Source organism: Cajanus cajan, chromosome 4 (assembly GCF_000230855.2).
Source record: "Cajanus cajan strain Asha chromosome 4, NIPB_CcT2T_4, whole genome shotgun sequence".
In the NCBI taxonomy this organism is placed as follows: Eukaryota; Viridiplantae; Streptophyta; class Magnoliopsida; order Fabales; family Fabaceae; genus Cajanus; species Cajanus cajan.
This window is the reverse complement of record NC_138520.1, coordinates 59,526,696-59,670,874: the sequence shown is the minus strand read 5'-3', so window position 1 is coordinate 59,670,874 and position 144,179 is coordinate 59,526,696. Positions and strand designations below refer to the sequence as shown.

At 35.0% G+C, this 144,179-nt stretch overlaps 3 protein-coding genes and 1 non-coding gene across 13 annotated transcripts in view; 2 read left to right on the top strand and 2 right to left on the bottom strand.

The window, feature by feature from the left end:
- LOC145957613 (small nucleolar RNA R71) overlaps window positions 1-100 on the bottom strand; it is a 107-nt gene extending 7 nt beyond the window's left edge. The window contains exon 1 of the small nucleolar RNA XR_014433656.1: window positions 1-100. This exon is cut by the window's left edge and continues 7 nt beyond it. This is a non-coding gene — a small nucleolar RNA (small nucleolar RNA R71).
- Window positions 101-38,513: 38,413 nt separating this feature from the next.
- LOC109793146 (uncharacterized) lies at window positions 38,514-84,321 on the bottom strand. 10 transcript variants are annotated; one of them, XR_014433218.1, is made up of 8 exons: window positions 84,184-84,321; window positions 57,093-58,048; window positions 43,332-43,400; window positions 42,335-42,430; window positions 41,250-41,385; window positions 40,960-41,093; window positions 40,170-40,244; window positions 38,514-38,924 (listed from the first exon to the last, which is right to left on the bottom strand). XR_014433218.1 is itself a non-coding variant. In XM_083072685.1 (3 exons), the coding sequence occupies exon 3, from the start codon at window positions 56,309-56,311 to the stop codon at window positions 54,323-54,325; it is 1,989 nt and encodes a 662-aa protein (XP_082928811.1). In that variant the 5' UTR covers window positions 56,312-56,612; window positions 57,093-57,437; window positions 84,184-84,290. The 10 variants fall into 10 exon arrangements, 3 of the variants coding, with proteins under 3 accessions (XP_082928811.1, XP_082928812.1, XP_082928810.1); XR_014433219.1 differs by having other exon boundaries at window positions 42,346-42,430; XR_014433224.1 differs by lacking the exons at window positions 38,514-38,924; window positions 40,170-40,244; window positions 40,960-41,093; window positions 41,250-41,385 and adding exons at window positions 43,764-43,823; window positions 44,080-44,161; window positions 44,298-44,392 and having other exon boundaries at window positions 41,995-42,430.
- LOC109814828 (uncharacterized) lies at window positions 84,240-88,936 on the top strand. Its single transcript, XM_083072683.1, has 7 exons — window positions 84,240-86,008; window positions 86,827-86,917; window positions 87,035-87,192; window positions 87,330-87,381; window positions 87,493-87,575; window positions 87,693-87,786; window positions 87,865-88,936. Exons 1-7 carry the CDS (start codon window positions 84,419-84,421, stop codon window positions 88,671-88,673), a joined length of 2,877 nt encoding a protein of 958 aa, XP_082928809.1. The 5' UTR covers window positions 84,240-84,418; the 3' UTR covers window positions 88,674-88,936.
- A 1,922-nt stretch (window positions 88,937-90,858) lies between these two features.
- LOC109814830 (peptide transporter family protein) lies at window positions 90,859-96,116 on the top strand. The gene is made up of 5 exons (XM_020379342.3): window positions 90,859-91,571; window positions 94,229-94,286; window positions 94,363-94,480; window positions 94,581-94,698; window positions 95,903-96,116. The coding sequence occupies exons 1-5, from the start codon at window positions 91,047-91,049 to the stop codon at window positions 95,963-95,965; spliced, it is 882 nt and encodes a 293-aa protein (XP_020234931.1). The 5' UTR covers window positions 90,859-91,046; the 3' UTR covers window positions 95,966-96,116.
- Window positions 96,117-144,179: the final 48,063 nt, after the last annotated feature.

Sequence of the window (144,179 nt, the reverse complement as noted above, 5' to 3'; positions counted from 1 at the left end):
GGAAGAAAATCACTAATTTCCAACAAGGCACTGGAGAGACTATTTATGAAGCATGGGAGCGGTTCAAGGGATATCTTCAAGCATGCCCACAACATGGCTTCAACCGTTGGCTTACCATCCAATTTTTCTTTGAAGGATTGGACCAACAAAGCACCATGATATTAGACTCAGCAGCTGGAGGATCTTTCATGGGGAAACCTATTAATGACTGCATGATTATTTTGGAAAATGTAGCCTCAAATCACAGCCAATACAGTGAAAGAGAAGTCACAGCAAGGAAAGGAACTCCGGGGCGATATGAAGTGAACAATATTGAGTTACTCTTAGCAAAATTTGATACTCTTAATCAAAGGTTAGACAAGATGGAAAAAGCTAAGGTTAATTCAGTGGCTACAAATCAAGTATGTGACCTTTGTAGGGAACAAGGGCACACTGCAGTAGATTGTACCTCAATTTTTACTGGAGAAGAAGAAGATACTACTGAACAAGTGGCAGCTTCTCATAATTTCTATGACACTCCTCGAAGAGAGAAGAGTAATCCATATTCCAACACGTACAACCCTGGTTGGAAGAATCATCCTAACTTTTCTTGGAAGAATAACCCAGTTCAAGGAACTAGCAATCAGCAACCTAATTTCCGTCCGTCCAATCACTTCATTAATGGTGAAGGAAATCCAGTACAGACACCCTCAATTCAACAAAGTGTTTCAAGATTAGAAAACCTTATGGAGAATTTTATCACTAATCAAAAACAGACCAATGATTCAATGGCAAATTCTATTCAAAACCTTGCTGTCAAGGTTGAGAATATTACTCTCCACAGCAAGATGCTGGAAAATCAAATTGCACAGTTGATGCCTAGTTCAAACAATTCTCCAGGTAAGTTCCCAGGTAAAACAGTTGCAAACCCAGCTGAAAATGTTAATGCTGTTACTTTAAGCAGTGGGAAGAAATTAGACAGACCTGTGTCTAATCAAAATGATAATATTGAGATTGATGAAGACGCTTCTCCTATGGTTGAAAAACCTGAAAAGGAGAGATTAGAAAAAGAAAAAGTATCTTCATCAAAGCCTCAAACTGTTTATCACCCCCCAATTCCTTTTCCTCAAAGGTTAGCAAGGACTAAACTTGATAGACAATTTGAAAAAATTTTAAATATGATCAAACAAGTGTATGTAAACATTCCATTTGTAGAAGCTCTACAACAAATGCCTACATATGCTAAATTTCTTAAGGATCTTTTAGCTAACCGAAGGAAATTGGATGATAGAGAGACTGTTACATTGATCCATCATAATTTGCCCAAAAAACTTAAGGATCCTGGTAGTTTCTCTATACCTTGTCTCATTGGAAATCTAAGGTTTGAAAAAGCCTTATGTGACCTTGGGGCAAGTATCAGTTTAATGCCTTTATCAATTTGCAAGAAATTAGATATGGGAGAATTAAAGCCTACAGCAATGTCAATCCAGTTAGCAGATAGATCTATAAAATATCCCATAGGAATTTTAGAAGATGTTCCAGTTAAGATAGGTAAATTTTTAATTCCGGGAGATTTTGTTGTTTTAGAAATGGAAGAGGACAAACAAATACCAATCATACTAGGTAGACCATTTTTGGCTACAGCAGGCGTGATAGTAGATGTCAAACATGGAAAATTGTCCTTATCCATTAATGATGAAACAATGGAATTTAATATTGCTAAATCTGTTAGACAACCTTCTCTTGAAAATATTTGCTGCAGGGTTGATATATTGCCTAAAGACATGGAGGAAGAAGTCATGAGATCTATTTTGAGGGATCCCTTGGAGAATTTTCTAGTTGGAGGAAAGCACATAGATCTTGAGGGGATTCAACCTAATTATGCTTGCTTGATCGATTCAAGTCCCCCGTGTAAAGAAAAAGATCCTCTAGTAGAAAGTCTTCTTGAGCCTTCAACAGATTGGGGTTAGGAGGATGTACGCATTTCATTAATTTTATTCCAAAAAAAAAAATAAAAAAAATAATAATAATAATAAAAAAAAAAAAAAAAAATTTCAGAGTTTCAGAGAGAATCACGACCGTGATTCTAAATCACGGGCGTGATCTTCTCTGGAAAATTTTTGGAAAAATTTTTGGGAAAACCCAGAGAGAATCACGACCGTGATTCTAAATCACGGGCGTGATCTTCTCTGGAAAATTTTTGGAAAACCCCAGAGAGAATCACGACCGTGATTCTAAATCACGGGCGTGATCTTCTCTGGAAAATTTTTGGAAAACCCCAGAGAGAATCACGGCCGTGATTATAAATCACGGGCGTGATCTCCTACAGATACAGCCCGTGATTTTTGAAATTCCACTTTCCCTTATATATTCTTCCCCCTCCTTTTACATTCTCACTTCTCTCAAACCTACGACCCATTCTCTCTTTTCTTCTCTCCCAAACCCTAGCTTCTCACTTCTTCTTCCTCTTCTTCCCTCTTCCTCCCACATTCACTCCTTCCGTTCATCCATGGCTCCCAAGCGCACCCGTACCGTTGGTTCGTCCTCCACCGCTTCCGATACCCACAGTTACAAGGAAGAAGCAAGTGAAATTCCGCAACTTCCTCCGAGGTTCTATCGGAACGATGAACAGCGTGAGCGGAACGAGGTATTACGCTTCCGCACTATCCATCCTACCAGGTATCTCGACTTCCCATTTATTCGTAAGTTGGGTTTACGTGCTGATATCAATTTCATGTTAACTAACATTGGGTGGACAACCTTTGCTACCATGCATAATGATGTTGTTTATCCTCGACTAGTTCTTGAGTTCTTGAGCTCTCTCCACACGGAAATATTATCTGGGCCAAATTGTTCTGAAGGGTTGATTTCTTTCCGTATGTTTAACCAAGAACACGAATTAACCCTAGCTCAGTTCAATAATATTTTTGGATTTCCCACTGGAGGGAGCACGAGAACCCCAAGTTCTTTCAACCCTGGTTCTTTTTGGTACAGTTTGACAGGTACAAGTAATTGGGTCGCTGGAAAATGTAATTCCTCTGCTTTCCGCCATCCCGCCATCCGTATTATGCACCGCTTTATTGCATCTACTGTTTTGGCCCAAGGTGATTCTGAAGGAAAGGTTCGTTTGAGCGACCTTTTACTTTTATGGGCTATGATGGAAAACAGAGAGGAGCCTATTGATTTTGGCAGTCATTTGGCACGACAGTTCCAGAGTATTTCCAATACCAGCCACGGTGCGATTGTGAATGGCGGCCTCATTACCACTATAGCCAAACACCTTGGCTATCACGCTTGGCTGGACCAGTTAGAACCACTCCCTGGAAGCCGTACTATTAATTTTGCTACCTGCTCTTCTATGAACTGCATTGCGAAAGATGAAGATGATAAATACTACTTTGTAGTAACCCAGTCGGGAGTGCACCACCAGTTACCAAATCCAACATACACCGTGAAGAACCGGGCTACCTGGCAGTTTCCACTGGAGCCATTAGAGGACCGACCTCCAGCAGCTGAGGAAGCGGCTCCTGCAGATGAGGAAGCAGCTCCTGAACAACCCCCTCTACATCCTGGACCTGAGGTGGACAATGCTGCTATCCTAGCAGCTATTCAATCAATGGATAACCGGCTGCAACAAATGGATGAACGCCAGCAGCATTATAATTACATGGTTGATCAAATGTATAAATGGCACATTCAACGGTATCCAGATGATTTTCCACCACAGTGAGATCTTTCTTATTCCTTATTTTACTCTGATGCTTAGGGACAAGCATTCCTTTCTGTTGTGGGTTGGTTGCATATTCATGCATTTTATAATTGTGTCAAAATAATCTATCATGCATTCATTAGCTCTTTGCTTCGGGACAAGCAAATCTTTAAGTTTGGGGTTAGGAGGATGTACGCATTTCATTCATTCATGCAAAGTAAAAAAAAAAAAAAAATCATGCATATATACATATTCAGTTAATCCCAGCTTGAATTTGTGTTTGAAAAGTAAATATTTTTAATGAAATTGTTCGTCTTTGAAAACACTGAATGTGATGAATTGAATCTTGAAGTCTCAGAACAAAAGGTTGAAAAATTAGCTGGTTTTGTGGCTAGCACTTGGTTCTTAGTATTGAGACTTGAAATGATCGAGAATTATAAAAATAGTCTCTTGAAGATAAATTCTTTTTAATTCGTGCTTAAAAGCTTTTGGGGGGTAAAAAAAAAAAAAAAAAATCACCTAGCACCCCTTTGAGGTCATAGGTTAGAGGGAGAATATTCTTAACCTTAGAAAACTAAGGGAACTAATTAGCTACTGGGGAATTGTTTAGTAAAATAGCTAGACCCCCTTTGAGGCTACGTGTTCTTGAAATTATCATCCTCTCTACACTGATTGGCTACTGGGGAAATGTTTTAGGTGAGACAAAAACAAAAATAAAAATATTACCCCTATTTGTGTCACAAGCATTGAAAAATTATTTCTGTTAAATTATCTTCGTTTGACTAATGAGCTTTACAAGATTTGACATCATGAAACTCTTAGAAACTAAGAGTTGGCGCTAGTAATGAAAGATTAAGATTCTAATTGGACCTTGTGAGACTAAGAGTGAAGATTTTAAATGCTCAGTTAATTCTTGACGATTCTTTTTTTTCAAAGTGCTAATTATTGTTTGAGGACAAACAAAAGTTCAAGTTTGGGGTTATTTGATGTTGTGTATTTTACTCGTATTTTAGCACTTTAATTCACAAGAATTCATAGCATAATCATGCATATCTTTCATGTTTTTAATAAATTTTTATATCATTTTCCTATTTTATGCTTTTCTTGGTATGTGTTGTGTTTTCTCTGAGCAGGATCAAGATTTAAGAATTAAAGAGGAAATGCTGAGCTACAGGGAAAATCACGGCCGTGATTCTAAATCACGCCCGTGATTCACCAGAGAAAATCACGGCCGTGACTCCCAATCACACCCGTGAACGCCACTGACCCTTCATAGATGTGCTCCAGAGAAGATCACGGTCGTGATTCTCAGTCACGGCCGTGATTCACTTCGCGTCCCAGCTTTTTAAGTTTTATGTTTTATTTTTATTTTTGTAATTTTTATCTTGGTAGTTTTACCTTTTTACCCTTTTAGGTTATAAATTAGATGAGGTTAGCCTAGAACAGGACTTTTGTTTTCGGAGAGACAGTTTTCTAGTTTTTGACACTTGGAGAAGGTTGGGCGCCTGTGCCATCGACTCTAAGGTTTACTTTTCTTTTATTCTTTTCTTCTTGGAGAACTACTATGAACTCCTGTGAGTAGTTTCCCTTTTTCTGGGATCAGGGCTTAGCCTCTGAGAACCTCTTTATTAATGCATTATTCAGTTTCTTAATTTTATTTCAATTCTTGATCTGTTCTTTTATATTTTATATATGAACTTTAATATTATTGTTTTCATAATAACATTAATTAAGGATGAACTGAGAGGAGAACTTGATTATAATTATGATAAACAATTAATCTTAATTTTCATAATCATAGATAATTAGGGATGAACTGAGAGGAGAACCTAATTATCGGAACCTAAAGGAATAGACTTGAGTGTTAAATCACGAGAGTAGATTTAAGCTTTCGAGGAGCAATAGATTAACAAAGATCTTAACGGGTTTAATTGAACGTAATTACCACGAGAGTAGGGATTAATTTTAATTAAACACGTCCTCGTAGCCTGAGAAGGTGCAAGGATTAAATTAGGTTAAGACTACCTTCAAGATGGAATAGAATTAATTAATGAAAATAATAATTCAATAATGTTGGAACTCTTTGTGCGAACCCTAGATTCCCGGAAATCTCATTATCTTATCTTAAAGTTTTATCTTATTCATTAATTGCATTACTATCTCTTTTACCATGAAATCTGATCTTATCATATCAAAACAGAAATTCCATCTGTTTTAAAATTCAAATTAAAATACTAGTAATTCTAGGTCAAACACGTAGTCCCTGTGATTCGATATTTATTACTTGACGACAACCGTACACTTGCGGTTTTTCATACATCACACATTCAAATCATGTAATAAAATAGTATGACAAAGATGTACATTTTGGTCTTTTCTCAATAACGTTCAAAATTACAAAAGAAGAGAAAATTAAAGCTTTTAAAATAATAACATATTAGACTAAGCTAGCTAAGCCCCGATGTCACATCCTATCAGAGCATGCCCAACTGAACCCTTAAGTCTCATTACCAACATCTCATGATGATGATCACCTGCAACATAATTTAAACATATACAAAAACAACAAGGGAGTGAGAAACATCTCACCCAGTTTCAGGTGCAGAAATAAAGGTTAAATAGCCCACACACACACAACAAATATAAGTCACATATAAACAATACACATACATCATCAATATCACATATATACTCATTTATCATGCAATGATGTCATGAACTCGACTCATAAATGCATGCATGTGGCGCCATAAGGAAGTTTCACATATCATCACTGGTGACCCAAAGGTACACCTGGTTACATCACTGGTGACCCTAAGGTACACCTTGTTAGCAAGTTACATCACCGGTGACCCTAAGGTACACCTCGTTAGCAAGTTACATCACCGGTGACCCTAAGGTACACCTCGTTAGCAAGTTACATCACCGGTGACCCTAAGGTACACCTTGTTAGCATCAACTGTCGGTGACCCTAAGGTACACCTTGTTAGCGTCGTTGGTATGCGGCCTCAGCGGCACACCTGGAGTAATATATGCATATGATGCATGTCATACATTCATTATTTCATGAACTCAACATTTAACTTATTACAAGATTTCATCAAGTATATCATGTCATTATTTTTCATATTCTTATTATCACAACTTGTCTCAATAGTCCATTCTTAGGTCTCATGTCTTTTGTCCATATTTCACAAGGTCATGTCATCAATACTCCTCATAAGGTCCGCACAGGTATTCACAGAGAGCATTCTTGTTAATATTAAAACTTATTTATTTATATCATTAACTTCATATTCATTTATTACTTTCCACAAAGAACAAAGTAGAATAAATAGAAAATCGGACAGAACAACGGCATCTTCAACAAAAATAAAGTAGAGTAAATAGAAAATCAAACATAACAACGGCACCTTCAGCAAAGAACAAAATAGAGTAAATAGAAAATCAAACAGAACAACGGCACCTTCAACAAAGAACAAAGTAGAGTAAATAGAAAATCAAACAGAACAACGACAAGGGATTGGGGCCAATCCGACAAACAACTATCCAACAATTATCCCCACACCCCCGAGCGAGGTTCTCACTCCCCCCCCCCCCCTTACCTGGATAAGCAGGAGCTGGAACTTGGGCAGGGCCTCCTCCTCTGGATTCTCTCTTTCTTCCCTCTCTTTCTTCCCTCTCTTTCTTTCTTTCTCTCTCTCTCTCTCTCTCTCTCTCTCTCTCTCTCTCTCTCTCTCTCTCCTCTTTCTCTCTCTAAGATTATCACTTCTTGCTCAGTATAAAATTTTCACCCCCCTGGCCTTATTTATAGGCAATCTGACGCACCCGGAACGGCCCGTACTGATTTCGGTACGGCCCGTTCCGGATCCTTCAAACATGGGCAAATTTGTCAACTGGAACGGCCCGTTCCAAAATCGGAACGCCCGTTCCCAAAAAGCAGAACGGCCCGTTCTGAAACCAGAACGGCCCGTTCTCAATCTCAGCAGAACGTCCCGTACTGCTTCCAGAACGGCCCGTTCTCCATACCAGAACGGCCCGTTCCAGGCCCGTTCAGGGTCTTTAAAAACAAGCATATTCTTTCTTTTGGAACGGCCCGTTCTGAATTTGGAACGGCCCGTTCCGACACCCAGAAATACCCTTATTCCTTTATTAAAATTACGAAAATGCCATCAATAATTACGAAAATGCCATCTTTTTAAAAACTGGGTGTTACATTGGACAAGTGTAAGGTATCATTTTCCTTGACAGTTATTGATGGGATATGTATGCTATCATGATGTTTTTGAGTTACTAGGCAATGCAAGGATAAAAGTGATTTTGTTATGATGTTCTGAGGTGTTGTCATGTGGATTGTAAGGTTATTCAAGGTTTTATGATGCTATGTGTAACACCCAAATTTTTATTATTATTATTTTAATGGCATTTTCGTAATTTTAATAAAGTTATAGGGGTATTTTGGGTTCCGGAACGGGCCGTTCCAAAAGTGAAACGTTAAAAATGTGAGGTTTTTGTAGTCCCAGAACGGGCCTGGAATGGGCCGTTTTGGTATGGAGAACGGGCCGTTCCGGAGGGAGAACGAGCCGTTCTGCTGAGATTGAGAACGGGCCATTCTGGTTTTAGAACGGGCCGTTCTGCTTTTTGGGAACGGGCCGTTCCGATTTTGGAACGGGCCGTTCCAGTTGAGAAATTTGCACAAATTCGAAGGATCCGGAACGGGCCGTTCCGAATTCAATACGGGCCGTTCCGGGTACACCAGTTTGCCTATAAATAGGGCAAAGGGGGGGTGAAAATTTTATACCGAGCAAGAAGTGATAATCTTAGAGAGAGAAAGAGGAGAGAGAGAGAGAGAGAGAGAGAGAGAGAGAGAGAGAAAGAAAGAGAGAAAGAGAGGGAAGAAAGAGAGAATCCAGAGGAGGCCCTGCCCAAGTTCCAGCTCCTGCTTATCCAGGTAAGGGGGGAGTGAGAACCTCGCTCAGGGGTGTGGGGATAATTGTTGGATAGTTGTTTGTCGGATTGGCCCCCAATCCCTTGCCGTTGTTCTGTCTAAATTTCTATTTACTCTACTTTGCTTTTTGTTGAAGGTGTCGTTGTTCTGTATAAATTTCTATTTACTCTACTTTGCTTTTTGTTGAAGGTGCCGTTGTTCTGTCCGATTTTCTATTTATTCTACTTTGAAAGTGCCGTTGTTCTGTCTGATTTTCTATTTACTCTACCTTGTTCTTTGTTGAAAGTAATAAATGAATATGAAATTAATGTTAATAATAAATAAGTTTTAATATGAATAAGAATGCTCTCTGGATCTCTGTGAATACCTATGCAGACCTTAAGAGGAGTATTTATGACATGACCTTGTGAAATATGGACAAATGACATGAGACATATGAATGGACTATTGAGACATGTGATTATGAGACTATGACAAATGAGGACATGATGTACTAAATGAAATTATGTAACAAGTTAAATATTGAGTCAATGAGATTATGATGGTATGACATGCATCATACGCATATATTATTCCAGGTGTGCCGCTGAGGCCGCATATATACCAGTGATGTAACTTGCTAACGAGGTGTACCTTGGGGTCACTAGTGATGTAACATGCTAACAAGGTGTACCTTAGGGTCACCAGCGATGTAACTTGCTAACCAGGTGTACCTTCGGGTCACCAGTGATGTAACCAGGTGTACCTTAGGGTCACCAGTGATGTAACCAGGTGTACCTTTGGGTCACCAGTGATGATATGTGAAACTTCCGTATGGCGCCACATGCATGCATTTATGATATGAGTCCATGACATCATTGCATGATAAATGAATGTATATGTGATATTGATGATATATGTGTATTGTTTATAAGTGACTTATATTTGTTGTGTGTGTGGGTGCTATCTAGCCTTTATTTCTGCACCTGAAACTGAGTGAGATGTTTCTCACTCCCTTGTTATTTTTGTATATGTTTTAAATTATGTTGCAGATGATCAGCATCATGGGGATGTTGGTGATGAGGCTTAAAGGCTTCAGTGGGGCATGCTCTGATAGGATGTGACGTCGGGCATAGATAGGTTTATTTTGGATGTTATTATATTAAAAAGCTTTAATTTTCTCTTCTTATGTAATTTTGAACGTTCCTAAGAAAAGACCAAAATGTACATCTTTATTATACTATTTTATTATATGATTTCAAAGTTATAAATTAATTCCTAACTAGGAGGCTCTGCCACCTTTGCTGGAATTAATCTATATTTTCCTTTATATGATTTCTTGAATCTTAATACTTATATGTTGACTTTTTATGATTGAGGAGTTACGAATGTGAATCTTCTACCTTATAATATTTGAAACAATTGTTTTATACATGAAAGATGTTATTAAACTATGAAAGATTTTATTTACCCAAAAAGAAAAAAGAAAAAGAAATCTTTCTTATTATTTAATTGTGAATTGATGATGGGGTAGAAGGTGTCGCATTTAGTGGTATCAGAGCAGGTCGATCTAATCGACCGTGAATTATGAGTTTACTATGCTTATTTGGTTTACTATGTTTATTTGGTACATGAATGATGGACTGAATTGATTGTAAAACTTGTTGGTATGCTAGTATGATGATTGATTATGTTTATTGATTGTATTATTTTCTTAGACTATGGCTGGTAGAAATGATCGTGCGATTGCCGATGCTCTTCAAGCATTAGCACAAGCTATGAATAATAACAATAGGACTGAAGTTACTCCTAACTGGTTGGAGCAATTTCAACGAAATCACCCACCTACCTTTAAAGGAGGATATGACCCAGATGCTGCTATGAATTGGCTAACAGAAATAGAGAAAATTTTCAATGTTATGGATTGTCCCATCGCTCAGAAGGTGAAGTTGGCCACATTCATGTTGACTGTTGATGCTCACTTTTGGTGGGAAGGAGCACTTCGGAGGATGATTGATGGAGGGGTGCACTTGAATTGGGACAACTTCAAGAAGGTCTTTCTTGAGAAGTATTTCCCAGATGATGTGAGAAGTCGGAAAGAAATGGAATTCCTTGAGCTGAATCAAGGGAACGACACAGTGGCTGTGTATGCTGCCAAATTTGATGCTTTGGTTCGTTATTGCACACACTACCATGGTGAGGGTGGTGAAAGAGCTAAATGCATAAAATTTGTAAATGGTCTGCGTCCGGAAGTAAAAACTGCAATTAACTATCAGGAGATATATCACTTTCCCACTCTGGTCAATAAGTGCAGCATTTATGATCATGACAACCGTGCTCGTGCTGCTTTTTATAAAGGAGTTGGAGGTCCTATCCGTGCTGTGAGTTCTAGTACTTCGGGTAGGAGCAAGCCTTACTCCGCTTCTAATAGATTTCAAGGGAGTAAAGCTGCTGCTAATAAAAGCAAGTTGCTTACTAGAGGATCCACTGTTAGTGTTACTGGAAGTGTTGGAGGGTCTGTGTCCACTCCTTCAGTAAGATGCTGGAAGTGTGGACTTGTTGGTCATAATCAGTCTGAGTGTCGTGACAGGGAAGTTACCTGCTTCAACTGCAATGGTAAAGGTCACATCAGTACCCAATGTCCTGAATCACAAAGAACACGTGTTATTGGATCGGGTTCGCAAATTGAGCGTCCAAAGACTGTAGGGAGAGTATTTGCTCTTAGTGGTGCTGAAGCTTCTCGGTCAGAAAATTTGATACAAGGTACTTGTTTCATAGCTGAGACTCCTTTTGTTGTACTATTTGATTCTGGTGCAACTCATTCCTTTATTTCTGTCTCTTGTGTCCAAAAATTGAATTTGCCTGTGTCTTTGTTAGATTTTGATTTAGTTGTGGAAACCCCTACTAATGGTCCTGTGACTACATCCCTAGTGTGTTTGAAATGTCCTTTGACAGTTTCTGATAAGCAGTTTCTAGTTGACTTAATTTGTTTGCCTCTTAGTCAATTAGATGTAATTCTTGGTATGGATTGGTTATCTTCTCACCATGTCCTTTTAAACTGCTTTGAGAAATCTATTTCCTTTGGTGAATGTAAGAGTATGGAATTTCTTAGTGCTGCTGACATTAAAACTTGTTTAAAAGACAATGAAAGAGTGTACATGATCTTAGCCTCTTTAACACTTGAGGCTGATAGTAAGCTAGATGAGATTCCCTTAGTGAGAGAATTTCCAGAAGTATTTCCTAAGGATGTGTCTATTTTACCACCTGAGAGAGAGATTGAGTTTAGCATGGACTTAGTACCAGGTACCCCACCTATATCTATAGCACCCTATAGGATGTCCCCTAAAGAGTTAGTTGAGCTTAAGAGACAAATAGAGGAATTACAAGGAAAACAATTCATTAGGCCTAGTGTCTCGCCTTGGGGAGCGCCTGTTTTATTGGTTAAGAAGAAAGATGGGAGCATGAGGTTGTGCGTAGACTATAGGCAACTGAATAAAGTGACCATTAAGAATAAGTATCCTTTGCCTAGGATAGATGACCTTATGGATCAACTAGTTGGAGCTTGTGTGTTCAGTAAGATAGATTTAAGGTCAGGATACCATCAGATTAGAGTGAGAACTGAGGATGTTCCTAAGACTGCCTTTAGAACCCGCTATGGGCACTATGAGTATTTAGTTATGCCTTTTGGTGTGACTAATGCACCTGGTGTTTTTATGGACTACATGAATAGGATCTTTCACCCTTACTTGGATAGATTTGTAGTGGTCTTCATTGATGATATCCTAGTGTATTCCAAGACTAGGGAAGAGCATGTTGAGCACCTTAGGATCGTTCTTCAAACCCTTAAGGAGAAACAGTTGTATGCTAAATTGTCAAAATGTGAATTTTGGTTGGATAGTGTGAACTTTCTAGGACATGTGATATCCAAGGGTGGAATAGCTGTAGATCCTGCTAAGGTAGAAGCTGTGTTAGAGTGGAGAACACCTAAATCAGTATTTGAGATTAGGAGTTTCCTAGGACTAGCTGGTTATTACAGAAGGTTCATAGAGAATTTCTCTAGGCTAGCTCTTCCTTTGACTAAGCTGACGAAGAAAGACCAACCTTTTGTGTGGGATTCTAAGTGTGAGGAAAGTTTTCAAGAACTTAAGAGGAGATTAACTAGTGCTCCTGTGTTAGTATTACCTGATCCTAGTAAGACTTTTGAGGTATTTTGTGATGCTTCTAAATTGGGTTTAGGAGGAGTACTTATGCAGGAGGGTAAGGTAGTAGCCTATGCTTCAAGACAACTTAAAATTCATGAGCAAAACTATCCTACCCATGACCTTGAGTTAGCTGCAATAGTTTTTGTGCTCAAGTTGTGGAGACATTACTTGTTTGGGTCTAGATTTGAGGTTTTTAGTGACCATAAAAGCCTTAAGTACTTGTTTGACCAAAAGGAATTGAATATGAGGCAGAGGAGATGGTTAGAGTTTCTTAAGGATTATGACTTTCAATTGAATTATCACCCTGGCAAGGCTAATGTTGTAGCTGATGCTTTGAGTAGAAAATCTTTGAGAATGTCTTCCTTGATGATTAGGGAATTGCAAATGATTGAGGAGTTTAGGGATATGAGCTTAGGGTGTGAGTTGACCTCTAAGAGTATTAAGTTGGGAGCTTTGAGAGTGACTAATAGCTTAATAGATGAGATTAGAGAAGGTCAGAAGATGGATCCTTTCTTATTGAGTCGGGTAGAGAAGTTGAATCAAGGTGTGAGAAGTGAGTTTAGAATTGGAGTGGATGGAGTTTTAAGATTTAAGGATAGGTTGTGCATTCCTAGTGTGCCAGAACTTAAGAGAGCAATCCTGGAAGAAGGTCATAAGAGTATCCTTAGTATCCATCCAGGAGCCACTAAGATGTACCAAGACCTTAAGAAGATGTTTTGGTGGCCTAAGATGAAGAGGGAAGTGGAGGAATTTGTGTATGCTTGCTTAGTATGTCAGAAAGCTAAGGTAGAACACCAAAAACCTTCAGGTTTGATGCAACCTTTAGATGTGCCTGTGTGGAAGTGGGATAGCATCTCTATGGATTTTGTAGTTGGGTTACCTAAGACTGTGAAGAACTTGGATGCTATATGGGTCATTGTGGATAGATTGACTAAGTCTGCCCATTTTATTCCCATTAATATTAGGTACTCTTTGGAGAGGTTAACCAAGTTGTACATCAGTGAGATCGTGAGGTTGCATGGAGTTCCTACTAGTATTGTGTCTGATAGAGATCCTAGGTTCACCTCTAGATTTTGGGAGAGTTTGCATAAGGCTTTAGGCACTAAGCTTAGATTGAGTTCAGCTTACCATCCCCAAACAGATGGCCAAATTGAGAGAACCATACAATCTTTGGAAGACTTGTTGAGGGCTTGCATCTTAGAACGTGGGGGTAGTTGGGATAGTTTCCTACCTTTGATAGAATTTACCTACAATAATAGCTACCATTCTAGTATTGGGATGGCACCATATGAGGCTCTGTATGGTAGGAGATGTAGAACACCTTTATGTTGGACAGAACCTGGAGAGAATGTCATGTTAGGACCTGAGATAGTTCAACAAACTACTGAACAGGTTAAGATGATCCAAGAGAAGATGAGAGCAACCCAGAGTAGGCAAAAGAGTTATAATGACAAGAGGAGAAAAGACCTTAAGTTTAAAGAAGGTGATCATGTATTCCTTAAAGTCACTCCTTGGACAAGAGTAGGCAGAGCACTGAAATCCCGTAAGCTTACTCCACGTTTCATTGGTCCTTATCAAATTCTTAAAAGAATCGGTGAAGTGGCCTATCAAATTGCTTTGCCTCCATCTCTTTCAAATCTCCATAGTGTCTTTCATGTTTCCCAACTCAGAAAGTATGTCCATGATCCTTCCCATATCATTGAGTCTGACAACATTCAGTTGAAGGATAATCTTACTTATGAAACGGTTCCTCTAAGGATTGATGACACGAGAGTGAAACAACTAAGAGGAAAGGAAATCCCTTTGGTTAAGGTCGTTTGGGGAGGAAATATTGAAGAAAGTGCTACATGGGAATTAGAAAGCAAGATGCGAGAAGCTCATCCATTTCTGTTTTCAGGTAAATTTCGGGGACGAAATTTCTAAAAGGAGGGGAGAATTGTAACACCCAAATATTTATTATTATTATTTTAATGACATTTTCGTAATTTTAATAAAGTTATAGGGGTATTTTGGGTTCCGGAACGGGCCGTTCCAAAAGTGAAACGGGCCGTTCCAAATGTTAAAAAAGTGAGGTTTTTGTAGTCCCAGAACGGGCCTGGAACGGGCTGTTCTGGTATGGAGAACGGGCCGTTCCGGAGGGAGAACGAGCCGTTCTGCTGAGATTGAGAACGGGCCGTTCTGGTTTTAGAACGGGCTGTTCTGCTTTTTGGGAACGGGCCGTTCCGATTTTGGAACGAGCCGTTCCAGTTGAGAAATTTGCACAAATTCGAAGGATCCGGAACGGGCCATTCCGAATTCAATACGGGCCGTTCCGGATACACCAGTTTGCCTATAAATAGGGCCAAGGGGGGGTGAAAATTTTATACCGAGCAAGAAGTGATAATCTTAGAGAGAGAAAGAGGAGAGAGAGAGAGAGAGAGAGAGAGAAAGAAAGAAAGAGAGAAAGAGAGGGAAGAAAGAGAGAATCCAGAGGAGGCCCTGCCCAAGTTCCAGCTCCTGCTTATCCAGGTAAGGGGGGGGAGTGAGAACCTCGCTCAGGGGTGTGGGGATAATTGTTGGATAGTTGTTTGTCGGATTGGCCCCCAATCCCTTGCCGTTGTTCTGTCTAAATTTCTATTTACTCTACTTTGCTTTTTGTTGAAGGTGCCGTTGTTCTGTATAAATTTCTATTTACTCTACTTTGCTTTTTGTTGAAGGTGCCGTTGTTCTGTCCGATTTTCTATTTATTCTACTTTGAAAGTGTCGTTGTTCTGTCTGATTTTCTATTTACTCTACCTTGTTCTTTGTTGAAAGTAATAAATGAATATGAAATTAATGTTAATAATAAATAAGTTTTAATATGAATAAGAATGCTCTCTGGATCTCTGTGAATACCTATGCAGACCTTAAGAGGAGTATTTATGACATGACCTTGTGAAATATGGACAAATGACATGAGACATATGAATGGACTATTGAGACATGTGATTATGAGACTATGACAAATGAGGACATGATGTACTAAATGAAATTATGTAACAAGTTAAATATTGAGTCAATGAGATTATGATGGTATGACATGCATCATACGCATATATTATTCCAGGTGTGCCGCTGCGGCCGCATACCAGTGATGTAACTTGCTAACGAGGTGTACCTTGGGGTCACTAGTGATGTAACATGCTAACAAGGTGTACCTTAGGGTCACCAGCGATGTAACTTGCTAACCAGGTGTACCTTCAGGTCACCAGTGATGTAACCAGGTGTACCTTAGGGTCACCAGTGATGTAACCAGGTGTACCTTTGGGTCACCAGTGATGATATGTGAAACTTCCGTATGGCGCCACATGCATGCATTTATGATATGAGTCCATGACATCATTGCATGATAAATGAATGTATATGTGATATTGATGATATATGTGTATTGTTTATAAGTGACTTATATTTGTTGTGTGTGTGGGTGCTATCTAGCCTTTATTTCTGCACCTGAAACTGAGTGAGATGTTTCTCACTCCCTTGTTATTTTTGTATATGTTTTAAATTATGTTGCAGATGATCAGCATCATGGGGATGTTGGTGATGAGGCTTAAAGGCTTCAGTGGGGCATGCTCTGATAGGATGTGACGTCGGGCATAGATAGGTTTATTTTGGATGTTATTATATTAAAAAACTTTAATTTTCTCTTCTTATGTAATTTTGAACGTTCCTAAGAAAAGACCAAAATGTACATCTTTATTATACTATTTTATTATATGATTTCAAAGTTATAAATTAATTCCTAACTAGGAGGCTCTGCCACCTTTGCTGGAATTAATCTATATTTTCCTTTATATGATTTCTTGAATCTTAATACTTATATGTTGACTTTTTATGATTGAGGAGTTACGAATGTGAATCTTCTACCTTATAATATTTGAAACAATTGTTTTATACATGAAAGATGTTATTAAACTATGAAAGATTTTATTTACCCAAAAAGAAAAAAAAAAGAAATCTTTCTTATTATTTAATTGTGAATTGATGATGGGGTAAAAGGTGTCGCACTATGTGGTAAAGTTAAGTTCATGCACATGTTATATGGTGTAAAATAGTGATAGATTTATATATATGATTGGGAAGGATGTATATATGAAGGTTTAAATAGGTATTCTAATATGATATGCATGTATGTGGATATGAGGATAGATGACCTTATGGATTAATTAGTGAATGGTTGTGTGTTTAGTGAGATTGACCTTAAGATGTGAGATCATCATATTAGAGTTAATTTTGAAGATATATCCAAGATAGATTTAGGCCTTGTAATTTCTTGTGCGGATATAACATAGATCTACCTATGGTAGAAGTTGTGCTTAAGTGGGAGATATCAAAAGTCAATTTGTGAGGTTAGAAGTTTTATTGAGATAGTTTATAGGAAATTTATTGAGTAAATTTTTAAGATAGCCGTTCACGGTTTAGGCTGCTCTCGTTTCTCTCGTCGCTACTATAGGAATTGCTTTTGCTTTCTTTTCTTCTAGCTACTAAGATGTTTCAGTTCACTAAGTTGTCTTTTGCCTACCCATGAATTCAATAGTAGTTCAAAAGGTTAACCTATATCGAGGATCCCCGAACCTATGCTTATTTTCAACTCCCCAAAGCATTTCGTCGCTTACTTCTCTAGGTTGCTTACTATTTGACTAGATTGACTAGGAAAGACTTGCCTTTGTATGGGATAATAAATGTGAGAGTATGTTTCAAACTCTTAAGGAAAGATTGGATAATGTTACCGGATTTTAGTAAGTCTTATGTGGTATACCGTGATGCTTCTAAGATGAATTTGGAGGTAGTGTAGATGCAAGGAGGAAGGGTAATAACTTATGTTTCTAAGCAATTGAAAATTTATGAGAGGAATTACCTTACCCATGACATTGAGTGAGCAATCGTGATATTTACACTAAGATTTGGAGACACTACCTATATGATTCTAAGTTAGAGGTATTTAGTGATCATTAGAGCCTCAAATTTTGTTTGACCCGAAGGACTTGAATATGGGACAAAAGAGATAGTTGGAATTTTTGTGGACTAGGATTTCAATCTTAGTTGTTATTTGCATAAAGTCAATGTGATGGTTGATGCTTTGAGTAGGAACCCTTTACATTATTTTTTCTTATGATTAGAGAGATGGATCTTTTTGGCTGAAATTAAAGATTTAAGTTTGACTTATGAGATTACTCCGAGTAGTATGAAACTAGGTATAACTTGAGTAACGAGTGAATTGTTGAAGAAAATTGGAGATGTATAATTAATTGATTAATTTTGGTGACAAGATATGAGGCTATAGGATAAGGTGATGAATAAGAGTTTGACTTGGGTGTAGATGAACTGGTGAAATTAGAGATCTGATATGTATACCTAGTGCACTTACGCTTAGGTGCTTAATCTTTAAAGATGATCACAGAAGTAAAACCAATATTGTGGCAGATGCCTTGATTATGATGACCTCTAGTATATCATTTATGATGATTTAAGGGTTAGATTTGATTGAAGAATTTAAAGACTTATGCTTGGTGTATGAGATTATCCTTAGAAGCATTGAATTGATTGTGTTAAAAGTGACTAGTGAATTAATGGATGAGATTAGAGAAGCCTAGGAGTCAGATCCTTTCTTAGAGAACCAAGTGGAGAAGATTGGTAGAAGTATAGATAACCATTTATGAGTAGAAATCGACATTGTTTTGAGGTGCAAGAACAAACTTGGGTGCATAGTAACCTTGAATTAAGGAAGATGATTTTAGAGGAAGTACATAACAGTACTCTTAATATATATATATTTAGGAGCTAATGAGATGTATCGGGACCTTAGGAGGATGTATCTGAATAGCGTAGCGGAAGTGAAGTGACCTAAGGTGAAGAAAGGAGTAGAGAAATTGTATACTTGTGTTTAGTATGCTAGAAGTCTTTAGGAATTTTGTAGCACTCAGACCTCCCATTGTGGAAGTGAGATGATGCGTGGATAGGCCTTAATTGTAGGTTTGTCTGAGATGCTTAAGAGGTTAATTCTATTTGTGTTTTAGTGGATAGGCTTGCCAAGTTTACTTGTTTTTCCCTTAGATATCTTTTGATAGAGTTGTATATCAATAAGGTAGTGAGGTCGCATAATAATTAGAAAGTAAGAAGCAAGGAGTCTACCATTGCAAAAATTTCGAGGACGAAATTTCATAAAGGAGGGAAGTATTGTAACAGCCCAATTTTCAATGGGCCGTAGGCCCAATTCGTTGCCCAGAACGGACCGTTTCAAAAGTGAAACGGGCCGTTCTGGAATAAGTTAAAGGCCCAAAATTTGAGAAGCAGAACGGGCCGTTCTGGAGGGAGAACGGGCCGTTCCGGTTTGGAGAACGGGCCGTTCCAGAGGGAGAACGGGCCGTTCTAGAAGCAGAACTGGCCGTTCTGCTGGGTTTGAGAACGGGCAGTTCTGGTTTGGGAACGAGCCGTTCCGGTTGAAAAATTTACGTAGGTTTGAAGGGCCCAGAACGGGCCGTTCCGATTTTGGAACGGGCCGTAGTGGTAGGTGGGCGAAAAATCCTATAAATAGGCCTCAAATCCTCTCATTTCTACACACCTCTCATTCTCACTCTCTCTTCTCTTCTGTTCTCTCTTTCGTTCCTCTTCTTCTCTCTGAAGACCAAGGGGAACTCAGAGGATGAGGTTCTGCTCCAGTCTTAGTTCCGATCCTTATTTAAGGAAAAAGATGAGGTTCTGCCCGAGTTCCTATGTAACCAGGTACGGGGGAAAAAGAGATTATTTATATGTGGAGTTACATGAGGAAATTGGGTAGAAGAAGAACCCTTAGGATTATGAGCAATTTTATAATTATTTCTGTTTGAAAAATTATTGGCATTATTTGATTCTGTATGAATTTAGGAGTACGAATATATGATTTATTTGTAAAAATAATGCTCTGGGAGAGAGAACGAAATTATAGAAAAGTGCATGTAGGCTAGGTTTTGGAAAAGTTGAATTATTTCTGTTTGAGCAATTAATGATACCATTAGATTCGGTATGTGTTGAGGATTATAAATATGCTAATAATTTGTAAGAATGATGATCTGGGAGAGAGAACGAAATTGTAGAAAAGTGTCTGTGAGATAGGTTTTAATTAAGGGTTTTACTGTTTATGCTGAATTATATTAAATTGATAATTCCATTGTTTATAATATTAATTTATGAATGTTATTATTGTATTGATTGATAAGAATGAATGATCTTGATGTGAATTACTTGAGGGGTGTGTAAACCCTTATTTTGTTGGGCTTATCTGTTGTGTATGTGAGGTGGAATTGTGTACGTGATGTGAATTTGAATTATGAGATGAGATGTTGTATGAATGTGATTATGATTGTGATTATGGTGCCTCACATCAGTGACTAAGGATGGCACGGCCCCTGGGTAAGTGGTGCTACAGGGAGGGCGTGACCCTAGCATGGTGTGGGATGAGTAAGATAGTTAACACACACCACTTATGTTGATTATGGCAGCCCTGGCATAGGGTTAATTGCAAGAGACTGTATGGATTGTAATTTGATTGTGGTTCCTCACACTAAAGGATCAAGGATGATACGAACCCTGGTAGTTGATGTTTCAGGGACGAGCGTACTCCCGGATGATCAGGGATGATACGAACCCTAGGTAGGTGATGCTTCAGGGACGAGCGTACTCCTTAATGACTAGGGATGGCACGGCCCCTGGGTAAGTGATGCTACAGGGAGGGCGTGACCCTGGTTTGGTGTGGGAGGCAATTAACCTGTATCACTTGTGTCAGATGTGGCGAGGTCTTGGCATAGTGTTAATTGTAAGATTGACATGAATTATGAATATGGAAATGATGTTGTAAATTGTATAATTGGTGTGGATTATGATGGATTGAGATATGTATGTGAAATGAGATATGTTAAATGTGAATTGAGATGTGAAGATGATGAATGATTGATATATATATATATATATATATATATATATATATATATATATATATATATATATATATATATATATTTTATTAAATAATGAATTATGATGAGATTATATTGTGTTTGTATGTACTTTGCATATAGATATTTTCTTTTCTCACCGTATAAACTGTGGATATTTTAGGTGAAGAAGATCCGGCTACGAGTGGCATCTAGAATGTCAACAGTTAAATTATGGGAATGCTCTGATAATGTGACATCGGGGCAGAGGATTTCTAGGACAGAATATTTATATGGATTTGGTATTGTAATAAATGTGTTTAAAATTGTAAACTCTTAAATTTTACCTTTCAAGTTTTATTTTTCAGTCATTTTCTTATATTGAAGAAAGAACAGTTTCGAAGTTTTATGTGAACCCTTTTACGAATCCTTTATATGGATTTGGTATTGTAATAAATGTGTTTAAAATTGTAAACTCTTAAATTTTACCTTTCAAGTTTTATTTTTCAGTCATTTTCTTATATTGAAGAAAGAACAGTTTCGAAGTTTTATGTGAACCCTTTTACGAACCCTTTGAAAGTTTATTCTTCTTAATTAAATTATATTATATATGTGTTGGGGTAGTAAGGGTGTCACAGTGGTCATAGCTTTTGCCATCGAAAATTGGCAAGGTAGATAGAAAATTTCTAGCCCCATCTGTTGAAGCCATGACCATAATGGTGTCAAGTCCTTGATTTTTTGCTCCAACACCACTTTGTTGGAGGAAAATAATGAATGTAAACAGAGAAAAAAAAAGTAGAATTTTTAAAATCTAACATATTACTTACAACATACTCTATTTATAAAGTAATTGGGTATGCGAACTAACTAACAAACTTTTACTTGAATTAATTATAACAAATGTACCATAGTATCCATACCTACTAATAGAACTGTCAAAGTGGGTAATCTAGCCCGGTCCGACCCACCACAGGTTGGGCAATCAATGTGCCAACCCAATCTGACTCACCTTTGGGTGAGTTTAAAAAAAAACCAACTAAGTTCGGCCCACCACAAATTGGTGGGTTAAACGAGTTGACTCACTTAAATTAAAAAAAAATATTAAAAAAATAAATAAATTATTGAACTTTATAAAAAAAAAAATATATATATATATATATATATATATATATATATATTATAACCTTATATTTTATAATTACAACTACGCTAACAAATAAGACAAATAAAACATTAAAAAAAATAGATATTATCCACAACCAACTTAATCAACTTATAAAATTAAAGTTGTTGCATAAAAAATTGACAAATAATATCAAGTTGACATTAATTATCATAATTCACAACTAGTATCTACAAAATTTAGTTAATGATATAAATACATAATCACATAAATTAACATCTAGAAACCTAAAAAATAAAATAAAAAGTATACTAGGTGAGCCAATCCAACTCACCACGGGTTGAATTGTGGTGAGCCGGGCCAAATTTTCCTTATAATTGGAATGAGTCAAAAAAATTTGGCCCAACCTAGTTCAAAACCGTGGTGAGCCGAGTTGGCTCACAGGTTTCGACCTACTTTAACAACTCTACTTACTAATATTCAATTATATAATTTCATATTAATTTTAAAAGAAAATTATATGAATAAAGTACTTTAATAATTAAATTTAGTCTTTAAATTGAATCTTGATTAATAAAATTATGTATAATAATTGAATATTTTAAGTTTTGACTTATAAACTATTACTTTTAAAGAAATTATTAGAATAAATAGAAATTATTACTAAAATATTTTTTAGTTTTTTAAAAAAAATAAGTTCCATAGATATTTGTAAATACTTGTGGATATTAAAAAAGTACACAAGTATCCGTGTAACGGATACCAACATGGATATAGGAATGGATACATGGTAAATATTTATCAGATGGAGTGGATAGTGATAACTACTACTTGTACCCGCTCCACTCCATTGACATCCATAATCATCAAAGAATTGAAAGAAGGAGAGGGAAATTATTTTTTTAATATATCATTGTCTTTAAACTTTTAAAAGAGAGAGCAATGGTAGTACGGAGTCTTAGGTTCAAATTCTAGTATCATCATTGAAATTTTGATTATTAAAGAAAAACTAAAATAATTGAGTAAACTCACTAATTAATCCCTAAATTTAAAAGGTGTTGTCATATTACTCCTTAAAACTAAGAAATTGTAAAATACATCCCTAAAAGAACAAAATTCACAATCATATTAACTCGAAAAAAAAAAACAAATTGTGACTAAAATAATAATTATAATATATATTTAGGGATCAAAATGACAATAAGTATTAATTTAAGGTTAAAAACTTATTTGATATTTTAAGAATTTATTTAAAAAATTCCTTGTTTCAACTTCCAATATGAGATTGCCTTCTAAAATTGGAAACTAAAATAGGTGTTTACTTCTTTTTTTTGTAATTTAACTTTTGGAGTTAGTGATTCATTTATATAAAATTTGACATAATATTTACATCATCTTACTTGAAAAATTATATTACATAATTATTTAATATTATTATTCATAATTCTTATAATTAATAAGTTTATAAAAAGATTAATAAATAAAAATTAAAATATGATAAACATGAATAATAACATAAAATAATAATATACTAATATTGTCTAGATACAAATATATAAATATTATTATGTCAAATTTCACAAATTATATATATATATATATATATATATATATATATATATATATATATATATATATATATAAACCTCTAATCCTAAAGACTAAATTACAAAGATATAAAAATAATAATAATAATTTTGTAACGACCCGCCCTAGGCCATCATATCAATAACCAATATGATAACTAAAATAAAATAATATATAATTAAGAAAAGAGAGCAAAGGCCAGCTATACTAGAGTGTAAATATAAAATGACGTATAAATTGTTTTCATCATATAAAACATAATTTTATAAAAGGGTCATCATCAGTAGGGTTATACAGTCATCCAAAAAGATAATGAATGTACAACATCATGAAAACATCAAAAGGGACACCCTAAGTGTTGGTCAAGCTCTAAATCTAGTCACTTCTCAAAGAAGCTACCAAAAAACTCCTTGCCATCCCAAAGCCTCACACCTAATCTGCTCCCCTATATAGTGAGATCATCACAGTCCACATCATGGAAATATAAAGGTTAGCACGTATAAAACCAACCATAGTACAATAAAATGAAATATCATTAAACTAGATATTCATCAATAGTATGTATCCATACCAAGGGAATGACAACATTATAACAAGTCATTTCCATGCCAAATATAAACCAATCCAAAGTCCAATGTATACACATCCATGCCAATGCATACATATTCGATGATAATAAAGAATCCATAACCAATGTATACAATCCATACCAAATGCATACATATTCCACATCCAAACCAAAGTCACACCATTGTATAATCCCATGAAGTAGCCAACACATCCATACCAAATGTTGACCTCAACACATCCAAACCAAGTGTTGAATTCGTGAACATGTCACCTGCCCATGTCACACACCTAACCTCTCATAGAAAATATACAGTTGGGTTACGTCGTCACGTAACCCTAGTGATCGTGGCCACTTCATCCATCGGTATGACTCGACCTTACCCCTATATCGGTAACAAATAGAATACTTAGAGGAGTACTTCAGAATCCACCTAACATCTGAAGTGGTTTATTATATAATCTTTGGAAAAGTTTCATATTGGAATCCTCACCATGGGACTCCCAAATTCCATATTTTCCCAAAGATTATATCCTAATCTCACCAAGAGATCTCCCAATCCATATCATAACCGTACTCTTCTAAGTCCTGTTAGCTTTCCAAACCAAACATACATAGCATATTCCATAATTACATACAAACTTTTCCATAACCATGCCAAATTACTCAATATAACAACATAAATAATTAAACACTCAAAACAACTATCAATTTAACCAAATCACTCTTTGTGAAATGGCAATCTTCACATAAAACAACATATCAAGAGTTATACTACTCCTATCATGCTCATCTTTATCTCATATGAAAGATAAGAAGATTTCCTACAACTCTTATGAAGACATCAATTCCTAATTTCATCATCTACTTTGTTAAAAATTCTAAAAACCGCAACAGCTATAACCAATGCTGGCAGCTTGACCCTTGTTCACTAAAACAGTCATATCTGGAGTTCTAGACCTCCTTTTTGGGTGATTTCAACGCCATTGGAAAGCTAACATCCAAGGCTACAACTTTCATAAAGAGTTAAAGACCAACATAATCACGCCCGGCGCACTAATATTAAGGGCGCAAAACTCAACTAGAGACCTACAGAGGTCTCTACGCCTGGCGCAATTATCCTGCGTCCGGCTCAATATCAGTAACCAAAACACAAGGATCACGTCTGATAGTGCGCCCGGCATGGTTCTCCCCATGCCTGACGTGATTCACCCAGGGATTCCCATTTCAAATTTCGCCTGGCGCGACTATCCTCGCACCCGGTGGGATTTGGCAATGGTGGTCCCTGATGAATTCACGCCCGACGCCAATAACTGCACCCAACGCATTTACTACCAAAAACCCCCGAAAACCTCGGAAATTCCTTCTAATCATGAATCCAATCCAAATTACATGAGTTCGAACCATTATAAAGCATAAACAATATCCAAAAACAACATTTTAAGCAATAAAATCAAGTATTAACCATTAATCCATGGAAATCATAGGGAAACCCTACCAAAACCCTTTCCACTCAATACTCACATCTCACCACCATATGAAATGCAACATGTATTAACATGCAAACAAACATCACATTCAGATACATATGCTTGGAATAATGAGTTGCATGTCATAATACTTCACTTAACTAAGATGAGAAGGAAGGTGATCAGTCTTCTTCCCTCTTAGTACCAATTCAGTATAATGGTGTACAATGCATCATTCACCACATTCATGATACACGTGCCTATATAAACCTCTCATCACATACTACAAAATCACTACTATGTCCAAACAACTAATCAAAACCACATAATTATACAACATGCACAAATATAAGTACATTTCAAATCCACACCTCCATAATCCAATCCAAATCCATATAAACAACATACACATATATACATACATATATATACATAATATAAAGTATATCTATCAAATAGCTCGTTATTTTCATAGCGTTACAAATTTAATTACAGTTTTTTTTTAGTTTAAGAATCTAATTAAAAAATTATATAATTCAAAGAAATAGTATATTAAAAAATCAATGAACTATTCAGATATCAACTATACTTAATTTAATTTTTAAAAATAATATTTAAGATAATAATAATAATAATTATTATTATTATTATTATTATTATTAGTAGTAGTAGTATTTATTATTATTATTATTATTATTATTATTATTATTATTATAATTACAAAGAATTTTTTTTCTATTTTATTATGAAAAAGTTCGTCCAACAATAATTCTTAGTAAAATTATCTTTCTAATGATTTTTTATGTATTAAATTTTATTAATGTAACTGAAAAATTAAAATTTCTTAACGTGTCTTATGTTTTTAATTGAGTTTGTTTGCAAGAATTACGCCATTGGGTAATATCTTTCTTCTACTATTTAATTAAAGTTTTTTAACTTTAAACTCACTCCCCTAATTATTGGGATTTCTTTGGTTGCATGATTAACTCTAAGAAATTATAGAGCCACTAGAAGCCTGTTAGGAAAAAAAAAATACTGCTTTTTCCTCAATGTATATTTTTATTGTATAATTAAGTTATTTTGAAAATAATTAATGCTAAGCAGTTTATATTTGTCTAAAACATGCAATTAATGAGAGAGAGCTCCCGGTGAGAAATTGAGGCATAATTACTTCAAACTTTCGCGCACCATTATTAAAAGAAAAACAACAAAATTTGGTTGAAGTATATGTTCTTGTAACTTTAGAAATAAAAAAATTATAATAATAAAAAAAAAGATTATTAAACAATTCTTATATGTTGCAACCCCATTTGACTCTCCCCAAAATGAGTTTGGGTCCACTTTAGAAGTTAGGCAACAAAAAAATTTAACCTCAAATTCAACTCTATTAGATTTTATCGGTTTAAGAAAAAATGCAAAAAAAAACTCCACCTTACTTTTTAAAAATAATTTATTTTAAACAAGTTATTTATTAAGTTATTAATTATGCTTTAACTAAAATAATATAAATCTAACAAATTTAAACATAAAAGTTTAAGAATTAAATTATATTTTATTAATTATAAAAATAAAATTTGAACTTATATCCATAAACTCAAACTCAATCCTGCAACCATATTTTTACAAGTAGGGAAAACCTAACCCAACCTTTGTTAAAGAAAACTTTTTCTACCAAATTAGGATAAATATATATATATATATAATAACAAATTCAATTTTAATTATCATATGTGACAAATCTGAAGTAATATTATGAACTCTCTGGTAACATTTAGATTCAAGGTACTAATATTTTTTTATTTAAATTATATTTTTAGTTTTTCTATTTTTGTTAATTCATAATTTTGATTTTTCTATTTTAAATTAGAGATATTTAATCTTTCTATTTTTAAAAATATAGATTTTCGATCCCATCAATTTAATATTTGTTGATAATTAAATTTTGATGTTGTTTGATGACCTTTTACCACTTAAGTGACATGATATTTAATGACATGATATGTAAAAATAAAAAATAAAAAATAATATACAAAATATCTTTGTTTGTATTTATTTTAAGGACTAATTAATATTTATTTTATTAATAAACTTTATTTACATATTTTTTTTTAATTTTTCTATCTTTAAATAATATATTACTAAATGTCACATCATTTACATATAAATAAACATTAAAATTTAATGATTAATAGATGTCAATTTAATAAGAGAAATAAAATTTCATATTTTTAAAATTAGAAAAATTAGATATTTTTATTTTAAAATGAAGAATCCAAATTACGCTTGACAAAAATAGAGATGAAAAATATGTTTTTTAGCCTTTTCTATTTTATCTATCATGATGTTTTTGTAGATTACGAATTTAATTAAAAATTAATCTCATTCATATACTATGACTTAGCTAGTATGAAAGATTTTCAGACAACAAGAATGGAAGATAAGATTCTTCGCTATTTTTGCTATCAAGAAATAGCTTAGAACGAATAGTTTAAGGAAAAAAATTGTTTTATCTTGTTACTTATTTTTACAAGCTTGTAAAAAAAAATAGTATAAATAGAAAATGTAAAGGAATAGCGATAGAAAAACTAATCTAAAAACAATTTTTCTCACTTAATTATTTTTCTTCAGCATTATGAATTTTGAAAAAAAAAATCCATAAATGTCAAAATCTAATTGAACGTGTTTTTCAATTTATTCAAAAGAAAAACACTTAATAGTACTGTTCCTAAAAACAAACCGACTAAACATATTTTAAAGTTGAAAACAAGTTTTGATATGGAACTTTTATACAAGTAATAGAAAAGGAGCATGATATATATACCTCTCAATATTAATAAATATGTTTTTATTATAATTTTTTGAAATATTTTTAATATTTTTATATTTTTTAATTAATTGACTTTACAAATCTCATTATTTTCATGGTTTATTTTTTTTTTTCAAACACTCACCACCTTTTTATATGTACTTTTTTCTTTTCTTCAATGTTTAATTTTTTTTTCCCAAGCATCACCCTTCTTTTATATGCATTCTTTTTCTCTATTTTTCACGATTTTAAAATGGATTAAAATTTTATAATTATAATTTTTTCTATATAAAACATAAGATTCTAAGATTCTTATTGACCTTTCCTTTCACTCACACCAAATTTTCATAAATAATTTTAACATTCTGAAAAAAAACTTTTCAAAAAAATAATTTTATAATTTTAAAAAGTACTTCTTAGAACACTAAAATCACATTTCTAGAAAGTCTTTCTTTTTTCAAAAGTATAAAAAAAAAATCTAAGATCAACGAAATTCCTTAAAAATTTGGAATTAACGGTATACTTTATGAACACATTGCAAATAATTCACTAAGTTATTTCATCTTTAAGTGTTAAATTACCTATTACGTATAAGTTATATTAAATAAATTACAAAAAAAAATTAATAAGTCATTTTAAGATTCTTGCGCACCATTCCTTTCATTCATACTCAATTTTCATAACATTAATTTTAATGTTTTAGGAAAAAAAATAACTTTTAGAAGAATATAATTCTTTTGAAATTCTAAAATTATTGTTACGAAAACTAAGTGCTAGTGAAAGGAAAGGTGCACGACATGGAGTAAAGAAAGATATTAAAGAGAGTTGAATAGTATCAATAAAAAAAACTCAACATGTTTTCAAAACAATGAAGTAGTATCAAAATTTTACGAGTATGATGAAAAGTTAAGTAATAAGAATACATAATATTTTTATATTAGTTCATCTTAACTGTGACACCCTCTACCCCATTATTAATATACAATAAATGTAACAATAAAATATTTCTTTTCTTCTTTTTGGGTAAATAAAATCTTTCATAGTTGACAAATATTTCAAATATAACAAGGTAGAAGATTCACATTCGTAACTCATAAATCATAACTCCAGTGTAAAAATTATAAAAGAAAAGAAGTTAAGATTTTCAATACAATTTAGTGTAAAAAAAGAAATCATATATATACAAATAATAATAAAGGAAATATAAATTAACTCCAGTAAAGGTGGCAGTGCCTCCTGGTTAGAAATTAATTTATACTCCCAAATCATATAATAAAAAAATATAACAAAAATGTACATCTTGGTCTTTTATCAAGAACGTTCAAATTACAATTCTTAACATATATTTTCCTTGAATTATACATGTTATCTACGTTATCTCTTCGTTAGAAATTACAAAAGAAGAGAAACTAAAGTTATTAAAACAATAACATATTAAACTAAAATAATTATGCCCCGATGTCACATCCTATTAGAGCATGCCCAATTGAAGCCTTTAAGCCTCATCACCAACATCCTCATGATGCTGATCACCTGCAACATAATTTAAACACATACAAAAGCAACAAGGGAGTGAGAAACATCTCACTCAGTTTCAGGTGCAGAAATAAAAGTTAGATAGCACCCACACACAATTCATCGTTGGTAACCCTAAGGTACACCTGGTTACATCACTGGTGACCCTAAGGTACACCTTGTTAGCATGTTACATCGTTGGTGACCCTAAGGTACACCTTGTTAGCATCTTACATCGTGGGTGACCATAAGGTACACCTTATTACATCGTGGGTGACCATACGGTACACCTTATTAGCATATTACATCGTGGGTGACCATACGGTACACCTTATTAGCATGTTACATCGTGGGTATGCGGCCTCAGCAGCACACCTGGAGTAATATATGCATATGATGCATGTCATAAATTCATAATCTCATGGACTCAACATTTAACTCATTACAGAATTTCATTTAATACATCATGTCATTATTCTTCATATTCTCATAATCATAACTTGTCTCAATAGTTCATTCTTAGGTCTCATGTCTTTTGTCCATATTTCACAAGGTCATGTCATCAATACTCCTCATAAGGTCCGCACAGGTATTCACAGAGAGCATTCTTGTTAATATTAAAACTTATTTATTTGTATCATTAACTTCATATTCATTTATTACTTTCCACAAAGAACAAAGTAGAATAAATAGAAAATCGGACAGAACAACGGCACCTTCAACAAAAATAAAGTAGAGTAAATAGAAAATCAAACATAACAACGACACCTTCAACAAAGAACAAAATAGAGTAAATAGAAAATCAAACAGAACAACGACACCTTCAACAAAGAACAAAGTAGAGTAAATAGAAAATCAAACAGAATAACGGCAAGGGATTGGGGGCCAATCCGACAAACAACTATCCAACAATTATCCCCACACCCCCGAGCGAGGTTCTCACTCCCCCCCTTACCTGGATAAGTAGGAGCTGGAACTTGGGCAGGACCTCCTCCTCTGGATTCTCTTTTTCTTCCCTCTCTTTCTTTCTTTCTTTCTTTCTCTCTCTCTCTCTCTCCTCTTTCTCTCTCTAAGATTATCACTTCTTGCTCAGTATAAAATTTTCACCCCCCTTGGCCCTATTTATAGGCAATCTGACGCACCCGGAACGGCCCGTACTGATTTCGGAACGGCCCGTTCCGGATCCTTCAAACATGGGCAAATTTCTCAACTGGAACGACCCGTTCCGAAAAAGCAGAACGGCCCGTTCTGAAACCAGAACGGCGCGTTCTCAATCTCAGCAGAACGTCCCGTACTGCTTCCAGAACGGCCGTTCTCCATACCAGAACGGCCCGTTCCAGGCCCGTTCTGGGTCTTTAAAAACAAGCATATTCTTTCTTTTGGAACGGCCCGTTCCGACACCCAGAAATACCCTTATTCCTTTATTAAAATTATGAAAATGCCATCAATAATTACGAAAATGCCATCTTTTTAAAAAAACTGGGTGTTACAATTCTCCCCTCCTTTTAGAAATTTCGTCCCCGAAATTTTTGTAATGGAAGACTCTTCGCTTCTTAACTTCTAATTCTTATGCAACTTCACTATCTTATCGATATACAACTCTATCAATTTCATCCAAGGATTTCTAAGGATAAGACAAGCAAATCTGGTAAGCCTATCCACTAAAACACAATTATAATCAATCTCTTAAACGTCTCAGACAAACCTACAATTAAAGTCTATCCATTCACCATCTCACTTCCAAAATGAGAAGTCTAATTGCTACAAATTTTCTAAAGACTTCTTGCATACTAAACACGAATATATGATTTCTTTTCTCTTCACCTTAGGTCACTACACTTCCGCTGCGCTACTCTGATACGTCTTAGTAGCTCCTAAATAAAAGAGTATTCTTATGTCCTTTCTCTAAAACCATCTTTCTTAATTCAAGATTACTAAGCATCCAAATTTATTCTCAAAACAACATCAATTTCTATTTAGAAAAGGTTACTCATACTCCTACTAATCTTTTCCACTTGGTTTACTAGGAAAGGCTCTAACCCTTGAGCTTCTTTAATCTCATCACTAATTCACTAATTATTTTCAATCATAATCAATTCAATGTTCCTAAGGGTAATCTTACACATCCAGCATAAGTCTCTAAATTCTTCAATCAAATCCAATCCTTAAATAATCAAAAATAATATATCAGTGATCATCATAATCAAGGCATCTGTCACAATATTGGTTTAACTTTTGTGAGCCTTTCCACAACCTTTCCAAAGATCAAACACTTAAGCGTAAGTTCACTAGGTACACATACCAGATCTCTAATTTCACCATTCCATCTACCTCCAAGTCAAACTCTTATCCATCACCTTATCCTGTAGTCTCATATCTTATCACCAAAAATGAATCAACTAATTGTGCTTTTCCAATTTCTTTCAAGGATCCAATTGTTACTCAAGTCATACCTAGTTTCACACTACTAGGAGTAATCTCATAAGTCAAACTTAAATTCCTAATTTGAGTCCAAAGATCCATTTCTCTAATCATAAAGGAAGATAAATATAAAGGTTTCATATTCAAAACATCGGTTACCATAATGGCTTTGGCCAAATAACCAATAAGATCAAAATCTTATTTCTTAAGGAATTCCAACTATATCTTTTGGTCAATAGATATTTAAAGCTCTTATGATCACTAAATACCTTAAGCTTAGAATCATATAGGTAATGTCTCCAAATCTTAGTATAAATATTAAAACAGCTAACTCAAGGTCATGGGTAAGGTAATTCCTCTCATACATTTTAATTGCCTAGAATCATAAGCCACTACCTTTCCTCTTACATCTACAATGCATCCAAATTCATCTTATAAGTATTACTATATACACAAAAGGCTTACTAAAATCCAATAATATTAACACTATTCATTCTTGCCTTTAAGAGTTGAAACTACTCTCATACTTACTATCACACATAAAGGCAACACTCCTCCTAATAAATGTAGTTAAGGGCAATGCTATCTTAACAATTCCTTCAACAAATCTCCAATAATAATAATAAGATAACCTCCTAAAACCTTTATCCTCGCTAACCTGCTTAAATATCTCTCCACTTAAACACAACTTCTACTAGATCCATGTTTACCTCAACTGAAATTTACAGGAACTAGAAAACTTATCTCATATAATAAAAGAATAAAATAAAATAAAATAGTAATACTTAGATAATTTAACATACAACCGTCTTGGATATATCTTCACCTTCAACTACAATATGATCATATCACACCCTAAGATCAATCTCACTAACCATACAACATTCACCATTTGATCCCTAAGGTCTTCTATCCACATATCGACATACATGCATATTAAATCATATTAGAATACCTACTATAAACCTACCATCCATAAGCATGTATATGAACAACCTTTACCACATAGCATCACACAACCTTAAACAACCTCTCAATCCACATGAAAACACCTCAAAACATTTTAACAAAGTCAATTTTTATCCTTGCATTGCCTACTAACCCGAAAACATTATTATACAGCCTAACTTCTCTTTTCAACAACTATCAAAGAAAACGACACATAGAGATTTCTACTCATCCACGTGATCTCAACCTATCACCAAAGAAAGCTAAGTGATTAAGCTACAACTCTTAGGGAGACATAAGATTTTAAAAAGATAATCTTCTTAGCTAAAAATTCAAAAATCACCACAGATATATTCAACGCTTACAACTAGACCTTTGATCAGCAAAGTAGCTATAACTGGAGTACAAACATCCCTTACACAATAACGCATCAACATCTAGGCCACAAAATACCTCAATCCTTCCAAACTTACTCCTTTCCACCTCAAATTCGTATCAAAGTTTCCCACTACAAACCAAACAACGCACATATTCAGTACAAAAGGCTTAGAAAATAAAATTCACATGCAACCATCAAACTTTAGAAATCATCAACACTTCAATCTCTCCTTAATAATACCAAAATTCCAATACATCATCCTTGGATTCAATCGCTACAACTATAGCTTTCAAAAATTTCACCAATCGTAAACTCTTAATACACTTGAAAAATCAATGTCTTACCCAAATCTAAGGCCTCAATAGTTCCTACAATATTAGCATAATATCTCGTCTACTACTCGCACATATCCTTGCAACACGAGTGATACCACTCAGCCACTACTTCTTACATAAGCAAGAAGTATCAAACAAATAAGCAATCATAAGAATGAAGAAGAGCGGTCATAATGGTATTAGCTAACACTATCATGACTATCATTCCTCTAATTACAAAATAACTTAACAATATCAAACTTTTTCAATATCAGCACAAGGAGAACATCATCATCATCCTTATCAAAGCAAAGCATCATCAAAGTATATAACAAACAAAACATTGTCAGAGTACACAACAAAATCATGATAAGTACATAACTCACGGTCGATTAGATCGACCTGCTCTGATACCACTAAATGTGACACCCTCTACCCCATTATTAATATACAACAAATGTAACAATAAAATATTTCTTTTCTTCTTTTTGGGTAAATAAAATCTTTCATAGTTGAAAAATATTTCAAATATAACAAGGTAGAAGATTCACATTCGTAACTCATAAATCATAACTCCAGTGCAAAAATTATAAAAGAAAAGAAGTTAAGATTTTCAATACAATTTAGTGTAAAACAAGAAATCATATATATACAAATAATAATAAAGGAAATATAAATTAACTCCAGTAAAGGTGGCAGTGCCTCCTGGTTAGGAATTAATTTATACTCCCAAATCATATAATAAAAAAATATAACAAAAATGTACATCTTGGTCTTTTATCAAGAACGTTCAAATTACAATTCTTAACATATATTTTCCTTGAATTATACATGTTATCTACGTTATCTCTTCGTTAGAAATTACAAAAGAAGAGAAACTAAAGTTATTAAAACAATAACATATTAAACTAAAATAACTATGCCCCGATGTCACATCCTATCAGAGCATGCCCAATTGAAGCCTTTAAGCCTCATCACCAACATCCTCATGATGCTGATCACCTGCAACATAATTTAAACACATACAAAAGCAACAAGGGAGTGAGAAACATCTCACTCAGTTTCAGGTGCAGAAATAAAAGTTAGATAGCACCCACGCACAACAAATATAAGTCACATGTAAAACATTCACATACATCATCAATATCACATATATACTCATTTATCATGCTATGATGTCATGGACTCGACTCATAAATGCATGCATGTGGCTCCATAAGGAAGTTTCACAATTCATCGTTGGTGACCCTAAGGTACACTTGGTTACATCACTGGTGACCCTAAGGTACACCTTGTTAGCATGTTATATCGTTGGTGACCCTAAGGTACACCTTGTTAGCATCTTACATCGTGGGTGACCATAAGGTACACCTTATTACATCGTGGGTGACCATAAGGTACACCTTATTACATCGTGGGTGACCATACGGTACACCTTATTAGCATATTACATCGTGGGTGACCATACGGTACACCTTATTAGCATGTTACATCGTGGGTATGCAGCCTCAGCGGCACACCTGGAGTAATATATGCATATGATGCATGTCATAAATTCATAATCTCATGGACTCAACATTTAACTCATTACAGAATTTCATTTAATACATCATGTCATTATTCTTCATATTCTCATAATCATAACTTGTCTCAATAGTTCATTCTTAGGTCTCATGTCTTTTGTCCATATTTCACAAGGTCATGTCATCAATACTCCTCATAAGGTCCGCACAGGTATTCACAGAGAGCATTCTTGTTAATATTAAAACTTATTTATTTATATCATTAACTTCATATTCATTTATTACTTTCCACAAAGAACAAAGTAGAATAAATAGAAAATCGGACAGAAAAACGGCACCTTCAACAAAAATAAAGTAGAGTAAATAGAAAATCAAACATAACAACGGCACCTTCAACAAAGAACAAAATAGAGTAAATAGAAAACAAACAAAACAACGGCACCTTCAACAAAGAACAAAGTAGAGTAAATAGAAAATCAAACAGAACAACGGCAAGGGATTGAGGGCCAATATCATATCACATTATCATGTCTCATCATCATGTCTCATCATCATGTCACATCATCATATCACATCATCATGTCACATCATCATGTCACATCATCATATCACATCATCATATCACATTATCATATCACATCATATTCACATAGTCTCCACATAGCACTTTAATTCATATCAAAACTTATCTATTTATGAAAGTAGACACATATTTGTATACCTCATTCAACAAGGAATATAATAGAATAATCAGAGAGCAAAACATAAAATATTAGAAATTTGTCTGTTCCTCATAGGGTTTCACGCAGGAACCCATAGAGCACTCTAATTTATATCAAAACATTTTTATTCTCAAAATTAATCACATATTCAGACATTACATTCAGCCAGGAATACAATAAAGCAATTAGAAAACAAAACAGAAAGCATTCATATTTTGCCTGTTTTCATAGGGTTCTCTCAAGAACCTACAGAGATCTCAAATCATACAATTATTTACATATAAAAAGAGCAATAGAAGAAACATATATAATTGGAAAAAACCCCTCATACATGAGCATACAACAAACAGGATTGGAGACCAATCCCATTACCCAACATATATTCCTACACTCAAAGCAAGGTTTCTCACTCCCCCCTTACCTCGATAAGCAGGAACTGAAACTAAAGTTAGATCTTGCTAGCCCCTTCCTCTGGGTTCTCCCTTGATCTTCAGAGAGTGTAGAAGAAAAAAGAGATCAGAAGTGAAAAACGTGCTTTTGAGAGTGCCAGAGCGTTCTATTTATAGGCATCATGGGTGGCTAGAAAGGCTCGTTTCGAATCCGGAACGGCCCGTTCTGGATTCACTCGTCATGCTTAAATTTCACATTCAGGACGGCCTGTTCCAAAACTAGAATGGCCCATTCTAAAATTACATTTTACTCACAATAGCCATGTCTGGAACAGCCTGTTCCCAAATCGAAACAGCTCGTTCTGACTTCGCATTTTACTCATAAAATCCTTAGTTGAAACGACCCGTTCCAATATAGCCTTTATAGGCCATTTTAGTAGTTTGGAACGACCCGTTCCAGTTTGAGAACGACCCGTTCTAAGCTACTAAAAATCAAAATATTATCCAAAAATAATTTCATAAATATTTATTATTAAAGTACTCATAATTATTAAAAACCTTTAAAATATTCTAGAAAACCCATAAAAAATTATAAGAAATTAATCTTCATAAATATAAAAATATATAATAATTAGTCATTATACTAGTAGAAAATTCGGGATGTTATACATATATGAGTAAAAAAATGGATAATTGCACCATATAGCACCAATCCAATTTAAAAAAAAAACTGATCCATATTTAAAAAAAAAATAAACCAATCTACTTTATAAAAAATGGATCGGTTAATCGATCCACTTTCATAAAACGGTTCGTTTCAGTTTGATTTGGATTTTAAAACAAAAAAAATAACTATGTTGTTTAGTCTTACTATCAAGGAGTGATACCAATTAAGTACAATGATGTTTACAAAAAAGAATGTTAATATCACAAAAGAATGTTATTTATTGTAAGTCGATCTTTTCTTCTATATCTTTCTAAAAACTCTAAGCTTCTTTATATAGATATTTCTATGAAGATGACCATTGCAAATCTTTGAAAATTTATCACAAACTTGCTTTGTTTGTCTTCATTTTTTTTCCTTTTAGAGAAAAGTGCCTATTGGTGCATTAAATTGAGCACTAAATGCATTTAATGAAATTGTCATTTTTTATTTGATCAAAGAAGTTGCTTATCACATTTTAGGTATCAAAAGAGAGGAACCATGCATGCGTTGATTCAAAAACAACTTTCTCTAAGATTCCACATGCTTTGAGAGGTATGCTAGTCTTTTTTATGACAAAGCATGTTTTTTATTTGTTCCTTTGTGAATTAGAGTAACAAAGAAACTTTCTTATTCCTTTCAATCGGTTAAAGAATAACATATATAAAAATGACTTAATTTTCAAATATCAAAATGATATATATTAAAAAGAATTATCTTACAAACGAAGTGATTTGTTTGATAATAATGATAACTAATTGTCTTATTGTCATTCATCTTATAAAGTGATCTAAAAACTTTTTTTTTTGAAAAAATATAAATTCTTGTCATTAAAACTTATAATTTGAAGGATCTAAAATCATTTATTGACTTAACACACGATAATCTTAAAATTTTATGTTTTGGAAAGAAAAGAAAAAAGAAAAATTGGAGAAAATGCTTGAAAAAAAAATTGAACCTTGAAAATAAGGAAAGTTTGTAAAGTCAAAAAATTAGAAAATATTAAAACTGTTAAGGGTATTTTGGGAAAAAACATATAATAAAAATGTATTATCAATATAGGGAGTTGTACATATCAGGAACCAAATTATGGACTTTATAAAAATAAAAATAATATTTTTCTTTAACGATATTCAAACTTTATCTAATAAAAATATCATTATTATTACTATATCCGGTTTATATATATATATATATATATATATATATATATATATATATATATATATATATATATAAACAAGTGATTTTTCTTATAAAGAAGAACGGATGAAGTATTATACTAAACCAACAAATAGTATTAAATATTTGTTTTATTAATCTAAAGTCAATGGGCCAACTTTATGGTTGGGCCGGGGGCCATCTTGAAAATATAATTACATATATACCTTTGAAACAAGCATCACCTAACATTAAAATGTTTTCAGCCTTCAAAGTAAGGATGAAGGAATTGATATATTACTAAAACTAGAAAATGGCTGCATCACTAGAACGCTTTAACTACTTGCTTATTCCAATTCTAATTTTGATAGTTAAGTAGAAGCAATTTTTTTTTAAAAAAAATGCAAAGCGTCAAATGAAGAATAAATTGTGGGGCAATGCTGTCTTTCACCAAAGCAACAGCACAACCACCCCATCCAGCTCCAGTAAGTCTAGCCCCAAGTGCACCACTTTGGCGACAAATGTTGACAAGTTCCTCCAACTTTGAACAACTGATTTCATTAACAAGAAAAAACGTTTTGTTGTGAAAAAAGAAAAACAAGAGAAAAATAACATTCTAAAATATGTGATTTATAGCCTAAATTAATTAACCTTACAAAATAATTGGCTTATGTACTCTACATTTTGACCATATTACATCAAGGGACAAGACATATAAATAGAGTTAGGCAAAAAAAACTGAACTGAGTTGAACTAGTAGTGAACTGAATTGAACTATAAAAAAATTGAATTGTTTGTAAAAAAATTGAACTGAACCATTTAAAAAAAATTGAATTGAACCATTTAAAAATAACTGAACTGAACTGTTGAAAAGTTGAACTATACTGAACTATAAAAACTGAACTAAATTATAAAAATTGAACTATTTTTATAAAAGGATAAAAATTAAATGCGTCTAACATATTCTGTCTTAATGCATTAGCTTGATAGTCTAATGACCAAAACTTTGAAAAAAAAAAGTAATTCAAAAAAAATTGTATCAATTTTTTCTAAATTAATGGATTAGTTGATGTTAGACGATTTATTTTTAGGCTTAAAATTCACTGAGTTTGTTTGACTCAATTTTATATGTTTTTCCTTTGAAAAATTTAAATAAAATGGAAAATAAAGTAAAGTTGGCAAATGTGTTATATCTTGATAGACTAATGAGTCAAAATTGTTCAATTTAAAATATCGTAACAATTCAATACAGTGTAAATTACAGTTCAGTTCAAATTTTCATAATACAGTTCAGTTCAATGACACAAAAAATAGTTCAGTTCAGTTCGTCTGAACTAATATTCAGTTTAGTTCAGTTTATGAGAACTACTTTTAAGTTCGGTTTAGTTTTTATAAGTTCAGTTCAGTTTATTTTGCTCACTCCTACATATAAGGATGATTTAATAATATGACATGATTGTAGATAGTCTCATAGGTTCAATAATAATCGTTATAATAGATTTTGATATTATTTTTAAAATGTGATTCATGATTTAACTCAATTTTATAAAACAAATTTGTAAAATAAAGTTATTTTTCATTTATATACTTAATTTTGATCATATCATTAATTAGTTTACACATAGGATCTTCGACAAACATTGTGCAAGCAACGATATTTAACCAGTGATTTGAAAGTTGAAAGAGATCACATAACACAAATCATGCCCTTAATAGAAAGCCACTGGTCAATGTCCAATATTAGAAGAAAAAAAATCCATTTTTTTTATAAATAGTATGCTGCATTGTGATAGTACCTGCATTCGTATAAAACACTACAGCTATGATGACTCTCATTCATGAGGTCACCAAGCTTCTTTAGCATCTCCTCTCTGAAAAAGTAAACAATAGTTAAAATCCAACAAAATTTGAAATATTGTTTGCCTACAAAAGAATCCCATCATATACATTTCAAAATAAGATAAATCCTTGAGTTACTTTGATGAAATTACAGGACCAATGCAATGGTTTGGGTTATTAAATTAAATGCAACAAAGATTGGGTTTATCTTTTAAATTAGTGGTTTTGAAGTCATAACTTCATTATAGATGACAAAAATAAAAAATACTGCCCAGAAATCTCTTGCATAAAAATTAGATATAAATGAAAGAGAGCAAACATAAAATTGTCTAGCTACAAATCCAAAAAAAATAACCTTTTTTGCGAGGATACAATATCCTTGAAAGCAAGTACTCTCTTGGCTTCAGAATACACATGGGTAGCTCTCTAGAATAATGTCTCAAAATTATCACATAAAAACTACATGGTAGTAGCTATCAACCAATAAGAAATTACATAATTTTCAGCATGTGATATTTAGAAAAGTCACAAAAATTAGATGTTTTCCAAATAAAGAATGTCACACGTGAATGACTTCTAGACAGTTATAGAATCCAGAAAATTAAGCATTACCTCATCAATAAAACAGTGTTATTGATGAAGATAGCACTTCAGAAAAGGAAATTTAATATAGTTATATCTTAATATGGCTACCGAATTATATGACTAAGGTTAAAGTAACTAAGCTACTAGGATGCTTAAAAGTACCTGATGTAACTTGTAGTACTCAGCAACTTTTATGACATTCAAATAATAGGATTATTGCTAAAAATTGAGGTGAGCTTTTCATCAGTAATTTCCTCAATTTCTTCAGCTGTATATGGTTCTTCCTTCAAAAATTCCTGTAGAAAAATGAGTTCTTTATTTAAACAAAGAAGGGTTACAATATTATGAATGTGAATAAAACACAATTATGTATTTTCATAAATTGAAGTAGCACTCTTATTCACAAGGGCAAGAAAATTTTTAAAAAAATCGTATAATACAAGGTAAATTACCTTAATAGCAAGGACAGGATCAGAAGATTTATGAATACTTGCAAATGCTAAGCATAACCCTTCAACATCTGAGAGTGTTTTTAACATTTAAAATTGCCTGCCTTTGTTTCATTCCTAGCTTTATACCAAGAACATTCTGAAAAATTTTACAATAACAGATTGCAATTTAAAATACATAAATAGCAACAAAAAATGGCATTATGCAGGTCTAAAAAAAAAAACAGAGTACTGTGTGTACACGCAGGGCACACAATGAATTTCATTTTGCCTCCAAATTAAAGGACCAAAAGCATCTAAGTGAAAGGTTTCACTATTCTTCTAATTCAATCAAACATAGCTAATAAAAGCTTTATATTTTGAGTTTCGAAAGAACTTAAATCTAATTAGACTCTACCAGTCCATCTATCCATTATGTTAAATGCGTACTCATGCATTACAGGCTAAAAGAGTATTATAAATTAAGAATCATGTTTAGCAATTAACACTTGTCAAACATGAATAGCAAGTGTTTTCTGTTCAATCAATTAATATTATTTTATAAATATGTGAGCAAACTAATGAAGGCTAATATGAATTTTCTCCTTTATTCCCCCTTATGAAAGGCCATATGATTATTATCATTATTATTTTGTCAAATGTCTACAGTAGCAGACTAGGGAGCAGTGTATCAAGTAAACACAACAGTGGAGAATAGATTTGCATTAAAAAAATTATTAGGTAGTCCTAAACCAAATATCCCTAAGAATTTCTGTATAACATATAATCAAGTGATATTATTTTTTTTAGTGAATTGAAAAACTTGAATAAGTATCTTGTAGAGATTGTTTGAGACCCTAAACAATTGGTGGTCTTAGACTACCTAGTAACATCTCCTACATCCCACCCTCAACCTCCATCCATGGCACCACCATAGTTCTAATAATCCATTTATGCTCAGGGGATGCAAATAAGTATTAAAAATGAAATTATACAATCTCAAGTTGAAAAACACTGTCTGATGCCAAATGGCATTCAAAAACCCTTTTAATATAGTTTGTAGCGGTAGTGACAGCCTTTTGAGACTCAGCCAAAGAATGAGCTATTACAAATGTCCCACCAGCAGAAAATTGCACATCTGTTGTACAGATTGGGTTAAAATCAATCAGCTCTGCACACCCAGCTTTGGCCACGACAGAGATTACCTGTCAAAAAAACAGGAAAATATAAGTCCTGATACATTGACAGATGTTCAAAAAGCAAGACCTGTCTCGATAAACTTTTCCACAAACACTTAAATTTAATAGAAACTTTCTCATCTATTCTAAAAGTTGAGGTGCATGAGTTGATTTTAACTCATAAAAGAAACTCGGTTCATTTTACCTTATTGTTTTTTGGCTATAAGTACTTATAGAAAAATTTATTCAAGGAGAACTACGATGAATTGGTTTTGAAGGCTTATCTAAACTATGATAAAATCATATGATCCCTGTATCAATTTATAAAGTTATAACAATATTTTATAACTTGGCCAATAAAAGTCACATTCCACAAGTACAGATTAATTTTTGATAGTTAACTTTGAGACATTAGGTGAATCATATTTATGAAAAGAAAAAAAAAAGTTATAACAAGAGCTGGGTGGAAGCAGAGTATTGTAACATGCTTCAACTGTGACTTGGAGCCTACCTTAACTTTCAAACTCAGGCCTCATAAAAGGAATTATTAGCAAACAGCATAGAAGATAATGAAATGAAAAATTTAGTAACACTAAATACAACTCAAACTGTTACTATCAAAATGTTGATTCTAAAATATTTCATATTCTATACAGTTTATGTTTCAAAATACACACGTGATAATAAACAGAAAGCAAAGTCAGTACAATCTCCTTATCATAGCTTTTCTCTGAATAATAGATTGGTAAAAAGTACAAATGCATTCACCTAATAACCTAAAGTGCTATACTTTAACCATTAGTCAAAAAATAGCTAGTCAATCAGTGCCAATGTGCATAAAGCTGTTATAAAGCAGAAACATTTCATTTGAACAAATTTGCATGAAAATTAAAACAGAAACATTTGTACAAAGAAAGATGTGTACAACCTGATCCATTCCCCCAGACTGTGTTCCAATCTATCTTTCACATTCACACTTAAGTTGAGCCATTTTTTTCTGTCAACAACATATGAAGTTCTGAACGTAAGTACATGCAATGTAAATAATTTAAAGAAATAATAAATGCATTACAATTTCCAAAACCCATGTGGTTCTTTGTCACTTCATGCAAAAGTTCATGTGGAGTATCACATAATTTACAGGCTATAGACAGCTAAAATTACAAATTACAAAAGAAATACATTAAAAGACAGAAAGAGAATTAAATGATGAAGAAATCAAGGTTTCCAAAACATTAATTTCAAGGATCACAGATATAGTTCAAAATAAAGATCATTAAATGAAAAATAAATGAAATTTCAGGAATATTATTCTATCAGTGGTGATAAAGAAATTAAGATATATAAGATTTTGGCTTACAAGAACTTTAAAAGTTCAGGCATCATTTTTGTTAGCTGAACATGTGAAGATCCATTAGAACTGCATATATCAGTATCCAAATAATTATTATGAAGAAAAACATTATCTCAGGGGTTAAATCAAAAAGATTTCATAGTGCCACACTTTATACATATTGACCAATGTTGCTTCAACAACAAAAGTCATACCCCATTAGGTAAGGTTAGTTACATAAATCACACAATTCATTCAGTATGGTTATAACTTATAGACCATGTTGCTTCCATTCAGATTATTTAAGACAAACTAAAACTGCATTCCCACATAGATGGAATACCTTTGGGAAGTTCACACCAAAAGCAACCAAAATAGCAATTGTTGAAGAACAACAAAAGCTGTAGAGCTCGATAGTCCAGACCCTTTATAAAAAGCAAAAACATTGTTGATTGGGTTCAATTCTATTAAAAAACAAAAGACACGGTTCTATATCATCTTTGACAAAGTATCAAAGATAGTGTAATCATGTACTAAGATTGGTCAATTAGAAGAATGCACCCGTCAGAACTGTTCCATCAACAAGAACATCAAACCCCACCGGTTGACCAACATCCACTCCTTTCAATTTTACGTAGTCATAAAATCCTTTGTACCTTCAAAAACCATACTTTCAATGTTATGTCATATAAAAAAAAAAAGTAACATTTTTATTATTATCACCAAAAAACTGTTTACACAAGAAGATGGTCTACATATATTTATCATTCATGGCCACATCATACCAATTTGATTTGTAGTCCACAAAAAGAAACGCATTATTAAAGCTACTCATAAGCACTTTTTTTTATTTAAGGTAAAAAAGTACACCAAGTACATTACATTAGTATGTCAGACCGTGCTCTGATAAAACACATAAATAATTAAGTATTTATTTGAATAAAACTTATTAAATAAGTCTACTGTCCTACGTCCTGTCTAAAATAAGTTGAATAGCTTTTGTACTTGGAGAAACGACCATGCAAATAATAATAACAACAACAACGTAAGTTAATTTAGGTAGATATAAGAATCAATTATTCCTTATTGTCACTCTTGTATGTATGCTTGGTATGTAGAAGATTCAAATTCAACGGAAATGTTCACTTATTTGATATCCTTCAAATCTTCGAAAAAAATTAGTCTCTCTCTCTCTCTGTTCAATGAGAGATATTCCTTAGTTATAAATCAAAAAAATAATACACTAATGGCTTAAATATACTTTTAGTTCTTGTAAAATGAACTATTTTTTATTTTGGTTCCTGTAAAAAAATTTCTTTATTTTTAATCCCTCTAAAATTGAGATTGTTGTTTTTAGTCCCTAGTATTTTGTTGCATCTTGACAAGGTTCACACAGACGAGAACTGGTCAGACATGATGACCAAGGTAATACCGACAAAGAAGTTTGAAGATTGCTGTCAAGGTGCAGGTCTACTACTGCGCCCCAATTAAGTCGGGAGGGGGAGATTTGTTAGGATCCCTCCTTAATTAGAGAGGTTCTAGAAAATTCTAGAGCTTTCTAGAGAAGTATAGAATTTTCTAGAACATTCTAGAGAATCCTAGAGAATTGTAGAATTCTCTAGAAGTTTGTGGAATAGTGTGGAACCCTCTATAACATTCTAGAGATGTGTGGAGCCTTCCGGAACCTTATGGAAGAGTATAGAAGGATATAGAAGGGAGTAGAGATTCCTGGAATGTGTGGAGCATTCTAGAGAACCAATCTCAACCCTTGATCCCCACCATTCATTTTGAAGGTGGAGTAGTATAAATAGGGGTAGGAGGCTTCATTCCAATCCAATCCAAGCCAAGAGTGAATCCACTTCTTAGAGTGAGAAAGTGAGAAAGCCTCTTTGTGAGAGAAGAGAGATAGTCTCAAGTTTTGAGTGTGCCACCATAGAGTGAGTCAATTTTGTAATTACATTCTTGTAATCCTACTATTCTTTTGCATAGTGGAAGAATCTCCATATTGGAGAATTTAACTCGTGTGCTCCCATTACTACCTTTAATTTCTAAGTGCCTATCTTAACTTCATGAAGCGGGAAAGTCCGAGTTTTCCCAACAGTGGTATCAGAGCCTGGTTCATCAAAAGCTGTCATTAGCTCGTGCAGTTCAAGATCGAGGACAACGTTGCTCATGATGGAGACATGTTCAAGCTTACTGCCAATAATTATTCATATTGGAAGCCAATGATGGAGGATCATTTATACTGCAAGGATTTGCATGAGCCCATCATCTATAAATAAGAAGGTGGTCTGTAGTAGAGACGTTGTATTCTTCGAAGACCAAACAATCGAAGACATTAAAAACTCAGAGAAGCCAAGATTGAGAAGTAATAAGAGTACCGAACTCACTCCAGTTCAACATGAGAATAATGAGACACATCAAGACAATGATCCTGAAGAAGATGAGCCTGTGTTAGAGCAAAGCAACCAGGAGACTCATGATGAACCAGCTCAGGAAGATCCTCAATCTAGTTCTCTACCAGCACCAGAGCCGAGGCGTTCCTCAAGGGAAAGAAGACCATCCACTTGGTATAACACTGAGGAGTACGTTATGCTCACTGATGAGGGGGAGCCTCAAAGCTATAAAGAAGCAATCAAGGATATTCATAAAGAAGAGTGGAGGAAAGCCATGCAAGAAGAAATGCAATCCTTGCATGAGAATCACACTTATGAACTCGTAGAGCTGCCAAAGGGGAGAAGAGCCTTAAAGAACAAGTGGGTGTACCGGATCAAAACCGAAGATAACAACACAAAGCCTCGTTATAAAGCTTGGTTGGTCGTTAAAGGATTCGGTCAAGAAAAAGGTATTGACTTTGGAGAAATATTCTCACCCGTGGTAAAGATGTCATCCATTCGAGTTATCCTTGGCATAGCAGCAACTCAAGATTTAGAGATTGAACAACTCGATGTCAAGACGGCGTTCCTTCATGGTGACCTAGAGGAAGAGATCTACATGGAGCAGCCCGAAGGATTCAAAGTTCTGGGCAAAGAAAATTTGGTGTGTCGCCTCACGAAGAGTTTATATGGCCTTAAGCAAGCACCTAGGCAATGGTACAAGAAGTTTGAATCCTTCATGGCAGAACATGAATTCAAAAAGACAGAAGGCGATCATTGTGTCTTCATAAAGAGGTATGCAAGTGGAGACTTCCTCATACTTCTACTCTATGTTGATGATATGTTGATTATTGGACAAGATCGCATAAAGATAGCTGCTTTGAAGAAAGATCTAAGCAAGAGTTTTGCCATGAAAGATTTGGGACCGGCTAAACAAATCCTTGGGATGAGAATAACTCGTGATAGATCAAAGAGACTGTTGTGGCTATCCCAAGAGAGATACATAGAGAAAGTGTTGGAACAATTTAACATGGACAAATGTAAGCCAGTTAACACACCACTTGTTGGACACTTCAGGTTGAGTTCGAAGCAAAGTCCCACAAGTGAGAGAGAAATGGAGGAGATGAAGAAGATTCCATATTCATCTGTAGTAGGCAGTCTCATGTATGCGATGATATGCACAAGACCAGATATCGCCTATGCAGTTGCAGTCGTCAGCCGCTTCTTAGCCAACCCCGGGAATGAACAATGGCTAGCGGTCAAATGGATCCTCCGATACTTACGTGGAACTTCCAAAAGATGCTTATGCTTTGGAAAAGGGAAACCTGTGTTAGAGGGATACACAGATGCAGACTTGGCTGGTGATATTGATTCAAGGAAATCAACATCTGGATACCTAATTACTTTTGCAGGGGGAGCCGTTTCTTGGCAATCAAAACTGCAAAAGTGTGTCGCATTATCCACCACAGAGGCGGAGTACATTGCAGCTACTGAAGCTTGCAAAGAGATGCTGTGGATGAAGAACATGCTTCTTGAGCTGGGAGTAGATCAAGAAAGGTATGTGTTAAAGTGTGATAATCAAAGCGCAATATACTTAGCAAAGAACTCAACATTTCATTCCCGCACGAAGCATATTGACACAAGATATCATTGGATCCGAGAAGTCCTCGAGGAAAAGAAATTGCATCTTGACAAGGTTCACACAGACGAGAACTGGTCAGACATGATGACCAAGGTAATACCGACAAAGAAGTTTGAAGATTGTTGTCAAGGTGCAGGTCTACTACTGCCCCCCAATTAAGTTGGGAGGGGGAGATTTGTTAGGATCCCTCCTTAATTAGAGAGGTTCTAGAAAATTCTAGAGCTTTCTAGAGAAGTATAGAATTTTCTAGAACATTCTAGAGAATCCTAGAGAATTGTAGAATTCTCTAGAAGTTTGTGGAATAGTGTGGAACCCTCTGTAACATTCTAGAGATGTGTGGAGCCTTCCGGAACCTTATGGAAGAGTATAGAAGGATATAGAAGGGAGTAGAGATTCCTGGAATGTGTGGAGCATTCTAGAGAACCAATCTCAACCCTTAATCCCCACCATTCATTTTGAAGGTGGAGTAGTATAAATAGGGGTAGGAGGCTTCATTCCAATCCAATCCAAGCCAAGAGTGAATCCACTTCTTAGAGTGAGAAAGTGAGAAAGCCTCTTTGTGAGAGAAGAGAGATAGTCTCAAGTTTTGAGTGTGCCACCATAGAGTGAGTCAATTTTGTAATTACATTCTTGTAATCCTACTATTCTTTTACATAGTGGAAGAATCTCCATATTGGAGAATTTAACTCGTGTGCTCCCATTACTACCTTTAATTTCTAAGTGCCTATCTTAACTTCACGAAGCGGGAAAGTCCGAGTTTTCCCAACAGTGGTATCAGAGCCTGGTTCATCAAAAGCTGTCATTAGCTCGTGCAGTTCAAGATCGAGGACAACGTTGCTCATGATGGAGACATGTTCAAGCTTACTGCCAATAATTATTCATATTGGAAGCCAATGATGGAGGATCATTTATACTGCAAGGATTTGCATGAGCCCATCATCTATAAATAAGAAGGTGGTCTGTAGTAGAGACGTTGTATTCTTCGAAGACCAAACAATCGAAGACATTAAAAACTCAGAGAAGCCAAGATTGAGAAGTAATAAGAGTACCGAACTCACTCCAGTTCAACATGAGAATAATGAGACACATCAAGACAATGATCCTGAAGAAGATGAGCCTGTGTTAGAGCAAAGCAACTAGGAGACTCATGATGAACCAGCTCAGGAAGATCCTCAATCTAGTTCTCTACCAGCACCAGAGCCGAGGCGTTCCTCAAGGGAAAGAAGACCATCCACTTGGTATAACACTGAGGAGTACGTTATGCTCACTGATGAGGGGGAGCCTCAAAGCTATAAAGAAGCAATCAAGGATATTCATAAAGAAGAGTGGAGGAAAGCCATGCAAGAAGAAATGCAATCCTTGCATGAGAATCACACTTATGAACTCGTAGAGCTGCCAAAGGGGAGAAGAGCCTTAAAGAACAAGTGGGTGTACCGGATCAAAACCGAAGATAACAACACAAAGCCTCGTTATAAAGCTCGGTTGGTCGTTAAAGCATTCGGTCAAGAAAAAGGTATTGACTTTGAAGAAATATTCTCACCCGTGGTAAAGATGTCATCCATTCGAGTTATCCTTGGCATAGCAGCAACTCAAGATTTAGAGATTGAACAACTCGATGTCAAGACGGCGTTCCTTCATGGTGACCTAAAGGAAGAGATCTACATGGAGCAGCCCGAAGGATTCAAAGTTCCGGGCAAAGAAAATCTGGTGTGTCGCCTCACGAAGAGTTTATATGGCCTTAAGCAAGCACCTAGGCAATGGTACAAGAAGTTTGAATCCTTCATGGCAGAACATGAATTCAAAAAGACAGAAAGCGATCATTGTGTCTTCATAAAGAGGTATGCAAGTGGAGACTTCCTCATACTTCTACTCTATGTTGATGATATGTTGATTATTGGAGAACTTGTCAGACATGATGACCAAGGTAATACCGACAAAGAAGTTTGAAGATTGCTGTCAAGGTGCAGGTCTACTACTGCCCCCCAATTAAGTCGGGAGGGGGAGATTTGTTAGGATCCCTCCTTAATTAGAGAGGTTCTAGAAAATTCTAGAGCTTTCTAGAGAAGTATAGAATTTTCTAGAACATTCTAGAGAATCCTAGAGAATTGTAGAATTCTCTAGAAGTTTGTGGAATAGTGTGGAACCCTCTGTAACATTCTAGAGATGTATGGAGCCTTCCGGAACCTTATGGAAGAGTGTAGAAGGATATAGAAGGGAGTAGAGATTCCTGGAATGTGTGGAGCATTCTAGAGAACCAATCTCAACCCTTGATCCCCACCATTCATTTTGAAGGTGGAGTAGTATAAATAGGGGTAGGAGGCTTCATTCCAATCCAATCCAAGCCAAGAGTGAATCCACTTCTTAGAGTGAGAAAGTGAGAAAGCCTCTTTGTGAGAGAAGAGAGATAGTCTCAAGTTTTGAGTGAGCCACCATAGAGTGAGTCAATTTTGTAATTACATGCTTGTAATCCTACTATTCTTTTGCATAGTGGAAGAATCTCCATATTGGAGAATTTAACTCGTGTGCTCCCATTACTACCTTTAATTTCTAAGTGCCTATCTTAACTTCACGAAGCGGGAAAGTCCGAGTTTTCCCAACATTAGGTAACTTCTAAACTTTTTTTATAAATCCTTAAAACAAATATTATTTATCTATTTTTAAATGAACATTAGGACCAATAATGTTGACTTTAAATTTTAGAGGATGAAAATTAAAGAAGAATATTTTATAGGTACTAAAAGCAAAATTTGCTCGTCTTTTAGGGACCAAAACCACCGATTCCAAATTTTAGAAAGATGAAAAATAATCAAAAAAATTTCCAAGAACTAAAATCAAAACACAATTATTTTACGAAAACTAAATACATATTTAAGCTTACATTAAATTAGTCTTTGAAAGAAAGAAAAAAATAGTCAACTTAATCCCTAAATTTACACAAAGTTGGTCATTTCATCTTTATCTTTGTAATTTTAGAATGATTGTGGTTTGGTCATTTTAGAGACTAAAATAACATTTATAAAATTTTAAGGATTAAAGTAATCGATACATACAATTTTAAGTTTTGTTTGGTACAGTAATTTTAAGAATGTTTTTAACATACTAATCAAATTATTTTCATAAGTTTCAACTTACCAAAATGACTTCTACAAAAAAAAAAAAAAAATACGAAAATAAGCTTAAACAGTTAATAAGGGCTTCAAAAAGCTATTTTAGGAAACTCATCCAAACATAACCCAACTTTACAACTTCAAAAGCGCTTATTTTATTCCTCTTCCCAACTAGGCCTAAATAAAATAAAACTGCATTATATCTACCAGGAATTGTAACTCACCCACAAATAAAATAATGGCCCCATTTGTGATTGATAAGCTACTAGAGAGAAGCTACACTAAGAGAACCCTAAGAAAGATTTTCAATCCAATAGTATCATCTGCCTTTTCATTCAATTGTTCCAGCTAAATAACAATAGACAAATGGGCTCCAGTAAGCATAATGTCCAGCCCAATAACAAAGAAAAATATCAAGTTAAACTATTAATATAATATCCAAAAGCCCAATATCAAATTAAACTATGAAATCTTTGCTCCAAATGGGTGCAGACTTGATGCGCTTATCACTACTCCGCGGCCCAAAAATGACCTTGTCCTCAAGGTCAGTGGAAGTGAAACGTGGATTGGCCACAAGGTGGGAGGCATGGATCGAAGATGATGTGGCCGTCTCAGATGCGTTTGTGTTTGTTACTACCCCATCTAACGGACCGCGTTGAACCAGCTTGGAGGAAGCTTCGTGAGTGACATGATTACGTGTTGGGGTAAGTGGGGTGACAGAGGTTGTCTTGGACTTGGAAAAAGTAGGTGAAGGATTAATCGTGGCCGTCCGTGAATGATCCAATGGTGCAGCTGGAAGCGGAAGTGAAACGTTTTCTTTGATGAAGGGAAAACGGTGCGGCACAAACTTAGAAGGGTCTCGTGGAGTCTCATAAAAATCTTGGTCACGAATAAGTGTGGGAAAAGGTGTGGGCGTGTCCGACGTAGGAGTTTGAACATCACTGGCGGAGATGAGGGTCTCGTCACTGCGGAGTAAAACCGAATCTGGAGGTAAAGGTTGGTGGTGGAACGAAGGATCATTACCAATATAAGGGCGGAGCCTGGAGATGTGAAAAACCGGATGCAGCTTGGAAGATGATGGTAACTCTAGCTCATAAGCGACAGCGCCGATGCGACGGTGAACGCGAAAAGGGCCATAGAAACGCCTCGCGAGTTTTTGGTTTGTGCGACGATAGAGGGAAACTTGGCGATAAGGCTGAAGGCGAAGGAGGACCCACTCACCCACCTCGAAGGTATGATCTTTTCTCTTTTGATCGGCCAAACTTTTCATTCGTTGTTGCGCAACTCTTAAGGCATTTTTGATGTCTAATAACGTGAGGTGATGTTGTTGAAGCAGATCGGCAACTGAAGGAGAGTTGGTATCTGGCGGAGATAATAGATCCACGACAGAGGGAGGTTGGCGGCCATAGACAACATGAAAAGGAGAAGTCCGTAAACTAGAATGAAAGCTAGTATTATACCAGTGTTCAGCTAAATGGAGATAGCCAAACCAGGAGCGGGGATTATCAGCAACAAAGCAGCGCAAAAACGCCTCAAGGGTACGGTTGACGACCTCACTCTGGCCATCAGTTTGCGGGTGGTAGGCAGAGCTAAAACGGAGTTTCATGCCAGCAGCCTTAAAGAGTTGCTTCCAAAAGGTACTCAAGAAGATAGGGTCTCTGTCAGAGACGATGGAACGAGGAAAACCATGAAGACGGAATATCTCATGCATAAAGCGATGGGCAAGCTGAATTGCGGTAAAATGAGTTGGTAAAGCGATGAAGTGGGCGAATTTACTTAAACGGTCACAGACGACCCAAATCGAAGTGTACCCATGAGAGCATGGGAGACAGGTAATAAAATCCATACTTAAATCTTCCCATATCTTGTGTGGTGTTGGTAAAGGTTGAAGTAACCCGAGGGGTTTGTGGGTTGGATTTTTGGACAGTTGACAAATCTGACACTTGCGGATGAAGTCCTTGAGATCTTTAGCCATAGAAGGCCAGTAGAAAGAAGCCGCAAGACGAAACAAACTCGGCTTGAACCCGGAGTGTCCAGCAGTGGGTGAGCTATGGAATTCCTCCATGAGTTGTGAACGAAAATCAGCATGGTGAGGCACAAAAAGGCGTTGATGAAAATACAGTAAGTTATCCTTAACTGTATAAATTTCTGCTTTCTCATCATTATTCAAACATTTAGTAACTAGATCCTTTCCTTCGGAATTCTGGGTGAAATAATGCCTCCACTGCTGCAAGTATTGTGGAATGACGGAAGAAATGGCAAACAACAAGGAAGAATCTGACATGAGAGGTGGTCTAGACAAAGCATCAGCGGCAAGGTTGTGTTTGCCTGGGCGGTACAGCACTTCAAAATCAAACCCGAGTAATTTCGAAAGCCATTTTTGTTGCTCCGGGGTGTGGAGGTCCCGAGTGAGGAGATGTTGAAGACTTTGCTGGTCAGTGATGATTTTGAACTTGCGACATAACAGGTATTGTCTCCATTTTTTTACAGCTTCAATTATGGCATACATTTCCCTGACATAAACTGATTCATTTTTCATCTTGGTGCCTAATTTCTTGCTGAAAAATGCAATAGGATGTTGGTTTTGGGAGAGGACGGCGCCAACAGCAATGGCAGAAGCATCAGTTTCCAACACAAATGGTTGACTAAAGTCGGGAAGGCACAAAGTAGGATTACTTGTAATTTTGTTCTTAAGGTCTGTAAAGGCTTGTTGAGCCTGCTCATTCCATTGGTATGTAATAACCTTAAGTAGATCGGTGAGGGGAGCGGCAACAGCGGCATAGTTGCGGATGAATCGCCGGTAAAAACCAGTGAGACCCAAAAATCCGCGTAGGGCAGTCAACGTGAGTGGCACGGGCCAGTCCTGAATGGCCTTCACCTTCTCAGGGTCTGGGAAGACCCCGGTCCCTGTGATAATATGACCCAAATATGAAATGGACTGCACTCCAAACACACACTTAGACAATTTTGCATAATAATGATTTTCTGATAATAATTGCAAAATGCAACGTAAATGATCCAAGTGGGCCGTGAATGAGTCACTATAGACCAGAATGTCATCAAAGAAAACCAAGACAAATTTTCGTAAAAATGGTCTTAGTAAATCATTCATAGCTGACTGAAAAGTGGAAGGGGCATTTGATAAATCAAATGGCATCACCAAAAATTCATAATGGCCATCAAATGTCCGAAAAGCAGTTTTATGTATATCTGAAGGGTGAAGTTTAATTTGATGATACCCGGACCGTAGATCAATCTTAGAAAACACCTTAGCATGGCCTAACTCATCTAGTAACTCATCAATCGTGGGAATAGGAAAGCGATCTTTAATTGTTAAGGCGTTGAGTGCCCTGTAATCGACACAAAAACGCCATGTTCCATCTTTCTTTTTCACCAATAAAACCGGGGATGAATAAGGGCTAGTGCTAGGCTGTATAATCCCATCTTGAAGCATTTCGGAAATTAATTGGGTGATAATTTCCTTTTGATAGTGGGGGTATCTGTATGGGCGGACATTGACAGGAGAAGAATTGGGTTGAAGGGGAATATGGTGGTCATGTGGGCGGGAGGGCGGTAGGCTGTGTGGTTTTTGAAAGACACTTTCATAGGATTGGAGAATGGTAGTAATATCTGGGTGAGTGTGAGAAGTATCAAGTGAGCTAGGGACATGAGTAGTGGAACAATGGATAATAAATGGTATTGGGCTATGGATTGTTGGTGAACCAGGATAGAAAATTGGTGAAAAGAGGCTGGGGTGGGAAGGTTGGGAGTCCCAGTAATAGTAAGTGGTTGGTTATTATGGGTAAAAGAAAATGATGGTATGGCAAAGTCAGCTTGAACAGGACCCAACGTTCTCAACCAAGAAAGTCCCAAAACAATATCAGCACCTTCAATTGGTAAAACATATAACGAAACTTCGAATTCATGTTGTTGAAACAAAATAGGGACTGATGGACAAACTTTAGAACATGAGATATGCTCTCCATTGCCGACCATCACTTTGAAAGGTGTGGTAGGAATAGTAGCTAGATTAAGAAAGCGAGCCACTCGAGGTTGTACAATATTGTGGGAGCTGCCAGTATCGACCAAGATATTAACAGTGTGGCCTCGAATTAAGCCTTGAAACTTGAGATTTTGGGCACCAACCTGGCCTGTTAAAGCATAGGTTGATAATTGGAAATGAGAACCAGGGTCAGAGGGACCTTCATCCGAAGCAGCAATGTCAAGATTAGGGTCCACCGTAGCGAAGTCTGGAATATCATCATCCAAAAGTAACAAAAATTTCGGTGTAGAACACTTATGACCGAAAAAATATTTTTCATCACAATGAAAGCATAAACCCGCAGCACGCCTGTCGTGTAGTTGTTGTTGGGATAATTTTTTTATGGGTATGGGGGTGGTAGGGTTGGTGGAAGGAATTGGTTTAGAAGTGGTGGAAGTCGGTGGAGATAGGGGGGTGGGAAAAGTAGAAGGGTTGGCTACAGGGTGAGCACGAGTGAACTGGGGTTTGGTATCATTCAATTTATCCTCCACTAATCTGGCAAGGCCAATAGCTTGATTGATTGAATTGGGTTGTAGAATCTTAAGCTCACGTTTAATGCTAGGCTTCAATCCAGATATGAAACAATTAAGAATAGAGAGTGGAGATAAACCATAGACCTGATTAGAGAGTTTCTCAAAAGCTGTTTGATATTCGGCCACGGACCCTGTTTGACGCAACTTAAAAAGATCTTGTTCATGATTAGCGTAAGCCGAAGGGCCAAAACGTAATTGAAGCGCTTGAGAAAACTGAGTCCAGTCCCCTAATTGATAGTTGGTATGCAACCACTTAAACCAACTGAGGGCTTCACCCCTCATATAAAATCCTGCAATAGAAACTCGTTGATCCCATGGAACCTGATAAAATAAAAAATATTGGTCAGCTTGAAATAACCAGTCCAGGGGTTCCGAACCATCAAATTCACTAAGATGGAGTTTCGGAGGTCGAATGGGAGACCCATACGGTTGAGAGTTAAAAGGGTTTGGAGAAGGGTTGATATATGAGGTTGGTTGGGGCATAAATGGGGGTGGTTGGGTGCCAGGGATGGTTAAGGGTTGTGTGATGAACCCTTGTGATGGAATTGACGAAATGGGTATGGTGGGTGCGACTGAATGAGTGAAATGGGAAATTGAGGTAGGAATGGCCATATGTATAGTGGAGGTATATGGGTGAGGCGGAGGGTAGGCTGTAGCAGTGGGGGAAATCGTTGGGGAGGTAGTAGGGTTTGGGGGAAATTGGGCTAATAGGTTGGATAAAATGGTGGTTAGGGATTCATGATTGGAAGCATTCAATTTGATTTGGGTTTCGAACTGAGACTGTAAAGCAGCTACTTGAGTGGTAAGGACACCAATGGGATCTTCATCACCTTTAGGATCACGAGGCTCAACGTCCCTTGAAGAGCGGGGAGGCATAGAGGAACGAGATGAAAGCACCAATTTGATAAGCTACTAGAGAGAAGCTACACTAAGAGAACCCTAAGAAAGATTTTCAATTCAATAGTATCATCTGCCTTTTCATTCAATTGTTCCAGCTAAATAACAATAGACAAATGGGCTCCAGTAAGCATAATGTCCAGCCCAATAACAAAGAAAAATATCAAGTTAAACTATTAATATAATATCCAAAAGCCCAATATCAAATTAAACTATGAAATCTTTGCTCCAAATGGGTGCAGACTTGATGCGCTTATCAGTGATTTTCCAAGTTCAATACCTACAAGAACAACAAAACTAGCGCCAAATATCACGAAGAAATTTTTTTTAAAAAAATGATGGAAGCTATTACAAGACTAAAATTGATATTTTACTTTAAAAAGCCGAATCTAAATTACTGATGCAATGACTTATTAATTTCTTCTCTTTTTTTTTTACATATAAAAATTACAATAACGACAACAACCATAAGAATCGAGAAATTGAAGTTAACATTTTGTGCATAATATCCATTATTTAAGACTAAAATTGATATTTTACTTAAAATAAACAACCATAAGAATCGAGGAGTTGAAGTTAAGTTTTGTAGTTTTGTACATCCTACCCAATATGCAGAATTACTGGTTTAATACTAATAGTTTCACATGCATTTAGTTATAATTATAAGAAATCAATAATCACATATGATATAACAACTAAATAAATTCACATCATCATAAAACAGTACCAAAGATATTTTGCATTTCTATTAAATATCAACCTGGTTGGGAAAGTGCACGTGGCGGCATATTTGTGGCGCTTTGCGAAGGGCGACCAGGGTTTCTTGACGAATGGCCATGGGGAAGACGGAATAGCCCTCGTAGTTGATATCCTCACCGATCAAGCTCACTCTCCCCGGTGACCGACCAATCACCTCGGGGCTGTCCTGTCACCCTCGAACTTGGAATGCAAAGCCTTGAAACGACGCCGTCCTTCTTCTCTGGCTCCAGCGTCTCGTAAACGGGGAAGGTGAGGTCCTCGTGCTTCGCCATTAGGGGTGTCCAGCATGTATGTGTACTTTGGGTTGGGTTTACATTCTGACAAATGGACACAGATTTTCGTATTTCTGTACAAATTTATTTTTATCTAATTATTTACTAGTTCGGTCCAATATAAAAAAATAAAAAAAAGTGTTTAATATGTCATTAATCCTGATTTTTTATTTATTTTTAATTAGATTCTTAAATTAAAAAAATTATCATTAAATTTTTATTTTTAAAAATTTTTAATTTAATTTTTAATATTAGAAATTCATTTATTATTTATGAAATTTTCTTTATATTTAGACAATCACATTAGATTATAATTTTTTTATGAAATTTTGATCTTTACTCATTAGAATTTATTATTATTTTATTATTCTTACGATTAAAGAGATCATAAGGAAAATTTTACCAATAAGTATTAAAATTTGGTACATATAAATGATAATATGAAATAGTAATTTGATGTTATTGTCCAAGTATGATGTAATAAAAAAATGTGAATGAGTTTCTAATTTAAAGGACTAAATTACAAAAAAAAATAAAAAGATGAAGGACCTAAATGAAGAAAAAAAATTAGTTTAGAGACTTAATTACAAAATTACAAAAGTTCTTTATAGTCGCCAACTATCAACTAGTGTTGATCTCCTCCTTTTAACCTTTGAGAACACTGTGATTGCTTTAGTCTAGCAGGCTTACATGGATGTGTAAGTTCATGTAAAAAGAAACATACAATCAGCAAGATAATGGATGAAGCAATATACAAAATAGAGGTGTCAAATTTGTAAGACCCAACCTGACCTATAAGGGCAAATGTTATTTTAGATTGGACTAACTTTTTCTTTTGAGTTTTCATTTTTTGGCCCAACTTGGTTTATGTTGAGCCATCAAGTCAAATTAACCTACTTAAAAGAAATACATTTAAAAAATAAATTATTTTTTAACTAAAAAAAATAAAAATTATGACATGATTAATTGATACTATATATTGTCATGAAACATTTAATACTTTTACATGTATACAATTTCTCACTATCATTGCATTTATATATTCACCCCATCAACTAGACTAACCTTTTGATAATAATTTCATACCTCAAAGATATTAGACTTAATTTTTTGTAACCTTTTCAATATCTTGGTCTTGGTCATTTATAATCCTACTCTTGTTTTTATTATCAATAATAGTAACAGAAGGACTAGTAGCACCAATAAGCTCACTCTTTATGTTAGATGGAGTTTCCATTATATCTAAATAATCTTCCATACTATAAAAAATGTCATCAACATTCATGAATGCAATATTCAAAATTAAACAAGTTTATTGATTGAGTTCTTAGTTCCCACAATGGGTTATAAAGCAACAATAAGCCAACATAATTCTTAGTTAAGTTCACAAGCAACAACAACAACAATCAATAAAGCAACACCAAGAAATTAAATAACAAGCCAAAATGTAGTTCATAATTCTCAATCCATACAATACAAGCCTTAAAAAAATAAAATAAGATATTTGGTATTAGATAAGAGTTAAAACCAGGGATAACACCAACAATAAGCAATAAAAGTAACAGATGATATCATGACCCGATTAGCACTAGCACAAGGGTGATTATATCTTCGTCTTTTTCAAGAATGACATCTTTGTTTTCTTCAAAAAAATGGAACAAAGATCAGTCATAAGGTCAAGCCATCAAATGCACAATAGGAGTAACAAAACTCTCATAATAGTTAATCTTAACTTTAAGTTTGTAACCACAACTTTATAAGTGAATACAAAAGAGTAAAATACTATTACTACTATTATATTTTATTTTATTCTATTATTTTATAATATATTGTAGATTTTACAAATAATAATAGCTCAAATTATTTCACTTATTAATTTAATGAACCAACTCGTAAGCTTGCAGGTTATCCTGATCTAGACCTAGTTGGCTTGTCGAACTTAACAGGTTGAGTCAAAACGGTTTGATTCTGTTTAGATCGTTCTTTTTAAGATCCAACTTGACTTTATTTGTAGCTAACCAAGTTAGTCTATTGGGTCAGACCCAAATTGACAACTCTAATGCGGATAAACACTAAAGGGATGTTACCTTTTCTAGAGGCAATTGGGTATTGTTACAAATGCAATCTTATCACCAAACCTCCGTCTACCATTGTGTTCATCAATAGTTACTTAAGAGGTTTTATGGTCTTTGCAAGGTTCGTCACAACATTGATGGGATGGTGTATGAACTTGACCTCCCTTCAACGGTACACTTCTACCCCATGTTTCACATCTCAAAGCTTCTACCTTATTTGGGGTTTATAGTAACAATTCGACAAATCATTACACTTGTCACTACAAAAACATACTCCATGCAACGAAAAACATAGAGATCATCTAACCTAGAGTTATTGGATATTCATGTAACGTACACACACATATGGTGCAGAAACACATAAAACAATTCCTAACTTTCTCAAGTTCAAAATATCAAGCCCCTTATGGGGTTATGGTAATCCTTGTACATATATAAACATTTACAAATATTTGTACTGAAAATATAAAATCTTAAGTGTTTGTCAAACAACTCTATAAACTGTTGTATCTTAACAAATCCAACAAAAAGCCATCTCTAATATGATTAATTGATACTATATATTGTCATTAAACACATAAAAACTTTACATGTATACAATTTCTCACAACCATTGCATTTACATTTATCCACCCCATCAACTAGACTAACCTTTTCATAATAATTTCATGCCATCAATGGTATTAGACTTAGTTTTCTTAGCTTTTCAATATATTAATCTTGGTCATTTATAATCCTACTCTTTCTTCTATTACCAATAATAGTAACAAAAGGATTAGTAGAAACAGTAGCGTCACTCTTTATGTTAAATGGAGTTTCCATTGTATTTAAATAATCCTCCACACTATCAAAAATGACATCAACATTTATGACCATAATATTTAAAATTAAATAAGTTTACTCATTAAGTTCATAGTTCCCACAATTATTGATTTCCTCGTTTCAACCCTTGAGAACACCACAGTCACTTCAGCCCAGCAGGCTCACACGAATGTGTTAGTTTATGTAAAATGAAATATGCACACAATGAGATAGTGGATGAAGCAATATGCGGGTTAGAGGTGTCAAACTTGCTCGATCCAACCTTACCTACACAAGCGAAATGCCATTTTTTATCTTTTTTATTTATTTTTGGTTACAATACTTTTTAATCTCTATAGTTTCATTTATTTTACCTTTTAGCCCCTATAGTTTAAAATAGACATTTTATTCCCTATATTTATCTATATTCCAATCATTTTTAGTCCTTATACTTGCAATTTTTTAATCCTTTTAGTTTTTATCATTATTTTTTTTGTAATGTTATTTATTTATTTTTGACATGGTATGAATATTTAATTTTGAAAGGGTTAAAAAAATGGTGTCTCAACAATGAGAATGTAAGAGAGTATAAAAGAGTCACAAAGTATTGAGAGGTCTAACTTAAAATAATTTCAACAAAATAAATTTGACATCTGACACTCATGTGTGGAAACACATTTGCGTTTAGTGAAATCGATTAGGGATACGAGCAACATGTGAAGCTTGGCAAACACAAGAAAGGAGGTAACTAGAAAAGGAAGTGTAAAGTTGAATATGAATGGAGTTACTCTTGTGATTTCTAATGTGTTTTTTTTTGTGCTTGAACTCAAAAACAATCTTTTGATTATAGGTCAATTACAAGAAAGGTTTAATTGTGATGTACCAATTAGGAAAATGCAAAGTATATCATCCTGAAAAGGGCTTGATTCTGGAGAATTGTATACAAATAGGATGTTTATATTGTATGCACATTATCTGGCTAAAAGGGACTCTTATTTCCATACTATTGGTCCAAATGTCTCATACTTATGGCATTGTAGATATGAGTATCTTAGTCATAAAGGACTAAAAATTCTACAAGGCAAAGAGATGGTGCGAGGTCTTCCTCACTTATCTACCTCAAGAAATGTGTGTATGGCTGGTTCTATGAATGACCAACAACATAGGGATCCAATTTAAAAGAAAAGTCAAAGGATAGCAACAAAAAATTGGAACTTATCCATGCATATATATGTGGCCCTAACACTCCAACTTGTAATAGTCAATAAAGGTATTTCTTGTGCTTTATAGATGATTACTCTAGAAAAATGGACATATTTCTTAGTAGAGAAATCATAGGCTTTTATTTTTTTTAAATGCTTCAAGAGCCTTGTTGAAAAGCAAACTAGTTTGCAAATTATGCCTTTGAACTAATAGAGGAAGGGAATTTACCTCTATGAAATTTAATGAGTTTGGTCAAAATTATGGAATTAAGCGACAATTAATCACTACCTACATTCCCCAACAAGGCTGAGAGGAAATGATGGAAAATCATCCTTGGTGCTTCATGTGAGACCCATCACATGTTTCATGGCTAGGAGAATGGAGGAAGATAAAAGAGATATCATGTATGGATCCATCTCCTAGGCCCAATTTGAGTAATATAGAATTTTATTGCTTTATTCCAATTTTACCCTTGGGGTATTTTAGTCATAGAATTTATTTTATTTGTATTTCCAATTTTATCCTTGTATTTTGGGGTATCTTAGTTATAGAACTTATTTTCTTTTGTATTTCCAATTTTACCCTTGTATTATGGGGTGCTTTAGATAATTAGGGTTTTAATTTTTGGGCTAGGGTTTTAATTAGGAGGTGACATATTTTTGGTAGCTTTGGACCTATTTTTAGTCTTAGAAAGGCTTAGGTCCAAGTGGAGGGCAAAGGTTGCATGATCTTATCATGCACCTAGATGTAGCCTAACTAAACCCAAAGATTCTATCCTTGGCCACCAAGTTGCATCTAGGGTTAATTTAGGTTTCATTTGGTGTGCATTTGGCAAGGTGAATTTCGGCCAAGGCACCCTAAATGCAACCCTAGATGCCTCCTACTCCTATAAATACCCAATGCACCACACCTTGTAAATACTTTGGATATTGAATATAAAGAGAGCATTTTGCCTTTATATCATCCTTAGTCCCCTTGGCTATTTTCGGCCACCTCCCATCCTATCTCCACCTTGAGAGAAAAATCCTAGAAGTGGCCTTCAACTACCTTGGAGTGAGCCAACCCTAGAGTGCACCTCTCAAACCTTTCATCAAACACCTCACCTTCAACGTCCATCTCCACTTTTCCTTCATCATTCCTTGCACCTTTGAAGACCTTGATCCAAGGAGTCAAGGTTTCCTTCTCATTGATCAACATCTATCCATTGATGCTAGGAAGGATGCCATCAGGAAAAATAGGATAATGATGAAGATGTGCATGGCGTGGTTATCAGAAAAGATGATTCCAAAAAGCTAATGACCAAAGGTAGTGAATTGAATTGTCTGTGTGTTGAATAGATCTGTTAAAAGTCAAACACCAAAAGAGGCATTGATAGAAGTGAGTGGGAAAAGTGATGATTGAACTCCTCCAAGCTCCTTCTAGGCACGGATCCACTTCAAAGGAGATACTACCGAATGAATGAACACCTTAGGAAGGTGAGAAGCTTGCGGAATGAAGGCCTAAGCCTTGAAGGAAGCATCCAAGCTCAAGAACATCAAAGGATTGCTCACTTCAAAGATAAGGAAACTAGGTTTTCCTAAGTGAATTTTGAAGGCACTCTCTAAGGTTCTCTCTTGAATGATTCGGTGACTCTTGAAAATGGCTGAAGCAACTCAGATTTTCATATATTCAAAAGTGATTACAATGTGTAGGAGAAACACTTTAAGTAGGGACGGTTTTGGCACCTAGACTAAACTACACAAGTTGGCGCCTAAAATTTGAATTCAAATTGGAAATTTGAATTCAAATTTTGGTGCACATGGGTGTGGCCATGAGTTTAGGTATCTAATGTGCATCTAGGTCTGATTTGAGAGTCATTTAGGGTTAATTTGAGTGTCACATGTTCAGCCACCAATTGGTGCAAAACATGTGACTCAAATGTAACTTAAATGGCTTCCAAATTAAACCTAATTTAACCTAGTTAACCTACTTTAGTATTTCTTGTATTTTCCTAATCTAATGACCTAAATACAATGGTCAAACAAATACAATGGAAAGGAAAAATTACAAGAATGAAAATGAGCCCGATATTGGGTACCAAAAGCCCAAAGGCCCATGAAGCCCAAAACTAGGCCCAACAAGCCTAAAAACTAAAATGCTACTCTATGTGGTCCAAAATACAAGACCAAAATATATGATACCTATACTAACATGATGTATACAAAACATATGAAAATAGCTATAACAAAATATGGCCCATGAAAAGTTCAACTTAGGCCTTCCTAGGCCCAATGGGCCCGATGGGCCCTGACAGGCCCAAACCTTCATGTCTAGCCAACTCCTCTTGGATCTTTGAGTATGTCACCTCTTGCACTCCAAAGCATGATTCCATCATCCCCTCCCTCTTGAAAAGGATTTGTCCTCAAATCTCGAGGATGAATGGAAGAAGAAAAATTAACACCTACATATAAAACATGCAAGGAATAAGAAGTAACATGGTAAGAGAAAAGATCATGGATCCTAAGAGGAGTCCTAGTATCTAACCTAACAAAGAAAGATAAAATATTAGACTCTCTAAAAATAGGCTCCTCTTCTAAGCATAACCTAGAAGTAAAACCTAAAAATGTAAGAACACTATGACTAAGACAATGAAAAGACTGATTTTTAAACACTACAATATCTTGCCTAAAGTACCCTAAATGGTATCCTAGGCTTTTCCTAAAATATAAAGAAAATACTACTAAAAAACGTCCTAAACAATTTTGGATTTGATTGTTTATTAGATACTCATAGTCATATATTCTATTTTTGTCTTGTAGGGAAGGAAACATATTAAGTTCAAAAAAATAAGAACTTCCCATAAGATCAAGCATAGAATATATATTATTACAAGTTATATCTACTAAACAATGTAAACCAAAAATTGGGTGCTTTATGAAATCCAAAGAAATACTTCCTTCCTTGTGCACCTTCAAGGAAGTAGTATAAGGAGTAACACTAGGTATAGTCCACTCCTTCTTCACTATATCTCGAAGTTGAGAAGAATTCTTTACTTGAAATCCATTTTGTTCTTCATTCTCAACTTTAAGATAAGTGGCAGCATTAGGATAAGAGTCAAGACTTTTATGAATAAAGAGAGTTCTTTTCAAATCTTGCTTGGTCATAAAATAACTCTCCTTGGTCACAAAGGTTTTAGTGGAATCCCTTTTTTCCACACTCTTTCCTTCTTTTCTTTCTTTATTTCTTTTTCTTTTCATTTGCTTTTGATCCTCAAACACTTGGGGTGGTGTTAAAGGATTAAAAACAATTTCCTTATTTTTATGAGTGAAAGTTATTTTGTTAGTAAGGCCATCATGTATAGTTTGTTTATCAAATTGCCATGGCCTACCAAGCAAAATATGACAAGCTTCCATAGGGATCACATCACATAAAACTTTGTCTTTATAATCCCCTATAGAAAACTTGACCTTCACTTGTTGATTCACCTCCAATTCCTCACCTTCATTGAGCCAATGAAGTTTATAAGGGTGAGGGTGAGGAATGGTGGTAAGGGCTAACTTGTTAACCAACCTTGTACTACAACAATTAGAACATGATCCACTATCAACAATGAGAGAACAAGTTCTTTTAGAAACCAAACATCTTGTATGAAAGATGTTCTCTCTTTGAGATAGTGAAGTGGGACAAGGTTGGCTTCCAAGAAGCCTTTTGATCATAAGAAGATCACCATCCATAGGATATAACTTTTCAATTTTAGGATCTTCCTCACTAGTCTCACTACCACTTGAAGTGGTAGAACTAGATTCATCAAGACTACTATAAATGTCTTGTCCTCTCAAAATCATGACCTTTTTAGTTGGACATTGAGAAGCTATATGGCCTCTCCCAAGACATTTAAAGCATTTGATGTCACTAGTTTTACTACTAGAAGTGACAACATTTTTATGATTTTCTTTTTCTTTTTCTTGACCTTTACTAGAGCTTTTAGAAGAGTCATATTGACCCTCCCTCTTGTAGTCATTCTTGATATAAGAGTTAGCTTGAGTTTTTCCTTTTAAAGAATTTTTCCTTAAATTTTGTTGTTCCACCCTTATACAAAGTTGGACCAAATCATCAAGGTCCCTATAAGGGAGTAACTCAACTCTATCTCTTATATCAAAATTTAGACCACTTAAAAACCTAGCAATGGTCAATCTTTCCTCTTCCCTTATCCCAGCCCTCATGAGATATAACTCCATCTTTTGCCTATACTCCTCAACACTCATACCCTTTTGTTGGAGCCTTTGGAGCTTATCCATAAGCTCCCTACTATAATAAGAAGGTATGTGCCTTCTTCTCATAGCACTCCTTAACTCATTCCAATAAGTGATGGGAGGATCATTATGAAGTCTTCTCTCTCTTTCCAAGGATGTCCACCAATACATGGCTTGTCCTTGAAAAGCTAGGGTGGCTAAAGGAACTTTTCTTTCCTCACCTACTTTATGACAAGTGAAAATTTGCTCCACTTTCATCTCCCAATCTAAGTAGGTGTCCACATTATCTTTTCCATGAAAGTAAGGGAGATCAACCCTTGATTCCCTCACTTTGTGTTCCTTAATGACTCTCCTAGGTGTAGGTTGATAGTAAGCATCCATATGCATACTACCATCATTATCTTGGCTTTGAGAATCATTGGAGCTCTTGGTTGAGCTCCTAGAAGAACCTTTTGGACTTTTATTTTTATTCAATCTTTTCAAAAGTTTTTCTTCCCTTTGCTTAATCTTTTGGATTTCTTGTTCCAAAGCCATGATTTGTACTTCTTTTTCAAGTTTCTCTTTTTGTTTTTGAAGTATCTCATCATTTTTCCAAAGTTTTAGTGCTTCAACCTCCTTGACAATTCTTTCAAAACTTTTAGGAGTATCAAAGTCACTACTACCTTGAGAATGATGACTCATGGTTAAGCAAAAAGAATTTGTATGCTATGCAAAAAGTTATAAAATGTTTTTGGTATTTTCTAGGAATGAAAATAGCACTTGGAAGTCTAAGTGTACAAGTTGCACTATCAAGGGAGGTGAGCTACAAAGAGCCACTTAATAACCAAGCCTTTTCAAGTGGAAATCACTAAACTCCTTTGTGGTATTTTCAATTCCCCAAAACTTTTCACAAAACTTTTGTATGCTTTTCACAAATTTGTTTGTTTTTGACACTTAACTAAGCGTGAGAAAATAAAACTACACAATTCTAGACGTTTATAGGCAACAAAGTAAAGCAATTAAGTACAAGAAAACTTAAAAAGAAGCAAGTTAAGCAACTAGTCGGATATCCTAAGTGGAAGCTTGAAACATATGAAATTTCCAAGCCACTTCCACTAGTACTACACGTGAGAGTCTATCAAGGATGTAGATATACCTGACCAGCTTCTTAATACTCCCTCCAAGCTTTACAAATTGGTTTAAAAATACAAGAGAATTGACAAAAATTAAACTAGCCTAAAAAGCAATAAAGTGGCGGCTTTGGTGACCAATTAGTGGCGGTTTTGTGTTCAACTTTTCTAACACTTGTTTAAGTGTCTTAATCCGCCACTAATCCTTCAAATGGATGCTACTGGACCTGCAAAAGATACACAACAAGAGGTTAAGTGTGGCTGCCTCACAAGGTGAAGGAAAAGGTCACTCAAGTGAAGGAAGTTTAGGATAAGTTTTGGCCACTAAATTAGGTCAAATTTTTAGGTCTTAGTGTCCAAACTTTTCCTAATCTTTGTTGAGCAATGCTTGATCCTTGAGCAAGGATTTGAGGCCACTTCCAGCACAGGAATTTATTGAAAGAAAACAAGACAAGCAATAAAAGCACAATTTGAAAAGCTTATACCAAAATTAAGAGTAATAGATGTATATGACAAGACTCAAAGAGGTTCAACAAGTAAAACTGAAAATTAAGACTCCAAATAAAAGCTAGCACTCAGAGAGAAGAGTTCCTAGATAGGTACTAGAATAGATGAACAAAACAAAAAAAAATTGAAGACAATTGGACAAGTATAGCAAAAGTAGTAGCCAAAACAATAACAAGGAATCAAGTGGATTTTTCAGCTTGTACACCTCTCGGCTTTTTCTTTATAAATTTTTTTCTCTATTTTTTTTAATTCTTTCTTTTTCTAGTATCAAATTAAGAGTCCAGAGAGTATATTTGCCTTTTGTTTCAAATTTTTCAATGATTCCAAGCTATAGAAACCGAGAATACAAATCAGCCAAAAATTAGGTCAAATTTCAAGTAACTTGAGTAACTAGTGCACTAGTCTTTAGGTTTTTGGTTTGGATTCCTTTTGAACTCTTTTCTTTTTGATCTTTTGAACACTTTAGGCTCTGTTTTATCTCTGTTTTCAGCCTCTAATTTTTTAAATTTGAATCCACAAGAAGAGTGCACTAGAAGTAGGTTTACACTTGAAATTTTGAGTCACAAAATTTTTTATAAGATTTTCAATGGAATGTGATTTGAAAACTTAAGAACATAATAGAAACCTAACTCTAAAGAAACTTGCTAGGACTAATAGCAAATTATGAACACAATAAGGTAAAGAAAAAGCACATATAGGTAGGCACAAATGAGCAATGACCGAGACCAATATGTAAACACAAAAATCAAAATAAAACTAGGTTAAACATGCTATTCAAGGAATTGGAAATATGTAAGGATTAAACACAAACTTCTAAGACAAAACATAGATTCAAAACCAAAATCTAAATGCAATGCATGAGGTCCAATCACAGACACATACAAGAATGGAGAGACTCAAAATAAAATCAAAATAGCACAAGCAAATAGTTCCTAAACAAGTTGATTGAGGAAGAAATTCAAAAACAATCAACCAATGGATCTATGGAACAAAATGTGAGACAAAGCATATAGATCCGAATTGAAACTCTAACAAAACAATAAGAACAGCAAGAACAACACAAAATCACAAGAAGAAGACGGACACAAGAAGAAGAACTTATCTCCTTGAAGAACCTTGCTCTTGATACCAAAAATGATAGAAGTGAGTGGGAAAAGTGATGATTGAACTCCTCCAAGCTCCTTCTAGGCACGGATCCACTTCAAAGGAGATACTACCGAATGAATGAACACCTTAGGAAGGTGAGAAGCTTGCGGAATGAAGGCCTAAGCCTTGAAGGAAGCATCCAAGCTCAAGAACATCAAAGGATTGCTCACTTCAAAGATAAGGAAACTAGGTTTTCCTAAGTGAATTTTGAAGGCACTCTCTAAGGTTCTCTCTTGAATGATTCGGTGACTCTTGAAAATGGCTGAAGCAACTCAGATTTTCATATATTCAAAAGTGATTACAATGTGTAGGAGAAACACTTTAAGTAGGGACGGTTTTGGCACCTAGACTAAACTACACAAGTTGGCGCCTAAAATTTGAATTCAAATTGGAAATTTGAATTCAAATTTTGGTGCACATGGGTGTGGCCGTGAGTTTAGGTATCTAATGTGCATCTAGGTCTGATTTGAGAGTCATTTAGGGTTAATTTGAGTGTCACATGTTCAGCCACCAATTGGTGCAAAACATGTGACTCAAATGTAACTTAAATGGCTTCCAAATTAAACCTAATTTAACCTAGTTAACCTACTTTAGTATTTCTTGTATTTTCCTAATCTAATGACCTAAATACAATGGTCAAACAAATACAATGGAAAGGAAAAATTACAAGAATGAAAATGAGTCCAATATTGGGTACCAAAAGCCCAAAGGCCCATGAAGCCCAAAACTAGGCCCAACAAGCCTAAAAACTAAAATGCTACTCTATGTGGTCCAAAATACAAGACCAAAATATATGATACCTATACTAACATGATGTATACAAAACATATGAAAATAGCTATAACAAAATATGGCCCATGAAAAGTTCAACTTGGGCCTTCCTAGGCCCAATGGGCCCGATGGGTCCTGACAGGCCCAAACCTTCATGTCTAGCCAACTCCTCTTGGATCTTTGAGTATGTCACCTCTTGCACTCCAAAGCATGATTCCATCAGGCATGGAGTGGTGTAAAGCCATTAGTTGAGCACTTTAGATTGTTTGGATATGTGGATCATGTACACATACCAAATGCTAAAAGAACTAAACTAGAGAACAAAAATTGCAAGTGTGTGCTCCTTGGGATGAGTAATGAATCTAAAAGGTTAAAGTTTTATTATCCAAATGTAATAAAGATCATTATGGGCAAAGATGTCATTGTGAGTAGAGATGTAGTTTTTGAGCAGAGATGCAAGAAGAAGGCTAGTGAACACAAACTTTACAAGTTTCATAAGGCCCTATATGGGCAAAAACAAGCTCTAGTGAACTCAAAGTTTGCAAGTTTCATAAGTCCTTATATGGGCAAGAACAAGCCCCAAATGCATGGTTTAGTCACAGAGTCCTATTTCACTAGTGAAGGCTTCCAAAAGAGCAAGAATAAGCATACATTGTTTCTAAAGTACACATGGAGTCCTATTTCACTAGTGAAGGCTTCCAAAAGAGCAAGGATAAGCATATATGGTGTGGAAGAAAATATCCACAAATGTTTTTGATGATGCCAAAGTGATTATAAAGCATTGAAGAAGAATCAAGGTTGAGCTAAAGCAAGTTGATGCAAGAACAAGATCTCAAGTGATACATAGACAAGTCTTGTCAACTTAGCTAAGTATGTAAAAGAATCTTTTGAAATTGCAAGTATGCTTGGCCTTGAGAATAAGTTTTCAAAAATCTCAAATTAATCTCTTTAAATTTAAACAAGTTTTAAATCTTTTGAAAGTAAGTAAAAATGTTTTCAAAAGACTTAACAAAAGCTTTAAAGAATAGTTCAAATCATTTCTTGAAAGAGATTTGTGAAATAAATTATTGAGATGAGGTTTTCTACATAAAATTTTTTGAAACAATAAAAATATGTTCTGGTAATCCATTACCAGACCTTGTAATCCATTACCAGAACAGGAAATTTCAAAGTTCAAATTCTGAATACATGTAGACCCCTAAAATTGTCCGGGTCGGAAATAAAGCTTGAAGACTCTTGAAGACTGAAGGAAAGTCAGCCAGAAGGACTCATGGAAGGCCTTAGGAGGATTCTCTGTAGGTCTAGAGGTCTTGTAATAGCTCAAAATAAGGAAGTGGAGGGAATGAAGCCCAATACGGCCTCCCAAAAGTTCAGTACGGCCGTATTGAACATTTTAAACTACAATACGGCCGCACTGAACTCAATACGGCCGTATTGAAGTTTCTGAACTTCAATACGGCTGCACTGAACTCAATACGGCCGTATTGAGGTTTTTTGAACTTCAATACGGCCGTACTGAATTCAATACGGCCGTATTGTAGTTCAAAACTTCAATACGGGCCGTATTGACTCCAGGGCCCGTATTGCGCCTGTTCCCTATAAATAAGACGTCATTTGGACGTCATTCTACACTTTTACACTGAGTTTTAACCCTCTTCTTGAGTATTCTGGGTTTTTTTGAGCAGTGCTCTGCCTAGAAATCACTCGGAGAGTTGATCCGACAAAGTTCTTGAGTTCTGAGCTTTTTGCTTGAGTCTCGAACTGAGTCGAAGGGAAATCCTCCGGATTTCCATAGTTAAAATTTTCTAGGGGGGAGCGAGCGGGCTTGTAGAGCGAGGGAACGCCAAAAAGCTTCCCAGTTTTACTTGAATATAAAAGCACGCTTCAAAGGTTTCTTCTTAAGACCTTCCTTTTACTGCTTTCTGTGTGTATATTTAACTGTCATCATGTAGATAGTTAAGTTATAATTGTTTAGAATAAATAGGGGTAATTTAGTAATTTTGCATTATTATTTTTAGAAATAATCTGTCATAGGGAACCCGAAAGGGGTGCTGTGGGGTGCTAACACCTTCCCCACGCGTAACCGACTCCCTTACCCGACTCTGGTTGTCATGGCCGAAGTCGATTTTTGAATCGATTGCCTTAAACTTCTTTTTCCAATGTTTTGAGTAAAACATTGGTGGCGACTCCATGAACCCTTCCTTTTTATGAAAACCGCTAATCCATGGAGGGTCCCGCTTGGGATTAACATGGATTGGTGAGCCTTTTAATAAAATTGCTCGTTTGACAAGGTCTCAGTTTGAGAATAAGTCATTCTAGCAGTCCATATTTTTAAACAAATAAAAGAGTCCAACCATCCTTCGCGAATGCCGAAAGCCCGTTTCGGGCCGGTGGCGACAGATGGCGACTCCACTGGGGAAGCCTCGAGAGTCAGTCCCATTTAGTGACAGATTATTTTTAACAAATAATAGTTAAAATTACTTCATTACCCCTTGTTTGTATGATAACATGCTTTATTTATATGGCTTTAATAACTGTTGTATGTTTAAATTTCTGCAATTGTTTGGAATACAAACTGTACACGAACCTTTGCACACAACAGTTCCCTCTATACCCGGGGGCATGAGTGGTAAGCCATAGGGAGTGGATGTTAGTACGGCCGGTTGTCGAATGGGTCTATAGGTGCCCGTAGACCGTTGTCGGAAAGCATCACTCAAGGTGATAACCATGAACTCGAGTCCGACAGTGCGTTGGAGCTTTCCATCGACTTACGACGAGAGGAATTGGGTCCCTATAATGGGGGCACCTTGGGGGCCTTGGACTGGTGAGAACAGTTAGAACCACCTTGAATATGCACCTTTCTGCAGGATACCCCTACCTCGTGATTCGCTCGTGACTGTTCGTGGATGAGTGAATTGTTTGTGCATTTTTATGTGACATTGTATGAGCATACATTGCACCTTTTAAACATACAACATTCCTTTTTAAATAATAAGAATAAATAGAAATAAGAATCTTCCATTACATGGTGTTAACATCTACCTTCATCACATTCATATAGGTAGTTTCCCTTTTCACCCTAAAAATACAAAAAAAATATATATATTCAAAAAACAAAGAAAAATGATATTTACCCAAAACCAAGCAATATCATGCATCATCTTAGGGACATCCCGAAAACATGATAATGCTTAGTTCAATAAACACAATGCATGCATATTCAACATCATCATCTCATATCATGCATATAGATCATGGAGGGATCTAGGAGTCATTCATTTCATACATCTCTCCTAGTAATCCATTAAAAACATTAATAAAAAGAAAGGATCAATCGATGCGTATGTTCAGAATGGATCGCACGCCATTTGTTATTAAGTGTAAGCCAACAACCGCGCCAAGTGAATGCACATCAACTCCGTTGTTGGTAATCAAGATGAATAAAGGGGAAGGTCCGACACCGTTAAGGATCACCGCTCCAAGGCCTTTTCCCTACGAATCAAATAAGGCTGTGCCATGGATATACGACATCCATTCTTCTGCCGACAGCGATATTTCCAACATCGCTGGACTTGGGGGCATGACTAGGAGTGGCAGGATCTACACTCCCGAAGATCTTCATGATAAAGCCCCCAAGAATAAAGAAAAAGAAGAAAAGAAAACCGAGGAAAAAGAATCCGAGGAGGAGACAGACGAGCTGTTAAAGTTTATCCGACAGAGCGAGTACTCCATCGTGGATCAACTTCATAGGACGCCCGCAAAGATTACCCTATTGTCGTTGATCCTAAGCTCCGAACCGCATCGACAAGCTCTGTTGAAAGTCTTGAACGAGGCATATGTGTCGCATACCATCTCCCAAGACAAGTTTGAGGGGATTGTTAGTCACATCACGGCTAATGATCACCTCACTTTCACCGATGAAGAGATCCCCGCCGAGGGACCAAATCACAACAAGCCCTTGCACATCTCTGTAAAGTGCAAGGAGTATCACATCGCAAAAGTCTTGGTAGACAACGGATCTTCCTTGAATGTGATGCCAAAAAGAACGCTCGAGCAAGTGGCAATCAAGGGAGTCCAAATGCGCCCGAGCAACATGATCGTCCGAGCTTTCGACGGTTCTAAAAGAGAAGTGGTGGGAGAAGTCAATCTCCCAATCCAAATTGGGCCCACCATCTTCAACGTCGAATTTCAAGTGATGGACATTACTCCCGCATACAGCTGTCTCCTCGGCCGACCTTGGATTCATGATGCGAAAGCTGTACCCTCTACGCTCCACCAGAAAGTCAAGTTCATAGTGGGTGACAAACTGGTGACTGTACAAGCTGAAGATGACATACTCATCAGCAAGCCAGCTGCTATACCTTACGTGGATGCAGCAGAGGAAGCTTTAGAGACCGCTTTCCAAGCATTGGAAATTGCCAATGTTGAAACGTTTCCCCGAGAAACGAAGAAGGTAGCCTACATGCTCACGAAGCACGGATACTTGCCTAGACAAGGACTTGGCAAGGATTCCCAAGGAATTCCCGAGCTACCTATTATCAAGGATAATCCGGGGAAACAAGAGTTAGGATACAACCCTTATAAAGATCAAAGGACGAAGAGAAACCAAGATCCTTCTCGACGTTCTTTAAGCCAGATCTTTAGGAAGGCCGGTTCACAAGCGTTAAGGCCGGTCATCGTCGTCAAGTGTTTTTCTCCTTCCGATAGGGATGTATAGACCTGATGACTATTAGAGATTACTCATCGGGGACAGCCCGACCCCCGAGCCTCGATAGGGCACATGTTTCCTCTATGATTATAATAAAATCATTCTTCATTAATTCTTTATTGCTTCTTTTCTTGCTTGCAATAAAATTCTAGACCACATTATTTTTAACCCTGTTTGAATAAGCATAAATGAGGTTAAAATCATCTTGATAACAATAAACCCGCATCATTTTTATGTGGAAGTGTGTGTGACAACTTGGAGCACCTTCCCTTGGCCTCGACAAGTGCCATCATGGGTAAAAAGAAATCTTTTAAAATAAAAGAAGCTCGGCAGGAAACCCAAAAAGGGGGCTGCGCAAAAATAAGAGCAAAAGACCCGCTAGGAATCCCACGAAAAGGGTGACCTAGGCAAAAGTTAGGGTTACGAAAATGAATAAAAACAAAGGTCCGCTAAAACGCCACAAAAGGGTGTTTTAGGCAAAAATAAGGACAATCAAAAAACGAAAGAAATCCATGATGGTACCATGAACCGAATTCAAAAAGAAAGGTTCAAGGGAAGTTATCTAAGTTGTCAAATCACAACGTCAATAACAAGATTTGATTAACTTCATGAATGTTTAAACAAACAAACCTAAACACAATAAGCCTACCTTGGCCAGCCATTCTTACAAAAACAATTTTTCAAAATAAAAATAAATCCCCTCTAAAACACAAACTTTCGAAAAAGAATATACCTTTCCTTTCTTTTCTCTCTTGTCCCAAACGATTTTAGGATAATCTAGTGGAAACATGGAGATATAGTGGTCAATAGGAGGGTTGACATATCTTTTAAAGGAAGGGAAGGATCATTTGGTTGATGACACCAAATCTCAATATAACACGCATCATTCCTCGGTTACAGAAATCGGCAGCGCACAGCCCGTCTAGAGGAATGGCAAAAATCCAAACAGAAAAAACGCATCGGTTAATTCTTTTGAAAAATGAATCAAATAGAATTAGGTGCATCATACATCATACATGCATACATATGATAGGTGTAATGGAAAATCACTTATTCTCTGTTTATTCAAAAAAAAAAAAAAAAAAATCAAACTTCAGAAAAAACTATGCGCCCGTATCATGTTCAGTATGCCCGTACCAAAATTAGGGTTATGAACAAATTTTCAATTCAATACGGGTATACTGAAATGAATAACGGCCGTATTGGCAATAACAGAAATCCTCCCTCACGTCGATGACAAAAATTCCTCCAAGAAGAAGAGGATAGGGGGAGCCATTCATTTTTTCTAAAAAAAAAAAAAAAAAATTAATAAAATAATTAAACTTGCATTTTGTGCATCACGCACATTAATTGCACATTCAAAGACCTCATCATGAGGCAGTCGCATAAAATAGAAAAAATAGAAAAATTGCTTGTGTATGACAGCGGCAAACAAAATGCAGAAATTCAGAAAATCAATAAAACGTACAGAATAATTGAGCCTGGAGAGGCTCGCCGAAATAATACTCCCTCGTCATACAGAATAATTGAGCCTGGAGAGGCTTGCCGAAATAATACTCCCAAAATCATACAGAATAACTGAGCCTGAAGAGGCTTGCCAAAATAATACTCCCCAGAGACATTTCTGTACAGAAAAAGCCAAAACCAACAAAAAAGGCAAAAATACAGAAAAAGCCAAAATCAACAAAAAATACAGAAAAAGCCGAAATCAACAAAAAAGGCAAAAACACAGAAAAAGCCAAAATCGACAAAAAAGGCAAAATACAGAAAATCCAACAAATCATACAGAATAACTGAGCCTGGAGAGGCTTGCCGAAATAATACTCGTACAGAATAACTGAGCCTGGAGAGGCTTGCCGAAATAATACTCATACAGAATAACTGAGCCTGGAGAGGCTTGCCGAAATAATACTCTCAGAATAACTGAGCCTGGAGAGGCTTGCTGAAATAATACTCTCAGAATAACTGAGCCTGGAGAGGCTTGCCGAAATAATACTCTCTCAGAATAATTGAGCCTGGAGAGGCTCGCCGAAATAATACTCTCTCAGAATAACTGAGCCTGGAGAGGCTCGCCGAAACAATACTCTCTCAGAATAACTGAGCCTGGAGAGGCTTGCCGAAATAATACTCCTACAAAATAATTGAGCCTGGAGAGGCTCGCCGAAATAATACTCTCTCAGAATAATTGAGCCTGGAGAGGCTCGCCGAAATAATACTCTCTCAGAATAACTGAGCCTGGAGAGGCTCGCCAAAATAATACTCTCTCAGAATAACTGAGCCTGGAGAGGCTTGCCGAAATAATACTCTCTCAGAATAATTGAGCCTGGAGAGGCTCGCCGAAATAATACTCCCCAGAGATATCTCAGCTTCCACTCACGGGCCAAATTTCCCAGAGAAAGCTATCCAAACCAGATCATCGAAATTCCCCAACGGAAGCATGATCCAAACAAAATATCCAAGTCTAAGGACCTAAACTTCCTCAGTGGAAGATAGCTTTCCAACTCAAACGAAGAGTGAAGCTAAGCCTGAAGAGGCTTTCTAAATAATACTCTGGGATACATAAGAACTTCAAATCCCCAGTCGCCTACACAGAGGCATTCCTACAAAAAGCAAAAATCCAAAAGATCAATAACAATTCCCCAAGCGGAATTTGGCTTTTCAGCCAATCATTGAACATCAAGATGATATGCCTAACAGAAGAGGCTAATCAAAATCAACGACAAAATCCCCCAGCGGATAACAGCCTACACAGAGGCAACAAAAATCAAAAAAATCAAAAAAGAGTCACCCGAATAAGGATAACCGGGATACTCCACAACGTCGAAAGGACGACAGCCAATCATAAGGCACCGCTCACATCAGAAAGAGCATCATTCGTGTCTACACCCCAGGGAAACAGAAATTCCTCAATGGGCACCAACTATGCAAAGGAAAGTTGGGACACAAGAACCTATGAGTAACTGCACATCCCCTAGACGGATCCCTGCGTTATCCAGCCCTCAGCGGCACCAAAATCAAAATCAAACCATCGAAGCAGCATCGTGGACTGTGGAGATAAAATCATCTCAAAGCCTAAGAGGCAATACTCAGCTACCCAGTTGTCGAGAGCACCGAGGTATGCACAAGCCTGGAGAGGCGGTACTCAGCTACCCAGTTGTCGAGAGCACCGAGGTATGCACAAGCCTAAGAGGCAATACTCAGCTACCCAGTTGTCGAGAGCACCGAGGTATGCACAAGCCTGGAGAGGCGGTACTCAGCTACCCAGTTGTCGAGAGCACCGAGGTATGCACAAGCCTGGAGAGGCGGTACTCAGCTACCCAGTTGTCGAGAGCACCGAGGTATGCACAAGCCTGGAGAGGCAATACTCAGCTACCCAGTTGTCGAGAGCACCGAGGTATGCACAAGCCTGGAGAGGCGGTACTCAGCTACCCAGTTGTCGAGAGCACCGAGGTATGCACAAGCCTGGAGAGGCGGTACTCAGCTACCCAGTTGTCGAGAGCACCGAGGTATGCAATGAGCCTGGAGAGGCGACGACTAATACTCACCCTGGAGAGGGCAAACTCAACCTGGAGAGGCTACTCAACAATTTTCCCGCCTGAAGACACTACAAGTCGGAAGGATGGCTTATTCCCCGGACAATTGGGTCAACTCCTTTACTTATCAAACGGTACACCAAAAGGCCGTTTGACTAAGTAAAGGGGGGGCAGCTGTAGACCCCTAAAATTGTCCGGGTCGGAAATAAAGCTTGAAGACTCTTGAAGACTGAAGGAAAGTCAGCCAGAAGGACTCATGGAAGGCCTTAGGAGGATTCTCTGTAGGTCTAGAGGTCTTGTAATAGCTCAAAATAAGGAAGTGGAGGGAATGAAGCCCAATACGGCCTCCCAAAAGTTCAGTACGGCCGTATTGAACATTTTAAACTACAATACGGGCGCACTGAACTCAATACGGCCGTATTGAAGTTTCTGAACTTCAATACGGCTGCACTGAACTCAATACGGCCGTATTGAAGTTTCTGAACTTCAATACGGCTGCACTGAACTCAATACGGCCGTATTGAGGTTTTTTGAACTTCAATACGGCCGTACTGAATTCAATACGGCCGTATTGTAGTTCAAAACTTCAATACGGGCCGTATTGACTCCAGGGCCCGTATTGCGCCTGTTCCCTATAAATAAGACGTCATTTGGACGTCATTCTACACTTTTACACTGAGTTTTAACCCTCTTCTTGAGTATTCTGGGTTTTTTTGAGCAGTGCTCTGCCTAGAAATCACTCGGAGAGTTGATCCGACAAAGTTCTTGAGTTCTGAGCTTTTTGCTTGAGTCTCGAACTGAGTCGAAGGGAAATCCTCCGGATTTCCATAGTTAAAATTTTCTAGGGGGGAGCGAGCGGGCTTGTAGAGCGAGGGAACGCCAAAAAGCTTCCCAGTTTTACTTGAATATAAAAGCACGCTTCAAAGGTTTCTTCTTAAGACCTTCCTTTTACTGCTTTCTGTGTGTATATTTAACTGTCATCATGTAGATAGTTAAGTTATAATTGTTTAGAATAAATAGGGGTAATTTAGTAATTTTGCATTATTATTTTTAGAAATAATCTGTCATAGGGAACCCGAAAGGGGCGCTGTGGGGTGCTAACACCTTCCCCACGCGTAACCGACTCCCTTACCCGACTCTGGTTGTCATGGCCGAAGTCGATTTTTGAATCGATTGCCTTAAACTTCTTTTTCCAATGTTTTGAGTAAAACATTGGTGGCGACTCCATGAACCCTTCCTTTTTATGAAAACCGCTAATCCATGGAGGGTCCCGCTTGGGATTAACATGGATTGGTGAGCCTTTTAATAAAATTGCTCGTTTGACAAGGTCTCAGTTTGAGAATAAGTCATTCTAGCAGTCCATATTTTTAAACAAATAAAAGAGTCCAACCATCCTTTGCGAATGCCGAAAGCCCGTTTCGGGCCGGTGGCGACAATACAAAATGTGTTCTGGTAATTGATTACCAGACCCTTGTAATCGATTACCAGAAGATAAAACTTCAAAATTTGAATTTAAATTATACAACGTTTCAATCATTTTGAACTTTAACTGTTGTAATCGATTACCAAGTCTTGTAATCGATTACCAGAGCCTATTTTCTGAAAAATTATAGAAAGTTACAACTCTTCATGAAAAGACATAACCTAAGAAATAATTGTCTATAAATACCTATAATTTTTCAGAGAAATGTGACGAACTCTATTTGTAAAAATAATCTTTACAAATCACTTGGCCAAAATCATTTGCAAAATCTCTAAAGAGTTCATCAAAGATCATGAAAGTGTAATATCCACTCTTCAAGAGAGTTATTCTGTAATACTTAACAGATCATTGGATATGTAAAGGAGAAAGGGTTTTTCTCCTTGTTGGTATTTGAATCTCAACACAAGGAAAGGGAGTTCCGAGGTGTTGGAGGATTCATTTTCTTGTAAGGTTTACAAGAGTAGTGGAAATCTCAAGTGGGAGACTTGAGGACTGGATGTAGGCAGGATTGGTCGAACCAGTATAAAATCAAGTTTGCAATTCTTCTTTCCCTACACTTTTAATTTCTTGTTATTAATTATAATTGTGTAGTTTGCATCATCATTCATTCTTTACATACAAATTTGTCTAAGGAAATAAATTGATTAAGAAGTAATTGGAAAAGTTTTTATAAGAGGAAATTTAGTAAACTTAATTCACCCCCCCTCTTAAGTTAATTGAGGCTAAGGGACTAACATATTGTTTCTAAAGTACAATAAAGAAGGAAAAATTCTCATTTTCAGTGTATATGTAGATGATTTGATTTATACTGGTAATGGTGAATTGTTGATAACCACTTTTAGGAACTCAATGAAGAAGGATTTTGATATGAAAAACTTGATAAAGATCAGATTCTCTTTTGGAATTGAAGTTCTACAAGAAGATTATGGGGTTTCCATGGAAGTTTCATCAAAAGAAATATGTCATGGAATTTTTGAAGAGATTTGGCATGACAAATAGCAATTCAATTGGAGTTCCCATGGTGTTGGGATACAAGTTATGCAATGATGAAAAAAAAGGTGAAAGTGAATGAGAAACAATATAAGAAATTGGTGAGAAGTCTTATATATATCACAACAATGTAACTTGATTTGATGTTTGTTGTTTTTTACCAGTCAATCTATTAGCCAACAAATTCAAATGCATATGCAAGCTACAAAAAGGTCCTAAGATATTAGTGAGGAACTACTATCTTTGGCATTTTGTATAAGAAAGGAGGGAATAAAGCATTATTAGGCTATGCAAACAATGATTATGTTGGTGATATGGAGGACAGGAAAAGTACTTTGAATTATGCATTTATATTGAATAATGGAGTGGTAGCTTAGTCTTCCAAGAAGTAACCAATTGTAACTTTATCTACCACATAAGTAGAATTTGTGTTAGCATCAACTTGTGCTTGTGAAGTTGTTTGGATAAGGAGAATTATGAAGGATTTGGGGCATTATCAAGAAAGTTCCATTACTTTGATACGTGACAACAATTCAGCTACAAAGTTGTCAAAGAATCCAATCATACATGGTAATAGTAAGCACATTGATGTACGATTTCACTTCTTTAGAGATCTTAATAAGGATGGAGCTATTGAGATGGTTCATTATAGAACAAAAGATCAGATTGCAAACCTATCGACTAATACATTGAAATTGGATACCTTTCTTAAGCTTCATGAGAAATTGAGAGTTTGTGAAGTTCCTAGAACAAACTAGTTGCACTTGTCTCTGTCATGCAATTAGTTTAAGAGAGGAATTTGTTAAGTCAACTTTCTATTGTAAAAAATGATTTGGTCAAAGTCTATAGTTAGTTTTGTTATTTTTTCTGTTATCCAGTTAAGTCTTCAAGTTGTAAAGTATAGCTTTATAAGAATATTATTTTTTTAAAATTAATAAAGATTCAATTCATTTTTTTGTTATCTCTTTGAAACCCAACACATTTTAGATGTATTTTTATTTGTTGGCATGTGTTAGTTTTGGTATATATTTAATAATTTGATTAGAGGTATTTCTCGTGCTTTATAGATGATTACTTTAGAAAAAAAAATGGACATATTTCTTAGTATAGAAATCAAAGGCTTTTTATTATTTTAAATGCTTCAAGAGTCTTGTTGAAAAGGAAACTAGCATGCAAATTGAATGCCTTCAAACTAACAAAGGAAGGGAATTAACCTCTAGGAAATTTAATGAGTTTAATCAAAAGTTTGGAATCAAGAGACGATTAACCACTACTTACATTTCCCAACAAAATGGGGTGGTAGAGAGGAAAAATAGGGTAATAATGGATATGTACATGATGTTGTTATAAAAAAAAGGTTCCAAAAAATTTCTGGCGAAAGGTAATGAACTAGGTTGTCTATGTGTTGAATATATCACCAACATTGGCTATTAAAAATCAAACACTAGGAGGCATGCAGTGGTGCAAAGCCATTAGTTGAGCACTTTAGAGTGTTTGGATGTGTGGCTAATATACACATTCTAGATGGTAAAAGAACTAAATTAGAGAACAAAAACTACAATTGTGTACTCCTTGGGATGAGAAATGAATCTTAAAGGTTAAAGTTTTATTATTCAAATGCAAAAAAGATTATTGTGATTAGAGATGTAGTTTTTTTGAAAAAGACACTTACTGAAATTGAGACACATAAAGAAGAGCAAACTTTAGACTTGGAGTAGGACAATTCTAGGAGTAATTATGATGTTAAATACACAAAAAAAAAAGAAGTTAACATGACATTAATAGACTCCACAAATCTAAAGACTTTTGAGGTAGGAGTAAAAAGTACAACATAAAAATTGGCTACAAATGCAAAAATCAATTGTAGTACGAAAAATGGAACATGAAAACTCATTAAATTACTAGTTAGAGCAAAGAGGATAATAGTCAAATGATCTATAAGACCAATATAGATGTTAATTAGAAGTCAATTGAATTACAAGAACTTACTATTATAAAAAAGATGTAGTCAAAATCTATATAGTTAGTTTTGTTATTTTTTCCAATTATCCAATTAAGTCTTCAAGTTATAAAGTGTAACTTTATAAGAGCATTATTTTCTCAAATTAATAAAGATTAAATTCATTTTTTATTATCTTTATGAAACCCAACACGTTTTAGACGTATTTTTATTTGTTGGCATGTGTTATTTTTTGGTACACATTTAATAATTTGATCCAATTAAGAAAACCTTGGTTTCAACTATGTAGTGTCGTGTTACACAATATTTTGAAATAGTAGAGATGAACAAATGTACAAGTGCATACAAGTGGTTAGATGGCTGTTTGACCAAAGTAGGGTTGTATGGAAACTTAATTACGTAAATGGGGCTGTGTAGAAACTATTTACGCCTTTGGGGCTGTTTACAACGGTGTCGCTATGGGCCATAGCGACACCACTACCACGTGGGTTTTTTTTTTGGTGTGGGTGGGTTTTTTTTTTGGTGTGGGGTGGGCTCGAATGAGCCATAACAGTGTCGCTATGGGCTGAGGCGACACAGTTTGTGCGCCATTAAAAATGGTGTAGTCCATAGCGACACCATTTAAGAAAAAAAACAAAAAAAAAGTAAAATAATTTAAATCTAAGTTTAAAATAATCAACTGAACCTACTTATTATATATTTATAAAAATAAAAAATATTTATTTAAAAACGTACTTATAAAAAATATATAATTATTTTTTAAGTGGCGCTATGGCCTATAGCGACATTGTGTCGCTATAGGCTATAGCGACACTACTAATTTGTTTTTTTTTTAGTTATTAACTTATTTTATTTTAAAATTTGTTTATTTTATAATACCAGTTAAATGTTAATTTATAATTATAAAGTTAATTTTTCTCTTATTTTATGTATATATATTTTTTTCGTTTATTATTTTATGACGAATTAAATAATGCATTTATTTATTTTTAAAGTGACGCTATAGCCTATAGCGACACAGTGTCGCTATAGGCCACAACGACACCACTTAATTTGTTTTTTTTTTTAAATTATTAACTTATTTTATTTTAAAATATTTTATTTTATATTAATTGTCTATATATATTTTAAGAAGAAGATCGAATACACCAACTAAAGCATTCTTTCAGTCTTCAAATCAAAATTCAATTCCCTATTCAGTATTCAGATTTGGTTGCACGCGTACGTACACATACATCACCCAACCAGGCCTAAATACTGTAACAGTAATACATCCATCCTATGTGAAGCCTCGCCTACACACTTCTTATTTTCCCTCAGTAGTCAGGAGTCGCTATGGCCTATAGCGCCGAAAATTCGCTATAGGCCACAGCAGCTCTTTTTTTTTTTTTTTTTCTTTTTCTTTTCTTTTCATATTTTAAAATATTAATTTAATAAAAAAATATAGAAAAAATAAATATATAAATATATATTTATATAAAATTCATAAAATAAATTAAAAAATGGAAAAAATAAATTAAGTAAATAATTAAAAGTGGCGCTATGGCCTATAGCGATAAAGTGTCGCTATAGGCTATAGCGCCACTTTCACAAATTCGTATTTCTTTTTAAAAAAACTATTTACTTATTTTTTTTAATATTTTTTTAATAATAAAAATGAGGCGCTGTAGGCTATAGCGACTTCATTGAAGCCGTTTTGTGTCGCCATGGGCTATAGCGACATTATCAATATGGCTTTCATGGCTTTCCTGGAGTTTAAAAATTTCACGTGGCATGGGTGTCGCTATGGGCCATAGCGACACTGTTGTAAACAGCCCCAAAAGCGTAAATACTTTCAAAAGAGCCCCATTTACGTAAATAAGTTGGTCAACGACCCCACTTTGATAAAAAGTCGTGGTTAGATACAATGATATCAGATGTTTAATCTTCTTTTATACGTATATCAGCAGAGATACGATCAAGACTCATAAACATGGTTTTTTAATAGCGACAAAAAGAGAGGATAAAAAGACAAGTATAACACACTCCATTTAGGGAAAAGACAAATAAAGAGAGAATAATTTAAGAAACAAATTTAAATTAACAAAAAAAAATATAACAATTGACCAACCATTTTGCAAGCATACAAAATTCACAAACGTGGCAAGCAGTTAACGAAAGCACGTTCACAAGGAAAGCAAAACATGCCAAGATAACATAATTGAGAATATTAAAAAAAAAAAAAAAACTATATAGCATGCAAGTTAGCAACACGCAGCACTTTCTCTACATAACAAGCAAAATCCGTTGACCGTTTCCTTACCTCCAAAATCCACAACGGTAACCGACCTCTCCTTCATCCCTGGATTTCCTCCCTTCCTTCCACTCTCAAACCTCGAAACACAAAACAGTTTTTAAAAAAATAAGTAACTCAATAAAAAAATAATTAATTATCTAAAATAATAATAGTAACAGTAATAATAAAAGAACAATAAAAAAACACAAACATCACATTCCTTTCATTCCATTAGCTTCCACCATCTTCTTTTCCTCTCGCCATGGCCGTCATGGAGCGCCGGAAAACGATGACCATGAACTGGGCGGGCCTTGGCGGCGACGACGACGACGAACACTTCTTCGAGTCCAACAACCGCCTCTCCACCGCCGTCCCCTACGACCTCGCCTCCTCCTCCGACGAAGAAGAGGATTTCGAAGACAGTCGTCTCTCCTTCGCCTCCACCATGTCCTCCGTCCAATCCATCAAGCCTCGAATGTCCAACTTCACCGCAAACTTCACCGCCAAGCCGAACTACGACGTCTGGATGGCCGCGCCGGGATCCATCACCGAGCGCCGCCGGCAGTTGCTCGGAAGCATGGGCCTCGACGACAACAAGGAGCTCCTCCAAGCCACCAGCGCCGCCATCGCCCGCGCCATCACCAGAAAGTTCGAAAACAACAACGACAACAATAACATCAACAATAATAACGGCAACAAAACCAAAAAGATAAACAAAAGCAACAATAAGACCGTCAAGATCAACTCCATCGCAAAAACCACCAAAAGCATCGCTAACAAAACAATGAATAAGAATCCAACCATTCGCATTGATAAACAGAAAACAAAAGCGCCGCGCACCGCGCCTGTTTTCGTCCTCGTCCGGTCACGGTCCGAGGGCGACATCGATTCTTTCTCGATGGAGAAAGCGAGGAAAGATGACCTAATTGGAAAAATTTCAAAACAGCGGTTAACAAGAACCGCTACTGAGGTTACTCGGCGCAAACATTCATGCGCCGAGAAAAAACGAATAGTGGTGAAGGATGTATCTGGCGATTCGACGCAGTCGAATCGCCAGTTAACCACTCCTGTTGTTTCCTCAGTAGGCGCGTTTTTCCTGATAAAGAATCTGGACACGGGAAAGGAGTTCATTGTGAATGAATACGGCGAAGACGGCGCGTGGAATAGGTTAAGCGATTTGCAAACGGGGAAACAGTTAACAATGGAGGAGTTCGAGCGTACCGTGGGACATTCCGCGGTTGTTAAGGAAGCGATGAGGCGCGCGAACCGTAACGATAAGAAGCTTTCTTCGAACTCCTACATCTCCAAGAGTTTGAGGCTGAGCAAGCGTAGAGGCGCGTCGTTGCTGAAGAATATAAAAGGCGTGGCGAGTGGATTCGTCGGGGAGCGTGAGCGCGAGGCGACGCCTGCGGCGGCGGCGCCTGCTGCTGCGGCGGCAGCGCCGGAGGGGCAGAACGAGTGGGTGCGCGTGCGGCAGACAGGGAAGTCGCAGAAGGAGCTTTCGGCGTTGCATTTGTGTCAGGAGTTTCAGGCGCACGAGGGGTGCGTGTGGACGCTTAAGTTCAGTTTGGATGGGAAGTATTTGGCGAGTGCGGGCGAGGATAAGGCGATACACGTGTGGGAGGTGCAGGAGTGTGAGGTTATGCCGATGAGGCCTGAGGAAGGGAACGCGGCGCCGTCGCCGATTCATCCCTCGCTGCTCAAGAAAGGGAAGAGTGGGAGCAAGAGAGGGGGCGCTATTCCGGACTTTGTTCATGTTCCGGAAACTGTGTTTTCGCTCTCTGACAAACCGTTTTGTTCCTTCAATGGTCATTTGGATGAGGTCTTGGATTTGTCTTGGAACAAATCTCAGGTAAGTTAATTTCCTCTCGTTGCTTGGTTACATGCTTATTCATTAATATAATTGATTATAAATTTGAGTGGAAACAGCTTGAGTCTTAATTCATATTTGATCTTGAGTTGAAGAAATTTTATTGGAATTTTGAGGTCAAGTTTGATATAACTGATTCTGAATTCATAATTGATTTCGAGTTGAATCAACTTGATTTTCAATCCAGAATTGATTGAGTTGAAGTGTAATCTTTGTTGGATAATTTTTCTTATTATTAATTTCTTTTTGAAAAACAAAAACACCAAAACAAATCATTTCCATTCCAAACTATTATTAACTCAATTTCATTTTACTGTGATTTTTTTTTTTTTTTACCATGGCATTGACTAGAATGCTTTGTCGGAAACTAATTTCATTTTACTGTGATTGTTTGGTTTCATTTCAGTAATCCAAAATTTAGGAAAATGTTTGCATGTTAGGTCTCGCCAGTAATGGAATTGATTCTATATCAGAATTTATTTTGAGTTGAGACAACTTGATTCTGAGTTTACGACTGATTTTGAGTTGAAACAATTTGATTTTGATTCTGAGGTCAAAATTGATTTTGAGTTGTAGCATAGCTTAAATGCCAGATCAAATATTTTTACTAGTAATTTCATTTTGACATAAAAACACCAAATCATAAATCACCTTGCTGCAAAAACCAAATTTTAATCAATTTCGCGGATGTTCGTTCACATACACACAGTCTATAGAAAATGTTCAATGTTTTGTAAATTTTTGTGAGGAAAAAATATTAGGCGGTGATTTTATTTTTTAATGTGTATTTGTCGTTGCAGCAACTTCTGTCATCTTCCATGGATAAGACAGTGAGGTTGTGGGATTTGGAAACAAAGACTTGCGTGAAATTCTTTGCACATAATGACTACGGTGATATGTTTAAACTTTGGTGTTCTATTTTTTGATTTGTTTGGGAGGATATGTGGCACATTACTTAATTGGGTTCGTTTTGTGTTTTGCTATTTGTTGTGGAATCGGCTATGGCAGTGACTTGCGTGCAGTTCAACCCCATGGACGAAGATTATTTCATTACTGGCTCTCTTGATGCTAAGGTCAGAATGTGGAACATCTCTGCACGTCTCGTTGTGGATTGGACTGATATACATGAAATGGTTACTGCTGTTGCTCACACCCCTGATGGCCAGGTATTCTTTTCTTCCCCTATGTGCATCTCCTATTTGTTCTCACATATTGCTTAATGGTTAGTGCAGGTTTTATTATTGATAATATTTAATAATCCTCATCGGCTTTGATAATCGGTTTTTTCTTTTCATAATTGCAGGGTGTTCTAGTCGGTACACAAAAAGGGAATTGTCGATCTTACACCATAGAAGGTACTGTTAATTGCTCAACTAGTGTACTCTTGTTTATTTCCCATCCTCAATTATTTTGAAATTTTACAATATCTGCTATGTTGTGAATTCTACTTTCCATACGGTCACCAGATTACAAGTTATCTCAATCTGGCACAATCGAGGTTCGAAGCAAAAAGACAGCTCAGCTGAAGAAAAAGGTTAATGGTTTCCAGGTAAATTCTTCTCTCCATATTAAAAGAGATTGTTATATGGTGTATGGTTTCCTTTTCCTACCACTGAAGATTGTTTTGTGTCAAGAATGAAAATTAACTGGCTTTGAATCTTCATAGTTCGCCCCAAACAATCCATCAGAAGTGCTCATTACATCAGCTGATTGTAGGATAAGAATTGTGGAAGATTCACAAGTTGTTCAAAAGTATAAAGGTGATGATGCATCATATTGTCCTTTTATTTTGCATAATAACCAATAGAAAAGTTTTATTAACATGCTGGTGAAAGCAGGCTTTAGAAATACAAGCAGCCAAATTACAGCTGCATTTACTCCAAATGGAAGGTATATCATATGTGCAAGTGAAGACTCTCAAGTGTATGTTTGGAAGCATGAAGAGTCTCGCAGTGCAGGCCCTGGAAAAGCCAAAACTGTGCTTATTAATCAAGCTCACGAGCACTTCCCATGTAAAGATGTTTCAGTAGCAATACCTTGGCCTGGTACCGTAAGGGGTGATCCACCACCAATGCCAGGGCCTAACCCCAAAAAAAACAACCCTAAACCCGTAAAAGATCAGGACACTGCCTCTGGCTCACCCAGCAAGAGAATGTTGCCACCTCTTCCAAAGAAAAGTAACAACAATGCCATAGAAAGTTCCCCGGACTCCCCAGATAATAGTGACCCTGCAGCAATTTCACACACAGAATCTGGAATTGGAGATTCACTTGGGAACAGTAAGAGAATGTTGCCACCTCTTCCTCAGAAAAGTAACAACCAGCCAGTAGAAAGTGACAACATAGAAGAAGAACTTGAGGCAATTACTCGGACAGACACAGGATTAGGTGATTCATTTGCTTCAGGCTCATCATCACTTAGGTATGGTGATTCAGCTAGTATATCTGCTGCAGCTTCTCCATCAACATCATCTATGTCTTCCAATTATTCATCTAATGATGGTTGCAATGGTGCCTCAGCAATGCATCCTTCAGCATGGGGCTTGGTAATTGTGACAGCTGGGTTTGGAGGTGAAATTAGGTGTTATCAGAATTTTGGCCTGCCTAGAAGGGTGAGGCAGACCAATCTTTTTATGGGTCCTAGTTAATATCTTTTTCCATGCATAATTAACTTAGCAGCTTTTTCCCTCTCTGGAAGGGAGGAACGGGAGGTGATAAATGTGTATTCACCTTTTTCTCTTTAGATTTGCTTGTGATGTCGCAATTTTGGTACCTGTATGGTTGTATGTATCCCTCTGGTTAGTAAGCCATACCAACATTGTATAGACAAAATACAAGATATGAAGTTGACATTCAAACTCAACTCATTGAAAGAATTGACATCATAAATTAGAGATATTAAGTTAAGCAATTTTTTTTCCTGTTTGCTTGAATTCATAGCCCCAATCTCTGGGCAGTTTCTCATTATTTCATCGTACAATTGTAGGCTGATCTACTCAAGTGTTAGATTACTCTAGGCAACGCAAATGAGTAAAAATTGACAAACAAGAGAAGAACATGCAGAGAGATAAAAACATATTTACTTATTTAGTCTGTGGATCTGGTTTTTTGTTTTTTGTTTTTTTTTTTTTAGTTAAATGAATTACTACAAAACGATGATTTTTGTGTGGGAAGGTGGAATTTGTTTTAGTTTTTTTGGTGACATCTGGAGACTGTTCCCTTTATTTAACAGAGGTTTTTTATTTTATTTTTTTTTATCCAAAAACTTTTTACAGAGGTTTTTTATTCGCGTTGTGAGGAATTGAACCGTCAACATACTTGAGGAATTTATTTTGATTTTGCATATCATGTCTCTTCCTAAGATACTGTCTCACAAGTAACAGATATTTTGGTTTGAAACCGGATGATATACATTTCTATTTCTTATATTTAGATAAGAAAAGAAGTAAAATTTATTGAGAGATTAACACTCCAATCAGAGTTCGGTAGAATTAATTTCGATAAAAGTTTGGAGAAAGAATTGTATTAAAAATGTATACTTTTGCCTTATAAAGAGCAAGATTTTATTATACAGAGTAAAACAAACACGCTCTAAATTTGTCTATCAAGTGTATCTATTTATGCCATTTTAAGTGTAAAAATGGGCAACGGTGACACATGAGATGGTGTTTCAAGAATAAATTGTTGGATTATTTATTTGGATATTAATTCTAATCAACTAATTAAAATAAATTCTTTGAATTATTAAATATTAAATATAAAGATTATTAATTTAATTATGACACTAAACTAAATGATGAAATTACAAATGAGTTTTTGGTTTGAATTAACACATGATGAGTTGGATCACTCGTTTAATATCTTATAAAAGGTTCATGCTGTGATGCCCTAATTTGAAATCACTATAAAAATTATTTTTTATTATTAGACATTTTTTAAGTATGTAATATCCAATATTTTTAAAATTGATCCGATTGATATAAATACAAATTTGATAGATTCATGTTATTTATAAAATATTAAGTTTTTATTCATTATCGAGTGTTTAGAATTCGAATTCTAACTTTAAACTAGATTAAAAAAAAATATTTATTTATAATTTTTAGTAGAAATTAATCACAATTTTTAATAATAAATATTTTGTATCAAATGATATTATATCAAACCAAATTTAACTCGATCTAATTATTTAAAAATATTATAAAATCATTAATATATGAGAGTATACGTTCTCACATTATTTTTTAAACTATTTAAAATTTTTACATATGAAACTATCAAGCCTTATATATTTAATATAAATTCCTATCCAGAATGAGAACGTTTATAAGATTTTTAGATTTTTAGAGACTTTTAACTTTTATTTAATTTAATTTTTTATTTATTATAATTATTTATGAATTAAATTTTAATATTTTTTTAAATAAATTATTAATAAATAAAAATAAAAATACTATAAAATAAAATATTTATCATAAGTTTAAAATATAATTTATATATTTAAAAATATTTATTTATACAAATTTAAATATAAAAGTATACTCAAACATAATATTTATTTTAATATATAATTTATTATAAATTTTAATTTTATATAATACATATTTTATCTGTTGATTGTGCAAGTTAAAATACTTGTTAATTATTATCTTGATATTTTCTTTTATCGTAATAAAACATAAAATAAAAATGAAAAATAGTTTCATATGCGATAGTTTACAAGAATTTTAATTAATTATTATAATTTCATACATTGACCTTCCCAGTCTATATTTGCAAACGACACGACGCCGTTTTACCCTTCTCTCTCTGGAGTCTTGACCAATTCAAATAGCGACTCCCGCGTAAGCTACCACCCCTCTTCAACTTCAACCCACACTGGAGATCCATATTGTTGCAGACAACAGAAAATGGAACTTCACCTTCACCACTTCAATCACAACCTCCCAAATCCCAACTTCACAGGGAAACCCTAAGCCCAACCCCTTTCCCCTTCCAACCCAAACCCTAACTCTCCCAACATGTCCTCGCCGCTAACCTACCCCGTGGTGCTCGACGACAAGGACCTCGACGACGCCGCATTGTGGGCCATGATCGACTCCGCCACCGCCTCCGCCTCCGCCTCGCGCTCCTCCTCCAAGTGCAAGGTCCTCGCCGCCGTCAAGTTCCCCAATCGCCAGCCGCCTTCCCCGATCCCCAACCCCTCGCTGCCGCCGCCGCCCAAGTTCCGGAAAACGCTCCGGGACTCCGGCGACAGCGGCGAGGTGGTGTACGACCCGTGGCCCTACCGCCCGCCGCGGAAGGCCGCGAGGACGTGTCCTTCCGAGGAGAGCAGCTCGCTCGCGCTGGTCAGAAGCGCGCAGAGGACTCCGCCGGCGAAGGGATTCTCGTCGCCGGAAGCGCAGGAGATGAGCTGTTACACGGAGGTCTCGGGGCGGTGCTTCGGGAGGAACGAGGAGGAGAAGGAGGACGGCGCGAGGCATAGCTTGTTTGGAATGTTTCCTTCGGTTTCGTTGTTTAAGGAGTACCAGAATGCTGCTATGGCGGTTGGTTTTCTCTTTCCTTTGTTTCAGTGTTCTGATTTAAACTTAGATGCTGTTAAGGGTGGGAAAATTTAACTACACTGCGATCAAACTGTTAGAAATTGCGCTGAACTGAAAAGTAGCTTGCCTAAACTGAAGTTAATTGGAAATCAGTTCAGGCGAACGGAACTTGTTATACCTTGTTATAACTCATACACTTTCCATGTTGGTTTGTAATCTGCATTGGTGTTTTACCTTGTTAATTGTTATAAATGTTTGCATTGAAGATCAGAAGTGAAACTTTAATTCTGGCTAGATAGCCACAACCAAAAAAGAAAGAAGCAATTGTATCTAGGTTTTGTCTAAGTTCATTTATTTGTTTGTGTATTTAGGGCATGTTGGGATAAACTTCCGAATAAGCACTTTCATGAGAAAAAAATAAGAATGAAAAATGAAATAAGGTTTTTCATAAGCTAAAGTTAGCTTATGCTTAAATTTAAACGAGTTTTAAAGAAGCTAATATGAGAGACCTTATGCAAATTAGCTTATCCATAGGATAATTTTAGCTTATGAAAAAAATTATTTCATTTTTCCTTCCAATTATTTTCTCATAAAAATGCTCAAGAAGAAGTTTATCTAAATAGATTCTCTCTTACATGAATGGCGAAAGAAAGATTTGAACCATGAACAATGATTTGGTGCTTGAGGGAAATGGAATGAATGATATGTTCATAGTAAACATTCATTCAATTATGGATAACTATGGAATTCAAAATTATTAATATTTGATTTTTGTAATAAGTGCTTTAAAATCAATACTTCATAGTTTAAATATCTATACAATGATAGTATGAGTTTGTTCGGATACAAACTAAGTAAGTGTTTTTGAAAGCTTTTCTGTTGAATGAAACTTTTTTATTTTCAGTAAAGAATTCTCAATCTTGAAAGCTCTTCTAAGCTTGTAACAAACATACTCTATCAAATTCAAACTTTTGTAATTTGTTTTAGAATTAGTGGGGAATGGAACAGAACTTAATAGAATTTATTTTACTTGATTCATCTATTTTTTTCCTCCTAATTTGGATTATGAGATGATACTAATTTGGTGTTTGTGAATATCTTAAACAAATTGTTTACATGCTAAAAGATAGCATGACTATTTCAATCATAAAATATTTAAATAATGAAGCAATCATTTTATTTCATTCCTTTCAATTCAATGTCATACCGTTTCATCCCATTCAATTTGATTCCATTCCATTTCATCCTTCCTTAGCTATTCAATAGTCGACCGTGGGAATATGTAGTGATAAACACGTAAAGAAACATCATATGGTGTGTGAAGTAGACAGTAGAATAGCAATGTTTGTTGAGTTCCATTGCATAAGTTGTTGTTATTTTATTTATTTATTTGATTGATATTGATTGTCTTTTTGGGTTAAATGATGGAAAATACGGTTTGTCGTGTTCATTTTATCAGATCTCACTTAGTACCGTGTCAAAGTTATAACTGATAGGTAGAGGTTTAGGGCAAATTCTAAATCCTCTTATAAAATTTTCTTATTAGTTCAATTACTAATTAAATAAAGAAAGTACTAAATACTATTTTATATTTTAAAATTGTAATGTATTTACATTTTCATTAATAATCTTGTCATAAAACATTAATACGATTAGTAGGAGATACTACAAAGGGACATAACATGGCTCACAGTAAAGCTTGGACATGTCTTGGCCTCTGTATTTCTTACCAAGCTAGGAATAAACCATTAAATGAGCAGATGCTCTAAATTTGGTTTGTTCATTTAAATTTAACATTTAATAATACACAAATTTCCTAAATCAAAGGATAACATGAGGCATTTACTTTAAGTCTCCTGTAGTATCATTGTTTCAGTAATATCAGTGTGCCTGCGGTTACGGCAGAGTAGCGATTTTCAGCTTTAACATATTTTTTAACTTACAGTATGCTGTGTATGATGGAAATCTTCTATCTTTTATTTGTATTTAACTGAATTTACTTATCTGAAATGTGTATATCTTTTTAATATTTTGAGCTTTTCACTAGATTAGCTTTTGGTGAATGTGAATTTTGAATCTTAAAACTGAGAAACATTTTTGAGGACGACTTAATGACTTAGTGTACAATGCGAACTTTGAATCTGAAAACAAAGAAAATTTTTCATTTACTTTCTGTCTTTTGTCTGCCAAGAAGCTTGATGTTTGATTCCTATGTCCCACATTTTTCATTTTTAAAACCCTGTGGTTATCCTGAACAAATCATTCCATGATATTAGCCACTTTCTTTATTTGGATTTCCTAGTCCTAGCTTCTCAGAAACATGTTTTCTTGACTTCCATGATTCATTGGGGGCGTCTGGTTAAATTCAAGGTTAATTTGTGATATTCTTTTAATTGCTTTTATTTTTTAATTAGTACTTGTTAACAGATGGTCCAAGTTTGTGTTTTTGCATTTAATGGCTGTAATACACTTCAACCTGTGCTTGCCATAATTTTTTTCTTTTTCTTTTTTGCATATAATAACACAGAATATCTCCATTTTCCACAGTAATTTATGCAAATATATGAAAATATGAGAGTTGTCTGAGATGCTGTTATTATTATTTTCACTCAGGAAGAATTCACCTAATCAATCCTTTGTGTTATGTCTTCAATGTTCAGATTTTGGAGAAAACTGATTACACTTTGATTTCGGGGAATCCTTACATTAAGAAGTCAGGTAAGCATAGTTTGTCTTCTCTTAAATGTGAAAATTGTACATCTGATGTAACATGGCAGACGCGTGTTTTTTATAGGTTGGAGAAAGATTTCTTGTTACTTCAATATTTCTTATGAAATCAGAGACAAGAATATTGAGTTTGATGAGAATCGCAATGTTCAGCGTGCTGAGTTTGTGATTCGTGCATGCATGCAGTATGTGTCATGTTTGGTTGCTTCAATTAATATGGCTTCTAATGATCTCTATTATTCACACTTCAATCACCGCTGATTCTGTTGATTTGCAATACATCAGGGGTGGCAGGTTCTCAGATGGATGGGGTTCTTGTGATCGACGTGAAAAGAGATTTCAGAAACCAAATCATGATATTCCAAGCACCGCAGAGACTAGGGGAAAAAATAAAGCTTGTCAAGTACGTCATCTTTATCATATATTTTTCCTGAATTATATTTTCAGTCATTTGGTGTGAATTTAGCTGTTTATGTGGAGACTAGAGGTTTTATTCAAATGAGATTTCCATAAAAGACTTTTAGCGGAACTGCGGAAGCTTAATCAATCTTCACACTTATTGCTATCTGCTGAAATGGTCCATGTCAATCTTGGAATGGCACATCTATGTAGAATCACTATTGATGCGTACTTAAAAGATGGTTCTTTTCTCTAGCGGTTTTTTATGTTTTAGGGAACGGGCAAGTAACACAACATAGGGATTCATGATCTTTAGTTTGCGAATGTTGACGTTTTTCTCGGTGCCATGCTTAGAAACTATGGGCCATTGCCAAAAGAAAGATTTACAAGAAGGATAAGAGAGAAGAATGGGAGAACTAACAAAACTTGAAGAGAAAATAGTGAGGTAGAAGTTCTGTGAAATAAATAGAAAACAAATAAACAGTTATCTAACTTTAGAAGAACCACTAAGGTTAGCTCGGAGGTTGAAATACTATATGTAGAGTTCTAGGTTTGAATCTGTCATTGTAATTTATATGGATAAAAAAAAGTTAATCTAACTTCGGAAATGGTCAATAAAAGCTAACAATAATGAAATTATCCATGATTTTACCTCCACCTACTAAGGGCTTCTTCCGCAAATATGTCTTGCTAATTAATGTTGTTCACTTCTTAAAACTCTCTGGCTTCTTTTCATAACATATTTCTTTGCCTTATGTTAAATTTAAATAGGGTTAATTGTGTTTTTAATCCTCATTTTTTTTTATCAATTTTTATTTTAGTCCTTCAAAAAATATTTGACTAGTTTTAGTTCCTAAAAAGTTATTCTGCTCTGCTATATATTTTTGGTACATGAAAGTTTAGGTGAGTTGGGTCTATTGTTTACCAAGGTTTTCATATTGGTAGGAATGTCTTTTTGAGATATGAGCTCATTTCTTATAATTGGACTAACCTTTTGTTGGCTTCTGCTTTGCTATTAGTCCCTTATTTTTTTTTTTTAATTATGTTTTTAGTTCCTCAAAATATTTGACTGGTTTAAGTCCTCCAAAATATTTTCTGATAGTTCTCTAGGGATCGATGGTTCAAAATAAAAACTTATATGCCATCCTACTGATAATTTTATATGATAAAAAAACCCTTATAGTTTTATCATGTTGCTAATTTTACAGGACTTGCTAGGAATTGGAGAATTCCGACCTGGTGCAACTAGTGAATTTCATTGTTATAAATGAGTTTTGTAACGATTTAACTTGCCCTAGTATTTGTTTTGTGGGACAAAATGAAAACAGAAGTTTTTATTTTTTTAAATGTGTATCTTATTGATGAGTAATTGTAAATTCCGATGTTGTCATATATTTGGTGCTCAAGGCATTCAAGATTTCATTGTGCAAGAAGCTAATTGAGTAACATACTATTCAGCATGAGTAGCGAGTTATAAAATTTAATGAATTTAAAACTTAATCTATGTGCTTGATGGTGAATTGAAGTGAAGGTATACAGGGAAAATATTTAAAAATAAAAATATCTTATAGAACTAAGTTTTAATTAACCTAAATTAATTTTGAGGATCTTTTCACCATTAGTTATTCAACTTTAAGCTAACAGAATGAACTTTTGGGCCTACCGAAACCATACTTTTAGTCAAAGGGTTAAGGTAAATTTGAGCAAATAGCTCAATTAAATAATTTTTAAATAATATCTATCATGCAAGTCTTTATATATAAATTGTTCATATAATTGAAGAAAAAATATTGTTAAATTGTTTTTATAGAAGTTATAGTGTCTTTGTAAGTTATTATGGAGAACTTGTTGAAATATGCTAAAACCAATTAATGGATGGATCATATGTTATTTTATCATGTTTCCCTAAACATCTATCTTATATTTTTTTTTAGAGTTAATCACCTATATACTATCATAAAGTTTTTTTACACTGATAACTAATTATATATTTTAGTAGTGTCATGTCAGTTGCTTATTTAATGAAATAAAAATAAAATAAAATAATTTAAAAGATATGATTGGTTCTTAGTATAATTTTTTTATATACTGACAGTGTATAAGTGATTAACTCATTTTTTTAATCCTATTATATATATATATATATATATATGAGGAAGGCTTAAATCACACCATTTCGAATTACCTTGTCTGTGAGAATTTCCAATGACTATGTAACCGTCGTTATGATTTGCGCTTTTAACTGCCACAATTCTCTTTATATAGTCTTGATGATGGTCAATTAATATATCATAACTTGACGTTGTTGAATTAATATTGATTCCGTTATGCTTGAAGTTATTTTGATAGTAGTATTTTAGCATGTTGAGGTTAAATGTATATTATGTATAATAATTAAATTTAAAAAATAAATTATTATGTTTATAAATAAATATTATCTTAGAATATATAAGTTATATTTAAAATTTGAAGAAATAGATAATTTTAAATTTATGATAAATAATTTATATTGTAGTATATAATTATTTTTTTATTGATAATTTATTTTAAAATATTAAAATTTAATTTGTAAATAATAAAAAAACTAAATTAAATATGAAGTTTGAAAATTTTCTAAAAAAATTTTTCATTAAAGAAAAATTCTTAAAAACGTTCTTATACAATATATTTGTTCGCATTTTATATAAATAGATTGATTATTAATGTCTTGCCATACTTCCTATGCTCACTATTACAAGGAAAAAATAATGATTTCACAATATTAAGGAAGACTTAAAAATATTTTTAATCCATCAAATTTAGAGTAAATTTATTTTTTTATTTTTCAAATTTAAAACTACTTTTTTTTTTATTTCTATAATTTTAAGATATTTTATTTTATTTTCTCAAGTCACCAATAACTTATGTAGTATCAACTATATTTAATATTATGTTTTTACTAACAAAGATATTAGTAGGTTAATTTTGTGTAATAATATTTGACAAATTTAAAAAAAAAATTAGTGTAAGGACTAACACAATAATTTTTGAAATTACATGGATTAAAAAAATTAGTTTTAAATTTGAGGGACTAAAAGTAAAGTTACCTTAAATTTCTGGGACTAAAAAAATTTAAGTCTATTAAGGAAATTAGTTGTCACTGTTAAATTTTACTATTTTTATAAGAGGAGAGATCATTTTACTCTAGGAGTAAGTCTACCTAGACTTACTTCGTTCAATAACTCATGTTCTACATCAAATTTTAACGATCAAACCGTTCAATTTAAAGTTCTTAATACATAGATCAAATCTACAAATTTTTAGAAAATTTGAAAATCATTTGATACTTCGTTTCATTAATTCAAATCAATGTATAAAATGATTTTATGATTATCTGTCAACATTCTCAATAGTCCTTGATAAAAATGCAACAAAAAAAAAATTCTATTTATACATTTTTTCCTCTAAAGTAACTCTTATACTATTTTTTCCCCAATTAATACTCATATAGTTTCTAACTAATTAGAGTACATGTCTAATATAATTTATCTTTCCTAATTAATACTCATCTTTCTCCTAACTAATTAGAGCACATATTTGCAAACTGTTTATAATTAATGCATTTGACAAAATTAAGAGAATACATTTTAATTAACTAGGAATATTTAGTCTAAAAATAATTAATATATGAAACAATATGAATTGTTCTAAGTTGAGTCTTATAAATACAAATAGAGGTAGTACTATATTCATCCCATAATAAGTGTTGTGATTATAAAAAAAAGTTCTAAAACAAGTTTGTGTCATGTTAGTTTTTCAATATAATATTAATTACTTTTTTTTCACTTATATCTCTTATAATATTCTTTAAAAGTGGTTATTGTGTTACATTATTTATAGTAAAGAAGGTTAATCATAAGATTAATTTTGTAAAATCACTATTCTCTCTATTCCATTTTGTTTGACATGTAGGGACGTTTGGTTGGGGAGAAGTTTTTTTATACTTAGAAATCATGATTCCTAGGAATTACAAATCTTGGGAATTATAATTTCTAGAAATAACTAAAATTTATTTGGTCATTCATAAATGTTCTAAAAAATATTCATACAAGATTCTCGAAAATTAAAGACTTTTATGTTTAGTTACAATAATATATTCTTAGGTATATAAATATTTTTTACAAAAATATCATTTGTTAAAATAAGCTCGTTAGACTATTTATTGACTTAAATCTTATTACAAATATGATATTAAACAATTTTAGAAAGTTGATAATTTATAGTTAAAATTATTTAAATACAAAATTCAACAAAAGAAATAGGCAAAGAAAAATGTTACCTAATAATTAAGAAGGATAAAAATATATTATTTCATTTTGTGGAGAAAAAGAGACACTAGAGAGGAGGAAGGTTTAATAGTATCAATAAAAACCTACACACTTTTTTCAAATAGTGAAGTAGTTATAAAATGTAACGAGTGCAGAGAAAAGTTAAGAGAAAAGTTAAGAGAGAAGAACTCACAATATTTTATACTAGTTCAACCACCAAGATTACGTTCAATTTTTTATTAACCCAATCAAGTTCGACTATCTTTTACAAAAAAAATACAAGTATTCTTTCATAAGACACTTTTTACTCAACTTAAGTGTTCTTTGACTTGTCTCTTCAAGAAACTACCCAACTATTCTTTGAACACAAAGTTTCTCCAAACTTCAATAATAAAGTATTCTTTTACAGTTAAGTCTCTTTAGGCTCAAAGTAATAATACAAAGTTAAGGTTGAGAAATCACTTTATTGTTTCGTCTTACTATCAAGATGTGATACAACCAAATTAAGTACATAACTTTCACAAAAAGAATGAGTATAAAATTTTTTCAATCGATAATCTTTTTTCTTTTTCTGAATATTCAAGTTTTTTTATAGGCGCTTCATGAAGATGACCATTGCAAACCCTTGAGTGTCTCTCACAAGCTTGTTTCATTTGTCTTCATCTTTGTTCTTAGTAGAGAGAAGTGTCCATTGGTGCATTAAATGTGTCTTGCTAAATTGTCACTTGTTATCTAATTAATAAAGTTACTTACCACCTTTAAGGTACTAAATGGAAGGAATTGTTGCTTGTGTTAATCAAAAGTGACTGTTTTTGAGACTTCACATGCTTCAAAGAATTTGCTTATACTTTTTGGGATGCAAAGCATGTATGTTGTAACATTCTCTACCTCGCATGCGTGTAAAATTAATAATTTGTAACAAGGATATAAAAATCTCCAAATAACTTGCATAATAATCAGAATGAAATTTCTTACAAGAGGCAAAGAGTCTCACATAACAAACACTTAAATAAACTCCATACTAAGGTGAAAATGTAAACTAAACATAACCTTATCATAAGAATTAATAAAGAATATCCCTAGTCTAAGCCTTGATATCACATGTCCTATTAGAGCACTCCCAAGACAAGGATCATGCCTCATCACTAGTACAATCAAGATCCTAACGAGCCTCACTTGCAAAAACATTCATAATAGCAAGACATGGAAACAAGGGGAGTGAAAAAACTTCTCACTCTAGCTCATGGCATGAAATAAGAGATGAATACTCGAACACACTCCATACATTATTTATACCATAGCATGATATTAAAACATATTAATCACTATCAAACCCAATAACTCATAATTATCACTATCAAACACAATTACTCATTCATAATGCATCAATCATAAATCTCCAGATTCAAATCAGTCACATGCGTGTATGAAATTCAATGGACACAAAATCTCGATTTGCATGCATATGGTACCAATTTCAAGATATGCACAATGTATATTAAAATATTTGTCAATTTGCATGCATATGATGCATGTCACATAGACTGTATCATATCATGAATCACTACACACACTTACTGATTTTCCACCCATACAATTTGTCATACAAGACTCAAGTATCTCATTCAATCAATATATATATATATATATATATATATATATATATATATATATATATATATATATCAAGTCATCCCTATTTATTTCACACTCATCAACATTCAAATACTCAACAAAACCTCTTTCACTTAGTAAAGGAATGAGTTTCATACATAGATAGCGCTTGATGGAAGTCAATTCACAGTTGACATAGATCGTTTGGAGAGCAATCATAGCTCTTTGACGTGATCCATGTCATGCCAGGCGAGATAGTAGTAGGGACTTCACTAGAGCCCCTACGCATGGCAAACTTCAACCCATGCTCGACGTGGTTGTTATAGACCTCGATAACACTCGAAAAGACATATCTCATGCTCAACGCAGATAGAACAGAGAGTGAACTCTACTCTCGAGCACCATAACACCTGGCGAGATGCAAGTGGTGTTGATGCCAAATTAGAAACCCTAAACTTGTAGAATTGTGAAACATTCAGTTTACGAGCCAAAACATGCATTGAAAAATTCAATTGATAAAACACCCTTAAACACTCATACAATGCACCCATATGACATGAATTTCATACCATTACACATCTCTATTAATTACTCACACAATAATCATGCACACATATACTTTTAGGGTTCTCGTAGGAACCTATAGAGAATTCAATTCATACCAAATATGACTCAATGCACAAAAATTGGTCATATATAATCACAATTTATAACATTTCATGACTAATAGAATCATGTGGAAGACAATAAATAAGAACAAGAAATAATTGGAATTTCCCCCTTTATACAATGCATACAACACAAAAGTTGGAGGCCAACCTCATTATTCAACAATTATCCCACACTATAGAGGGAGAATTCTCACTCTCCCTTACCTCGATCAACAAAAAGCGAAGAACATGGATCTTCGAGATGATCTCTTCTTGACTCCTTCCCTCTTGGTTCTTTAGAGCATAAAAAGAAAATAAGAGTGTGAGCAAAAACCTGATATGTCTCTCCTTTTAATATCAAACTTAACTCAACCCCATTCTATCCTATCAATGGTTACTCAACCATAAATCTAGTTACATATCCCTTCCCCTCATTCGATGATGATGATATAATAATAATAATAATAATAATAATAATAATAATAATAATAATAATAATAATAATAATAATAATAACGACAACAACAATAATAATATAAAAATAATATATTATATCATAATTCTGAAATAATTTAATAAAAATATGATTTCAATATTAAAATGCTTTATAAAATCAATCCTTTAAATTTTATAATAAAAATATATTATTAATTTAATTGCAAAAATATAGGGAATTTACATATGTGTTCCATTCTATAATGCGAGTATGGAAGAAATTTTTTATTCCTTTTGATCTTTTAAGGAATAACATAGAAAAATATGGTTTGGTCATCAACATAAATGATATATATTAAATGCTTTTGACTTGCAAATGAACTAACTCATTTGAGAGACTTAATGTCAATGTAACCAATTGTTTTTATCATAATTTGTCTTATAGTATAATTAATATAAAAAAAATTTCTCTTAGAAAAATAGCTACGTTTGTTATTATTAAAACTTATATTATAAGAGATTTAAGATTGTCTTTTGACCTAAAACATTTCAGTTAAAAAATAAAAAATAAAAAAAATATGTTAACAAATACTATTAAACTATAGGAAAAAATACTATAGTAATATTATTAAAATTGACAAGGTCGATAAATAATAAGATACAAGAAAGGAAAAGATAGAGATATGAGAGGGAGAGGGGGGGGGCAGGGAGAGAGATAAAGACAGAGAGGGAGAGGGAGAGGGAGAGAGGGGGAGTAAGAGTGAGAGGGACACGGGAAAGATTGGGAGAAAAAGAAATAAAAGGAGAGAGATACTTTGAAAAGATGAATCACAACGATATATATATATATATATATATATATACATATATATATATATATATATATATATATATATATAGAGAGAGAGAGAGAGAGAGAGAGAGAGAGAGAGAGAGAGAGAGAGAGAGAGAGAGAGAGAGAGAGAGAGAGAGGAAGGATCCGTTTACTCTAAGAGTAAGTCTACCTAAACTTACTTCGTTTAATAACTCATGTTCTATATTAAATTTCAACAATTCAACCGTTGAATTTAAAGTTCTTAATGCATAGATCAAGTCTGTAAATTTTTAAAAATTTTGAAAATCATTTGATAATTCATTTCATTAATTCAAATTGACGGATAATTATAAAATCATTTTATACATTAATTTGAATTAATGAAACGAAGCATCAAATAATTTTCAAATTTTTTTAAAAATTTGCAGATTTAATTTATGCATTAAGAACTTTAAATTCAACAATTGGATCATTGAAATTTGATGTAAAATATGAGTTATTAAATAGAGTAAGCTTAGGTAGACTTACTCCTAGAGTAAACGGATCCCTCCTCATATATATACATATACATACATACATATATATATATATATATATATATATATATATATATATATATATATATATATATATATATATATATATATATAGACTGTTTTAAAAAAGGAATACTATGGTCTTTTATATACATAAAACTTTTCTCCTAACTCGGAAAATTTGGATTTCCATTTGCCTTTTGAGAATATTTTTGTGGAAAAATATGATAAAAATAGTTGTCGAAAAGCTATATCTCATAGTAATATATATATATTTTTTTTAAATAGATACCAAATTGTGAGAAACCAAGATTCCTGATTTAAGATTTCTAGGAAAGTAATTCTATGTACTAAACACCCTTTACGATTTTGGCATGTGACATAAGAAATGTAATTAATGCATGATTTCATAAAGTAAGTCATGTAATTTTGCAACATACCTCTAAACCTTTTGAATTCTCATCAATAATTATAGAATGCATTAATAACAATTATAAGTATAATAGAAAAAATTAATGTTACATTGATATTCTAAAATAATAGTCAAATTTATACAAACAAAAATTATTAAAACATCTAACAAAATGGAATGAAAGGAGTAGTCTATTTCATCTATTTATTAGTTTTTCTTTTATGTAAAACAATCTAGGATGACACTATCTATGAGATGGAAGGAATACATAAATTTGTAAAAAAAATTTTTTTTATCACTCTCCACACCAATTATTTTCTTTATTACTCCTTTTGGACTATAATTTCTTTGATATTTTAGATATAATGACCAACAAATTATTACACTTAGTACGACACAACTACAATATAGTTAAAAAATATAAATACCTACTAGCTTAAGATTTTGATACAACCATTACCTAACATTTTGATAAACATCTCCATATTTAAAAAAAATGAAAAAATTATAATAAAAAATGATTTTCTTTTGTCATTTCATACGGTTGTAGTAATTTGAGTTGTCATATTTTAAATTTATTTTTTAAAATTTATTAGTTAAATAATGGCAATTTGAAACACCATTATTTACATACTAACTTTTTATTTTAAAAATTATGATATTTTTAACAGGTATAAACCACCATTTTATAACATGTATAAAATGATAGTTGTTGCAGCGGTTTATGATTGTTCGCCATTTTATACTTTGTGCATAAAAAAGTTATGGTATTATAGACAACCTCCATTAATGTAAATAAAGATAGTTCTAACCATCATTATTTACGATAAAATGCCATTATTTACTTACTTTTTGTAGTGGTACCTGAGACTACGGAGAATGCCTTTATGCTGTGAAATTGTCACTCGAGCTAAGTGAGAAGTAAGAATGTCTCATTCGTGGGCACGTATAAGAGTATGAGTAGTTCGATAACCCGTAAACCTCTTAGGATGTTTATTGAATTACTGTCAATGCATATTTGTATATTCTTGAACTGATCTATCGCTTGTCTTGGTAAATTCATAAATTGTTATGATTGATTTGAATGACTTTATGTATAAGGAGTTAGGATTGAATTTATGATTTGAGAGTTTGATGTGATTTGTTTAATTTTGAAAATTTTCATATGAACATGGCTAAGTATTTAGGTGATTTCTCTACATGATTAACGAAATAGTGTTCTATTTGTTGGGTTGAAAAGTAGATATTTAGAGATATAGTTTAAACTTAAGAATCACATACAAAATGTTAAGAAATGACCAAGTTATGTGAGTCAGCAAATGAGCTTCACATTATGTTCATGAAAAGTAATGTCTTTAACTTGTATGCCTTGCGAGGACCTTCTATATGAAAGAATTAAGTTTTGTGGTATTCATAAGAGTTGTAGTCTTGGATTTTATAATGGAGCAAGAATCACCCAAAAAAGAGGTCTATAACTTAAAGTCATGATCAAATTAGTGAGCATAGGTCAAATGTGACACCCTTACTACCCCAACACATATATAATATAATTTAATTAAGAAGAATAAACTTTCAAAGGGTTCGTAAAAGGGTTCACATAAAACTTCAAAACTGTTCTTTCTTCAATATAAGAAAATGACTGAAAAATAAAACTTGAAAGGTAAAATTTAAGAGTTTACAATTTTAAAATCATTTATTACCATACCAAATCCATATAAATATTCTGTCCTAGAAATCCTTTGCCCCGATGTCACACTATTAGAGCATTCCCATAATTTAACTGTTGGCATTCTAGATGTCACTCGTAGCCGGATCTTCTTCACCTAAAATATCCACAGTTTATACGGTAGAGAAAAGAAAATATCTATATGCAAAGTACATACAAACACATCACAATATAATCTCATCATAATTCATTATTTAATAATATATATATATATATATATATATATATATATATCAATCATTCATCATCTTCACATCTCAATTCACATTTAACATATCTCATTTCACATACATATCTCAATCCATCATAATCCACACCAATTATACAATTTACAACATCATTTCCATATCCATAATTCATGTCAATCTTACAATTAACAATATCATTTCCACATCCATAATTCACACCAATCTTACAATTAATACTATGCCAAGACCTCGCCACATCTGACACAAGTGATACAGGTTAACTGCCTCCCACACCAAACCAGGGTCACGCCCTCCCTGTAGCATCACTTACCCAGGGGCCGTGCCATCCCTAGTCATTAAGGAGTACGCTCGTCCCTGAAGCATCACCTACCCAGGGTTCGTATCAGCCTTGATCATCCGGGAGTACGCTCGTCCCTGAAACATCAACTACCCAGGGTTCGTATCATCCCTGATCATCCAGGAGTACGCTCGTCCCTGAAGCATCAACTACCAGGGTTCGTATCATCCTTGATCCTTTAGTGTGAGGAACCACAATCAAATTACAATCCATACAATCTCTTGCAATTAACCATATGCTAGGGCTGCCATAATCGACATAAGTGGTGTGTGTTAACTGTCTTAATCATCCCACACCATGCTAGGGTCACGCCCTCCCTGTAGCACCACTTAACCAGGGGCCGTGCCATCCCTAGTCACTGATGAGAGGCACCACAATCACAATCATAATCACATCCATACAACATCTCATCTCATAATTCAAATTCACATCATGTACACAATTCCACCTCACATACACAACAGATAAGCCCAACAAAATAAGGGTTTACACACCCCTCAAGTAATTCACATCAAGATCATTCATTATTATCAATCAATACAATAATAACATTCATAAATTAATATTATAAACAATGGAATTATCAATTTCATATAACTTTAACATAAACAATAAAACCCCCAATTCTTTCCAAACCTAACTCACAGGCATTTTTCTACAGTTTCGTTCTCTCTCTCAGATCATCATTCTTACAAATTAAATATATATTTCTAATCCTCAACACATACAGAATCTAATGGTATCATTAATTCCTCAAACAGAAATATTTCAATTTTTCCAAAACCTAGCCTACAGACACTTTTCTATAATTTCGTTCTCTCTCCTAGAGCATCATTTTTACAAATAAATCATATATTCATAATCCTAAATTCATACAGAATCAAATAAGACCAATAATTCTCCAAACAGAAATAATTATAAAATTGCTCATAATCCTAAAGGATTCTTCCTCTATCCAATTCCCTCATGTAACTCTACATATAAATAATTCCCATTTTCCCCTGTACCTGGATAAACAACAGTTGAAACTACAACAGGGATCTCTTGGTCTCCTCCTCTAAGTGCCCCATGGTCTTCAGAGAGAAGAAGAGGGGAAGAAGAAAGAACAGAAGAGAATAGGAAGAGAGAATCAGAGATGTGAGAAAATGAGAGGTAAGGCCTCCTATTTATAGGAATCTGCCTCAGCTAATCCGGAACGGCCCGTTCCAAAAGTGGAACGGCCGTTCTGGACCCTCCAGAACCAAGCAAAAATCTCAACTGGAACGGCTCGTTCCAAAACCGGAACGGCCCGTTCCAAAACCCAGCAGAACGGCCCGTTCTACTTTCAGAATGGTCCGTTCTCCAAACCAGAACGACCTGTTCTCCAACCGGAACGGCCCATTCTCAACTACGTTTTTTAGGCAAATTCTTTATTTCGGAACGACCCGTTTCACTTTCGAAACGGCTCGTTCCAGGCAACGAATTGGGCCCACGGCCCCGCGAAAATTTGGGCTGTTACATCAAACTATCAATTTAAGCTTAAATACTGTGTTTTTGTAATTTTAAAAATAGTAGATTGTAAAATTAACTCTTGAATTTAACATAGAAATTGTTAATAATGATCTTAAATTTCTAATAAAAATAATATTAACTTGATAGCATAGGTAAAATTGTAGATATCACATTTAGACCATATAATGTCATAGAAAATTAAGATAAAAAGAGATAATTTGTGAATTATAATGATGAGTTGTTTAATTTGTTTGATAGTGCGACATCGGAGCTTGAGAGTTTTATGATTTCCTATTTATAATTAGAGTTATTTTATATTATGATGTGTTATGTTTTTATGATGGATTTTTTTTTTGTATAAAAGGCAATTTGTCCCTTGTTTTGGATTTAAACCGAAAACTAGCTATCTTTATTTAAAGAATTTTTATTTGAAGAATTGTAAACCCTTTTACAATGGATTTATACCCACATATTTTATGACCTCTTTTTTTATTTATCTACTATTTGATTAAAAAATAACTTTATTTATGTTTTGGGGAAGAAAGGTGTCACATTTAGTGGTGTCAAAGCATGTTCTCTCTCCAAAAATGATGTGGTTTGAGGATAAATTAAGTAAAAGCTTGTGGGCTTGTAACAAATCAAACAATAAAGATCCAAAGGTTGTGCATGGATGAGATTGTATGATTGAGGATGACTTAAAGGAATTCATTTTATTTAAGAATTTCACAGTTAAGCGTGTTTGATATAGAACAATTTATGGATAGGTGACTTCTTAGGAAGTTTTCTCAAAAAGTGTGTGAATGAGGATAAAACACATCGAAAAGTCTTGTATTGGTTTGTGGGAATAATTGTTGATTTTAAAGGCGATCAAACATCTCTAAAAGAGCTACCCACAAAGGGTTCTGAAGATAAAAAGTTTTGACTAACAAGGAATTGTGTGAAGTATCACTGTGTGAACTACAATGAAGTAGAGTCGCTGAGACGTCAAATTTGAGTGGTATTAGAAGGGGACTGTAATTTTTAATATAAGAGGGAAGAACTATGCAATATTCCTATATCTTAAGGGAAGAGAACTTAATTTAATCATCTTAATATCAATCTCTAAAATACTCTATTTATTTTCTTTTAAAATATTTTTATTAAATAAAGTAAAATTTATATAATTAAATATCTAAAATAAAAGTATAATATGTATAAAATGTTTGCATTAAAACATAATAGATAATTTTAAAATTTAGATTAATATGCATCTAAATATTTTTTTCTTTAGAATATTTTTATGATCATACACTATTAGTATAAAAGTTTTTACACCATTAATCAATAAAAATATTTATTGGTATGACTGTGAAGATAAATATTATAAAAAGTCAACATAGTTCCTATATAAATGGTTTGTGATTGAATAACAATTTAAAACATTTTTACACAATGAATCCATACTCTATTTTCTTTTTTTATAAAATATTTTTGAAATATTAATAAAATCATATTTTTTAATATATTCTCTTATAGGATTCAATTACCTAATTAGTTAATTTAGTTGTTAATATTAAATTTGTTATAAATTTATAATTTATTTTAAAAACTATTCCTAACATCAATGAGACTCTTATTTTATTAACTACTTATTGATTTAAGAGAAATGAATTTCCTTATAACATTTCCAATAAAAAAAAACAGAATAATATTTTAGATTGGTTCCACAAAGAATAACTTTTAATTTGAATCTTGTAAAAGAACGAGAGAGTATAATTTTAATTATTACCCACTTTGTTCCATGATAAGGGCTGTCCTAGGTTAGTTTACATAGATAAAAAAAAAAATAATAAAATAATAATTTTATAAAATTAATGTTATGATTAATTTTTTTTTACAAGTAGTATAACATAGTAATCACTTTAAAAAAAATATTATATGGAGTTTAAATAAAAAAAATAAGTAATTGACACAACATTAAAAAATTAACATAACACTTATTATAAGATGAATAAAGTAAATTTTATAATAACTATTAGCACTACTTTATAAGTAATAAATTTTTATTAAATACTATATGTATGAAAAGTAAATATGTAATAAATAAGTATATAAAACATTTAATAGTAATCTAATAAATATAGAAAAATGCTAGGAATATTTTGTCTTTTGAGCACACACTCTTTAATTGGTTGAAATTTGTGATACCCTCTACTTCAACATAAATGGATAATAAATATATCATATAAATCATGGATCAACAAAACTTTCTTAATTAAAACAATGTTTCATATAACATAAAAGTAGAAGATTCACATTCGTAACATAGTCATGATTCAATTGCGAAAATTACAAAGGAAATGAAACTAAGGTTTTTCAAAAAATAATTAAAAGACAATAAAGTCCTATCAGAGTACATCCCATTTGGAAGCTTAAGTTTCATCACTAACATCTTCATGCTGATGATCACTTGCAACACAATTTGAAACATACACACATAAATAGGAGAGTGAGAAACATCTTACTCAGGTTCAAGTGTAAAAATAAATGTTAAACAACACACAACAATCATAAAACAAGGTATAACTGCAATCCATACAAAGCCAATATCATACACACAATCACTCATCATGAAATGATGTCATGGGCTTGACTCTTAATGCATGCATGACACACTAGTCATGTGTCTCATAATCACATATCACTTGGTTTGTTGCCGAAACAACATACTTGGAGTAGTCTAAGAGTACATGCCGCGCTCAATGCAACTTTCCTACACCCACTCGGTGCAATTTTCCTAAGTTCGGCTCAACTTTCCTAGCCAACCTATAAATTTGCACTCGATGCGAAAAATTGCACCCGATGCCCTCAATGTGAACCTGTGATTCTAGACTTCGCAATCATGTGATTTTCACATTAAAACACATATTCATGCAATCCAATCGGTACAATTACTTCAGTTAACTTTTAGAACACGAATTCATACTCAATTTCACATTAAACGCTTCAATTCTTGTCTAATGATCATATCCCTAATTGTTTCTCATAGGGTTCTTCATAAGAATCCACAGAGCACTCTAATTCACATCAAAATATACAAATTTTTGAAATTAATTATATATTCATGCACAACAAGGAACACATTAGAAACATCAAACACCAAAACGGAAAACATTCAAAATTTGCTTGTTCCTATAAGCATGCATCAGGCAAGGGATTAGGGACCAATCCTACTACCCAACAAATACTTTCACACTCCCGAGCGAGGTTTCTCACGCGCCTTATGAGCCAAAGTCAAAGCACGGGTAGGATCTGGTTGCTCCTCTTCTTTGAGTTCTCCTTAGTCTTCAGAGCGTAGAAGGAAATGAGTATGAAAGACGTCAAAAGAAATGAAATGTAAGATAACTTCTCTTAACTCCTGATAACCCCTTCTTACAATAATAAAATAAATTTATACCTATTATAAAGGGAATAGCTTTTAGTAACCATCCTTTTGATTTACATTTTTGTATTGGACATTATTACCCTTAAATTTAACAAAATTTTTTCTGTCAAAATTTTTCAAAAATAAATATATAGAGGTACGAAATGCCTTTTTCCCTACTAGTAATAATAATAATAGTAATAAACAAACGACTATCACATCCTTCCTTCCCTTTCTCATTAAATAATCAAATACAATATAATTAAAATACACCTCTTCCCTTTAATCAAATAACATAAGCATATTTATTAATAAAATATATTTTATAAAATACATCCTACATCACTAATTAAAATAATAATTACAAATCATGTCTCATAAATAAAATAGAGCTCATATAATTAATTAAATAATATAAAAAAATTACAAAATATATACATTAATATTACAATAATTTCTAAAATGTTATTAATATAAAGTATGCAAAATCGGGGTGTTACAAAATTTATTAAAAAACACAAAATTGGTTCCACATCCTATTTAATGACTCTCTCAATTTGGATTTTATGATTTTCGATAAATTTTAATCAATAAGTAGGGATGAAAATAGTTAAATAGTGGTTAATGACCCGACCTTTTTAAAGTCTAAGTTAGTCTGACTTGTTTAATAAAAATGTCAATTTTAAACTTAAGAAAAATCCTGTTTATTTAAAATGACTAGACTTAGACTCATAAAAAAAACCTGTTAAGTTTAATAAAATAGTCTATTTATATATATAATATAATTAAAAATGAATATACATAAATTATTAATAATATGAATAAATAAATTTATAAAAAAATTATCAATATTTTTTTGTCACTCTTCTTAAACATTTTATGTATTTGGTTCATACAAAATCATGAAATTGTGAATAGAAACCCCAAGTGAACATGAGAAGGTTAGAAGAATAGTAGAAATCTAATGAAATTTCTCTCTTTTGAAGAAAAATTTGAAAATCATCATTCCATAGCCATGACTAGGGTTGGGCAATGAGCAGGTTCGGTCGGATTCAAGTGAAAATGTTCAACTCGTTGTAAACTGACTTTGGAAAAATGTGACCCATATCCGATCGACTAAGCTTTCGATTTGAGGCGCTTCGGGTTGAAACGGATTCGGATTTGAGCGGGTGGGTACAATCAGGTTTGAGGTTTTTTGTAGACCAAATTATCTTAACGAAGGTGAACCTTAAAACGATAAAAAAATATTTTTAAAATAGTGTACAAAAATAGAATGAAGGTGATAATAGTTGGTGTAAGTAGATTCGTAGATGAAACACTCACAAACTAAAGAAGCAAAAATAAAAGATAACAAAATCCATGGTTGTTACATGCAAAAGAAATCTAAAGTTAGATTATAAAACTCATAAGAAACCACAACCACACAAGTTGTACTCAAAATGGAGATAGGAAGATGGAAAAGAAAGACAAAGAAAGAAACAAAAAAAAACTCTAAAGATGGACTAGTATGTTGAGAATTTGAATGAGGAAGGAGAAGACAAAAGAAATATCTAGGTTATGAGAAAAAGGAAAAAAATAAGTTACAAATTGATGGCTATATTATACTTGAAATAAAGACTTTTAAGTTTGGACCATTGTTGTTTAGTTATACAAAAGTAATAAAAATATAAACTTACCTCATTTTCGGTTAGGTTCGGTTTTTAGCAAGTTTAAAAATTCAAAATCGAACTCGCCCAATATAACCCGTATAAAATCAAAATTTTAACCCAATTTACCCATAAGACCCACCTGAATACACCCAAAAGTAATATTTTTTATCGGATTTTTCGAGTTCGGTTCGGGTCTCGATTTTATGCTCACCCCTAGCCATGACTGTGGTTCACAACTATAACTGTGAGAACTTGGATTGCAACAAGGAATCAACAGAGGGTCATAGTCATGGCCATGGATTCACAGCTTTAGTCATGGGATACTGGAGAGAAAGAAAAGATTCCAGAAAGTCATAGCCATGGCCGTAGATTCACAGCTCGAGCCATGGGATATTGGAGAAAAAGAAAAAAAGTTCCAGAGACCCACATCCATGGCTGTATTCTACAACTGTAGCACTGAAGCTTTAATTCACCATGAAGGAACTTCCACAACTATAATTGCGGGACATAGTTGTGGCCATGAAGATTACTTAACTATGAAGGACCTTCCTCAACTATGGCTGTGGATCACAACTGTAGTAGTGGGATTAAAAATTGTAACTTTCCTTTGTTTTGGAGGCCAATATAAAAAGGGAATTAAGAGAGAGACAGGACAGAATGCATAAAGCATAGGAAAAGATATGAACAGAGTAAAAATAGAGCCAAAGAGGAGAATCCGAGGTTAGATCGCTTGGGAACAAGGATCAACACCATTTCTTCTTCGTTTCCTTTGTAATTTCTTCTTCTCCTTTGATTTTGTAATGGCCCTCACCACGAGTGACTAGATCTTTTGAGATTGGCTTTGGTGTAACTACTAACTCTTCTTCTTCTTGACTATATATGCATTTCACTTTCATTACTTGTGTTTGATTCTTTTCTTAATGCTTATTTCGGTTTGATCACCCGTTTTATGATTTTGGTTATTAAAAACTTTGTTATAACACATATTTAAATGAAATGCTAGCATTTGAAGGGATTAATGATAACCTAGGCATATACATATCTTGACACCATTTTGACTACTTAATATGACTTTTTTTTTTCTAAAACACATTTTCTCTAATAGTATTATATTAGCAATAGAAGTTTTTATATTTACTTTTTGATCACTACAAAAAATGTTCCATATAGTGACATACAAAAAGTGTCACTATAGGTATAATATATGTAGGTATATACCTATTTGACATATAGCTACATACAATTTTAGTGTTGATTTTGAATGAAATTTAACAACATATTTTGTGTGTCACTATAGCCTATACCTACATTCTTTAACAATATACCAACATATATTATATTTATTGTGTAGGTAAAAGTAGTTTTTAGTGACACGTATTATGTCACTACAGGGTGTGTGTCACTATACGGCAATTTTCTTGTAGTGGATATTTAAAGAAAAATAATTGTTGTATAAGTTTTTCACTTTACTAATGTGTTACTTTTTTTTAATATTCATTATTTTTAGCATATAATCATACTTATTTTTAATAATTATTGTTTAATTAAAATTTATAATTATTTTTACTTTAAAAACACAATAATTTGAAATTAAAAAATGAATTTTTTTAGAAAAATAGTAGTTGAAGAAATTATTTCTTTTACATATACTAATTTTATATTTTATATGTAACTTTTTCATTTAAATTTATTTTAAAACTAAACTAATTAATGTAATTAATGTTTTAAGATGTTACCTTTACAATATTAATATATTATGATTTCTAATTTATGAGAAGATTATTTTAGATAAAAACCTTGAAAAAAATTGAATATTTTACTTGAAAAATATTTACATAAAAATATTAATATCTTTTTATGTAAAATCATGTATAATTACATTTCTTAAATTATAATAAATAATAATTTTTATAATTACTATTTATGATATTTTAGAGAGAAAAAATTGTTGCAAAAGTTGTTCACTTTACTAATGTATTAATTTTTCCCACTAATATTCATTATTTTTAAGCCTATAATCATAATTATTTTATGTAAATTTTATAATTACTTTTATTTTAAATTGTAATAATTTAAAATAAATGTGATCAATATTTTATGATACATTTTGTATTACTTTATTTTATTTTTATAATTAACATTTATATATAAAAAAATGTTTTTGAGGAAAATTTTGAGAGAAGGAATTGAGAGTTTTGGAGGGAAAGAAGTTGTTGCAGAGCTTTTTTTTTTTTTTTTAAATTTTTTTTTATTTTATTTTATATATATATAACTAATTTTTATAATTAACATTTATATAATAAAATTGCTTTGAGGGAAGAGAATTGATAGTTTTGGAAAGAAGGAAGTTGTTGCAAAATTTCTTCCCTTTATATTATTAATAGATTTTTTTTTCCTTCTTTTTATGATATTGTATATATTTATTTTAAAATTTATATTTTAATAATATTAAGTAGATTAATTTTTTTTATCATGTAAATTAAAAAAAATAATTCATACTGACATATTTAAAAATAGTTTTGTTGGATCTTTAAAAATTATGCTTATTGACATAATTAATATCATTAATATAAAATAAAATTTTAAATAAGTTAATAGATTAATAGGTCATATAAGACTTTTAAAAAGGTCATCCTTATAAAAAAAAAAAAAACTTATAATAGATAATAAAGACTTAAACTTTCTTGATTTTGTAAAATAGATTTGAGATATAAATTCAAATTCTAATATGACCTATTTCTATTTTAAGAAGAGTGTGTTTGAGAATATATTATTAGCCCTCCACATAAATATATTATATTTGATATTTATTATAAATTAATAATGTATAAGTTGACTATATAAAATATAATAAATATAGTATTTATTGTTATTGTTCAATTAATTTTTCTTTATGTTATATGTCAGTACATTTATATCTTTTGATTTTTATTAATTGTATTTCAAAATATTTTTAATCATAAATAATACATCAATAATGCGAGCATCACTACAAGGAAGAAAAACATAGAATTCAAACGTGAAATCCTCACAAAATGGCTTTTTCCATCCGTCAAACTTTTTTCTTGGGAATTTTATGTATTGCTCTGGTCTTGACGTCAGGTAAGAAAAATTCATTAGTTTAATTCTTTTTTATGATCTGGATATTCAAAGAGAGATATGTATATGTGTGTATTTTGAAAGATAAAGAACACTTTCAGTCTTAATTAAAAAAATTAGCAATTTCATAGTTTATTTTATTTACATTTCATCATCATATAAATGGAAATATTGTAATTATGTGTGTTTTCTGATGCAAAATTACCAAATTTTAATTTTCTGATTAATTTTTGAAAAAGAATTTTGGATCGGAGGTGAGTAGGACTCGACAAGAAATTCTTTTATTGAATTTTTGAAGAAAGTGTATTTAGTCATATATCTTGGGTGTAGTTTAGACATAACTCTTGAATTTCATATGAATTCTATCTTGATTTGATTGCTAATGTTCTTAACTTTGTTTTTGTTACAGGGCAGCCCATAACTCAGAATCCATGGACAGATTGTGCAGGGCCATGCGTAACAGAAGAAAACTGCAACTTTAATTGTAATAATTTGGGATACAAGAAAGGGGGCTTTTGTTTGTTTTTTTCCTTTTGTTGCTGTTATAGAGATTAAGCCACATTATACTCTCGAGTAACATGGAGCTAAAATAAAACATATCCAGGAATAAGAATTGATGTTTATTTGTTAAAATATTTGGAACTGTTTTAGTGTTGTTTACTGCTACAATTATTGAGTTGAGTATTTTCCAATTTCTCAAGAGGTTTATATCTACCATTATTATTACTAAATCGGAATTCGTTTGGTTCCTGAAGGTTCTTTCATCAAGTTCTTTTTTAATACTTTTTTTTATAATTTAGAATTTATTAAAAAAATGTGTAATTTTTTGGGTTCTACATTTTATTTAATAAATATCTAATTTATTGATTTTGTAATTTTTAATAGATTTTAATCAATAAAAAATATTGTTAAATAGTGCATTGTTAGTAATCTTCTAATGAATTAAAGTTAAGAATTAATAATTCTAATGAATTAAAGTTAAGAATTAATAAGAACATTAGTAATATTCTTTTTAACATTCTCTTTATAGTGACCGAAATTTATTAAAGATCACAAATTTTGGCAAGACTCGAATTTTGTTTAACTAGTCTCTACTTTTAGAGAAAGAATTTATTTATGACTTGCTTGTTTGTGATATCAAATGGTAATTTGCCCTTTATGATTTTAGGGAAGGTTTTTTTTTCCCCAAGGATCCAAGTGTTAAGTTTCATTCAGATTTGTAGGTAGGTTTCCTTGTGATATCCTAAGATAAGTTTCCCTAATAGGTGATTAGAGTCAAAATATGAAGAGTATATAAGTTGAGTGTTGTTAAGGTGAATTCCTTATAAAAAGGCTCCCTATATTATAAACTTTAATTTGAGAGTAGATTATTATGTAATGAGAAGTAACAGAAAGAGCAGTTAGTTTGTTTACAATCAATAGTTAGTTACTTAATTCTCTTGTAATACACATCAATATAAATAGCTAAATTGTACATAGATAAGATCAGATTTTGCAATAATATTTTCTGAGCTATTTCAACTTTCTTCATTTTCTCTGATTTGTTAGATGGTATCAGAGCTCCACTTGGAGCTTTGCTGTGCATTCTTTCATAATCATGGTTCGGGGTGTCAACAATGGAAGCTGTACTAGTGAGACCATTCGACCACCAGATGGCCGATACCCAATCGGCACCCGAATGGCCGAACCAGGTAGCTGACTGCTGATCGGCCATCAGATGATCTATAAGCTCAGATTCCTCCTAATCAAGAATTAAGAATTACCCTTAATTAAGAGTTAAGAGTTAATCACACCAATAAGCCGATTAGAGGCGTATTACCTAATATGGTAATTTTGTTGCAGGGCCCATGGGAATCCGGGCCCATTAATTTCAGTATAAATAGCTCATGTCACAAGGTAACGTCACTGTTCATTAATTATTATCGATATTTGTGCTTTGTCCTGACTTAAGCGTCGAAGTGCCTTTTGCAGGTACCTCCCCCTCACCGAAATATTCGATCGGAGCACTCGTTCGGCCCTCAGAATACGAGAAGATTACTGGTGTACCCTTCAGACAGGTACAGAAGCATTGAGAAACCAGATAGATTTGATCCAAGCTATGAAACATGGGAGTCGTGCAATACTTTGGTACTTTCTTGGATCTTGAATTTAGCTTTAGATTCAATTTCACAAAGTATTGTTTACCTAGAGCTTGCATCTGATGCATGGAGTGATTTGAGGGAACATTTTTTGCATGCTAGTTTGGTCATAATCATAAATATTTTCTTACTATTTTAGATGATTACAGTCGTTTTACATGGATTTTCATGTTGAAAGGAAAATATGAAGTTCAATCACAATTGCAAGTTGCAACACTTTATTGCATTAGTTGAAAATCAGTTTGGTGCATCAGTTAAGTGTGTGAGGACTGATAATGGTCCTGAATTTACTTCACCAGCATATTATGGTATAAAAGGCATCATTCATCAATTTAGTTGTAGGGAGACCCCAGAGAAAAATGGAAGAGTAGAAAGGAAACATGAATATATTTTGAATATTGCAAGGGCTCTCATGTTACATTCATCTATTCCACAATAACTATGGAGTTATGCTGTTAAACATGATGTTTTCTTATTGAATAAAGTTCCTACCAAATTGTTAAATGATAACTCTCCTTTCCAAGTTCTACATAATAAAACCTCCAGATATTTCTCATCTTAAAGTTTTTGGATCTCTTTGTTATATATCTAGTTCAACATTACAGAGAAGTAAATTTGATAGTAAAGCTCACAAATCTATCTTTCTTGGTTATAAGGATGGAACAAAGGGATATATTGTTTTTGATTTATTCACCTGAAAGATCTATATCTCTAGGCATGTTATGTTGACTCAATCCAAAACAACACAAATTTCCTCACTTGTTGACAATGTTGACCAATCATCATCTCAAATCACACAACCTGATACTATACCTCCACCTTCCAATGATAACATTCCACCCACTCGTCATTATACTAGAATCAAGAAATCACCTTCGCATCTCAAAGACTATTATTGTCTCAACCATACCACTTCTTGTCGCTATCCACACTCCAATTATGTATCCTATGATGCCTTATCACCCAGTCATAAATCCTATGCACTTTCCATTTCTACCGGTGACAGAACCTTCATCTTATGTGCAAGCTATTAAAGATCAACATTGGATTGATGCAATGAATGTTGAAATTCAAGCTTTGGAATAGGGATGGCAACGGGGCGGGGCGGGTATGGGTTTCATGATACCCATCCCCGTCCCCGTCCCCGCGAGCTAAACTCATCCCCGTCCCGTACCCGTACCCGTCGGGTATGTGATTTTCATCCCCATCCCCGTCTGTGACACCTTCTACCCCAACATTAATATACAACAAATGTAACAATAAAATTTTTCTTTTCTTCTTTTTGGGTAAATAAAATCTTTCATAGTTTAATAACATCTTTCATGTATAAAATATTTGTTTCAAATATCATAAGGTAGAAGATTCACATTCATAACTCATCAATCATAAAAAGTCAACATATAAGTATTAAAACCCAAGGAATCATATAAAAGAAAATATAGATTAATTCCAGCAAAGGTGGCAGTGCCTCCTAGTTAGGAATTAATTTGTAACTTTAAAATCATGTAATAAAATAGTATGACAAAGATGTACATTTTGGTCTTTTCTCAAGAACGTTTCAAAATTTCAAAAGAAGAGAAAATTAAAGCTTTTAAAAACAATAACATATTAGACTAAGCTAGCTAAGCCCCGATGTCACATCCTATCAGAGCATGCCCAACTGAAGCCTTAAGCCTCATCAACCACATCCTCATGATGTTGATCGCCTGCAACATAATTTAAACACATACAAAAGCAAAAAGGGAGTGAGAAACATCTCACTCATTTTCAGGTGCAGAAATAACTGCTAGATAGCACACACACACACACAACATATATAAGTCACATGTAAACAATACACATAAATAGTCAATATCACATATATATTCATTTATCATTCTTATGATGTCATGGACTCGACTCATAAATGCATGCATGTGGCGCCATACGGAAGATTCACAATTCATCGTTGGTGACCCTAAGGTACACCTGGCTAGCATGTTACATCGTGGGTGACCCTAAGGTACACCTGGCTAGCATGTTACATCGTGGGTGACCCGAAGGTACACCTAGCATGTTACGTCGTGGGTGACCCGAGGGTACACCTAGTTAGCATCGTTGGTATGCGGCCTCAGCGGCACACCAGGAGTAATATATGCATATGATGCATGTCATACATTCATAATCTCATTGACCCAACATTTGACTTATTACAGAATTTCATTAAGTACATCATGTCATCATTTTTCATGTCCTCATAATCACATCTTGTCTCAATAGTCCATTCTTAGGTCTCATATCATTTGTCCATATTTCACATGGTCATGTCATAAATACTCCTCATAAGGTCTGCATAGGAATCCACAGAGATCCAGAGAGCATTCTTTTTCATATTAAAACCCATTTATTATTAACATTAATTTCATATTCATTTATTACTTTCAACAAAGAACAAAGTGGAATAAATAGAAAATTGAACAGAACAACGGCACCTTCAACAAAGAACAAAGTAGAGTAAATAGAAAATTAAATAGAACAACGACAAGGGATTGGGATTACATAATCATTTATTATTACATAAGACAGCACAATGGCAAAGGATTGGGGGCCAATCCGACAAACAACTATCTAACAATTATCCCCACACCCCTGAGCGAGAGGTTCTCACTCCCCCCTTACCTGGATAAGCAGGAGTTGAAACTTGGGCAGGGCCTCCTCCTCTGGATTCCCTCTTTTTCTTTCCTTCTCTCTTTCTTTCTTTCTTTCTTTCTCTCTCTCTCTCTCTCTCTCTTCTCTTTCTCTCTCTAGGATTTCACTTTGTTACTCTGTATAAAATTTTCACCCCCTGCCCCTATTTATAGGCAATCTGACGCACCCAGAACGGCCGTACTGATTTCAGAACGGCCCGTTCCAGATCCTTCAAACGTGGGCAAATTTTTCAACTGGAACGGCCCGTTCCAAAATCGGAACGGCCCGTTCCCAGACTCAGCAGAACGGCCCGTTCTGTTTCCAGAACGACCCGTTCTCCATACCAGAACGGCCCGTTCTCCAATTGGCACGACTCGTTCTCCCTCTAGAACGGCCCGTTCCAGGCTCGTTCTGGAACTTTGAAGAAAAGCATATTCCCTCTTTTGGAACGGCCCGTTCTGCATTTGGAACGGCCCGTTCCGACACCCAGAAATACCCTTATTCCTTTATTAGAATTACGAAAATGCCATCAATAATAAAAACTGGGTGTTACACCGTTCCCGTCGGGTATCGGGTATAATCGTACCCGTACCCGTTAAATTTTTTATTATTATTTTTTTTAAAAAAATAATATTTTCAAATTATTTTTTTAATTATATTATAATTATAATTAGGTTATTTCTTTATCTTATATTATAATAAATAATCATACATAAAAAAATATTAAAATTCTTTAATATAATTAAATTGAAAGTGTATGGGAACGAGGACGGGTACGGTACGGGTACGGGGCGGGTAAGTACATACCCGTACCCGATTTAATATATCGGGTTTTACCCGTACCTGTACCCGTACTCGGTCAAACCGGGTATTTCTCGTCAAAGTCGGGACGGGTTCAGGTATTACCCGCGGGTATATTTGCCATCCCTACTTTGGAAGCTAATCACACTCAGGAATTTGTCACTTTACTTGAAGGAGTTGTTCCTATAGGAAGTAAGTGGGTATACAAGATCAAGCGCAAAGTTGATGGTTCTATGGAGTGTTTCAAAGCCCATTTAGTGGCAAAGGGTTATTCCCAAATTAAAGGGGTGAACTACTTTGACACTTTCTCTCTGGTGGCAAAGTTAACCATAGTTCGCATATTGCTTGGTCTTGCCTTGATCAAAGGATGGTTTATCCATCAACTTGATGTGAATAATGTATTCCTTCATGGCTAACACAAGGAAGATGTTTACATGGAAATTCCTCAAGGAGTTCAATGTGTCAAAAACAATATGGTATGCAAATTAAAGAAGTCTTTATACGATTTAAAATAGGCTAGCCGCAAGTGGTATGAACGACTATCCAGCCTACTTATTCAACATGATTTTTAGCAGGCAATTGCTGATCATTCCCTATTCACCTAAGTGATTGAGGAGAACCTCACAACATTGGTAATCTTGTTGATGACATTGTATTGATGGGTAATTCTATGGTTGTTATCAACTCAATCAAACACACACTTGACAAGCAATTTGGGATCAAAGACTTTGGTATTCTTGGGGCCAGCTATCCTACCCTTTGAGGTGCCTCCAACGTAGCGAGGAGATTAGTTACTGCTATCGGCGGTAGATACTCCAGTGAAAAACAAAAAAAAAAAGACCTTGGTATTCTTAAATACTTCTTGGGCTTGGTGGTTGCTCACTCTCCTCGTGGCATATCTCTCTGCCAAAGACAATATTGTCTTGATCTCATTTGTGATGCAGGAGTCTTAGGCAGCAAACCAACTAATACTCCTCTTGATCCTAAAACTCGGCTTCATCTTGACTTCACTCCTCCTTATTCTGATATATTGCAGGTTATCATAGACTTGTTGGTAGACTTCTTTATTTGACCACTACTTGCCCGACATTAGCCATGTAGTCCAGCAACTGAGTCAGTTTTTGTCTCAACCAACTACTGCATACCACCAAGTTGCTCAGTGTGTGCTTCTTTACTTGAAGGGCACACCTGGAAAAGGATTATTTTTCCTTAATCTTTCGCACTTCAATTATCAGGTTTTACTAATGTTGATTGGGGTGGGTGCATTGACTCTAGGAGATCAATACGTCGCTATTGTTTCTACCTTGGAGATTTGTTGGCGTGCCAAGAAAAGAATTACTATTGCTCACTCCTCTTCCGAGGCAGAATATAGAGCACTCGCATCTGCTACATGTGAGCTCCAATGGTTGAACTACCTCTTTCAGGATTTACATGTCCAATGTGAAAAAAATCTATCATTTATTGTGATCAGTGTTTTAAATTGTAGACCGCGTATTGCGGCTGCAATATTGCGGTTGCGGCCTTTTTCGCAACGGCATTAGACTGCAATTGCTGTGAAATCATAAATCTCACACATTTTTCCGCACTCCAATACATCTACGCTACAACAAATTAATACTATAATTTTAAAATAAATTAAATTATTCATTAAAATAATAGAATATTAAAAAAAAAGGAATTAAAATGTATAAATCTTTAAAAATAAAATATATATTGATAATTATAAATTTTTTATATTTAGTAAAAATAATTAATAATTTCACACCACAACGATCACAATCCGCATTGCAATACCCGCAACCACATTAACCAACCACATTAACCGTAATCGCGACCGCAATCGTAATTTAAAACCATAATTGTGATAATAAAAGTGCTTTATACATAGCAACTAACCCAATTTTTCATGAGTGCACTAAACACTTTGAGATATATAGACTGTCATGTAGTAAGGGAAAAGTTGGTAAATGGTCTCGTGAGGTTATTGCCATATTGCTTCTCTTGATCAGACTGCAGACATTTTCACAAAGAGACTGCATTCTGTTCACTAATTGTTTGTTACAATCAATAGTTAGTTACTTAATTCTCTTACAATACACATCAATATAAATAGCTAAACTGTATATAGATAAGATCGTATTTTGCAATAATATTTTCTGAGCTATTTCAGCTTTCTTCGTTTTCTCTTATTTGTTAGATAGATAAATCTTATCCTTGTTTTGAAGTAGGTTGCAGTTAGTAACTTAATCAACATAAATATTGAAACATTTTTCTCCATCCCTATTTTACTGTTTTAAATTATTTACTTAATTCGTTTTTCATGCTTTTACTCTGATATTTGTTGATGGAAATAATTTGGGATTTATTTCTTCATCTTTTTTCTTCACAATTTGAGATAATTGATTGCAAAAATGTTTATATTATAACTCAATTAATAACATCCTTCTTGAGTTATTGAGATCACCAAAACTTGATTAACAAGTGGTATGCTAGCTTAATTCTTAAGTCAAGCTTAATAGCCTCAAAAGGACAATAACCTTTAACAACTATTTTCCGGCACAACTTTATAAATCGTGAATCAACTTTCAATGGTAAATAATATAATTATAGGAAAGAGAGGACATATATTTTCATTGAATCTATTTCCCCTTTCTCATAAATAAGTGTTGCATTAGGAGAAAAATAAATTTTAAAATAAGTGTCATATTACTTTTTTAATATTATATTAATTATCTATTTTTTATTTATATCTCTAATAGGAGGTTGAAAATAGTTTTTGTATTACATCATTTATAATAAATAAGATTAATTATAGGATTAATTTTGTAAAATTAATATTCTCTTTTATTTATTTATTAATGGTATTTTTTTGTCTTAGTAAAATAACTTTGGATGACACTCACGGAAAGAGTAATATATACATTTGGGATATGGTGGAAACTTAGGTATTATTGGAGTTCTTAGACCTCACTAGAGTATGTTCCTTTCTACCTTTTGTAGGTAGTTCTCTAAGTGCTTGCTTGGTTAAATGTCACTCTGATTTGCTTATTAAGATCCTTCAAAAACTCACATGCATGCAATCCTCTAGTTGGGCTTCATAGTCAAAGATTCAAACGATAGGGAAATGGTGACATAACTATGTAAGTAGAAACTAAAAGTTATGAGCAAGATACAAGTTTTAAAAGAGCTCAACTCACGCAAGAAAGCTTTTTATACCTCCAAAATTACACCAAAAACCGAAAAAGAAAGGGGAATAATCACTCAACCCTTGATGCCTTGATACTGCGTAGAAAATGGGAGACGATTAAAGATACAAAAATATGATAGAGGAAATAAGGGGAGTGAAGTCTCCGTTAAGAGAAAAACTTGAGAAAAAATGACAAAGGTTTACTAGTGTGTGCATGTAGTTGAGAGAGAAAATGGCTTGCATAGAAGAGAACTAGTGACGAAATGTAAATGGAATTAATCGAAAGAAGAGAGGAGTGTGCGTGTGAGAAAGGTAGAGATTTGTGTTTAATTTGAACTTAAGGAAAACTATCAATTGCAGAAATGATTCATTATTGTACCACTCTCCAACTTTGGTTATAATTTGAGTTATGAGTTATTAAGAGCTTATGTTAATTATTGCCTTAGATTGGCTAACGAATGCATACATATATAATGAAATTAAATTCATCAAAGATACATTCCCTTTTATTTATTTATTTATTTATTTTATCTGGCTAAAACCCATAGGTTTTTCGTACAACAAGATTCCTACTCAAATTGGAAAAATACTACTAAAGAGAACATATAATTAACTTCTTTAATTAGTTTTAACAATAAATTAAATTCCATTGAAAAAAATACTTGTATTAATTTACATTTTAATAAAATATTATCATTATAAGTTTTTCTAAATAAAGATATGGCTAGTAGACATTACTATAGACATTAGACATCTCAATAATGTTGACACCCTTAAATCTAATAATCACTTGTCGTGAATCCAATAACATTAAAAAAACGAGAAAATGATACAAATGGGGTGGAACTAGAGAAAAATCTAAAGAGAAAATTAAGCAAACCAAGAAAAAGGCAAACCATTACAATTACCAAAAAAGGCCTCCAAGAAAAACATAGGGAGACGATCCCACCAAATAAAAGACTCTCTATGTGACAAATGAAAAGAAGCTAACCTATCAGCACAAATATTCCCTTCCCAAAAAATATGAGAAGCATAAAACCATATTTTAGAAATAATGGATAAAGTATGACACCAACTATTCGGAAGATCCCAAGGAACAATATGTTCATTAGATAATGCAAAAATCACCAAACAAGAATCACATTCAAGCTGAAATTTGTGTCATATCCAGAATTGTATGCTAGCTGTAGAAATTTCCATCACAACTACAATGAGTTCTGCAGGAAGAGTGGTCCTAATATCCCTCATAAAAAGAGAAACCATCGATGGAGGCACCATGATGTTCATGAAAGATACTCCCACTAACCAAATGATTAGGATAACCAAGAGCTACACCATCAGTATTACATTGAACAAATCCCAAAGGATGCCAATCAACTTGAATAACATGGCTTTCCTTAGGTGTCCTAGCAGAACATCTCATGCTACACAAGATGATTTTATCCAACCCATCCCTAGAGAAACACCAAGAAGTTGAATTAAGGATGGAAGTAGAAGATATTACCAAAGAAATGGTGTGAATGATAGGAATTACCATGGTGCACACTAGAGTGTGTGATATATTTTTAAAATATATTATTTTAAAATAAATATATTTATTTTAAAATAGATTTAAATATATTTTTAGTCATTCAAATTTAACCTATATTTATGAATAATTTAAAATACTTATATTTAATCTATATTATAGTATCTATACTATTACTATCCTTATTATTTGGTGGATCAAATAAGCAAACTTATACTAATTATTATTAAGATGATGGATCCATAAGACCGCACCAAAGTGTTATACATGATGAGATGATACCATTGTTTGATGGAATTACCCCAATGGAAGAAGTAGACAATAATGATATACATCCTCTAGTGAAGAACTTGCCTCATAATCACTTCATTGATGACATTGAAGATGATGAGATTGAAGATATTAATGAGTTCATAGACGATGAGGAATTATCTGATTCAGAATCTAGTTATGATTAACAACATGATTTTGAAAGGTGATGAAGATATTCTAAATAGTTTTAGTTCCAACCATTTTATGTTGTCACTTAGAATATAATGAAAGTATCACTTAGATTACTATCAAGTTAAAACTATTATAGACTTATTTTGCACTAAATTTCTTAGTGTTAAAACAAGAAATATATAAAAGGGTTTCTAATTGGTACTAGTATTACCTTATTTGATTACTTTTGGTTTTTTAATGGCTTTAATTTTCCATATAAATGATCACTTGTAGTTTTTTTTTTTAAATCATTGTATTTCTTTATTTAGGTAATCATTATCCCAATTACTTAAGGAAAGGGGCATCGAATTAGTTAGACAATTAATCCCCATTAGTTCATTCAAATTGCTTTGAATCCTCCACCATGACATCTTTCTCATCACTCACCTGATACACTTTTAGAATAACATTTTAATTATTAACTAAATTTATGAAATGTAATGGATAAAATCTAACTTTTCTTTACTATGGTTGTCTAGTTGATGGATCTAATATGGTTTGTTAGCTAATGATTGTGGTACATCAAATGATGGTGGACAATCATTTGATAGCACCCCGTTGATTAATGATGGTGAATCAAATAATGACCTAACATCTAATGATCAACAACCTACTATGGTGCCTTCAAGTGAAGATTTTAATGTAGAAATTGGTAAGAGACAAATAACATTTGTGGAGGCAGTTTCTAAACCATAAGTAAAATTGAACTTTTTCAGTGATTATCATTAATGTTTCTAATTCATGTAATTGAACTATTTATGTATTGAATTCACTCACAAGAAGAGATTTGTTGAACAATCTATAACTCAATATATTATTTTTGAGGTAATGTTAAGGATGTCTTATGTTGCAAATTATTAGAAAAGTTATTGTCTTGATATGAATGAAATGTTATTTAATGATTTTAAGGTAAACAATTATTATAACAATATTATATATTATATTAGTATATCTATAACTTTTTTTTATATATACTTAAGTTGTATTATTGTAGGAAAAATATCATTTTGGATCGAAGTATATATATGATCATGTGATAGAGAGGGAAGATTGGGAAAATACATGCATGGGTAGGTATTCTAATCAAATTGTGTAAAGATGGGGATAAAGTAATAAAAATGACAAACTTAAGGAATTATGAGGAATTAAGGAATCACAAGCCTAGAGATATAGAATGGGTTGATTGACATTTGGAGGACACCGAAATGACAAAAGAAATCTACTATTGGAAGACAAAATAGGGTTGTCCAACCTAAAGAAATGGTGCACATAGGAGGGTTAAGAAGCTTTAGGCAATACAAAAATTTATGGTGATCAAATCATATTAAATTTTATCAATAATTAATAGTGATGTTAGCTTTTTTTTATTTTATTATTATTTTGTCATATTATAGTTGCTTTACTTAGACAATCCATGGTAAAAGTTACTGATTTTTTAGACTTATCAATTTAATTAATATTTGAAATTTGTTACAATTAAAAATTGTGTTATTAATAAAGTCTTTATTTTCATGTATTTAAATATTTTAATTTGTTAGTATTTTAGATAATTCATGCTAATAGCTACTGATTCTAACTGATCAATTAAGACAGTTGGAGTTATTCATGTTATGACTTTCTTTTAAGAAGAACCATGTTGCTATATAAATCAAACTAACATTATTATTTTATTTCTACCATGAGAAGTGATGAACAAGACCAATAAATTAGAGAGCTGCTCAGATGTTGTGATTGACATGATACTAACCTATTATTTCATTTCTAAAATACTGATTCAATCTTTTAAGGAAAAGAGATGTTTATCCTCTCTATATTTAAATACATAAAAATAAAGACTTCACAAATAACATAATTTTTAATTATATAAAGTTCAATCGGACAAATGATAATAAATATTTTTTTGTTGTTGTAATATGCTTGGAAGGTGTAGGGTTTTTCTATGATCACAGTGGCTCCTTTTTACTAACCTCAATGATTTGATTTGTTTTAAAAGATATGCATATCAAATATGTATAGAGTTGTATTGTTCTTTGAAGGTGTAGTTTTTTTTATTTAAATTCTTTATTAAGTTGCCAAAGTTGGAGGTTTTAAAAAGTAATGGGTTTCTTTGGTAAGTTTCATTACTTACAATTTATACCATAATATTTTTATAGGAGATGAAGGAGAATTGTCCTATTTCTTATCACAAAGTATATAACAAAGTTCACAAAAAGAATGATGGTGAATTTGTCTCAACTAGGGCAACGAAATTTATTGTATGTGATTTTATATTTTAAGATTGATTATTTCTTTAACCTTTTTTCATTTCACTATTTTTTTTTTGTTTATAATTGGAAGGAAACATATGAAGAATCAATGATATAATAGATTTTTTTCATTGGTTAAAAGTTGATGGTGAAAACAAGAAGAAAATAGTTTATAGTATGGGACATAGCTTGGATCTTGGAACTAGTAGTTCTACACAAGCTTCATCTCTAGAGGTTACAGGTTCCTCTACAAACCCTACACCCATGACAAAAGAACTAGTCACTATAGTTATAAATACTACAATGGCTTCGTTTTTGCAAACACAATTGCCAGAAATGATAAGGCAAATAATTTAGGTAGTCTAACCATCAACAACATCGTCAACCAACCAACTTAGGGAGGATCAAGGATGGGATGATGATTTTACTAGTTTAGGTTGATTATTATTTAGGATGACTCATTATTTGTCTTTTCTTTTTGCAAGATATGCATAAGTTTGGGTTTCTATAAGATAGTATGTACAAGTTGGACTTTGTAAAACATTTAACAATTTGGTTTTGTAAGACATATTGTTACTTGCAAGTTTTATTTTAAATCAAGTCCAATTGATAAATTTATGTAGTTGATTTATTTTTATTTGACTTATTTAAATTAAGTTTGTGGTAGTAATAATTTAGTGGCATCTTGTGAGGAAATTACAAAGCTATATTGATAGGGATTCAAGAAAGAATAGTGTTATATATATATATATATTGGAAGGGATTAGAGCAAGGGATTGGTGAGGGAACTTAATAGATATGATGTGAAGGATTAGCGAGGGAATTCAATAGATATGTTATGAAGGATTAACGATGGATTAGTATGGGATTCACAAGGGATTAATGTGGGATTTGCGAGAAAACTCGATAAATATGTTAAACAGGATTCACAAGGGATTAGTGAGGGATTTGAGAAGTGTTCGCGAGACAATATCAACGGCACTTAGCGAGGGAATTAGGTTATACATTTGTGAGGTGGTAGCGATGAATTAGTGACAAAGTTTGTGACAAATTAGTAAAGATGATAGTGAAGGAATGATAAAGAATTTAGTGAGGGAATTGCAAGGGATATACATCTATCACAGATTAACGACTTGAATTTAGAAAGGAAATTGTCCCTCCCAGATTTGTTGCTACTCCCTCGCCATTATATTTAGTGAGGGATTTGCGAGGGATCATTCTCTCTTTAATTTGCGATTTTCTTATAGCAAGATGTGAGTGTGTATTAGATGAATTAATTTGAGATGTGAATGATTTATATGATGAATGTTTTACTAATGTTTGACCATTCAGTTCATACTAAGACATATATATTGTGAAATATATTCTCACTCCCTTTATTTGTTTGTGTCTTATTATGCTTGGGTAGAATGCCAACTACATGTGAGATTCCAATAGGTGATGTAGATTTTGTGATAGATGAAGCTTAGGCTCCTTTTTTTATGCTTTTAAGTTTATGCTCTAGTAGATACAACATCGAGGCATGAGGAGAATTATTTTACTTTTAGTTGGTTGTTTTCTTTTATTTGAAAACATTATAAGATTCCAATAGGTGATGTAGATTTTGTGATAGATGAAGCTTAGGCTCCTTTTTTTATGCTTTTAAGTTTATGCTCTAGTAGATACAACATCGAGGCATGAGGAGAATTATTTTACTTTTAGTTGGTTGTTTTCTTTTATTTGAAAACATTATAGTTTATGATTAGAGTTACACATTTGTAACTTTTGTAAAGGCTATTTGGAGTGCTTCTCTCATTTTTCTTTTCTTCTTTTATGAATAAAAGTTTCCAAAGTTTATTTGAGAAAAGTTTAATTATGTAAAGCTTTTATCCAACATAATTCTAGATTTACATTTATTCAAATTTCTACAATTTATTAATAGTTGGTGAAAAATGTTTAGGAATAAAAGGTTTCATATTACCTATAATGATAGAGACTACATTTATATAACTATTTCCATTTTTTTAAATAATGCATCATTTTATGGATAAAAATTTGAGTTGAATATGACATACTACCATTTTTTTTAGTAGTTGAGTTAGATAGATAAGCCTACCAACCCATTCCTCTCAACTCATCAACTCGTGGGTAAACATGTCAACCCATTTTTCATTTTATGATCTTAAAAGATAAATTTATAGTAAATTTATATTAGATCAATATTTTTATTTTATAATTTAACTTCTCTTTATAGGTACTTATTCTCATTTTATATGAAATATTGTTTTAGTCATATATTTTTTACTAGTACATTTTCATGTGTTGTATTTTTTGTTTTAAGAGTACATATTTTTTACTAGTACATTTGAACATTTTATACTCTATTCGTATACACATTTTAAAATTTTAATGATGAGTTATTGAGTTGACTCACCTTCAACCTATCTAATTTTTAAAAAAATATGAATCCCAGTTAACAAATTTCAAACATTATCACTTTAACCTTTAATTTATTATTATTTGTAAATTGATTAAAGGAGTTATATTTATATATGTGAATGACTAAAGTAATATGTATTTTTATTGTTAAATTATAAGCATGAAAGTTAATCCTAATTTAAACTAATTAATGCAACTCAAAATAAATACCAAAAAATTGTACTACTATCATCTGATGTAGATAAGGGTCTATGACCAACACAAACTAATGCGTATGCTATCCAAACAACGGTCGTAGAAGCTTCTCTTGCTCTGACGATCTAATCTGACACTACCCCCTACACTAGTCCAAGTAGCATCTGCCTCTCTCTTTGATATACTAGCAAGGTCAATTGAATCTATTGTGCCTATGTTCCCCATGTTGGTGGAATCGTCTGCTCTTGTCGATGGCATTACACCTCTATCTACTGAGGTCATAATCTAGATAATTCTTTTATGAGTGCACACATTGTTGGTTGAGACAAACCATCGAAAGCCAGAAGATTACCTATCATTTATGCCTTCAACTAATGCTTTTGAGTCTAATAGCATAGACTTTGAAGAGGAATGATAATTGCAAAGATTGCAAGAGGAGCGCACTACTGAAGATGATTGGGTACTTTCAGTCCTTGATGCCACCAAAATGTCTTTTTAATTCAATGAAAAAGAGTACATCATCATACGCTATTATGAAGCCCCCTGAGATTATCATCTAGCCAAGGACTACCTTGCAAACTATATTAAGACCCATTAACCTCAACGATCCACCACATTTAGATGCCTAACAACTCAACTTATCTAACAGTAATTCCATGAAGTTTAGAATCTCATCCATTCGTGAGCTGCTTTGGAGCTTAACTATGAGGTATACAGGTCGTGAATTATTCAGTTGTGGACCAAGTTCTTTATTTTTGACATTCGTCCTGAGGCTGCTCTTCACTCCATCTACAAGGGTAAGGAGAAGTTGAAGCAATACTTGGAAGATGTATGCTATATGAGATATGCCAAGTGCCATCAATCAGAGACAAAATTGAAAATCTACCATACATTATTAGAAGAAGCATGCAGATCTACCTAATCCATTCTAGGACCATGCCCTCCTTCCCCAACACTTACTCCACTTATCACAAGCTTTATTGTAATTTTCTCCTTTTTCTTTTACTTTTCACATATTTTTACTTAGTAACTATTTTTTTTGTATAGTGAAATTGTTTGTCTATCTTCTTCTATACAACCAAGTCCATCTGCTCTACCACAAACACCTCCCCTTACAACTAAAGTTGACTAGAACAACCTCCTTGTTGGTCTCTTCAAAGCTCTTCATTTTGCTTACTAGAGGCAAGCACATTATGAAAGGAAATTCCACAAGCTACTTAGTTGTCTAAACATTGAGTTGAGCTTTGATGAGGAGGCAGACTAACCTTAGGGGGAGTCGCATTTCTGGACAACCTTTTTGCTAGTGCCAAAAGGGAGAGTGGAAATTGTGTTTTCGAATGAACATCTTTTTGCTCTGTTTTCATTGATTTTGTTATTCTTAATTTTTTCTCTAATAATATGAACTAATATAATGTCTTTTAGATCATGCATGTTTTTCAGGGGAGTCCCCTATGCATTTTATCTCATACGTTTTTATGCTTTAGTATGAATGTCAAGATAAGTGCATGCACTGAAAAATAGTCTTTAATATGAAAAATACTGATATATTTAAAACATATTCTCTAATAAACACATGCCTAATTGATTCCTTAACAGATCAAACTAAGAAAACTTGTTGAAACTCACAAATTTTTTAAAGTGGATGGAGCCATGCTTTACATAAGAAATAAGGACAAGCAGATCCCTAAAATCATAGAAAAAGTTAGCAAAAGTTAATGTAGAATTTGCTCTTTGTTGACACATGCCATAGATAGTCCAAAATTATTTAAATTTGTAGACAAAATTATTTCACCAAATTACTATCAAGTCGCCTTCTTGATTAAATAAGAAGTGATAATTTGATGAAATGTAATTAATGGAAATATTTATTACATCAACGTACACTTCTCATTTCAAGAAAGTTGTAATGAAGACAGACATAGCAAGCTTGTGAAGAACCCTCAAGGTTTGCAATGGTCATCTTCATTCATGATACTATGTTAGAAGCTTCATAATTAGAAAGAAAGAATTCAATAGTTCTGCAGTTCTAGTCTTTGAGACTTTTTGATGAACTTTTAAAGAAATATTTTAGAAGGACTTTTTCATTTTATAAAGCTCTATGTACTTAAATTTTTGTATCACGTCTTGATTGAAAAACAAAAGAACCTTTAAACCTTAGTAACTTTTAGTTATTAGGTTTGAGCCGAAAAAGACTTTTCTATAAAAGAATACTTGGTTTAAGCCTAAATAGACTTGTCTGTAAAAAAATGTTTATTTGAGTCTGGAAAGACTTGTTTGTAAAAGAATACTTGTTGTTTGAGCCTAGAGAGGTTTGTCTATAAAAGAATACTTGGTGTTAAAGCTTGTAGAGGCTTTGTTTGAAAAAAAATACTTTGGTAGATTGCTTTAAAAGACAATTCAAAGAACACTTATATATTAGCCAAAACTGGCTTGTTGAAAAATTAATTGTATCTTGTTTAAAATAGTGAAACTCAATCTAGCAAGATTGAAAATTGGACGTAATCTCGGTGATTGAAGTGAAGTAGTATAAAAATGTCGTGTATTTTGTTTGTCTCTTCTCCAACACTTTTTATTGTTAGCATTACTACTTCACTACTTGAAAAAGTGAGTTTTTTTATAGACATTATTTAACCTTCTCTCTTCTAATAATGTCTATCTTTTCTCCATAGTTGCTTTCTTGACTATATGTCCAAACTCAAACTTTTTAACTAGTATAGACAAAAAAATTATAATCTAAATAAAATAAAGAGTTTTTAGCGAACAAATGATAATGAAATGAAACTGTACTATCCGTATCGCGAGTCGAGCTCCCAGCTCGGCATCACAGCGCATGACAACCTCAGATACGCGCTATGTGACGTCAGCTCGTCACTTAACCAGATCGTAACTGATCTCAGGAGATCTCGGTCCAGACGAGATCCGCTATCTAGTTAGATCACAACTGATCTCAGGCCCAAGGCCCAACGCAACCCTAATTCACAACAAGGTACGTGCATTACCTATACGAGACATATACTCACACAAACCCTAACTTTAGCATCGGAGTCTCTTTGATATGAAGCTTGAATCTCCATGAAAGAAGCTTCCATGGAGGAGAAGCCTTGGAGAGGGTTCGGTCACTTCTAGTTGAGGTAGAAGCTTTAGGAACCAAGCCAAAGGTTGAAACCTTTGGTGAGAAACCTTAGAGTAGAAATTCTCTACGGTTTTTAGGAGAGACTTTTGGAGAGAAATCTGAAGTTTATTTCTCAAAATGCTCAAAAGTGATTACAAATGAAGGAGTTACAAATTAATATATAGGGTAGAGGTAGCTTCTAGGAGAAGCTAACCTTAACCATGGTTCACTAGGAACCATGGTAAGGTATACTTAACTCCCTACGGTTTAGCTAGCTTGCAGGAGAAGCTAACCTTGAGAACCATGGTAAGGTAAGCTAACCTTACAAAGGTTTAGAAGCTTGCAAGGCAAGCTTCCAACCTTTGAAGTGAGACAAGCAATTTTCGGCCAAGGAGGAAGAAACTAGCTAGGCGGCCTTGGATGCATTTGGCTCCATGATTTAATTTGAAAAACTTTGATTTGGTTTAGTTAGGTTCATCATATGATGATGAGACCTAGCTAAATCAAATCTATGAAAAATTAGGAGCAAAATGAGTCCAATATGCAAAATTTTGCCTAGGCCCAGTTCTGGCCCAATTACTAATCACACCCCAAGCATTGCTAAATGTCACCCCCTTTTTCCTACTGAAAAAATACAAAATGAATGTATCAACTAGGGAGGTTAAATGGAGTTAAACTCTCCAAGTAACCTACCTTGAAATCAATATACAAACACTAACAAAAGCAAATAAAGTGCCTCACAAATACAAAGACAAAAATAACCTATACAAAAGACTATTTGAAAACTATACAATATATACAAGTAGAACTAGGCCTTCTCTTCATGATAGAGCATTCCAAGTGAAGAATACCTTGGGCTTGACAAGTCCACTAGTCTTCACAAGGTCCAACTCTTCTTGGATTCTTCTAGCCATAGCTCTAGTGACTGGACCCTTGGTCCATGGTCTATCACCAGCGAAGGAGGCTCACCAATCTTGCTCGGCGGATCACCTCTATAGCAAATCTTTGGTAAGAACATTTGGCGCCCACCGTGGGACCGATCAAGACAACTCTTATCGGCCACGCTTATGGTATTCACCAGAAGCCATAGTAGACGCGCAACAGATGACGCAGAACACTCAACTACCATGGATAGCGAAGCTGCATTGAGGAGACTGATCGACCAGGTCGAGCAGATGCGGCAGCAACACGACGCTGATCTGCGCAACATGCGTGCCAAGCACGAAACTGACCTAGCGGCAATGCAGACCACCAATGAAGCTGACCTGGCGGCATTGCGTGCCGAGAACGAGCGCATTCGCGCTCAACTCCCTCGGCGTCCCTCTGATCAACCCCCTCAGCCAAGTCATCCGCACGAGGAAGAAGGCAATTCGGCCTCTCCGCCGCCAACCGCGACTAGGGTTATGACCCCCAGACCTGCTTCACATCGGCCTCATGTGCTGACGCACAGGTCGGCGCAGGATGCCAGCAGCGCCCCTACCCACGACGCGGGACATCAGGCGACCTTCCGCCGCCATCCTTTCGTGGATGGCATCATGGAGACACCCCTCCCTTTCGGGTGGAAGCCTCTCCACATTGACCGTTATGACGGAACGACAGACCCGGATGAGCACATCGACATGTACACCACACAGGTAAACCTCTATACTAATGAGGATGCTATACTGTGCAGGGTTTTCCCGACCTCACTGAAGAGGGCAGTGCTCAACTGGTACACTTAGCTTCCCGCTGAGTTGATCGACAGCTTCAGCACTCTTGTTAGGTAGTTCATGGCGCAGTATGCGACGAACTAGCCTCACCACATCACCTCAGCCGCCCTGGCCAGCCTCCGACAGAATGATTACGAGCCACTCCGGGTGTTCATGGAGCGATTTGCTGCCACCTCGGTCAAGATCAAAAACTTGAACCCCGAAGTCGCCCTACATGCCATGCTCATGGCACTCAAGCCCGGGCCATTCGTCGATAACCTATGTCGCAAGGCTCCTTGCGACATGGACGAGCTCCGCGCCCGTGCTGTAGGCTACATTCAGATGGAGGAACACTCCGCATTCCGTGACCAGGTTCGTGGAAAGGGCCTAGTGAAGTTGGAACAGGGTCATAAGGACAAGGTTAAGGTCAACAATGACAGCCAGTTCAAGAAATCGGCTAGAGCAAACAGAGGGGGGAGATATGACTTGTATACTCCCCTGAACACGCCCAGGGTGCATATCCTGGAGGAGGCCAGTAACAACAATCTGCTCACCCTGCCACCGCTAGGTCACACCCCCAACAGCGCCGACAAATCCAAGCATTGTCGGTACCATAGGAATCACGGTCACACCACTGAGGAGTGCAACTCACTTCGGGACCATATTGAAGAACTCATCCAGGCAGGCCACCTCAGCCAATATGTCCAGCAACAGTAGGGTCACCGAGGAGGCTATGGTGGACGAGGACGGGGTAGAGGCCGTGGTTCCAGGGCTCGCACGGACGAACCCTCTGGTTCTCAGCAGAATGCCGGCGGAGCAATGCAAGCCGAGGTAAGCCAAGAGACAGGATCAGCTCCCTTACGGGGAGTTATCAATACAATTGCAAGTGGTTTTGCAAGGGGAGGTGCCACCAGCTCGGCCCGGAAGAGACACCTGCGCAATATCAACAGCGCTCACTCCACTACCTTGGCTTCGCACCAGAGTTCGCCGCCAATCACCTTCACCGACAGCGACTATGCCGGTGTTAGTCCTAACCAGGATGATCCCATGGTCATAGTCGTGGAGGTAGCAAATTGGGAGGTGCACAAGACACTGATAGACCAGGGGAGCTTGACAGATGTTCTGTATTGGTCGACCTTCCTCAGGTTAGACATCCCCCACTCTCTCATCCAACCTCACACAGAGCCCCTAGTCGGTTTTGCAGGAGAGCGAGTGCACACTCGGGGATACGTGGACCTGCTGACCACCTTTGAAACCTCTCCGTACACAAGGAGAATTATGGTCCGATACCTCCTTGTGGAGGCCAACACCTCCTATAACATCATCATTGGGAGGCTGACGTTGAATCAGCTTGGAGCAGTGGTGTCCACTCCACACCTCACCATGAAGTTACCAGGAAATGACGGTAAAATCATCGCCGTCAAAGCAAATCAGAAGACAGCTCGACAGTGCTATGCTAAGAGTCTGAAGATCTCCTCGTCTGGCGAGCAAAGCAAGAAGGACCCCCCACCGTGGCTCACATCACCCACGTGGAAATCACCGATCTCGATCCGAGATCTGACTCCCATGACGAGAGGCCAAGCCCATTGACGAGCTTGACGACCTCCAGATTGGGTAACTCCCTGGGCAGTGCACAAAAATCAGCAGGCAATTGAGCCCGGATTTGCGGCAACAGCTCGAAGCTGAGATTCTCCAGAATGTCGACCTCTTTGCCTGGTCCAGCGTTAACATGCGAGGTATAGACGCTGACTTCATTTGTCACAGGTTAGCGATACACAAGGAGGCGAGGCCGGTGGCCCAGAGGAAGAGGAAGGTCGGCGGTGAAAGGCGAGAGGCCATTATCACCAAAACATAGAAGTTGCTGAATGCTGGCTTCATCCGTGAGGTCAGATACACCACATGGCTGGCAAACGTGGTCCTGGTGAAGAAGAGCTTGGGGAAGTGGCACATGTGCGTAAATTACACCGACCTGAACAAGGCATGCCCCAATGACTCGTACCCATTGCCGAGTATCGACAGGCTGGTCGACGGGGCATCCGGGCACGCCCTCCTCAGTTTCCTCGACGCCTACTCCGGGTAGAACCAGATCATGATGTACCCACCAGACGAGGTGCATATGTTGTTCATCACTGACCACGCCAATTACTATTACAGAGTAATGCCCTTCGGCCTCAAAAAAGCAGGGGCCACCTACCAACGGCTGATGGACAAGGTTTTCCACCAGCAGATCGGGAGAAACATGGAGGTCTATGTCGACGACATGGTGGTCAAGACCACCTCAGCAGAAGCTCATGCTACCGACCTCGCCGAAGTATTTAGCCAGATCAAGAAGCACAACATGCGCCTCAACCCGGAGAAGCGCGTCTTCGGCGTCCAGGGAGGCAAGTTCCTCGGTTTCATGATCACCAATAGAGGAATTGAGGCCAATCTCGAGAAATGTAAAGCGATCATCCAGATGTAGAGTCCGCAAACGGTGAAAGAGGTCCAACGCCTAGCCGGACGGTTAGTCTCACTATCCCGTTTCATCCCCAGACTTGCGGAGAAGGCAGGGCCCATCTTCACTCTGCTACGGAAGCCAAAAGACTTCCAGTGGACGGATCAGTGCGAAGAAGCTTTCCGAAGCTTCAAAACCTTCCTCACGACTCCGCCGATCCTACAGAGGCCAGATCACAAAATCGACCTCCTCCTCTACTTGGTCGTAGCAGAAAGCGCCATCAGCGCAGTGATAGTACAAGAGCACCAGAAAGTGCAGACACAAATCTACTTCATCAGCCAAGTCCTCAAGGATGCGGAGAAACGATACCAGATGATCGAGAAGCTAGCACTAGCACTTGTCACCGCAGCTCGGCGTCTCTGACCCTACTTTCAAAGTCACCAAGTGGTAGTCAAAACCGACTACCCCATCAAGCAAATTCTGCGAAAGCCCGAGCTCGCCAGACGGATGATTGCATGGTCAGTAGAATTGTCTGAGTTCGGCATCCAGTACGAAGGTCGCAGACCCCTGAAATCTCAACGCCTGGCCGACTTCGTAGCCGAGCTTACGCCTACTACCACCGAGGAACCTCAGGTATGGACTTTGCATGTTGATGGGTCCTCCAACTCTAAAGGTGGTGGTGCATGTATCATATTGGAAGGGCCAAACCAAGTCACCTTGGAGCAATCCCTCAAGTTTAGCTTCAAGGTGACCAACAACCAGGCGGAGTATGAGGCACTCCTCGCAGCACTAAGGCTGGCCCGCGACCTCGGAGCTCGAAGAATGAGTTGCAGCAGCGACTCGAAACTCATGGTGGAGCAACTTAGTGGGACGTACCAGGAAAAGGACACTCTTCTACAGTGGTACTTCCACGTCGCATCCCACCAGATCTCGTCCTTTGACGAGTTCACCATACAGCATGTGCCTCGAGAACAAAATACCCGAGCTGACCTCCTATCAAAGCTCGCTAGTACCAAAAGGCCTGGACAGCACCGAACTATCATCCAGGAGACCTTGCACTCACCCAGCTTGGACGACAAAGTCATCAATGTCAGTGACAGCGAAGACCAGGGGTGGATGACAGGTATTTGGAGTTACTTGAAGGAGGGCATCCTGCCCGAAAATAAAGACGAAGCTCAGAAAATGAGGATAAGATCGGCTAAGTTCGTCATTGTCGAGGATGAGCTATTCAAGCGTGGTGTTTCCACCCCGCTGCTCAAGTGCTTGACTGGGTCCCAGGCAGCCTACGTCATCGAGGAAATTCATCGGGGCATATGTGGCATGCATTCCGGAGCACGCTCAATGGCGACCAGGGTACTCCGAGCTGGGTACTACTGGCCCACTCTGAAGTCGGATTGCCAAGACTACATTCAAAAATGCAAAGAGTGCCAGCAGTTCGGAAACACACACCGGCAACCGCCCGAAGCTCTCCACCACATGATGTCGGCGTGGCCTTTCTCCCAGTGGGGAATGGAAATCCTCGGGCCATTCTCCCTGCGAAAGGTCAACTGAAGTTCCTCCTGGTGGCTATCGATTACTTCACTAAGTGGATTGAGGCATGCCCACTCGCCAAAATCACCACTGAGAACGTGCAAAGATTTACCTAGAGGAGTATCATTTGCAGATTCGGAATCCCTCACACCCTCGTCACTAACAACAACCGACAATTCATCGCATAGGGATTCGAAGACTTCGTCCGCGAGCTCGGTATCTAGCATCTTCCGACCTCGGTGGAACACCCCCAAACCAATGGCCAAGCTGAAGCAGCCAACAAGGTCATCCTCCGGGAACTCAAGAAGCGACTGGGGAACGCCAAAGGACAGTAGCCCGACGAACTTCCCAGCATCCTCTGGGCGTATCATTGTACCCCCCAGTCAACCATGCAAGAAACGCCATACAGGCTAACTTACGGAGTTGATGCAATGATCCCAGTGGAAGTCAGAGAGACATCCCACCGACGTCAGGTTTTCAATAGTGAGCAGAACGCTCAAGAGTTGGCTACCGACCTCGACTTGGTGGACGAGCTTAGAGGCGAAGCTCAAATCCACGAAGAAGCCTGCAAGCTCCGAGCATCCCGAAGGTACAACACACGAGTGCGTCCTCGCTCTTTCCGAGTTGGCGACTTGGTGTGGCGATTGCTAGGCGAAGCATGGAAAGACACGTCAGACGGGAAGCTTGCACCCACTTGGGGGGGCCCATTCCGAGTTACAGAAGACTTGGAAAATGGAGCGTATAGACTGGAAGAACTCAGCGGAAAACCTATACCGCGAACTTGGAATGCTACGCATCTCAAGTTTTATTTCATTTGAATTTTGTACGAATGAGCTATGCACTCTTTTCCCGCCTCAGTCTTTTGTCCCAAAAAATAGAAAAATGGGTTTTGGCTGAGAGGGTTTTTAACGAGGCACATTTACATAAGCAATAAAATGACTCATTCTATTCAATTCACATTCCTTTCGCATTATTTTATGTTTTACGCAAAATAGAAGTCGAGTTCGAACCAATTTATTTCGCTCTCACTTAAGGTCGAGTTCGAACCTTCACAACGTGCTACTCAACGAAAACCTGAGGTCGAGTTCGAACCTTCACAAAAATCACCTAACGAAAACCTAAGGTCGAGTTCGAACCTCGGTGTGACTAAGGTCGAGTTTGAACCTTCACAAAAATCACCTAACGAAAACCGGAGGTCGAGTTCGAACCTTGGTGTGACTAAGGTCGAGTTCGAACCTTCACGAAAATCACCTAACGAAAATCGAAGGTCGAGTTTGAACCTCGATGTGACTAAGGTCGAGTTCGAACCTCACGAAAATCACCTAACAAAAACCAGAGGTCGAGTTCGAACCTCGGTATGATTGAGGTCGAGTTCGAACCCTCACAAGAATCACCAAATGAAAACCCGAGGTCGAGTTCGAACCTCAGCATGATCAATTCGAGGTGGAATTCGAACCTTCACAAAAAATTACTTAACGAAAAACTGAGGTCGAGTTCGAACCTCGACACGATCAACTCAAGGTAAAGTATCACCAAGTATAAAAGCATACAACAGACATCGAACGTGTGTCTCAAAACGCGCGAAAAGCAAAAATCAAGCGCAAACGCAAATAGACAAAGAAAGATACGTATATACATAGCCATGTTTACCGAGTTCAATACATGAATTCAAGAAAAGGAAAAATAAAGCAGGAAAAACTCAACTAAGCTATTACAAAATTTGGCCTACGCAGAGGCATTCTCACTAGAGTTGTTCTCGAGGTCATCCTCCTTTACCAGCTTCCCAAAGCGGACTACTTTCTCCACATGCATGGCAGAGAAGTCAAACCCCGGGGCAAGAAGCCTTGCCTGGCGAGCTGCCTTGAGGAAACCCTGTTTGTGCTCAACACGATAGCTCGTTCGGTTTCCTCCAGCTTCTTCTCCAGCACCGCCCTCTCCTCCTTCTCTGCCTCCAGCTTCAAAAGGTCCATTTTAGGGCGGCAATCTCCTCCTTTCTACCACCGAGAATGACCTCGTCGCGAAGACGCTCCTCAGCCGCCGCCACCAGTTCGCCCTTCAGAGAGGTCACTTCGTCCTCCAAGGAGCGAACCTGGCTTGGGAAGACGTTACCTCATCTTCCAACCTCCGCACCCGACCTCGGGATGAGGCGACGAGCCCCTGCAGCTCGCTCACCTGGGCGGCATAATTCTCGATGGAGCGAAGGGCGATCTCCAACGATTTCTGAACCCGAGCGAGATCTCCCTTTGTCGCTTGAAGCTCGGCGCCCTGCAATTTCGCCTCACCAAGGGCAGCACTAAGAACCTTGTTCTCCTCCTTCAAGACCTTATTTTCGTCCCTCAGGGGTTGAACTCGGCCCCTCAATCGGACCAGATCCTCCTGCTGCTTGGACCACCTATGCTTCCAGTGGTCCACAATGCCCATATCCCTCTATAGAAGGACCTGTGCAGCGTCAAAGCTTTCCACGGGCCTGACCCCTTCGATCATTTCCTGATCCTCCAAGCTCAGCGAACCCTTGGGAAAGAACTTCTCGGCAGTCACCCTCGCGCTCCACAGCGAATCCATGTCGGCGGAGGCGCTCACATGGTCCAACCGCACATCAGAGCGCTTTTTCCCGAAGCGGTGAGCAATATATCAACTCCAGGAGGCCCCCTAAGATGGACCTGACGACGGCGCTGAAGTCGCAGGCTCAGCTGTCAGGACCTCAACACTTGGCCCTTTGCCCCGAACCTCGGCAGCAGCGGAAGTGGCAGCAGACGCCCCCTGCTCAGCAACAAGAGGGTCCACATCTGGCACCTCCGACCTCGGAGGCACCTGGATCTCGGCAGCATCCCCTGCTTGCAAAAACCAGTGTCATGTCAAAAAACAAAAAGAGCAACATACAGGAAAAAACGAAAATAAAGGTACTCACCATGGCGGCCTGAGTGACCTGCTCAGCAACCTGGACCTCCACCTTGGCAGCTATCCCTGCATGCAAAGAGGGATACCTCAACAAACCAAGCACAACCAACACAGAAACAAAGTCAAGGAAGACGAGACACTTACCTCGGCAGAAGGAGCAACTTGCACGGCAGTCGCCGCAGCGGCCATTTGGGGAGCCTCCCCAGGCGGAGGACTCCCAGTGAGATCGACTGCATCGGCATCTGCAGCCTTGGAGGTCACCTCCTCCGCTCCGCGAAGGGTAGAGGTCCCCCCGACCTCTTTCTCGCCCCTCTTTCTTTTTCGATTGACCTTCAGGGGGGAAACCTCCTCCTCTAAAGGCTCAGGGACCTCGAGCTCGGTAATGTTATAGCGGTGCTTCAACTCGCGCCACTTTTTCTTGCCCATTATGCCTGCAAGCACAAAAAATGAAGCACATCAGAAAAAGGAGTCTTCACAAACCCTAATAATCTAAAAGAGGACGAAATACTCACTCTCCAGGGCCCTCTCCCTGTATGTTGAGTTCGCAAGCGACAGAACGAGCTTGCAATCTAGCGGACGAGGAAGCGCTGCGAGGCTCTCGACGACGGCCGCCTCCGAAGCCGTCAGTTTCAATTGGCCCATCCCATGAAACCTAGACAATTTGGGACACCAATAGAAAGGGAATTTCGGCAGCCCACTGAAGTAAAACGCCCCATCCTCCAATGGGTCGACATCCACAAGAGCAACCTGGAAAAACTCTTGCTTGAAATTCTTGTATGACTGGGCATAGTGAGTAAACAAACCCCCATCCTTACTCCCACTCAGGGACAGTATGTCGTATGGCGGAACGCCTATCTTTAACTGATAAAAATGAAGAAAGACGGGAAGGGACACTTCTATCCCCAGCACTGAACACAGGACTTGAAAAGCCCTCAAGAAACCCCAACTATTGGGGTGCAACTAGCAAGGGGCCGAGTTGACAAAGTTCAAAAAATCACACTCGAACTGAGTGAAGGGAAGGCAAACACCTAAATCCCTAAAGAAACATTGTTACATATAGAAATGGGGAGAGTCAGTGGACTTCCCCATGTACACGCCCTCTCCGGCCTGACACGGTTCAAGACGGATCATTCAGGAAATAGAAGGGTCGTAGATTCTGAGCAATTTCCAAACCGCATTGACCTCACGGAAAGATCGAAACACGCTTTGGACTCCCCCCATCTCGCGCCGAACCCAGTCGTACCCAGAAGACCTGGTACGAGGTCCGCTGGCGGTGCCACCTCTTTCTTTTTGCCGGCGACGGCCGTTCCCGCACCTTGCCCTTAGCCTTGGCAGGCGCGGAGGAACCAGCACCACTTCCCCAAGTCATGGAAAAAACAAGAAAGACTCGAAGAAGATTGGGGAAGAAGTAAAAAGAATACTGTAGAAAGGAAATACCTGATACTCTTCCTCAGAAAACAACCCTAACAATGACAGGG

Coding starts and splice junctions, on each gene's coding strand:
- LOC109814830 (XM_020379342.3), top strand. CDS start 91,047: ATGTCCTCGCCGCTAACCTACCCCGTGGTGCTCGACGACAAGGACCTC. Junction 94,481..94,580: donor GTGATTCGTGCATGCATGCA/GTATGTGTCATG, acceptor GCAATACATCAG/GGGTGGCAGGTTCTCAGATG. Junction 94,699..95,902: donor GAAAAAATAAAGCTTGTCAA/GTACGTCATCTT, acceptor CTAATTTTACAG/GACTTGCTAGGAATTGGAGA.
- LOC109814828 (XM_083072683.1), top strand. CDS start 84,419: ATGGCCGTCATGGAGCGCCGGAAAACGATGACCATGAACTGGGCGGGC. Junction 86,009..86,826: donor TGTCTTGGAACAAATCTCAG/GTAAGTTAATTT, acceptor TTGTCGTTGCAG/CAACTTCTGTCATCTTCCAT. Junction 86,918..87,034: donor CTTTGCACATAATGACTACG/GTGATATGTTTA, acceptor CGGCTATGGCAG/TGACTTGCGTGCAGTTCAAC.
- LOC109793146 (XM_083072684.1), bottom strand. CDS start 66,355: ATGAGTCATCATTCTCAAGGTAGTAGTGACTTTGATACTCCTAAAAGT.